The following is a 120,668-nucleotide window of genomic DNA, read 5'->3' as shown; positions in this document are numbered from 1 at the left end:
GATGAAAACAGTGGGAGAGCGCAGAAAAGCAGCTGAATACAACCAAACTATCAAAAAGCTGATGAAATCGAATATTTGAAACTGGATGGATCATCACAGGCGGGAAAACCCCACGAAATACAGTTATCTTCGTTTCAGGACCTAGGCAACATGAGACTCTTTTGAAAACACTGGTTTTGACAACATTTTTGCGCTGATTGTGACCAACTAGGATTGGGAATCAAATGATCAAACGGTTTTCATTTTAGGATGTAATTTTTCCGGATGAAAAGTCTTCTGTGTCGGTGATTGCAGAGGAGTCCTACTTGAAACGCTTCATTTACTAAAATCAAGCTCAAGGAAGAAGTCTTTCCGAGAACTTTTGTAGTTTATAAGAAAGTTTTGTAGTTTGTAGGAAAAAGTGGGAGGTTAATTTCATAATTTGTGATGGTAGAACAAATCTAATCTGAAAATGTTGAAGAACCATGAATGAAACAAGAATATAAGCATATTTTTAGAATTGTAATAAGTGTGGATGACGTTGTCTGGAACTCTCCTTTACTTTTAAAACGAATAATAATTTTTTTGTGCTTACTGCGACTTTCTTTCCTTATTTGGTCCAATTTACGCGTCTTTTCGTTTTGATCGCAATCGATACTCTCTCTAATAATATTTTAAGCATGAGTACCAGATGAGGAAGAACTGGAAAAGACTCCAGGATGTGCAAAGATATAAGCAGGGATGATCGCCGTCTCCTCCACACGAATAACCTCTCATACAAGGACGATTCGTCTATATTTCGTAGTCGTGGGCGATTCAATTCGAATGCACTCTTCCGGCAACGCCATATGTGGACGTCCAGGTTGCCATTCGTACTATCCATGGACAGTTACTTGGATGTGTGTATACAACTTATAGACGCCATTTTCTCCTTTCTAGGCATCGATGCCTCACACCACCTTGGAAAAACATCGGTACTTATAGTCGGGCTAAAAGGACATGAAGCACGGGCAGCTGCGTAGGCGGCTGCGCTCAAAGCGCTGCGGTGGAGACAGCGGTTAGAATCGCGGTGGGACCATGGCGAACAGCCGAGATGGGTGGCGGTAGCGAGGATCCTTACACGATCCCAACCGCTACGCTCTACCGCGCCGCTTCGAGCGCAGCCGCTTTCGCAACTGTCCGTGCTTTATGTCGTTTTAACCCAACTTTATGCTTCTATGGACAATTGTGATGCGCGTTCGATTGCGGTAGGACGGCAGGACATGGGAGCTGCGCCCAGCTCGCGGCAGACTTGCTATAACGATAGGTATGTGCTAAACACATGTGGCCTCTCGGCTGACTCCTTGTTTTTTTTCACTTTTCTTCCGGAACCTTCTTCCAGAAAAGGAACTCTACCCAGTCATAGCGCTTTTTTTTCCTATATAAATGTGTTGAGTGGATAAACTTTTGGCACAAACACATCCAAAACATAAACAACAAATATTTCTTACTGGTTTTCAGCCGATTACGGTGGTTTTTTTCGATCAGAGAAATAAAGGATTTTTTTAGGAACAAGATCATTTAGTACGAGTACTAGAGATCGAGTCTCCTATTCCGAACGAGATCTATCCTCAAGATTCTTCGCGGAAAATTCAGGATTCGGCCAATTACTGATTTATTTCAGATGTTCCTGGACGGAAATTCAAGTCAAACGTATACATATCAACACCTGTTTGTGTTTCTACTTAACAATATTATCAGTAAACTACCATAGTGAACAGTACAGACCTGTACTGATAGTATATATAGGATTATCACTATTTTTCTGTTTTTTTTTTTGACTCACTCATCCCTCTACATGAGTCATGTATTTGAAAAGTGCAGTCCTCTCTCTATATGTAGCATGTTACTTATCCGATTGTTCGTTTGGTGCGATATATGCAAATTTTTACAAGTTCGCTACCGTAATACATACTACTTATGATAAATATGTACGAAGGGGGGGAAATTTCAGTGCTCATTTTTGATTAATACGTATTCTGTGCCCGGTCAGATTCTGTATTACGTTACCGATCTTACGTTTTACGTATTTCTTTCCGGATCTTCTACACTTTCTTTTCGACGAGCCTCAGCCATATAATTAGGCCATGTTCGACGAACAAATAATGACTCAATGAGGTTCATCAACTAGAAAACCGCTACATTTCACTCCTATACGTTCATGAACTGGTCATCGAATTAACCTAAGCGTATTTATACATTAGTGAACTGTGAATCTTTTCAGTTTCACATCTTTTATGTCCTTGATGTTGTACATATATCGTCTTCATAGCAGTTATAGTCCTATAAAATGATCAATGGTCAACTACCAAAGATCACTATTACGCTATTTTCGCCATTTTAACTGATTAAAAACAAGTTCTAAGAATAAGTTTTCAGAGAATCTATTAGATCTCTTTCGATGAAATTTCAAGTTATTTAAGAAATTCGAGCATTTTTTTTTCCATTTTCAGATGAAATATGATCGATTTATTTTGATTAGTAATTATATGCTTTTACATTCCACATTTTAGCTCGATGATGACAAATTTTGACGGAATATGATAGTTTTATTTTGATGAATAATGATATGTTCATGGTTTTCACGCTTCATTCTTCTATATAACAAGGCTGCAAATTTCTCATTTTTCAAATTTCAAGGAAATATCCTGCCTATTTTGTTGCTATGATCTGCTGCTAAATTCTGTCATATTTCGCGACTTTTCTTTATCTTCCGCTTGACTATGAGTAAAAGTTAACAATTAAATTCTTATAGAAATAGTTAGAGACCATCTTATATGAACCAGAAATAAACATAAACAACTCTTAGGATTCGAAAGGGATCCTTTGAAGTGACCTATCAACCAAATTTTGTCCTTTACTCTTTCTTTGAAGTAAGTATTTACTCTGTAGGTATTTGACGGAAATTACAATAATATTTTGATCGAATTCCTTTTCATTACGGTAATTTTAATGAAAGAAATTGACGTATCCATACGATATTCTTTGATGTCACGTAGTAATGGTTGAAACCGGATTCTTCCCCGTCGTATGATCGTACTTTTAAAGAAAAGAGAATTGATAGCATCGTTACGATGTCTGGTCAATGTTTTTTTTTTGCTATTCGGAAAATGATCTCTCGGCTGTGTCGCTTTGCAAAACTTTGCATTCTTCTTTGGAAAACGTGTTGGTGGTCGGGAATATTCGACGAAAATCCATCAATGCCATATTTCTCTAATGTTATTTATTTATTTATTTATTTATTACGCTCAAAGGTGTGCCCAGAGTAAGAGGCAAGGAATGAATACAGTCCCATAGTAATATAGTTATGCCCTTTATAGTAAAATATATTAGGCGTTTATAGTAAATAGATATATTAGGCTGAATCGATATGCATCAAATGCATTTAGGATATTTCCTTTTTGTTTCCCCCGTTGACTTCTCACCTCTTGAGGGTAAAAATCACTTCTTGACGGTCACTTGTTTCTTCGTTCGACAATGACAATAACACGAATCAAAGCCTAACGTGACAGGGGCGGGGACGGCGCCATACGGCAATTTCTGGGAAGGGGTGGATGGTATTAAAGTATGATGAAGTGATCCCAGCATTTTCTTCTGTTCACCTTCTGATTTTTTTCCTCCATTCCAGCTAGCTACAGTACTATTTTAAAAAATAGAAAATGAACGAAAGAAGAATAAATTTCGCTTACTAATCCTATTTACTGGCTCATACTTTCCGTTGTTATCTTCTTTTATGTAAATTCCCTGAAAACTTTGTGATATTATTCAGGAATGGATGAATTTCGGGAACGCATTAGTAATACGCTCCGAATCGAGGATAATAAACTCGTACGAGAGTTGTTAGCTGAAACTATTGGCACATTCTTTCTGTTGGTAAGTGAATCTTAACTAATTTCTTAATGGTCCCATGGATTTATTATTTATTTTATGGAATTAATTTAAACTGATTCTATAATATTGAACTTGAACGGTACTAATTATCAGCTTGAATCTTAATAAATGAATAAAGTAACAAAGTAAATAAAGAAGTTTTTAATTTTTCTAAATTCACTTCTTTGATGAGTCGTTTTTTGAATGACATGATATTAAATTTATTCAAAATCGATCCCGTTTCCATAAATGAAATAGTGCATAGATTGTTCACTGTTTTTAATAATTGAGGTCCTAATCGTTAAATTGTATAAATGAAATAAAAATTATTCGAAAATTGAATTGAGGGAGCTGATCTTGAAAAAATATTAAACTTTTAAAAGTCAAAAAATCTGGAAAATAATTTCTCGTTGAAACTTATTGAAGTCAATGGGAAATCAGTATTAGGGTCCGATGACAGTACTCCTTCACGCTTTTTTTCCCCAAAAATTGTCTTTTTATTTCCGAAGCAAGTAAAAAACCCTCCACTTACCAAGAAATCGCTAACTTGAGTATTTTTGACTGAATATTAATTAATTGAATAATGTGAAACTTGAACTTGAAGACTTAAAAAACAAAAAAAAAAGAAAAAAGAAGAAAAAAAACTTGAACTTGAATATTAAAGTGTAATCAGTGCTAGGGCCCGATTACAGTACTTCTTTACGCTTTTCTTCCAAAAATTATTTTTGTATTCCGGGAGCAAGTAAAAAACCCTCCATTTACCCAAAAAAATCGCTAATTTGAATATTTTACTCGTTCAGCTTATCGGCACAGCAGCAAATGTCCAAGCAGCAGCCTCGGATGGTGGAAATATGACATCATGTCATATAGCATGGGGAATTGGATTCATGTTTGCTGTATATTTAGCCGCTAGCGTATCAGGTAACTTTTTCAGGAGAAGGTGGCTGGAGTGCTTCCAGAAAAACACGATTTCCTCACGTCGATTTCTAGGTGCTCATTTAAATCCGGCTATTTCATTGGCACAATGTGTACTTGGTAATATTCCTACCTGGAAAGTATTCCTATTCTCATTTGCTCAAATTATCGGTGCTTACTTAGGAACAGCTGTTAGTTACTTTGGTCATCATGGTAAGTTACTGTAGTTTATTTTTTTAAAATATTACTCCTATAAAATACGATAAAGACGCGGAGAATACAATATTGAAACATGTGATCTTTTTCATTTATCTCAAGTTTTCAAAGTCCTGAAATCCTGCAACATACATCTTCGGGCCCCTGGTCGTGTTTTAAGTTTTTTGTCGCTAATAAGCATATTTTAGACGATCTCTGGAAGTTGGACGGTGGTATCCGGCGTGTAACCGGCTCTCAAGCAACTGCTGGTCTGTTCACCACCTTCCCCTCACCACAAATGAGTACATGGGGAAGTTTGTTGGATCAGGTGAATGCTTTTTATCCTAGGTTGTACTAGTAATTAATTATTAAATTTTAGATAATTGGTACAGCAATATTGGCAGGTCTAGTATGCCTTATCACGGATAAACGACACAAAATTCCACCCGGGTTTGTCCCACCATTGGCAGGAGCGATCATGTCGATGGTACGAATACTTCGAAGTTAAAAAAATTCAATAGTTTAAAATGTCTGATATATTAGCCATTATTATTTATATATATATTTATTATTAGGTCAATTATTAGATACATCACCCTTTTTTTCTTTCGTTCCTTTAGGTCGCCATGACTTTTGGCGCTAATGGTGGATTCGCAATTAATCCGGCTCGAGATCTTGGTCCAAGACTTTTCACACTTTGTGCTGGTTATGGTTGGGAGGTGTTCAGGTACGGCGGATTTCTGTTCATTCATAACTTTTTCGTACAAAAACCGACCTATATTACAACGGAAAAACTTCTAAATCGACAATCATCCATTCTGTTATCCTTGAAATGGTTGTTTAGTAACCTTGACTGCAATTACATTTCGTAGGAGAACGCAAATATTCTGTTACGAAAACTGGTCAACATGTTTAAACTGTGATTGAGAGAAATTCATGTTTTACACATAAAAGTTATAAGAATCTTATTGTGAAACCGAATATCTCTAAATATTTTTCCCTTCTATTATTTCCTTATATCCTATTTTATTTAATATATTTATATAGATCAATTTGTTCAAAACACCACAGTTTGTCGTCGCTCCATCGTGGTTTATGCGAATCTAGATCCCAAAATAACTCCAGAACCCCTATCCAATAAATGTATCCTCGGAAGGATAAATACGATGGGAAGAAGAATCAGGAGACTTCTTTTTCCAATCCAATATTACTATTTAATATTATATGGTTGGTCTGGCGACCCAAACTTGATGTGAAGGGACTTCGCTGTGGGACCAGCTGTTTGTTGTGGTATCATTACTGGTGTTAAAAACGTGTGGAGTTGTATTTCAGCCATCTGATGTGTTTGACCTGCGGACGAATTTTTGTTGGATAGCAATGTATCCATCCAAGGCACATTCTTCTTGTAGAGCGAGTTTATACATCCTGAAGGATCTTATTCCATACTGGCTAATCTAAGTCGACCTCTGCCAGATAAATGAATTCTTGGGACATTTCTAGGATATTTCGTCTCAAAATGTTTAAAAAACCGAAACGCTCTGAAAAATCCGAGAGTACTCTGGCTTTCCGGATTTAAAACTAGAGCCACGAGTCTTCCATACTCCTCACCTATCTCATGACTTCCACACTGTCTACGTACCTCATAAAGTGCAACGACTAACTCGATAGTTAAATGAAGTCCATATTCAATTTAGCGCCACAAATCAATAATGCATAGCGTCCCGAAAACACCGACTGACTCTCAGATTTCTAATAATATTTGCATCACTTCTTCACGTAATCAAAATCAGATATACGGTAAGAGTTCGTGAACACTAGGAAACTCGTCCGCGCCCGCAAGCTCCTAGGAAACTCGTCCGTAGCCGTTAGCTCCTCATTGCTGATAGAGATTGATATTCTGCTTCCGAATTCTGGAAACCACCTCTTATTTCAGGAATTTCGGGGAATACAATCTTTTTTCCTTGAAATGATGAATCCACGCAATTTCTTGCTGTTCTTTTTTTCTATTCCATATCTTTATTTATTTTTGTATTGTAAAATGCTCATTTTAGCGCTAATGAATTCTACTTCTGGATTCCGATTGTTGGTCCGATAATCGGTGCGATCATCGGCGCATTTTTGTACAAACTATTCGTCGGACTTCACGGACTCAATGAAGATCTTGAACTTACTTCTAAAGGTTATAATGTAAGTGTACCAGTTGGTTACAATGGGAAACACGCATCACAGCAAAAATTCACGAATGGCGGTTATTGATTGTCGCTAGTGTTTCGGATTGCTTTTTGCATGCATATGCTTACTCTGTATTTTGTTATTTAATGCAAGATTCTATCGCTTGAATATTTTTTTAACGTTTTTAGTTCTTTTGCTAATTATTCATTTATGTCTCATAGATTATTTACATGAGTTGTACATTGTTTAATTTCGATCCTGTTTTTTTTTTGTTTCGTGCCTTGGATTCATAAACATCATCATAATTTAACTAATAAGACCGTTTAGTTATGAATGCATGTGGTTAGCTTGGTTTCAACTTTTTCCTTTTTTTTTTCTTTTTTTTTTCGCCGTCGTTCTCCGTAGGATCTGGTCTCAGTGACGGTTAGATTCTATGCATTGAGTAATCTCGACTGGCGGTTTTTCAGGATCTGTCCTGGAAGAAATTCAAAAGGTAATTTGAAAATATCTATCGGAAACTTCAAACTCTGCGCACTGCGTGAATCGCAACGAGGCGGGGGGTCCTGGCCAGAGTTGAGTTAGGAATCAGGGAAGTCCGCAGCTCCATTCCAGGAGTCCAGTGGTTCATGGGATTAATATTTCTATAAAACAACGAAAAATTATAGAAATTTAGATGTAAGAGGGTGTAAAACCTACTAAACGTCCACAAAAAAGTCAACAGATAGTGAATAGAAAGGAATATCGGGAAATAGAGGTGAGGGAAAAAATAAAGACAGAAGGGAAGACCTCAGCAACCGTTTTCTAGGATTCTATTTTCTAAACTTGAGTTCATTGCAAATATTTAATGAAAGGGAGATTTATTTTAAAGGAAAGCTTTATATCAATAACACTATCTTACTAGAGTATAGATTTTAGTAACTCAAATATTCTCACGCTTTAGAATCTCGGCATACCTATCTGTCCCTGTTTTCTATTAGTGTGTCTACGACTTTTTAAAATGGGACCTTTATTCACCTAACATTTCGGGTATTATTTCAATTTTAGTATCTGTTCAGGAACCATCTCTGAAAATGGCAAAGAAGCCGAAACCTCAGGCTAATGAAGGTTCTAAATGGTTCATCTAAAAACCTTATATGCGTACTTACATTAAATTTAGAATCTTTGATGTTGGAAAATTTTTAATCAAAGAAAAAAAAATTCCCTATTTTCTGTGTGATCGTAGATTACAGTAATTTGATATCCAAACACTTTAGTTTTTTTTATAGTTGCCCGTAAAAATATTATATCAAAGATTCTAATTCTTATCAACACATCAATGATGGCCTGACGTTTTACAATGGCAACAAATATCTTGCAGAAAGATTTTTTTTTGAATTTGCACATTTACTTACTGATTACTTCGTCACCCACTCATTTCTTTGAAAGATTCCATGTTACACGTTCTTTCATTAATAAAATAATGATAACAATGTATGGAGAAAAACGAAAAGCGATAATTTATATTCTATCAAAATAATAAATCATATAAAAGTGTAAACTCGATATGAAATACACGAAAAGAAGCACAAAGGACATTATCTTTTGCTAAAAGTATTCCACGAACATTTTCAAAACATACAGTAGCTTGAATGATAAATTCTGTAAATAATGCCGGTCCTGAAGCAATAAATTGGAAATTTATCTCTGAACTAAATAAATAAAATTGTGAAAAAATAAAAATTGAAATCAGCGAAAATTCACCACTGATTTACTACTTTTTCGGATTAGTCTGAGCATTTCCCAAAAGTTTATTCATGGTTAATAATTCTTTTTTTTTTCAGAGAAAAAAATCTAATTTTTATGTAACAAAAAAAAACAACCGAAGCGACAATTTGTATTAGCTCGATGGCATAATATGGCATATCATAATTCATTTACAAGGGTACGGTATTTCCAAAATAGTGGTTGAATCGTTAACTATATGGTTGATAAATTCCACAAATGATTTTTAGTTGCGCTACGTTTCCTAAAATAGGTAATGTATAGTCTAGATAATCTAATAAATTGATCACAAAAATGTCATGTTAGTTTTTAAAAAAAATAGGATTAAATATGTTCGTCAGCGAATAGTTCCCACCTCAAAGTGTTTTTTCTTTCAAATTTTTTAGCTTTAAATGAACTATTCTTAATTACACTATTATTCTTTTTGATTCTTCTTGTGAATTTCTTAAAATTCTTCTTGTTTTAATAGTATACTGTATTTTTTCACATTCCAAAAGAACTAGGTAAATGGCAAGAATGAAAGGGATCGAAGAATCAAATGGAGGGGAAATACTGGTGAGCAAAGTAATAATTGAGATCGGATAGATTGAAAGAAAACAGGATTGTACAGAAGAAGAAATAATAGAAATATGCTTCAAAACACCTTAAGTTCCTTGTAATTTGAATATATTTAATTTCTGCTAATTTCTGATTTTGTTAATTGAATGTGCATGTAATTTTGTACGTATTCTTAACCAATATTTTATGGTGGGAAGATCACAGGAAACATTGGATATACTTTCTTAAATCTTTAAATTAATTTACTTATTAAATTAAGATTAAATCTTAGAAGGAGTTTAAAAATAAACACTAAAAGCAAGAATAGGAAAATTCTGCAACCAATATACAAATTTTTGCTTAAAACGCAAATTATTACGTCATATCTTTTCATTGAAATTGAAATCGTAATTTCCAGGATTTCATGTCTCGCTCACAAGGCATCCTAATCGGCTACGATAACACATTATCAAGGTGAGCGATGTGTGACAACCAAATGATCGAGAAAAAATGAACTCTGCTGAAAGTTCTTAGCTGTACAAAAAAAAAAAGAAATATTGTAAGATTGCACGATTGCAAAAGTACAAAAAAATCCAAGTGGAATGTGATATTTTTGTTCTCCTACACTTTTGGTTACAGTAATCAGTTTAGAAAAGCTAGAAAAACATAAGGAATATTTGTAAATTTAGTAAAACAGAAATATACCGTACACATTAATTAACTACTATTTGTTTATGTTGTAACCTATTTAGATGCTTTAAAAAAATAAAAATAAATTAAATGTGAAACAAAAAATACAATTTTAGAACAGCCACAAATCTCGGCGTTCAACGACCACCTATCGAAACTCGCTACTAATGTTCTCGATATTGACAATGTATTTAGGATTACCAGTAACAAATTAACGTGATAATTGATAGATTCTTTTTTTAATTTTGTTGTTTTATGTACTTCCTATATTAATAAAGAAATCCATAGTTTTCAGACTAGAAAACGCAGACTTTCCTTGTTATTATGCATAGAAATAGCGCTTCAAATCATTTCGAATCAGTATGTTGTACGTTTTTTTTTTCATTACTGCTCAACTATGTTACTGTATCTATTTGTAATAAATATTTTTTCATCTCCTTTTTGATTATTTGTATAATTACCGGAGAGACATCAAGGAAAAGCACAAAAGAAAATTATAGGCTGATGAATTACCGTACTATCGTATCACAAATATAAACACTACATATTTAAGAGCTATCAAATATTTTTAGAAGAAATTAAATACACTCTTCATAGTTCTTTTCCAGCTGAAAAACACCAAAAAGCTAAAATTATACATTTAGCTCACTTTCTTTCTTTTTTTTTACCCATTTTTCCTATTTTTCCCATCGAAAGAAAATTCTCCAAAATAAGGTCTTCTAGAATTTCATTTACAATGGAAATTGAAAGAAAAAAATAAAACACAATGAAAAATCTGAAATAAACTGAACTGAAAATAATTACAGCGTCAAAATTTTGCTTAAGGCTAATCCCTTTTTATCGATTAATCAAATCAAATCAGGTCTGCACTGTTTAAATTTTCAATGACAGAACAACCACATTTTTTCGATTATTCCTAACTTTCACCAACTCAACCATACAATACCGTATCAAATTGTTGTTGATGGGTAAAAATCAACTCTTCTGCTATCCTCACTTCCACGGATCACAATTCCGTATCTGAAAATTTCTTTTTCGGAACTACAACCAGAACATACTCTAAGATAATTTCCCAAAAAGGTTATGACTAAAAAACGAAAAAAAAACGAAGTAAGCAGGATGATCGACTAACAAAGTGTGAAAGTATATTTGACAGTAACTCGAAAAAATCCTTAAGAGAACCCCCGTCCAAAACAAATAAAGAAGTAAAAAAATTAGACATATACATAGGATATATTATTGCAAATAAATAATGAACAACAAAAACAACAAACAGCAAAAACAACAAAGCAGAAATATCAGGCGAGAATACTCAGAAAAATTAGCGAAGAATGAAAACATCAAGGAAAAACCTCAATGAATCCTTTAAGTCATGTTGTGTAGTTGGAAAAAATCCTAAAAATTAGAGTAAGTAAGAAAGAAGACAGTCTTAGTGGAACATTAAAAAAAACACAATAAAAATGTTTTCTTTAGGAAAAAAAATTAATGTTGCTCTATAATAATTATCTAAACAAACAAGAGAATTGTAACTAACCGACTTTTCCTGAAGAAAAACCATTACATAGCTATATTAACTAAATTTTGTCCCTTGTCTGTTAAAATAATTCACGATTTTCTATTTTACTTTCTTTCCCTCAAGAAAAAAGAGTAACTTCTTTTCTTTTCCCTACTGCTATTGCGTCAGCATCCTTCTTTTCATCCACATTTTTTTTCCTTTTCTTCTGCCTTTATTCATGCTTTCAATTCACTGGAAACACGCGTTCCACAGTGGAAACTAAACTCTTTGGAATTTTGAAATTGAATCCTCAGCAATCCTCCTAAAATAAAAACTCTTACAACATTCCACAGATACTTTACCTATTCATTACATACACTGTAAGATGTGCTGTTTATTTTTTTAAAAAAGGAAATTTTAAAAATAAATTTGCTGCATATTTTATAAAATTATTTATTATTTTCTTCAACATTAACCGAAAGAGGTGAGAAAGAAAAGAGGCACTTTGCTGAAAATTCGGGCAAATGAATCGTACAATAAAGTAACGGAGACTTTTCCAGGATAACAAAAAAGACTATAAACAAATTTTTAAAAATAATGGATATAACTGTATCCAAGGTCTCCTTAACTCAAACAGATCAACAAGATCAACAGTCTGGAATTTTTGCAAATTTTTCAAGAGCAATCGGATGAGGAACTTATTACTTTGGATTTTTAAAAATTTTTTAAAAGTATCGGATAACAGATTACCAATTAGATGTTATTATTGTTGTTCATGAAGCAACGTTTTGTTCCAATCATTCAGCACTTTTTTCTCGGATTCAAAGCAATTTTTTAGGATTTTTCTTTTTAGATAATGCGGAAATTTCAATGAATTGTTGAATTTGAGGGAATGGGGTGTCGCTACTCTTGCTTTGCTAGGTTGAACGGGGGGAGGGCACCATATGATGAAATTATGATTGACGAAGATAAGCAGCCTCCATAAATGGGAGTGGGGGGTGGCAAGATGGAGCCAAACAAAAATTCTCCCACCATGATAACACCTAGTTCATAGTAATAGGTGGAAAAAAAATTCGGTTATAATGGCTGTTTCGGTTCATTCATGCTGCTGCTATTTCTATAATTATTATTTTTTTTTTCTTCTAGCTACTATCCATCCTCATAAGATTCATCCGCCTACACCACTTTAATTATTCCATATTTTTAGAACAATCACTATGACCAACAACAATGTTTACCGTTATGATAGTATCACCGGTTATGTAGACGCTTATGAGAAGGTTTCCCCTGTTTTACAAGGTTGGTTCCAATGGAATGAGGTTGTTGAGGCAACAAATTCGCCCTAAAATGTCTGATCTCCGAATGATTAGCTGCAGTTTTCCTAAGGAAGAGAAACCAACCGAAGTATATTTTTATTTAATATTTATTTAATTTATCTTAATTATTTTTTAGCTAATTTTTCAGTACTAAGATATCTGTCCGGATTATTTCTTCCCTTTTTTCTCACTTTGCTTTCGTAGAAACAACCTACTGCTTTGATATTTTTTACTATAACAGGGGCAGGGATAATTTTTAAATAACTGAATTAATTATTTATTAAAGAGATTTTTTTAAATTTTAAAACTTTTCTGAGCAAAAGACAGATAAATTAGCAGACATTGATTTGTATTTCCTGTCTGGTCCTTCTAGTTTCTTCTGTTTGAAGTTTTCTTTCTTGTTCAACGTTTTCCGGATAGACGTGAAATTACCACGTGACTATCGAACAAATGCGTTGATCAATAATCGATTTTTACAGAATTATTCTTAATATTTTGAGGTATGTGCAATATCAAAGTAAGCATCGCTATCGCAATCCTCGGAATAATCGCAGGAGCTACGGCGGCTCTATGTTTTGGCGTTCAATACCATGTGAATTTTTTTTGGAGTGCTAGTTTTTGGGGAAAAAAAAACATTATTTTACTTGATAATTGATTGATTTTAGAATTATACAGCTACTACTTTGGCAACTTTCTCCGGAATAGCCGCAGCAATGTTACTTTACATTCATTTAGCTTATTTAAAAAGTTGGATGATTGATTGGACTCGATCTCGCTTTATTTGCTACATTTGTGCAGGTTAGTTGTTAAATATTTTCGAAAATAAATGAAAATAAAATAAATGAAATAAAAAATAAATAAAATAAATGAATTTAAAAAAATAAATTAAATAAATGAAATAAAAAATAAAATAAATGAAACAAATAAAAAATTAAATAAATAAAAATAATGATAAAAGAAGTGAATAAAAATGCTAAGTGAAGAAAGCACGTAAAGGTCATAAGCACCTCTAATCGATTCTCATTTATCGTTCATTTTTTCACGGAAAGTTCAGACAGACTTTTGAGATAAGAGGGTGCCAGAAAATCAGAAGATAACGACAGTAGCGTTCAGTGAAATTGTTGCGAAGATAAAGACCAATTCTTCCTTGTAATCAGATCCAAAGTTCACAAAAAAAAGTTGCTAAGACACTTATTTTATCGCATTTATTAGGTTGAAGGGAACATGTTGAAAGATAATTTATCACATTAACTTAAAAACCACACTGATAAGAGTGAATCACATGTGAATTGAAAGATATCCTCGGCGGAACTTGAAATATGCTTTCTATTAAAATTTTTCAAACAAATTTCCTATTGAATCCTAAAAAATGCTAACTATTAGGATACATTTCAGTCGGGACGATAACCAAGAAAAAACTACGTACACCTCCAAATATCTAAACACAAATATAATTTTGGAAGAAAAAATCCTAGGCCATTTAAAAATTCTCCGATTTTCTAATGAGTTCTTCGGATTGCTAGAAGTAATGCAAAAATTCTTAACACATCTTCCCGAATGCAATTACCTCCAAACCCGGAAAAAATCACATAATAAAAAAATAGGAAAAATTAAAATGAGAAGACAATAATGTTTAGTTTTTTTGTTGAACTGAGCCCTAAGTATAGTAATTCGATAATATCTTTTAAAAAAAAAAAACTCACGCATTAATTATACTATTATGCTGTACTATCAACACTTAATTTTCAAGATATTTTTGGGAACTATTGAGAATTTTTCAAATAGGTCATACTACTATCATTTGTATTTGCTTTCATCCTTTGAACCAATTGAGGAACTCTTTCAGGATGGGCAGTTTTTTTCATAGGAGCAATTGGAATGATTATTTGTCTTATAGTCGCAGGAGTGCGCCATCAAACTCTCACTGAAGAAGGTAATTTTCACTTGGTACTATAATAAAAGTAAAAGTAAAAGTAAAAGTAAAATCTGATCAAAACGGACTGAGTTGTAATGTAAGCTGGTCTCGATGTATCGCGGCGGGACCTCCTCTCTACTTTTGATTGGAGCCAGCGGTACTCCCGCTATGGGCACAATCATTTGCGCAATGACACCATAAGCTAAGTGGTTTCGACTACGACTCCAGCGATCGTACGCTTGGCACGTGCGACTCGTGCACAAGTTACACAGTTTCGTCAAAGTAACATGAATTATGTTAGAAACAATAGCGTGGAAAGCACGAACTTACGCAAACGTTCCGCTGTGAAAACGTTGAACGTAACCGCTTACGCCATATTGCATCATATATCAGTCAATTTTGATCCGAATATATCCACATTGATGAGGATTTATTGGACAATATTCAAAAAAAAGAGAAAGAAAAAGAGAAAAAGAAAAAATAGAAAAAAAAAAAGAAAAAGAAAGAAAAACCAAAATCTCTTTAGAAAAACCAAAATCTTATATTTCTTTTTTACAGGTTTACAAGGTGAAAATTTCTGGATCACATCCGTTTGGTTCTTCATGTTGGCAAAATGGAGTTCACTGATAGGATTGTATTCTAAACGCTATATGATCGCAACATCAGTTCCATTATCAAAAAGTCCTCCAGTGGAAATTGTGAAGGAGCAGCCATATTTTTAAGTGAAAAAAAAATGCCGGAACGAACTAAATTTTTATAGGAGTAGAATAACTGGTAATCGATGGTACTATGTGTCTTTTTTTTGCCAATTTGACATAGTCCCATGGAAAGATCTCATGTATACGTTAATTGATTATAACACCTTATATAAATCTTCCGAAAAAAAAAACTTGCAACTTCAAATCCACAATGTTACGCTTCAGTACATAACTATTTTTACAGTACATCATTACTAAAGAAAAAAATCTGATAATGTGGTAAAAATAACCTCGCTGAGAAAGCTAAAGAAAAAAAAGCTGAAAAAAGAAAACCTCCCAGGAAAACACAAAATCCTCCAAAAACATGATTGGAAAAAAATGTAAGAAATGAACGAATAAAGAAAGAAGAGAACACTGTGGTGTGAATGAGCAAACGAATTTTTAATAATTTGTCAGGCTCCGATAAAAAATATTTTTATACCGATATAAAAAAATCTTGTTCTACGTGAATAAAAAACTCGTTTTAACTTATAGAATTATTCTAGGATGTCTTTAAAGAACTAACGAAGCTGAATTTGTCACAAATCCATCCATTTTCATGGCGAAAATCTCTACAAAATATTTCTGTAGATTATTTTCTAATTGATTCACATCATTCATTTACGAGAAGAGGAGTTGACCTGAGAAACGTCAGAAAAAAATAAAAAGTTAGGATAATTTTTTTCCTCAAATCACAAGATAGAAGATTCTACACAACACTTTTTCTCAATCTTTCCATGATACTGTGGGATTTATCGAACCAGAATTATAGGAAAAATTGTTTACTAAAAAAAATCTCCCAAAAAAAAATGACGGCGTAAAAATCAAAACTATTATGGTTTGTTGGCAATAGGAAGGAAATTGTAAGAGAAATAAATATTAACTGAATTAGAATTTATATGTTAAATTTAAAAAAAGGAACAAAAACCAATTGTGGTGGCATAGAAAGGGAGTGGGCCACCCGTGTGCTTCAACAGACCCACATTCGTCAGCATTGATTGAAAATGTAGATCAATTTTTCTGATTGATCTCCTTATGATTGAACAACACAAGTTCTGCTTTTTTTTGTACTTCTGTAAGTTCCATATTCGTATGAGAAGTGTAAGTGGTTTTTTTTCCGTCCTGCCTGTACACATTTTCTCCTTCCAGAATCTAGATCTGGGATTTTTTTTTATCCACAAACGCCGTGGATTGAACAAGAGTTCTTGTTCCTGTACAAACATCAGACAAAATAATTTCAATGTTAGTTTTTAGGTGTCTCTAAGTGTATACTGTCAGAAAATTCCAACTTACCACTTCAAAAAATTATTTATTCAACAAAAACAATATCACAATACAGTAATAACGGGGAAATTCCCCCTCATATTACCGGATCCACGGATGTGTGCAATTTCATGAATTATACATCTTTAAAAATAATATATTTTGCTAAAAACGACTAAACGGAACGGAAAGACAGATCAAAAGAACATCAATAATGATCAAACAATCATCAATCAATCAGTCAAAAAGACAAAAGACAATAGGCAGATCTAATTTTAGATATTAATAAATAAGGAAATGAACCACTTCTCCATAAAATGTAATCCTTAATCTCGATGATTTTCGGTCCACACATATTCGTGCGATCTTATGACATGCCCGGATAAATTATTCCGTAGTGAACTTGTACGCTATTTTTTCACGCGGAAAGTATATATGATGACCATGAATCCATGATGCAAATCCTTCTAATTATGCAAAGATCACAACCACGGAAGTGTGTATGTTGGGTTGGGTAATCATTAGCAAGGTGAGCAGCATGCAACCTTCACAGAGCGGACATCAGATCAAAAGAAAAAAACTCCTGAGATGCTAGCCTTTGGATATCTTAAATTATTTTTTTTAAAATTAGTTTTTGATTTCGATGATAATCCTAATTACTATTTGTTGTTTTCGTTCGATTTTATTAAATATAATCATTTCGAAGAAGGGTTTCATTTAAAGAAAAATACTTTTTTTTTAAATTCTCTAACTATATTTTCAGTTATTAGTTTGCGAATCACCCATTTTTAGCCTGTAGAATTTCAATTTTTTTAAAATTAGTTTTCGACGGAGCTATAGGGAGTCCATCTGTTCCACGATTTCTTCTATTTTGAGAGATATTAAGCGCTACTAATAATTGTACTAATGGATAAATGGTTTCTTGGATTAAGCTAATGTATAGTATCCATGAAATGTGATCCATTACTTAACAATCCTTCGCCTTACCCATTAACGAGAATAAGTATCCAGTCTTTCGATGCCCTTTTAGAGGCTTTTATTTGATATGAGAAATCTAGTAATGCTTCCCTGGAGGTTTTTTTTCTTTCGCTGGTTGATTTTAAGAGCCCATCACACAGCGAACCACAACGTGCCAGGTTCCCGTTTTTTTGCCTAATGTGAATCCAGGAGAAAAAAAATGAGCGTACATGGAAAGCGAACGAAATGCTGCCTCTTATGCACGTCCCACTTTCGCTCCTTCGTCTCAATTATCCAGTTCTCGTGTTGAGTGCAAAGTGTTTTTACGGAATTCTCGCACAAAATTCCACTTAACGCTTTCCCAATCAATTTAAAGCATAAACGTTAGCTCAAAGGATTTCGTACCTGAAACATCCTTCAACATTGTCATTAATACTTTTTTTTCCTTATAAATAAATTGCATACAATTTCCATATGAATCCATAGCAGATTTCATTCTTCTAAATAAAATGTGCTCGGGATTAACCGCAGGAAAAAAGCTCCTTAATTAGCAGTTTATAATAATCGTGTCATTTTTACCTCGGTTTTTCCTGGGATAAGTAACCACTAAAATTAATAGGATTTTATAGTGTTGTAGTAAATTAAACATAAAAGAAAAAAAACGCGATGAACCGGGTGAAAAGAAAAGATGTGTGTAGTAAAAAGAAGAAATTGTGAAATCTATGTGGTTTTCTACTGTAGAAAGTGCTCTTGAATTTTATTTTTTATTAAATTTATTGCATTTATTTATTTATTTTACTATTTGTCAATTTTTCAACTATATTTATTTTATTTCGATCGATTTTATATACATTCTACTGAATTTTTGCCAGAAATTATGAGATACAAATGATATAATAATAATACTGTTAATAATAATAATAATAATAATAATAACAATAATATATAGTATAACATATAATACAATAATTTTTTATTTCTTTGAAATCTGGTCTTAAATACTCCAAAAAATTAAGGAATTTCTATTAGATCAGCGATTTTGAGACTTTTTATTTTGTTGTTTTTATTTCCATATTCTATTCTTTATTTACACTTTGTAAAGATGTAAATAACGCTTGTATATGCTGTGAATTTCCATTAACCATTCTTCTGTTAATGTGCTCTACTCTGAAACTGCAATTAACGAGGTGTTTTTTCGTATTTCCTTGTCTAAGTTGTGATTTATTTAAAGGCTAGCGGCTGAAATAAGCCGTAGAGATCCATACAGATGCTTCCAGAAAACGAACGAATGTGAACATCTGTGCATAAATTCCAACTTATTCCACCCACGTTACTCCCAGGATCGTGATTGAATTATGAGGTGCATAAAATAAAATATCTATCTAGGATTATGATATCAGTGTAATTTTAACCGGTAATCGATAATTCATATCGTAATGAGCAAGTAAATTTCTGCAAATTCGATATGAAAACCACAAAATAAGTACAGAGGCGAGTTCTCGGAATTACTTCATATCGATCGGTTTTAAATTCCAGATGACAAATGGAGCGATGGCCGGTTCGCAGTTGGGAAAGCCATATATTCACAGAAACTCATCATTGAGTCAGAAAATCTGAGGAATGACTAATCTGTGATAAATATTCAAAAACAAATTTTCAAATTTTCTTACATGAAAATTTTGATCACTTGATTATTCTCTGTGTTAATAACAAGTGAGGAACATAATACAGTTGAAAAAAAGAAAAAAAAAATTAAAAATATGGAAATAATCAGGAAGCTTATGAAAAATCATTTGCAGTTTTGTTTGACGTAGTAAAAGCTCAATTATCCTCGTACAGAAATAATTTCCATAACGAATCGATCATAGCAGCTCAGGAAGAAATATCACTGTGAACCGAAAATCCAGTTTTCTTAATTACTCCAAAATTCAACACTCATCAAAATTCAGTGAAATAACGCAGAAACAAATTCATATAAATCTTTGAGAATTTTCTTTCATCAAGAGCAAATAAACTAATTTTACTGGAATTGTCATCTCCTAAGATCATAAGACGAAATAATCAAAAATCACTCCACGGCGCATCTGTCGACATAATAAATTATCAAAAATTGTTCCTTTTTTCTAGATTTTTTCCCTCAATTTTCATTTATCACAGTTAACTTAGGTTCAATTCAGCTTCCGCCAGGAAACGATAGAATTTTAATTTAAAAGAAAAATGTAATGAACTCAGCAAAAACTAGTTATCAAATATAATCTATCACCTGCCAGTTTTTCTCGTATAAAATGCACTTTCTCCCTTCTACCATCTGAATCCTTGATTAAATATTTGACTCCATAGAAAAATACTATTTCTTTTCTCAGATCAAACACATGTATTGGATTCCTAGGGATGAAAATCATTTTTTTCACCAAATATAAACTCTGGAAAAGTGCTCCCTCTGAGAAATAATGAAACGAGAAAAGAACAATTTCTGTTAAGCATAGTGGTTAATACTGTAAATAATGTGAGTTTAAGTTGATATATGTTGATATGCCTGAAAATCAGGATATCCAACACAAAACGAACTTTTTATATATGTATATACGCTCTATATGGCGAGACATAAGAGGACTAACAGAACAGGACATTCAAGAAAAAAATTATTTTTTTTTATTGACACCGTATAAAAGTTTAGACGAGTGGATTTAGCAGATTAATTAGATCCTTCCTCTAGATATGACCTGGTTAAATTCCTATTTCAAATGCGATATGCTTCATTATTTTATTATTATTATTATTTTTTTTTTATTTTTATTTCTATTTTATTTTAGAACTTTTCCAGTGAAACGTTTCAGTGAGTTCTCCAATCTATTAGATTGTTTCTCTCATTGATCTAGGAGCGACTGGGATGAAAAAAGATCTCCATGGCAAATAAAATACATCATAAATTTAGATATATGATATATAAATAATATATAGGTATATGAATAATAGATAATAGATAATAAAGAGAAAAGATGTATATATAAATTAGACAGCAAGACAAGAACGAGGTAATTTTTTTTGAACACATCAGCAGATATTCGAAATTAAAATCGAATTTTAAAAAAAAAAACAAAAAACCTGACTTAGAGAGTAAAGTTTTATAATAATAGATTAATTTTTATTCTTCTTTTTTTCACAGGATGTGTTTCGAATCATTTTGCGGGATGGATAATTCAGTAACTAACATTTCTCCCAGAAAAATCTCATTTCATCGTGTTTTCACTGAGTTTTTTTTTAAATTAAATTTGTTTAGTCTTTAATTTTTTTTTTCATTGGGTTCCAGGAAGAAAGAAACGTCTCCTCTCTACATACCTCCTATTCAGCGACTTTCTTACCGCAGTTTTGAGGTGAAATAAACATTTTGTTTATATATTAAATTATTTCATAGATATTATACAACAAAAAAATTGAGGAAATGGAAAAGAACTGAGATAACATATCAATGAAGTTCAAAGCTATCGAACCGGAATAAATGTGAGAAACTTTTTCACATACTGTTTTCATAGTCGTCGTCGCAGTGTTCCCATTTTTCCTTCAATCTGGTTTGGTTGAAATGGATTTGGTCACACGAGAACAATTATCAATTTGGCGAATAGCAATTTGAACTTGAAAAATTATCGTGAAAAATTTTCTTTTATTACGATTCTCATATGAAAATGAAAATTCATCGATAGTGTAGCCTTAAGGCTCAATAACAAATTTCCACCACAACGCGTATATTCTCGGCGAAACTCGAATATTTTCAGATCCTAAGGACCGATGAGCGCCTGTCACGTGATCATTTTGTTTTCATACATTAGACACGTGCTTTGTTAACGATTTCATTAATGAAGAATTCTTGCACGTTACATCCACGTCATATGCGAGAAGCAAATAGCTTCCGTATATTTACACCTGGTAGTGGTTCTAGTACTTACATATAAAATAACATCATTGAAAAAATTTAATTAAATAGTCAGAAATGCCAGAAATTGATCGCAGAGAAAAAAAAACCCCAGCGAATCCTGTCATGAACTATTATCCACGAATTTTCCACATCCTGTCAACTGACATTTATGTTATAGAAGAACATATAAACAGAACTATACAAGAAATATTTTTGAATAAAATCTACGACGACTATAAACGACAAATTGCGCTCATTATGCGGAGATTCAAGGAAGATCTAACACTAGCGCTTCCAGAAATCTACGTTCTTACCAGAGAAATAAAAAATTCACATTATACAGTAGTAGTTACAGTATAATGTTAAACTATCGATACTTGCAGGATTCGACAACCTCGGATAATTATTATTCATGTTTTCAGGACCTTCGCCGAAGAATGTGGGAAAGATAGATGAAGGTCCTGGTATAGACAATGTTCTTTTTCGGACACTTTCTGAACCCCACTCAATGGAAGCATATTATTTTTCCGAAGAATAAATAAATAAACAGGATCTCCAAAAGTTTTCATGAACTCTATTGTTCCTATTTAATTTTTCACATCTAATCCTTCAATTTTCATTTCGTATCACAAACCATAAAAAAATCCTGTCAAAACATATCAAAGTTCTTATCTTATACATTCACCTTTTCCTCAAAAACATATTAGAAACCTGTTTCAAGATTTTATTTCTCTGGACTATGAAAAAAATACTAAAAATCCTAATGTAACAATACAACGATTGATGGATGTGTCATTTTTTTATTCCACTGCGTACGTTTACAACTTTACACATATAATTAGTTCCGGAAAAAAAAAAACGAATGATGGGCAGTTAATCACGTGATAACAACGTGAATATCTCATTTTTTTCTTTATTGTAATCCATCTTTACAAAATACAAAGTCATCAAGATTTCTTTCTGGAAAAGTGCAGAAGCTGAACATATCGTTTTAAGATGGATTTTTATTCGATCGACAAAGTAGATGTTCAACTAACGACCGATTCTAACCGAACAAATCAATACGCATCAAAGAGGCATACAAACCCGTTGTATAAGAAGAAAATACGATTGTCATCAGTTACGATCACCCTTGTACATACGAATACAATAATATAATTTAAATGAAGAAAAAAAATGAAATGTAGGCAAATCTTCTTGACAACGCTTTTCTTTACACGAAAATCCGAAGAAGAAAAAAAAGAGACGGCAAGTGGAGCAGCGTTTTTTTTTTTGATGATAGAATGAAATTATCGATGAATACAAATTACAAAATTTAAAAGAAAAAAATGACTATGATATGCTGTGTATTATTTGGAATTGTCCATTTTGTTTTGTTTTTTTTCATTTATTCATCACCAATGACTTCTTCGATTCTGTTATGTTTCGTTTTCCGATTCAAGATCTGCACCCTATAAATAATATTCAGAAATAAAATTTATACTGAACGATGAGGAGCAAATAAGGTAATTTTTGTGACGTAAAACGCAGTTTTCGGGATGATATTCGGGTGTTTTTCATTTCGTTGCATGCACGATATGAAAGAAATGAGCGGCAGCAAATCGCTCATTATCCACGAAAAAAAAACGCACACACACACACATCTTTTGTGATTATTCTCACATATTTTCTCTTACAAAAAAGAAAAATCACTTTAGTCAAAGGCAGTGATTCCAGTCAGTCAACCCCGTGTAATGGTCCGTTACGCTTTAAAAATTGTAATTTTTAAAACAGCAACAATTTATTGCAAACCACCAGGCGCTCAATGTGTGGTGTGTGTGTGGTGTCTGTGTATGACGCAATCCGTTTCGCCTGCAAATGCTACGAGAAAAGGCGGGTCCCCCGCATAAAGTGCAAAATCCAGAAAGCTTTTCCAGAAGAATTTTCTTTGCACATTTGATGAGTTCGGATGCGAGCATGCATTGAAATAAACTACACTCATACACATATGTGAATATAATTTTTGAAAAAAATATATTACATAAACACTTACATGCGCTATCTTAGCATCCAACATCCGGAAAAAATCCGCTTGACTCGCGCTTTCGACCTCCCTAAAATACATATATATCGGACGAAATCGATATCTATGCGTAGAAGTGTGATGATGTCGGAAGAGACGTTCCCATCATATGCAAATGAGCCGTATGAGAATCACAAACGATTGTGATTACTTTCATGATTTAAGCAGTAATAACATGAGAATAAAGTAGATCAAAACAAACCCAATCGGTTTCGGCGCTGTTAAGCAGTTGTTCGCTGGTGAATATCCGTTCCTGAAATTTGAGGAATATCTGAGCGATAGGTTTGAGTCATGTATGTAAATAATAAATGTAATTGATGTTGTTAGTTATGTTGACATCCATTTTTGTCTACGCCCTTCTCCTACACCTTGGAAATACACCCATTACACAGATTTTATATACGATTGATATGAATGAAAGTAAATAGTTCCGCTATCCAGAAAATATCGGATTGAAAAAAAATTTACAATTTTAAAAGAAGTTATGAGAAGTTTAAGCAGTAAAAATTGTATATGTGAAAAAATTTCCACGATTTTGATGGCATTCCACCATTTGACAATACACTGAAATGTAAAAATCGAAAATTGTGAGAGAAAGTTTAATTTCTACTCAAAAAGCAATTTTTTTTAATAACATAACCTAAATATTTTCTATTCCTTCGCTAACAATCATTGGAAATCCATCATTCATCTCAATTTCGGATATTTCATTATGTAAAAAGTTTAGTACTAGTATTTCTCTCAACAACAGAAAAGACTCCTGACGACTTTATCCAGAGAAAAATTCTTTCGACTAAGCGGAGATAGAGAAATATGTACGGAGCCATTTATCACTATAGTTTTTCAGTAGAGAATAGAGCGAAGGATTTTGATTGTCCTGACAAAAATAGGAAATAAAGGCTTGAAAAGTACATTCATATACGTCTACGACATTGTAATTCAAGAACACCGTTATGTTATTATCAAAATACATGAATAAATAAATAAGTTGAGAAAAAGAGGAAAAATTTCTGACGATAACCTGAAATATTCGGTTCCATGTATTGGTGTGTCTTTTCGTGTCACTTTTGATTGTCCGTTCGAAACATTTCCTTGTTTCTCCGGCTCTTTTGTTGTTTGTTCGCATAATTCGGTTGATTCGGTTCTCGTCAAGCGGCATCCCATATCATAATACGTTTAGGCACTAAAATTTGTATTTAGAAAAAAATTATTCATAGATATTTTTTAAAAAATTCTGGGATATTTATTGATAAAACAAGCACAATAGAGAGGAAGATCAGCGAAGTTTAGAGGAGACATTATGACCTCGGACAAATCAAACGCCCTTGTAGATATTTCGTTACAAAAAAAAAGCTACGCATCGATCAGTTTGACGTGAATACGACTAGAAGACGAGGAAACATTAAGTGTTTGTAAATAATGACAGACAAACGTGGAACGAGTTCGACAAGTGGATGAGATTGAGGGGGGAAAAAATGAACCTCACCACACACACACACAAAAAAAACCATGTACACAGAGAAGTCGACAACGTCAGCAAACTTGTAACGATAGCAGAGAACTTGTTAATGTACTTGAGTATGAATGGACGAGTTTATGAACGCTAAAAAAAAAAAAAATTTCGCGATAATCGCAGTAGCAAAAGGACGGCCGCACTAATCGCGCACGGCGGCGTAATGGCCGCCGGCTGTGGGGTGGGGTGGGCTGGGGGGCAGGAACGACGACGGCGGGAGCGGTGGCGGCGGCGGCGGTGGCGGCGGTGGCAGCAGCGGAGGGATAGAGGGAGGGCCGAGAGAGCAGCAGCAGCAGCTTCTTCTTCTTCCTCTTCCCATTCTTCTCCTCTAGCCTGCTTCCAGAAGATTTAGACCGACTAAGATAAGCAGCAGGCTAAAGAACTGCGCTCAAGCACATAACCACCACAAATGCTATTGTAATAAATAAAAAGTAATCGAAAACGTGAAAAAAAATAAGAGTAAAATAAATTGCGGCAGCTGACGATGATGCGAAAAGAGTGTGACCGCGTTAATTAGAAAATTCGTGAATAAATAGACGTGAGCTAAGCGCAATGAATCGAAAAGAGATGAAGAATAGACACAGTATCGTTGTTGTCCTTACAGCGCAATCTAAAGACAAAACGTCCGGAAAAACCGCTACCGAAACCTGTTTGTAGTGATATTTTTATAAATTTAAAGAACGATCATCCTATTCGTAACTGTAATCACTCTTCGATCGTCCCATATGTTACACAAAAAGAATTCATAACTTAAAGTTTTGTAAGGGGAACACAACTTAAGGAACAGATAACGTCATTGAAGTAGCTCGAATATTCTTTTTTGAGAAAAAAAAAACGTCAAAAACTCAACAACTGTGATTGATGGAGAGGGTCGATGTTAAAAACTCAAAGAGAAAAGGATGAAAAAAAAAGAAGGAACTCTGCTGGAAACAAGAGAAGTGTATGTAGAAAAGTATACAGTATTCCATAGTTCGGAAGAACAGGGACTCAAAAAACATTTTACAAATAATTATGTAAATTTGAATTAGATTTCGTATGGAAACAATAATACGTTCTCATGATGAACCACCGAATAGGATTAACGCATTTATTTGAAATAAAAAAGAAGAAGGAAACGCTAATATCTGATGTAATTTCCGGAATAAGAAGAAATTAAGAAACGATCCTGAAGTGAACATTTCACATTTTCGTTTGTGCGCTTAACAATTTGTTTGTTCGCCTTTCTCTGTTATTCAATTTTGGAATGTTTTCCGAGTATGGACCTAAAACTGAGTTACTGAGTTACTTCACATAAGTATCTAGGAAATTATCGATTCTAGTGCATTATCGTGGTAGATTAACGATGAAAAACATGCGGATAATTGAATTAATCCCAGAAACATCGATCGATCTGATGTGATGGGAAAATAACATATTCAATAACTCAACTTTTTTGAGAACTTGAAACTTTAGGAAACGGATGGTCCTGGTACGAACACATAAAACGTTCACGTCGCAAACCGTTTGCTCTATAACTAACATTTCGTTGACACAGGCTCTTAGAACTAATTGTTTATGTTCGTGGAAGACCAAACTATTTTCAAGTGTGCCGAACAACCACGACTTAACAGAGAATAAAAGCAAATTATTTTGAAATAACGAGATCCGGGAAATCATTTTTGTGTGGAATTAAGCTTCAATTTCCTGGAATTAGTGAGAAAGCAGTCATAGTGACGTCATGATTTCAAAGTTCCACTTTATATTTCAATCATGTCACAGAGAAGCAGTTCGCTGGAAGAGTGTAGTCTAAAAATTACTGGAAGAAGATACGATCGGATTAGAGCGCTAAGGATATGGGATTGTGGACGAGCCCGCTGCACCCTTTGCCTCGGCGAGTTCCAGAGGAACAGCGTTCATCGTCGCCGACAGTTGCAGCTCAGCTCTTGAGACCTTCGTGGGGGTCTCGGGGTTTGCTGTTGTTGGCGTTGAGCACGATGGGCGCAATCGAGTTAGGAAGTGCTTGCAGCAACACACAGAATCGCAACCTTAAATAGCCTCGTTAGAGAGACGTCGTCAACGAGGAGACGGCGAAATTTGACATCTACTGTTAGCGTCGGATGTGTGCGTGTGTGTGTGTGTTGTGTTTTGCTGTCTACGTCGAAAAGTGTTCACATTTCGTTTCAAAACATAAGTGTTGTCGACGGGGAAAATTGTGTCAAACTACGTAATTTCCCATTCGAAACATCGTTACATCGTTGGTGTACGTCTTGTCACGTGCGTATGCGTGCTTGTGTAAACGTTTTGGAAATTCGGTTCTCGAGTCTGCTCATAGCAGCTCAATTACTGACGTAAGCAGCGGCCTCCCTCAGAAAAAAAAAGAACGTACACATCTCGAAATGGCATGCGTTTCACGTTCGAAATGGTTTGAGTGAACATAAGTTAGTGAAAGATTTCCTCTTCAAAAATTTTCATTTAATCTATAAACATTTAGTTAAAAAAAAAACCTTAGTTTAAAATAACTTCACTTCTATTTTTGAATGTCCAAGAGTGAAAACTGTTAACGCCTACATTCCTAATTTCTCCCCTTTCACCAGCTGCCAAAAATTCCAATTAGTTTTTTAATTGTAACGCGTTAAGAAGAGTGGCAAAATAACAGTAAAATGAGAAAATGATGCGGCAGAAAAAGCTGCAGACACCGCAATGAGTGCAACGAAGAGCAGGAAAAAAAAACCGTTGGACTGAAATTGAGACATCTGCGTTGTTATCCGGCACCAAATGCGATTTGCTTAGCTCGTATTTCTGGAGAGGATACTCAGAATTATTGTAAAATCTACGTTCCAATCATTCCATCTAGGAAATTTAATACTGGATAATATAAATAAGAGAGAAATCTCATCCACCTCTCTTAATTTTTTTTTCGGTCTTTTTTTTCGGTTTTTTCTACTTCTCTTTTTTCTACTTTTCTTTTCAAAAAAAAAAATGAATATCTATAGCATGAAAAAATACTACAGTGGAGAAATGAAATTCTTCTCAAACCCATTTAAGGTTAATTTAAAAAAATCCTCTAATCACTACTTTATATTATTGCATTATTTAGGCAATTATAAAATCGTGCACTGGAACTCGTGGGTATTTCTCATAAAAAATTTGCATTATTGCAAAAGAAAAAATAATGGTTGTGATGCAGTATCCAGAATTTTTCGGTGAATTTTAAAAAGTGTAACTTAAGTACTATAAACGGAGCGAAATAATCTCAATATTTTTTATAAATGACGGTTCAGCAGTCATCAATTTTCATAATTTTACCTGTTCATGGGCTCAAAAATCCGTTTATGATAAGCCATCACAATAGCTTACAATTTTTCTCATCAAATTTAACCCATTGATGACAGGTAGCATTTTTTGAGTATCTGGATGCTGTTTTTTTTTTTGCTAGCTATATCTGAATATAAAAAAATAATAACAAATAGTAATAAACCCATTGAGTACAGAAAAACTTTTTTATAAAATCAGAGAAATCAGAGTCATTTCTAAAGAAAAATTCTAAAAAAATGAAAAAATAATTTCTAAAAAGTGTGCGGCTTACCGATGAGCGGCTCTATTATCAAAAGGTTAAATAATACTCAGTAAGAAAAAGCGAGATAAAATCCAGGATATACTGAAAATAATGTGGAATAGAACAGAATAGACGAATGTACTGAGATCCAGAGTAATGCTGTCGAATCACGTGTAAATTCACGAAAAGTGGGACTGGGACGTATTGAAGATGCAAAACGTCCAAACATATGCGGAACGAGCGAAAATGTGATGATAAAGCGTGCTTGAAATGAGGTGCGCTCGAACATCCGAAAACATTGGTCCGATTCCATAGAATTCTCGAAGAATATTCTTCGCTACTGAAAAAGAAAAACAAAAGAAGAAAAGAAGAAGAAAATCGCATAAACTACTCTTTACGAATGAGATGTTTGCGGAAAAATATTCATGTGATGTTTACTGTGTCAATAAAAAACACGAATATCACGTGGTTTATGACCATTTCTACTGTAAAGTCATTTATAATCGTTTAGAAAAAGTGTTCATGAGTATAAATGTTTCTCATATTTCTTATCTTAAAGGTTTTTCATTATCTGCAAAGGACGAATGTCAAAGAAGTTAAAACTTACGAGAACACGTCCGTTAAATTCATTACACTTTCCAGTTCACTTTTTTTCTGATGTTTTGTCATTTCTGATTTTACAAAGAAGACCATGCCCAATCCAGAGAACTTGACAACAGAATCTTCTGGAATATCGTGCAATTCACTATTCTAGGATTATTACCATACTTGATCTGGAATGAAGTAATCTAAACCACCTCGATTTAGAAACTTTTTAAAGAAATATTTATTATTATTTTATTTTTTTATTTTAGTGTTATTTTTATTATTTTATTATTGTTTTTTTAATTTTATTTATATTTTTTATTTAAGAAAAAAAGAATTAGGAAGATAATAAATGTTCTCCAACAAATTCCTGTGCGAACGTCACTATGTAGGAGAAAAAGAGCTCATCTTACCACTGTTTTTTTTTCTTTTTTTCTTTTTTTCTTTTTTGACCTAACACGATCATTTAACGATAAAACATCAGAGTTTAGAGCACCTTACGATAACGTAAACCCTCTTACGGATCCTACTCTTAGTTCGTAGACACAAAATCCACTCCTTGGCGCCATGGATAATTGTAGCACGATCTCTTACGTGTGATCTACCGTTGATTCTCGCCTTCTGGCACGTTCTCACCACCATCGATTGGTCACCAGGACGTTTCCTGAATCGACTGAATTGTCGGATTCGTACTTTGCAGGTTTTTTTTTCTAAACTCTGCTGTTCTCATATACTTTACTACTAACTAACCATTCCTACTTCATCCCCTGGAACATTCATTTTCATCTATTGTATATTTCCTTTCTATATTTCCTACGTTCACATTTCGTTTCGTCATATAAAGTATAAAGGATAAAGTCACTGGCTCATCAATCCACTTGGGATTCGCCAACGGACTTTTTACTGTAATTCCGTGATCGTAGACGTTTTTGGAACACGTGATGGCCTATAAAATGACTTGCGGAGGCACTCGATGCGTAAAGTCGGCGTTTTTATCCGCCAAGATAATCCTGGCACCAATTTATCGACTCTGGAGGGATGAAAGGCTTGGTTGGTACGAGGGCGGTTTCGAAACATCCACCGTACTGCCACAGCGGATCCCTTACCGAATGCGATACAACCATCACACCGTTTTTTTTTCATATATAGTTGGGTCAAGATGACATGAAGCACAGAGAGTTCCGCAAGCGGTTGCGCTCGAAGCGGCGCGGTAGAGCGTAGCGGTTGGGATCGTGTAAGGATACTCGCTACCGCCTCCTATCTCTGCAGTTCGCCATGGTCCCACTTCGATTCCAACCGCTGTCTCCACCGCACCGTTCTGAGCGCTCAGCCGCTTACGCAACTGTTCGTGCTTCATATCGTTCTGACTCGACTGTATTCCTACTTTATTCTTTTTTTTTTTTGAAAGCAATTTTTCTTGTCTGTTCATCCAGTTACAAATGTGTTCCGGTCATAAATGTACAGCGTTTTCTAAGGAGATTCGTATGGCTGACTGGTTATTGTTCTTATCCTTCTAGACTCACCAATATTCTACTTTTTTCTTTTCCACTATTCTCTGTTTTTTTTTTTACCTGGAAATTTCAGTGCACTATCTGTACTCGAAAGGTTGATGTTCATATTAACATAAGGAATTGAAATGAACTGAAATGAGCATGTTGCGTTTGTAAAAAAATCATACCCTCCAAATATGGGACCACTTCTCATTTGATCAAAATTGTCATCGCATCGCCATTATTATGCGCACACATTGAAAGCTGCTATCGAGAAAAAAAGTAATATCATATCTTTCTACTCATCAAGTAATTCATCTTATACGCCAGTAACATCCAATATACTAAAAAAAAGTCCTCTTGGGGAACATCGAAGTAAAGTCCGACATTGATTGAGATACTCAACCCAGTTAAGAATGGAGCTCCCTCCTCACTCTCCCTCCAAACTCTAGAAAGCTAAAATATCGAATTTTGGTCGTTTTGTATCTAATCCACTTCAACAAAAGCAGAAAAGACTGGTGCAGGATAGCACTTCTGTTGCACTTTATCTTCACGATAGCCGAACAATTAAGAAATGTCGGAACAATGCTCCAAAAATATCATTTATTAGTTTCTAACACATCACATCACGCTGTCTTCATAGATATCCGCAGAAAGATCGCATAAAACTCAATTTAAAAGAGTCATTGCCTTTACATACACATAACGTAGCAAAGCTGCCGAACAGCCAAAGACTGGGGCTGGGCGCAAGGATTTTGAAGCAAAACAGCAAACAACATTGTACAGAGTATAGATGGATAACAAGTATTAGGAAGAGAACCGCAACGATAATTTTTTCTTAGCTTTGGAAGAGCGCGTGAACGAATTGTTCGTAGTCGAGGCCACCTTGGATGGAACGACCAGAAATAGCATCCGTGTATGGCTTCATCCTCTTGATACAATACTCGGCTTGCTCTGTGGTGAGGTTCTGAAACAGAAAAAAAGTAAAAGTACTGAACTGCCACAGCGGAAAAGTGACATTCATAACCGAAGCCCCCTATTTTCTGAAATTTCAGCTAAAGAAAATGAAAACAAAGCAAACATACCGCGTAAAGCTCTTCGGCAGTGACATATGGACGGAATTCTTTGGATAGTGCACGGAAAGCCATCTCGATCTCCTCTGATGACTGGATATTTTCGGTTTCCTTGCTAATCATGAACGCCATGTAATCTTGTAGCGTCACATAACCGTCACGATTCGGATCAACAATATCCAGGATACGGTTGAACTCTGGCTCCGGCTGGCCCTCATCCACCATCGGAAGATCGTAGCCGAGCGCTCGAAGACAGCTCTTGAATTGTTGGTGATCCAAACGTCCACATTTCTCCTGGAAACAAAAGGTGACATAGTCGGATGTGGAATTTTCCAACACAAAAAAATGAATAAATATGAAACTCCGCACACCTTGTCGAAGTGCTTGAACATCATCGAGAATTCGCGCAGTGCCTCTTCCGTGACGCCTGATTGATTGCGTGCTTGTATCTGCTGTTCCAAGTTATGCTGCATTCGCATTGCCAAGTGATCCAGTTGATCCCAAGCTTGGGCTAATCCTACAGTCGAGTGCTCAGTGTACCTTAAAATACAAATCATCCAGTCGTCTAATCGAAATCCAACTTACAGCAAAATGCAGCGACAGCAGCTTGAATCTCGGAGAAAACGAAAACAGCTCCGCCCACCTATTATCCAGAATCAAATTCCTCTCTAACATCGCGCCCTGTTCCTCAATCTTTCGCAATTGTGTTTTGTTCGCTCGAATTTCACCAGCCTTTCGTTTGAGCACTTCTAACTGCTCCTCTAGGGAACCACTGGCTTCCATCATTTCCTGAAACAAAAACAACCATTCGACTTCATTGTGCAATCTTGAGAAATCGATCAACTCGAAGGAGAAAACTGATTCCATCTAAGACGTTTTTCCTCGTACCTGCCGGGTTTGCGTCAACCAGTTGTGGAATACATTGGCGAGTTTGGCGAAATCTCGACGCAATCGGTCATTCTCCTCTTGACGGGCGTTCTCCTTTTGCAGCTCAACTTCACGATCCTACAGAAAGTACCGTTCTGATTTTCAAGAATAAAGACTCAAATGCTGCCTAACCTTACCTTGATTATTCTCTGCAGGTTACGCCACGTATCCTCGAGTGCGTCCATAGTGAACCAGGTGTACGGATTAGGACCAACATTGAATGACTTGATTTGTCTATCTAGAGCCTGCAGCTGTCGGAAGTCCTCTTCAGCGGAGCTCAATGAGCGCTGCAAGGAAACTATTTATAAAAAATGTTTAAGTACTCCTAAAAGCCTCGAGTATCACCTGGAATTCAGCATGAGCTTCTCGGAGAGCTCGAATTTCCTCTAATGAATTGCACCTAACGGGATCTGTCAAGTCTTCCTCTGCATTCTCGAACCATGAATTGAAGGTAGAGGCTTTCTTGGCGAATGCCAAGTACAGTTCCTGAGATAAAACACTTTAATCTCCTTCGAGGTGAATTACCTTGTTTGTATCTCTTTACCTCAATTTGTTTATACTGCTCCTGCATTTTCAGTAGTTTCTGACGACGCCCTTCAGAATGGGCAAGAAGTTGTTGCCATCGTGTTATCACATTGGCGTGACGTTTCTGGATGGCCGGGGATTGATGATGGTTGCTGCTCACAAGTTGATCTTTTAGCTCGGTAATTCTGGAAAACAATTTTTTGCAAAGTCTGCATCTGAGCATTAGGAACTTTCCGAAGAATCTATTCACCTTTGAATTCCCTCATGCTCGAAAGCATTCAGTCCAGCATCGAAAGCTTCCTGTTTGGTCAAGAGAATCTGTACTGAAGACAGATCCCTACCGTAGTCGTCAGACCGAACCTGTTGTTCCTTCTCAGCTAGAAAAAGTGTAAAATGTGAACCGCCATGATGACCACAAGAAAAGGCATGCAGCTTACCAATCCAGCTTTCGACTACATCGCATTTCCACATAAACTGCAAGTAGGCGGAGTTGTCGCGAAGTTTCTGGAGGCGTCGTCCGGCCATATCCTGAATTTCGCGCAGACGGTTCAGGAGCTGGTCACAGCGGTCTTTGATGCGAGGGCCGTGGTGGTTGCCGGAGTCGATAAGCTGTAAAACATGTTGCCTAACCCCTGGATATTAAAAGAAACCAAAAAGTATATTACTAGGTAGTACTGTAACGCTGTAAAAACATCTGTCACCTGTTGACCCTGGCGAATCAAATCATCGACACGTTGTTTATGGAGTTGTAGGTCCACTTCGAATGTATCGTGCTTTTTAAGAAGTCCTTGTACACCAGCCATGTTATCACCATAGTTATCAGATCCTATAATTGCAATTAGAAATAACACAAATATAATCGAATATGAATTACCAGCGGATTACCAAGGATTTGCTGCTTTTCGTTCATCCAGGCTTCTTCTTCCTCAATCTTACCAAGGAATTCCTGGAAGTCCTCGGACTCGTTCAACTTTTGGTGGCTAAAACAAACAATATAACCTCTTCGATTTAATAACACCGCAAATTTATAGCCTTCTCTGCTCACCGGCTACCAGTTAAGTCGCGGATTTGTCCCCAGCTGCGTTCCAGATCAGCCATTCTTCTCTGGATCTCATCGCCAGCGATTCCAGTCGAACGCAACAATTCCTCACCCTTCTGGCGAACTTGGGACACCTATGACAGTTACACACTTATGAACATTGTAGAATCCTACAATGGCAAGAAAACAAAACATACAAGAGGCTCATGGCTAGCAAGTTCGGTATCCAGACGGCGGTGTTTTCGGCGAAGATTTTGTACTCCAGGCAGATCACGACCATAGTCATCAGATGACACAAGAAGTTTCTTCTCTCTGAAGAAATCGTGCAAACGTCAGTCCGGAAACAACTGAAGGAAAGAAACAAGAATAGTATTCCCCTTACTTGATCCATGACTCCTCATCATCAATGTCACGGAAGAATTGGTGAACATTCAAGGCTTTGTTTAGCTTATCGCGGCGATCGTTAGCCATTTCCTTCACACGCTCATAGCGATCGGCGATAACCTGTAGGAATTGATAGATTGCTAACGTTTGCGCTTCCGGAAAGGTAGTAGTTACATTCATGTTCTGTACCTTACGACGTTCAGCAATTTGTTGCCCAGCGAACTGATCTCTCTCCAGAAGTGAGTCAGCTTGTTGGTTCATCTCTTGCACACGATCCTGGTGGGCCATGATATCGGCCTCCAAAAGTTGGTGTTTTTTGAGCAGATTTTCAATAGAAGCCAGGTCCTGCAATCCCAAGGCGCAATGAGAGAATGGTTCCAAAGATTTTGGAATGATCTGAACATAACCTACTTTTCCATAGTCATCAGACTGTAAGAGAATTTCCACTTCACCGAGCCAGAATTCTAGATCCTTGACAGCAGCCATGAAGCTCTTTTGCTTGTTCGCCTCTTTGAGTCTGAAAAGGTTGTCATATGAAAACAGAAAGTAACAAAGGAAAACGGATGACGTTCCCAGAATCTAACCTGTAACTCTTCTCTGTGGTAGTTTTTACGAGCAGCTCCCACTGATCATTCAATGCCTTCAGGCGAGCGCTGACTGCATCTTCGCCTCCGGCGCACTTTGCTCCATCAATGAGATTCTGTCCAGCGGTAATCAAAGTAGCAATACGGTCGGCATTAGCAGCCAACTCAGCCTCGAACGCTTGTTGCTTCTGATGCTTTTGTTGGATGTTAGTCGGATCACGGTAATTCTCCTCTTGAGCAACCTAAAAGATGATTAGCGCCGAAATTCTAATTTAACAGAGAAAGCACAAATTGAGTTCAGTTTTACGCGAAAAATTACAGAATCACGAAATGTTAGATCTTCGTTAAGCATTACCTGGAACTTCTCGGCGATCCAGTTCTCAATCTCATCAGCGTCACGACTGAATTGCTGCAGTGTCTGGCTTTCTCCGAGTTTGCTTCTCTTCTCAATCAGAGCAGCCTTCAGACGCTCCCATCTGAAAGAATCTCTCTCCCATTAAATACCCTCTTTTCTCCAAAAAGGTCTAATTTCCTCACCTGTCTAGGATCATGTCACGCTTACGTGCGACCGCATCCTTGTCGTAATGGTTGCTGTTGATGAGTTGATTAGCGAATTGCTTAAGAAAATGTGGTAAACGGCAAAAGTTGTACATTACACTCAGCATACTGCAATATTATATCCTATAATTATATACCTGCAAACCAGCAATTTTCTCTTGCTGGCTGTTGATGGCCTTGTCGAAATCTTCGTGCTTCTTGATCAGCGACTCCACATTGTCACCAGTTGGATCTTCTTGGGCAAGGAAGTTTTCACGTGCGGACATCCATGTGTCAGCCTTAACGATGATAGTGATAACAGTAAAAGGTGATAGTAACAGAGATGAAGCATAAAAAAAGCAATCAGTGACAATAGACACACAATAACCAACGCTACCTGTTCACAATCTCTGTAGAACAACTGTAGCTCAAGACACTGATCAAGAACATTGCGACGAGCAACCCAGGCATCCTCAAGTCCTTGGCGGGCAGCATTCACCTAAAACAGCATTTCTTAAGACGAATTTAGTATTAATAACTGAGATTAGATGAGCAAATACTCACGTCGCTCAAGCGCTTAGCAATGTCTTCACTTGCATAATGATTATTGTTCAGAAGTTGGTTTCCGAACTGCTCAAAAGCGTGGAAGGTTGCGGCGCGCGAGTCGATCTCTGTACGATATTCCTGGTGTCTTTCCAGCAAGGCTTCAGCACCTAGAAACAGACCACAATCACTCCAGTGAGCTCCGTTGCAACCAGACACCGGGTGAACTTACCAGTAACATCATTTGCAAGCTCCTGGCTGCTTACTAGCTGGTTCATGGCCGAGATCCATTGCATGAGATCACGATAATCAGACAAGAAACGCTGATAGTCGTACGAGTCAAGAAGTTTCTCCTTGCGGTTGTTCGCCTTGGCTGTAAGCCTGTTCCATTGCTCATTGAGCTCACGTTGCAGATCATAGATTTGCTCAGCGGCTTCAGGATGACTTTGGCGAAGACGATTTGCCTAAAACAGGAAATATTACCCACTACTTTCTTTCTAACAATGAAACATAAAGAAAAACGACTGCACCTTCTCATCCAGACTCTTGATCTTGTCGCCCAGTGCAGCCAGGTCCCTCTCAACACCTTCATGTTTGCGTTGGAGAGCTTGCACAGAGCGGAGATCCCGTCCGAAATCGTCCGAATCCAGCGCATCGTCCTTCTCCTGGATCCAATCTCTGGTCTCATCTACGTCACGGTGGAACCTCTGTACTTCGTGAGCAGAGCCGAGTTGCTGCTCACGCTGTTCCGTTTGCTCTTCGAGTGCGCGCCATCTGCAAACGACTCCATTTATTAATTATCACTAGGAAAAAGAAAAAAAACAACAATTATGATCCTGGAAAACACACATACCTAGCATTGAGATCTTCAATTTGCTGGCGAATGCGTACGGCAGTCTCTGTCTGTCCAACGGATGTGAGGGCAGTAGCTGTAATAAGGTGTTCTTTTTTTGAATGACTCTACCTTACTGTTATAGCGATCATTCTGCTATAAGTCTTCATAAAACAATTCCTAAACCACTTACCAATCTGATTCATTTCCTGGAGACGAACCTCATTGGCTTTAAGGTCACCCTTAAAGTCGTCGAACTTCTTCTGCAACACCTCCACCTGCTCAAGATCAGTACCGATCTCTTGCTGAGCCGCAACAGCCTCCTGAAGATTAGATACTTATATACGTAATCAAATTAATATCACCCACTGCGTTCTCAACCTCAACCAATAAACCAGCGCCCGCGAGGTTAAAAAAATGCTTCGATCCTCAGGGGAAAAAGGCTCACAATCAGCTCACATCACGATTGGTACTGACAAATTACCACACATAGTTTTCGTAAAAATTACACAACATTTGAGTGAATTGCATTCACAATGCAACAAATAGCGCAACAGGAGCGGACAGAAATAATCACAAACGAAACACACATCACTTGGTACAAATTTTGATGATAATCGAATATTTCGATGAAAAAAGCGAGTGTTCGCTGACAAACACCAACAAAGAATAGTGTAATCAAACTTACTTCCGCCATGTACGTCTGAACATCATGGAAAACAAAAGGATAACTTAATTGCAACGGTGCAAAACATCAAATGTTACAAAAATGTGCAATGAAGACCAACGATCGTTTTTAAGGGGTGAGATCCTCTCACTCAAACATAAAAAATTCAACTAACATGCGACCATTCTACGTTTCTTTTCTCTTCATTTAGTTGGTTGTGAATAAGATGAAAATACGAGAAAAGGAAGTGTCGTAACAAAGGATTGTCAGAAAAACAAAAGACATACCCTGCTCTTGATCCATTCAGCCAGATCATTGGCTTCTCTGAGAAGTTGGTATCCTTTGCAGGCTTCCTCGAGTTTCCTAAAAGAAAGTTTGATTGCTAACGATGATTTTGAAACGAAGTTCAGTAACCGACCTCTTGCGAGTTTCACCTAGCATCATTAGCTTTTGATACTTATCCTCAATTTCATTCTGCTTCCCTCCAATAGAGTTCACCTGAAATTATATTTTCCTCTCATTTTTGTTAAGGGTGCTAATGCAAGGATACAATCACCTGTTGCTGACTATGCTGATGAGCAGTTCCAGGTTCAATACGCTTCACATAAGCAGCCGGTACAAAACCTTGGCGGTCGTTCACCTCGACCTAAGAGAAATATCAGAACTAAGAGAACATAGTGTCGCCTTGATACTTAGTTAGCCTCACACACAGTTCAATGAGCGACTACGGTATTCAGAAGGCGGAGCGTAAGCCAGAAGTTGTCAATAGCGTTGTCAAAATCTAATATGAACTTAGATTACCTTCCACCAATCCTTATTCGATGCATTTAGCAGGGTCAACACGTCACCCTTCTTCATCGATACTTCCCTGGGTGATTTTTCCTGGTAATCATAGAGGGCCAGAACACAATCACGACCTGAACGAGATCAGATAACATATTCAGCCTTTCCTCAAAAGAATGGAAAAGCGCTCACCAAGCTGTCCAACAGGCTGCTCCTGGTATTTGCACTGGGCAGCTTGCTTTCTCAGGTCATCAATGGTTCCTTTAAAAGCATCAAGGTCGGACATAAGAGCACGATGCTTCTTCAGAAGAGCCTATAACACGAAAGTTAGCAACAGGGCCGCAACCTAAACAGCATGCAGGACTAACCTCAGCTGAATCTTCGTCTTTTCCATAGTCGGTTGAACCAACAACTGGCTCCTTTTCAGCCATCCACGACTCAGCTTCGTTAGCATCAGCAAGATATTGGTGAGCTTGGAGCGAATCATCCAATTCAAGACGGCGTTTCTCAGCCTTCGTCTTAAGGATTCTCCAGTTATCACGGAGCTGAGCGAGCTTATCGCGAATTTCCGGAGCAAGGAAATGACCCTAGAACAACACTTGTTTACTACTACCAACACCAATCAAATGCGTTTATTCTTCCACCTGCTGGATCATATCCTCGGCTGCTTTGCAAACCGCATCAATTTGGCTCTCATGATTCGCGATCTCAGCAATCAGAGCTTGCTGTTTCTTGATGAGATTCTGGACACCAATAAGGTCACGACCGCGATTAGTGGAGCCAGCCACCTGAAGCCAAACCACTAAAGATTCACCGTGACAGAAACTAACGGAGAACCATAGTCTCCAACCAACTAGGCATACACAACAATCTCATACCTGCTCTTTCTCTCTTATCCACGCCAGTTCATCCTCGATGTCTCTGAAGAGTTGATTACCTTGGAGAGATTCACCCAGCTTGTTCTTGCGTTTCTCAAGAGGATCGCGCAAGTTCTGTAACATTCACGTTACGAAAGCGAGTAAAACTGGATGGCAGAGAATTGATGCACCCTAACAACTGACCATGAATCTTGTTTGCAAAGCTTCCTGTTTGCGAAGAATAACTGGAGCGTTAAAGTGCTCCTCATCAGCAAACTTCTTGGCCTAAAAGTGCATGAAAAAGTTTACATGACGGATCTGGATAAAACTGTGTACTACAGACAGAGAACTCACCAATCCACCAATTCCATCGACGCGGTCTTGATGAGCCAGATAGTCACTTTCAAGCAGCGCAATTTTCTTTTGCAAGTTCTGGACGGAAACAAGATCTTTCCCATAATCCTCCGAGGCAACTTGACCTTCCAGCTCGCTCAGCCACAGCTCCACATCCTCAATGTTACGATTGAACTGCTGCTCATCGCCAGCTTCGCGAAGTTTTGCTCCCTTCTTGTTGGTCGCGTCGACTAGTTCGTTCCATAGTTCATCAACATCCTGCAGACGGCGGCGCACATCATCAGCTTCTGGATGGCCGCTTTCTATTATTTGTGCACCAGTGTCGTTGATCTCATCCAGACGATTGCGATTTGCCTTGAGCTCTTGCTCGAAGTTTGTGTGCTTCTGTAGTTTTCCACGAATGTTGGTTGGATCAAGGTATGAGTCATCCTTAGCTGTTTTCAGCTTCTCCTTGATCCAACTCTCCATCTCGTCGCAGTCACTAAATTATGGGTCTTCACATCTCAGGTTGTTAATTCTCTAATATGAGGGACTCACCGATTGAATGTTTGCTTCTTGTAGTTCTCATGAAGTTGGCGTGCACGGTCAGCAGCCCGATCCATAAGACGACGACGACGATCTAGCAGTGCATGACGTCTTCTTGACACGTCGTCGGCTGCATAGTGTTGACCCTAAAAGTATCAAAACTTTGATTGCTTAATACTATGCCTCGTTAACCTCACAGCGATACATCGATCCTAAGGACTCGCCTGTATCAGCTTCGTGGCGAACTCATCCAAAGCATTGATTTTCTCTTCCTGTGCAGCCAAGGATTTCTCGAAATCTTGATGCTTTTTGATGAGCGATTCAACTGCATCGAGAGAATCTCCAAGGTCCTGGTTTGCAAGGAAGGCTTCCTGAAAGGGAATGCAATAAAGCCGACATGCTTCATATCCACAAGTGGTAAGTACTCAGTAACTGTCAAGAGAACAGTTCCGAGGTGCATAAGCTTTGGACCAGAAAGATAAGATGTAGAGGAAATGTCTCGCCGATGTCCTCGTTGATGTATTCATTGGACTTCCTACTACCTCTACTTTCGAAACACAACACTGCTAGCGAGAAACTTCCTATCTTTTCATCAGAAGGGAAGAAGTATGAAATCGTTAAGAAGAGGTGAAACGGAAAGCGAACGCGGCACCACTAACCCGGTGCGAACCGAAAATCCCAAAATCCTATCTACCACAGTATCGTCAGTCAGGGAACGTACGCAGCCAAAATTGATCTGTTGCTCGGGCGCGTTAACTTATTTTAAGTGGAGCGTGAAAAGACAGAAGTTTCATCGCTAATTCCAATTTAGAGGTCAGAATTTGCTGACAACCTCTCCGTATCACAACATCTTGTCCTCCGTGAGTTGCGCGCAAATAATACTGTTTTTAACTGTTTTTAATTGGGTGATAGGCCAAATATTGACGGGCCTGGACCGGATGTAACGCGGAGATGGCGGATTTTCGAATGATCTGTATTGACTACGATAAGAATCTTTTACACATACCTGCTTGTTCATCCATGTTTCAGCTTGTTCCGTATCACGATAAAATAGTTGAAGGTCCATACATTGCTCGTAAAGAATACGTCTCTCTTCCCATAGAGCAAGCAGAGCAGCTTTTTCGTAGGCTAAGTGTTCCAATTTTTGACGAACCTGAAAAAACTTCAATAGCATAAGTAATAAATGTTGAAGTCATTGATATTAGCCCACTTCATCACTTTCCGGAATTCCCATATCCAAGAGACCTTGTCCAGAAACAGCAGTTTGGTTGAAACTGTCTTCTCTGGCATCAATTTCTCCTTTGTGTTCCTGATGACTTTCGAGAAGTGCTTCAGCTCCAGCAACATCTTTTGCTAGCTCATCCGCAGAAATTACAGCTTTCATGTCATTGATCCAAGAACATAGATCCCTGTAGTCAGCAAGGAAACGGTGCAGTTGCAGACTACGATCCAAGCCTTCCTTTCTCGCTTGGGCCTTTCTCTTCAAAGCATTCCACTGTCCTTTTGCTTCGCGCATTTTGGCATCAATGGCGTCGGCTCGATCCGGGTGAGTTTCGGACAATCGAGCAGACTCCTGAAATAAGCTGCTCGTTGCTTTCAATCTATTTTCAGTCGAGGGTAAATTGTCCAACCTTCTCTAACTGCTGCATTTTCCCTTCCAAAGCAGCCAGATCTCGTTCAGTACCTTCATGCTTTCGTTGCAGAGCTTGAACATTATTGAGATCACGGCCGTAGTCATCACTTGACAAGGTAGCATCCTGAAAGAAAAAATAAAATTTGCTGGAACAAGTACCGACATAGTTTGAAGACAAACGGAGCGCTCCTTTACCTTTTCAGCGATCCATGCAAGCGTCTCGTCGGCATCACGGTTGAAACGTTGCACCTGATGTGCTCCAAAGAGGGACTCCTTCCTAGTTGCAGCAAGGGTATTTAGACGATGCCATGCTTCGTTTACTTCATCCCGTTTCTGGACAAGTAACATTCACAGATGAACAGATTCTCCTACAACCATCATAACTAATGACAGCTACACTTACCTTGTAAATCTGATCATGTTCGGTATGCCCATCCTCGACCAGTTTATCCGCAGCCTGATTGATCTCATTAATACGGTAGTGATGATTTCCAAGTTCTTTCAGAAAATCCTCAAATTTACGCTGAAGCACTTCTACGTGCTCCAAATCCATACCCATATCTTCGGCAGTAACATAAGCTTCCTGAAGTTCAGTGGATATAAGCCGAAGTAAACACAAAGAGCACATTTTCGTTACGTACTTTGTCTCTAATCCAGTAAAGCACTTCATCGCATTGTCGAATAAACTGGAGCAGTTTAAGTGCCTGTTGCAGCTTAATACCCTTGTCTTTCAGCTTGAAGAAAAGCTTGTCCCAAAGTGCATGAAGTTCTTCGAGGCGTTTCTGGAAGCTTCTCATTTTTAGCTGCTTTATAAATTTTTCCAAGAACCGTTTGTAGCCGAAAATACCTTGATGACTTCACTAGCAAAATGTCCATGCGCAATCATACCATTTCCCGTCTTGTCCAAATTGCTGATGGTTTTTGCATGTGCCTGTACCTCTGCCTCGAAAGCTTCATGCTTCTGGATTTTGGCCTAGAAATAAGAAAATATTTGAAAACAACCCCTCCTTTTCCTTTTTCCAAAACGAGCTATCCAATCGACGAGGGATAGAGCCAGAGACAGATTGGTGGTGTGTAAATATTGACGATTGTCTGCATATGAGGACAGATATCGTACGACGATTGAATTTGATTGCAAAACGTGCTCTAATTTCGGAATCATTATAAATCAAACGCCAAACTCGTACAAATCATCTTGAATCTTTTCTCTAATACCATTAAAAGCACTTTAAGACGCTCTTTTTCATTAAAAAATATCATATTTCGTTAGTGTTTTGTAGCGGAATATAATCACTCCAGACACGAAGGACATCTTCAAGCAACATCATTACGTAACAAAAACGTTGGAGTTATGAAGGGATTTCTCCGGAAGTCGAGAAGTATCCTAGGAAATCACGCCACCACCTGAACGACTGATTTCAGTAAAAATCCTACGGTAGCCTAGATTATTTTCCTGTGTCCGTTGCTGTGATAAAGGGCCGTGAAGTGTATAATACCCACAGAGGAATCATTTATCATTGCCTACCTTTATTAGTCATTTTGACACAATTCTTCCCGAAGCCTTACTTGTAATGGTATTTAGATGGAAAGAGCCAAGTTTTCCCTTTTATTCGATGCCAATTTAACTAGACTAAATAGATAATAGATGTTAGGAATATTTCCTGAAAATGAAACAGACTATATGTTTTCTAGATAATTTAGAAAAAGGTGGATAGGAGGCAGAAGATTAGATGTATTAGCATAAAAGCATTGATAATGGAAACTTTCAGCCAGGAAAAAAATCCATTTCCTCTATGATTACCGTTCTTCCCATAACAAATTAAGGTCAACGTAAATGACAACCTCATTCAACCAATTCAATTAGCCTTTATTATCATCCTACCAGTCCCGACCAACAAAAGCACAGTAACCGAGCTAAAATCTATATGTCTATTCTATCTCGTGAAGGAACAATTTGCAAAAAAAAAGTATTCCTGAACCCATCTGTTAATTTAGGATGGCTCATGGTGGATAATTGAATTCTTTGATAATTGCTAATTCTTTCTATGATGAACTTAAACTAAACCAATAGATTCCATGATTCCGCAAACAAGCAATCTCTCATTCATTTTACCTTTTCTTTCGTGATCAGAAGAAGTAGCAGAAAGATTGCTACAAGGACACCATTAGAAAGTCTCGCTTTTATTTGACATCGAAATATGCACGAAAACTGGTTATGGATAATTCTATGCAACTGTTCGAACAACGGAACATCGGGAATAACCTTTTCCCGCCGTTCCTCTTCAGTTTTTGTATAAATCAATAGTTCTTAGAAACTAAGCAAATAGCATTCAATAGATGGATAGCCGGGAGAAAGAAATTCCATCCTCCCTTTTGTCCTTGTGTTCTTTATCAGCTCACCGGACTCGTTGCTATTTTATATACGTTTTATTTTTGACATTACGCACTGCACTGGTAACAGAAAATCCCTTCCCGAATATTCGCGCACGGATCATATTCGTTCACAACCGAATATAATCTCCCGAGGTGTAAATCCTTACACGGAAACACCGCCAACGCCGGGAGAAAACCGATCGGAATGCATCGTTATCGGTCGCCTACGATGAGATTCCATCGCTCGTACACGCCACTTAGAGCAAACAATTCAATTGAGTAACCGCTGAACGATATTATGCATTTCCTTCATCGTGAATCATTTAAGATGGAACATTCCAGACGAAACAGGCTGAATTCCCATAGTTATTGCCGGGTTCCAGCAGATAAGAGCCAGATGGGTCCCCGGGCGATGCTACTCGATTCTTGCTCGCTTCAAAACGGAAGCGTCAGCGATGCAGGGGGGCATGTTTGGATTAACAATCTAATAAACAAGCATGCAGAAGGAAACGAGTGACCAATAACGGGAAGAAGGTGGCACGACAAGAGAACCAAAGGTACCGACTAGACACAATCAATGTACTTAAAATGAAGAATACTTAGCCGGGAAAAAGCAAGTGTTGAAAAAAATCCTAAAGATCCCCACAAGATTGAAAATATAAGAATTCTATGTTCAGAAGATAGATGAGTGGCGTAGTTAAGTATGGTGGAGCATACCAAATGTGCCATATTCATGTCCATTCTAAAACTGGATTGTGTATCCTACCAAAAACTGAAAGCACAAAAGAGAAAGGTGAGATTAAAAAGAAGTGATCGCTGAAAATCTTTCGCTTCTCTCTTATATCTTTTAATCTAATCCCAGCGAAAGTTTCCAAAATTCCGAAAGAAATTTGATTCCCCTTAGAACAATCCTGGTTAACCCGGAATTCCAGTTCCTTTAGGAGACTATCCCTTCCTGCGAAAAAGTTAGCTACACATGCGTGAGATAACCAGTAAGATAGCATCAATCCCGTCGCTCCCCTGATCAGCTCTAGTCAATGGCATTGACCCCCACTCTAACCTGATCCCTCCGCGTTCAGCCCTGAAACTCGATCGACGCACTATACACTTAGAGCGAATCTGAACACACTCACTTGGAGATTGGTAGGATCTTTGAATGACTCCTCCTGAGCCGTCTGTAGTTTTTCGAGAATCCAGATTTCAAGTTCGTCTGCATCTCTGAAAAGAAAGAAAAAATTTGCCTAACAACTTGGATCAGAAGAAGAAACGAGAATCATCGCATACCGTTTGAAGTACTGGTACTGTCGTGCCTCTTCGAGGCGGTCTCTCTTATTCTTTGCATGCTCTTTGAACTGCGCATAATGTCCAAGTACTTCTTGACGTCGATGCTAAATTAGAATATCTTCTTTTCCGGTCAATTATCATTATATCATTCGTCTATGTCCCTTAATACGAATGACAGCAATCACACTAGTCATCGAGGACTTCAGTCTCCCAAACTCAGACACTCCGCTAAAATCAATAACGCCAGAATAAAGCGACCAGCCGACACTCGGCCTCCTCTTCAATCGGCCTACCGGATGCGACACTTTTGGAGTTCGGAGGGAATTATGGAAAAGAATCAAGCCAACAAAGAGAGAGGGAATAGTTTTTAAAAACATTAGAAATGAGTAGACAAACAAAACGAATGAAATGAAATAATAATTACCTGTATATCCTCCGCAGTCTCTAGAATCTTGATTTCGGTTGGAGGTGGAACTTCAAGCACGGGCTCCGGAGGGGCTCCGTCATCAGACATGGCTAAAACGATCCAAAATTACTGTTGTGAATCTCTGTGTAAGAATAATAAACGCCGTCGAACATTTCAAACGAACTAGTGACAAAACGTTGTACACATTACCACTATATACACAAAAAAAAACGTGTCAGAAAGTGAGTATGATATCGAAATGCGAAACTACGTAGGCACATTTGATGAGTAACTTCGTAAGCGTATGATTATACACGAGCCGGGGGCGAAAATGAGCGTGGGGTTGGCGTTTCGAGGAACGCGTACGGAGTTTTTCAAGTAACGCACAATTACAGATGGTGCGCAATAACTAATTCGAATATGCAGACTGGACTTTTTGACATTATTGCACTTATAAAAGGGAGAGATATTGCAAAAATGTAACGAAAACTGACACATGTGCTCAACAGAGCATGCAATGGCGAACGATGACACATACATGCACGGGCACACGTACGAAAAACGTAGTGTTTGCGTTTCGGCATGTGATAACAAACTTAGACTCAATGAAGGGCAAGAGAAAATCGTGCTAGGAAAAAATGGACAGATGAGATAGAGAAGCTGTGGAGAACTAGCTCAGGATTGATGAAAATCGGGACAGGAAATTATATGAGTTCGACAAATCAAACAATTTCTAATCATAACGCGATTTGAAAAGAAGATGTGAAATATCTACACGTGCTTCCACAGCAAATCCTATAAAAGCATACGGACCAGGGACAAACTACACAATGGATGGTGGATTGCGTGTCTCACTGGTCCATAATTTGGCGTCGTTTCGTAAGAGCATGGATGCTCACGTCAACAAATATGTCTACTAGTTGAATGAAAAGTCTACTTGAAAATAGAAATGTATATGTAAGCATGACAAGAAATACCATCTAGGTAATAGGAACACTTAAATTCCCGTTCGATAAAGCATCTGGAAAGTGGAGAGTGAAGGAAAAAAAGAATGAGTCACAATGAAACCCGATTTAGACTGGTGGTGAATGTATTAGTGAATGTGAAATGATAGAAGAGGAACACAATCAACGAAAAAAATAAGTTTGTTCAAACAATAGGGAACTCCTACAGAACATCCTGTATAACACTGGAAACGCGTGAACAATCTCCATTCTATTCCCTTTTTTATTCCCATTCTGAATCAAGAGAAAACATTTGTGAAGTGAGATCGTCATTCCTTTCTTTCTAAGGCACGACCAAATTGAAAAGTCACAACATCGAGTTATGATACAAAAAATAAATGTTTCACTAGATGTGGAACAAAACCTGTTCAAAAAAACTAATATGGAATTCCGGAAAATGCAGAATCTACAAGCAATGGCGTATTTTAACAAGAGTTAGACACATTCTTAAAAGAAAACTATCTTAGTGTGGTTATCAAAGCATAATTAATCACGGTAAATCACACAGTAAATGAGGGTTTCTAGGAAAACATTTGGCTAACTGACTTAAACGACTTTTTTAAACTTCCACAACTTTCTCCTTCACTTACGTTTCCCACTTGGCACTTTTTTCAATACAAAAGGTGAATAAGAACAAGTAGATGTCAGATAAGAAGAAAAATCTTATGATAAGAATAATTACAGGGAGGAACTTTCTTATTTGCAGACCAAGTATTCAAATGTCAGTAACAATTGCTCTATTACTGTTCGTACAGTCAGAGTTGTGCAGACAAAAAGGAAAAAGAGAAAATACAGAGGAAACTTCTGTAAATGACACCGGATCTTCACTGAATTTCTAGGAATTTACAGGCAGACTCGACAGAGTAACGAAACAAAAGACGCGAGAGGTTACAGTGAAAGCTTCGTTGAATGAAGACTTTCCCCATCACTGCAATTAGTTTCCAGGAATATACAACTAAATAATCATTCAAGATGACTCATTAACTAAGAATTTGCACTATAAAAAGCTGTCACAACTCGAAATCTGACCAATATTCGCAGGCTGTACACAAAATATCGAGGGCGGGCGGGGACAGCGCAGTGAGGGTGCAACCGCTCAACGTAGAGATCATGCGTGGAGTGGAGTGCGGCAGACGTTCGGCGCGATACGATCGATATCGCGCGACAAGGGCACGCCGCACGTCGCAAAACGAGCAAATAAATGCGATCGCGAGCGCGACAATGTCTCGAGAACGTCTCTGGAACGTGTGTGTGTGTGTGTGTGTGCGTGGCGACAATGACGTTGTTGAACAGCTGCACTCAGCTACTCAGGTCCACACTCCAAACGCAAACTTTTGAAATACGATCTTTGTAGATGGTGACTTGCAAGATTTTGGAAACCTCATTCACACGGTGTAACTGGGTTATATAAAGTTCTTTGTTGACCGTACTGTTTTTTTTCTAGGAATTACGTCCTCCAGGGAATCGTGTAAAACCTACTTTTATTTGTATTTAAAGAAAAAAAGAACTACTCGTTCCTAACGTTCTGACAGCTTACTTTTAACGTTGCTGTCATCTGGAGCGATCAGCACATTATGTCTGCAACTCAGTGCGCCCTCAGTTACATTTGATGCATTTCTAATGCGCTATTAATTTATTGAATACTTTCCAGAAGTTCATTTAAAAGGGTTAAAGGGGTAATTTGAAAAGGGTTAAAGGGGTAATTTGAGGAACTCAGACGATATCAAAAGATTAAGCTGTATTAATGTTGACTCAAGAACATTGATCTCCGCAAGAACAATGCAAACATGGAATTCAGGGAACCTCCAGGGAATCGCGTCCTCCGGGGTCCCCCCCAAAACAACTACACTCTACCCCGTCCTTCACTTCTACACTTCATTTTCATGTGATCTTATAAGTGATGTATTCATTTTATCAAATTAAGGCACCAATTTTTGTTTCATATAGTTTTACATCGAAGGAATTTCTTTTCATTCTTTTCAACGTCTGGCGCTTTAAAGTCGCTGACTCCTCATCAATTATCTTCGGTAAATAAACTAAACATAGGTAGCAAGGTTAATAAAACGTCTCAATGAGGGATACACTCGAGGTTTCCTCGTATATTACAGCTAAACATGTTCGAATACGAAAAAAAAAGAATCTGAGTTCCTTCCTTCGTATCTGCAGGCGTAAAGACTAATTAATCTTGAATTGTCTGGAAGAAACGTTACATATGTTCGTTTTGAAGTGAACGACTGTGAGTATGTCAACAATGAGTCATAAGTTTAAAAACCTGATACCGTAAACCACGTTAAACAGCGAATATACGCTCAAATTACAATAAGAACTTGCAGCATATGCTGATTAAAGTTGATGATTCATTTCCAATATAGTAAATGGCATTACAATGAAAAGAAACTGACGAAAGAGGCTGTCACGTGAAACTCATCAGACTTCCACCAATACCGCAGAAACCCGATTATAAAACTGCAGACTTTCCATTGGTATCAGTAACACAAAGATAAAGCAATAATCCAGAAAGTACGAAAACGACAATAACAATAAACCAGGCGAAAACTTAACAAATTAACGTAACAGCATTAGAACTCTCTAGGAAACCAAAACATATATTCAAAACAACAATATCATAAATAACAAAGTCTGAAGCAACAATTGAATAAAATGTTATCTAACACTACAATAAGGGACTTTTCTCAAGTAGAACCTAAGCTGCGATTAGACGATCTGCGAAATATAGATAACAATAAATCTCCCATAAATAAAACTACTCAGAAAAGAATCAACGATGCTGGACTACTCGTACTCCTTGGTATACGGCTTGAACCAATCGAATTTAATGTAATGAGGAACATTGCTGTCAGAAGCAACTACTGCTATCAGCAAGTTTTTCTTCACCTGCAAAAAAATGTGAACTTAAAAACTTCAAACAATGAATAACTAAAAACCGAGTTCAAAGGAATGAGGTATTAACGTTTCCTAATAACGAACAATTAGTCGTCTTATTAGATAGATCATCCGCAACACTTCGCTGTCGAATTGACAGCCATCACAAATCAATCTCTGTCAAAGAGCGCAATAAATCATTTATCTTTCCTCCTAAAATTGAAGTTCCATAAAAATATTAGCTCATTTTGCTCTCTAATTCTGCAGTTTGATCTGACCTCACTACTTTCATCATTGTATCCTAGATCTTACTTCCTTCCTTTTTGATATAAGCTTATCACCTCAATTCCAAAAAAAAAACACTTTTTCAGCACAATTATGTTGAATTCTGCTACAATATATGTAGAAATTTGACCGTAGAAATACGAGTAGAATTAGAAGTAAAGAAAATAGGTTCACCTGAGTTGCCACACGCATTAACGAAATAATGTTCAGTGGTAGCAAGCTCTGATCGTCCAAAATGTATTCGCAAAGAAACTTTGCATGAACTGTTCCCGGAAGTCCTTCAACAAGGTACATCTTCACATTCACTTCAGAAATAATAACAAGAATTTTACCTTCGTATACCAACCAAGCGGAACCGAATTGTTCTCCACTTGTTAGATAGTATCCTTTACGCCATAAGTCATGGTAAACTAATTCTCTGGCTCGAAAATCCCTTGTGCTTGGAACTGGTACTTCTAAGTCGTCGAACCAGCGATAATAGTTCATGTCAGACTCTACTGAAAAGAAAATATCAAACAAGAGAAGAGAATCTTTGCAAGAAAAAAAAAACGAACTTTTGAGAAATTTGATGAACTCCTGGTCATTCCCACAACTCTCCGCCTTCCGAAGTTCTTTAATCACTTCAATGATTTCTTCCGGGGAGGCATCGATGCCAGCCATGTCGTTTTTTGACACCTGCACTAAGGGCATCAATTTTTAAACAATGGACGGAATCACTGATCGAAAATACCCTCAATTCCTTAGCTGTTGCTTCACTGCTTAATTTACTTCTTTTCAAAGCTTTTGCCTTTCGACCAACTACTATCAGCCGAGCACGTTCTTCTTCTCCCTTAACATGACATAAGAGCACAAAAAACAATCTAAATATGGGAAAGATTCACCTCCGCAGGGTTTACAGACTCTGTGAAATTAGGAACCGAGGGAAGGAAAGCCCGATCTGAAGACTGCAACGGTTCCCGAACCCGAGCAAAGCCTTAACACTGCTTTCAAATTTCTCTTTAGGGTGACCATATACAAAAAATTGTAGTACCGTACTGGACAAGAAGAGTTACTTGTTCAGGAGCAACAATATAAGGCGGTTCTTCTCCAGAACTCATTGCGGAGACCACAATCATACGTATTTCATTTCGTAACCGAGACGCATCTGGATAAAAACAAACGATTGAAGATTTAAGATCCGTTGAAGATCCAACAATCAATCGATCAGTAACATATATATGAAATACGGTCATATTAATTATCCATCTCGCTGTTACATTCATTTCCAGCTGGTTGGCAGACGATAATTGTTATGAGTTCCGGTTCTTGTTCACCAAACGAACTTCAAAATGTCTAAGAAGACACTCAAATGAAGAAGAATGATCGTTTCTGCATCTTGAAAAAATGTCTTCTTGAAAAATGTTCAAGAAGTTATAGTCAGAATAGTGATACTACGTTTGTCTATTTCAATGAAAAGTAGAAGAAACATAAAATGAAATAATTCTATTCCGATCAGAATGCTATTGAGCAATCTGCCTATGTGATCAACGATGAAGGATCCTTCACATGACTAATCCTAACCCAGCGTATCCTAGAAGGAAAGATAGGTCAGAAAGTACGGAATATATTCGTTTTCCAGTAACAATTACATATTCTTTGAGCGTAACTATAAAGTAAGTGTAGTTTTCTAATTCGTCGTATTTCTAGTAGGTATAGATGGGCCTCCAAATTGTTTGTCAAGAAAAGATACAGCTACAAACGCTAATGACAACCATACCTTCACTAGAAAAAAGGAAAAAAGTTCCGTTGATGTAGTCGACAGTGATATAGTAGTCCGAAACTGCAGAAGTCTCGGAATCCAATGCATTTTGTGTCGGAATGGTGAAAATAGGAGAAACTAGCGCTTACACGCTGGTTTATCGACCAACCCTAGTGAAGCGATTTTCTTTTTCATCACTTTTACCTAGTGAATAAAAATCACGAGGAAATATCCTTAAAGTATATCTGCCAACTAAAAATACGGCATTGTTTTCAGAGGAACCTGGAGAAAACAAATTTATTGGCGTAAACAGCGCATGAACTGAACAATGGAATAGGAGCTTGCACCGTTTCTGGGAATCACAACACGAACCATGAGCACTGACATTCACTATGCAAGATAAAATTGTACATATATATGCAGAATTATAATTTAATTACACCTTGTTCGAAGAACACCTATTTACTATCAATCGACTTCATCTCATTGGCGCTTAATCTGAGAGCCATCCCCATCGCTTTCAGGATGTTCTTCTTGGCTGAAGAGTTATTCGACTGAATGAATTGAACAAAAATGTTGCGTAAGTACTCCATTTCTCCGCCGGTAGAAAGGAGAGAAAGTTTGTCTAAATAAAATAACTGGAGTGACAACGAGAGACCAATCTCAATCAAACCCTCAATCAATATCTGCTTCGCCAAGAAAAAAAAACCTCCAACTTCTACACTTACTCTGTAACTTTGTAATTTCTTCGTTCATTGCTTCAGTCTTCCTGTGATGTTCAAGTTCTTTAACAAGCGCTGCTTGCTCAATTTCCCGGAGGCGATAGTCGAGTTGATGTGAAACATTCCTGGAACAAAAGCGACACTCACCGAAGAGCTACAAAAACAGTAAAAATATGCGCATGAGAAACTCAACCGCACCGCACCTCATTTCCTGGATTTCCCTATCCTTCTTCAACAATTCTTCTTCATAGAAAATATTTCTAGACTCATTTGCCATGGGAATAGGGATTCCACTTCCGTCTAAACGAACAACAATTAAACCAGAGAATAGACGTGAGGTTTTGGGAAAAGAACTGGGAACGAGGTCACATACCTGTGCCTGCATCCACACTACTCACTGAAATTGCATCTAAACTCTTCCTTGAGCCTGAAAAGCGATATCTCGCATATAACCATAAATTTATTTCAATGAAAAGAAAAAATGGATTAAAAATGTGCAGAACTTACCAGTGCTATATCTTCTATCTGCATAACGTTTATGTTCGCTGGATCTTCTCTTGGATACGATTAACTTGCCGGATTGAGACGGATCTGCTGGGGCATTCATCTGTTCGCTTCGAAGTGTGACCAGAATTGATCTGGGATAAGAAATTTTTAAAGGGTTCGAACATACTAATCACATCCTTTTACGCAAGGAAACAGCAGCTTACAAAAAAAAAACCATTCTTTTTTAGACGCCTTTACAATACTAAATTGACATAGTTAGTTTACGCAATAGAAAAGCGGAATATTTTTCAATGACAATCAACCTAGCAGCTTCCAGCTCTTTTTCTTTTTCTGCAACGACGTCAATGGTACGGGTACGCTGCTTCTGCATTTCGGTTTCCATTTCAGAAACTAAACGGGGACAACGAACATGTTAGTTGTTTTGCAGCAAGGAAAAAAAACGAGAAACTAACTCCTATTATTCATTTCTCGTCTCATTTCCGTTACAAGTCGGCCTTCTCGCTGTTCTAGTTCAGAAATCCTCGCATTAAGATCACGCGCAGACTGAAAGGGGAAATGTACGGATAATTAGTCGAGAAGACCGCAAAACTTCCTCAGCAAAATCAGTAGAAAGGCAAAGGCGAAAAAGTTAAAATTTTGTGCAACAACAGCTACAAATACAACTATTTCACCTGTGATAAACAAGAATAAATAAAGGAAATTAGAACGTCTTTAGAGACAACTGGTAGACAGTGTATTCAAGATTCAAACGATAAAATATATAAAACTAAAGTTTGTGAAAAGGAAGAGTGGAAACAATCGTCGTCCAACAAATTATCAAATAAGTTGATGTCACGATAAAACAGTTTACAAGCAATAGAGAATAAGAAAAATGGAAAAATTACTCTGTAAAGCTGTTCTCACCTTTTCGTAAGCAGCTCTATCCTTAGCATGTACAGCCAACAACTTCAGAATTTTGTTTTGAAACTGCTCTGCGACAAGACGGACTTCTTTCGAATTACCAGTATTATCAGTTTCTTGCTAAAATATTGTGCTATGGACGAAAACAAAAGAACAGTACGAAAAAGAAAACCAACAGCATTGTTAGCAGTCAGCAAATCTAGACGATATTTGCATTGACCATACTCATCCTTTAAAATTTGGAGCTCATGTTCAAGCTTCTTCTTCTCCGGATCTGGCCCAAGGAGAGCTACACAAAAACTTCAAGGTAATCACTGGATTACACAGCAATGTTATGTTAGCGACTAACGCACCATGCAGATCGTAACCTGGATTTCTTTCGCGAATTTCCGCGATTGCAGATTTTAAGGTACTCACTACATCCTCGTCATCAAACGCTTTTTCTAAACTCATTTGACGATTGCGCACTTCGACCAATTCCTACAAATGTATAGCAAATAAAGAGGTATCGACTATCGAGAAACTATTTCTTACCTCAACAAGAGCAGCTTTTTCTTCCTCTGAATGCAGTAAAGCATCATAGGCTTCTGATCGAGCTTCCTCACTCCTGGCTACTGTGGCCAAGAGGTTCATTGTTTTCTCTTCCAATTCGGCAATCTTTGAGGAGGCCTTTTCCTGCTCTTCAATCTGGGTGGAGTGTTTCGCTTTTGTTACTGCATCGCGCAATTCTCGTTCGTGATCAATCTAGAATTAAAAAGAGGGTGACATATTCGTAAAACATAGTAAATGAACTATGCATATCAAATAGAAGTCACAACTTATTGAAAAATGTCATAAAATCGATCTGTTGTTACACCACATGCAGAATCGATAACCTATTAGAATTTGATGAATAAAAAGACACAGCTTATTCATATACTTTCCTTTAAAAAAAAAGTAAGTGTTAAAAATGGAAAAAACCTAGTATTCTATACTTAGAAAAGCACGATTTAGCAAAAAAAAAGTCATATCCAGGAATGAGGACGAAGTAAACCCCAGCAAGTCAAAAAGACCAAAAGTTCCACATCAATCAATGCAAACAACGGTCAATATTCAAGGATTTCATTCTCAAATTCTTTCTACACCGAGTATCCGTTGGAGCAAATTGTTACTTATAAACAAAAACATGTAAGAATGAGAGAAAATACCTTCAAATTAGCCATCTCATCTTTAAGAATTTGAATGGAAGGTACATGATAAGCCTTCTCAGTGAGTTCTTTGACCTCCTTCGTTAAGGAAGAGACCTGCCGAAGAAGTTCTGCTTCACGTGTTTTGAGCTGGTTGAGAGCTTCGTCCTTCTGGGTAATTCTCTTGGAGAGAACAGCACTCTAAACCCAAAAGATTATGAATGTGAACAAAACAAGAACAGATTTAGACAACTCGAACATAAACAGCAGATCACCTTCAGACCTAAACAATATTCGAAAGAGGAATCTACCTCCTTAGCTCCAGCTTCGAATGACTGGTGTTCCTTGGCAAATCTTGACTGCATTTCAGCCAGTACTTTACCGTGTTCAACCAGTTCACGTTCACGGTCTAACTCTATTTGCTTTAGCTTCATTTGTAAACTCTAGACGACAACAAAGATAAGAGTAAACAAGATTTTCTCCTAAAAAAGCCAAGCAAATAAAAAAGGAAAGAAATACCTTGATAGTTCTTTCAGCGTTCGAATTATTTTCAGCGCTCTTTTTCAGCTGCTCTTTTAGAGATGCATTTTCATTCTGAATATTTGAATTCGATAAATTCTACAAATAGCTAGTTAACGAGGTTTTTTTTTCACCAAAACTTACAAGTAGTATCCTTTTATCATTCTGAAAAGCAGCTTCTTTCCTTGAATTTTCTCGTGTAAGGGTAGCAATTGCGCTTTTCAAGTTTTCAACCGTACCCTAAAGCCCAATAACCATAAAGATAAAAGTAGGATTCTCGAGAAAGTCCACGTGAAATCACCATACCTCATCAGAGGTTGAGGAAGAACTTTGTTCATCTTTGTCCTGAGGTGAAAGCGCGTTTAGAGCCTTTTGCAAGGCAGTTTTTTCAGCTTCTAAGCTTTTGTATGCCCGTACAACATCTAAAATAAGTACTCTTTCAAAAAAAAAGAAGTTTCAAGAAAAAAGGTACGATTACAAATATGTGAAATTACCTTTCAGTTTTTTCTCGTAAAGTTTAAGCTGTTCATGTTGTGATTCTAGTGTCTTCTGTAGTTCTCGAACATTCATAAGTATAATTACCAGTAATTTAGTCTAGAATTAACTGAAATAAGACGCACATAGAGCTACCTATCTAGGAAATTACGGGAAAAAAACAAGGAGTAAACAAGCTTATACCGACCCAAAATAATACACAAACGATCTAAACTGACATTAGTGACGAAAGTCGATAGCATACATGCTAATTATCCTAAACACGTGTACGTATGCGTTCTATTTCAAACTACATGAACAATCAATAAGGCACAAAAATTTGCCGAACTCGAGAAATTTGCTTTTGAATTCCCCCGCTACCCTGAGTCGTGTCTGGACCTTCGCTGAAATCGGCGGTAATCGGAGAATCATGAATCGTGAGGTGTACAGCACAAAATGATACATTTTTTTGACCATCTGATTTGTATCATCATTCTTTGGGAATGTGGCAGCAGGTTCCATAAAAAGAGGTGTTCGCTTTTAGAGGGAAGCCTATCCCTCCTCATCATGCCGTGCTACGTCATCTGACCAAGGAGAGATTTCCCGCGTGAACTAGTAAGTTAAGGTAGTTTGTCGGGAAATTTCTGACCTTCTGAGGGAGTGAGGATCTCAGACTCCTTTTTAAGGCTAAGATATAGTTGGAGGGCACTCAATGGCTCCCTTATTTCTGGACTTTCCCTCGCTCTATCTTACTTTTTTCTCTGAGTAACTTTAGCTTTCATATCATAGATCTTGTAAGACTGATGCTTAGGTCTTAGGGCCTCGACTGATTTCATTATTTACTTCTAGAAGAGGGGAAGTAGCCAATGGGTGCCCCCAACTACATTTCACTCTTTTTTGTAGTACCATAGACGCAAATAATCAACATTAAGTGTTGTTATCTCCAGATGAAAATGCCTCGTCTTTTCATTTCTGAAACAGTTGTGTGGCACTAGACCAGCAGTCTTATCTGCGCTATTCCTTTATGGACCGAAGGTGTGTTCGGAGATAAAAGTTGTGATGCAGGTAATGAACTGCATATTTAAGAATTATACGAGCAACGGCTTGTCGAGTAAATAATCAGTGGAGATATAGACGGGTCAAAACGACATGAAGCATGGACAGCTGCGTAGGTGGTTGCGCGGTGGAGACGGCAGTTGGAATCGAGGTGGGACCATGGTGGACTGCAGCGATAGGTGGCAGTGGCGAGGATCCTCACACGATCCCAACCGCCATGCTCCACTGCACCGCTTCGAGCGCAGCCGCTTACGCATCTGTTCGTTCTTTATTTTGTTTTGACTAAACCATAACTCTTAAGAGTGCTACCCGCTTAGGAAATTTTACTCTGAAGATTTTATGAGCAGGTAGATAAAAGCTGCTGTGCAGTTGCTTACGCGGCTGCGCTCGAAGCGGTGTGATCGAACTACTGGTTTAGATCGAGGTGGGACCGTCGCGAACTGCCGCGGTATATGCTGTTAGCAAGAGTTCCCCTCGATCCTAACCGCCGCGCTCCACCGCATTATTTCAGAGGGAAATTTCAAGTACGCAATCCCACGAGCTGCAGAAAAAAGGACAATAGGAAGTCGTGGACCTCGTTTTCTCTCATTTGATATATTAGTGGTAATTGGAAATAGATGGAATTCAAGAAAAAAGGATAAAGGACAGAGTCTCTGGCGTATCAATCCGCTTGGGATGCGCCAACGCGTTAGACTGAAATTCGGAATGGCTGAGGTTTTTATGAATGCGTATTGGCCTATACAATGATTTGTTAGAGAAGTGTACTCCAATGTAGTCCTTTTTAGGGACATCAGCAGAGTAGAAATTCTGTCTGACTTTAATTTTATCGATCGATGGCGTCCACTTCCTATGTTCATCAGAATTTTCACATATTTGATTTCTTTTTACATGCAGAGATCTCGCTTTTAACTTATGCTTGCTCGAGCTACCGTGTTGCAACTCACTCTTTGTCAACTTTACCAAAAACAGTCTTCCTAACACTTTCTATACGCGAAGAATTGATACAGTTGAACATATAGTGTGTTTGTCGGGGACGACTTAACTTAACTATAACTTTCTCAGTGAAAAAAAAATGAAAAAGTAAGCTGGTGTCAAGAGAGAGGGTGTTCATGTTTTCAGCCAGGAATTATTCCCTAATTTATTATGTGCGAAGAAAAAATTTGCGTGATATAGTCTGATCAAAACGACATGAAGCACGGTGCAGTGGCGTAAGCGGTTGCGCTCGAAGCAGCGGAATCGATGTGGGACCATCGCGAACTGCGGCCAATGTACGTCGGTAGCAGTGGTCCTCACTCGATCCTAACCGCTACGCTCCAACGCACCGCTTCGAGCGCAACTGCTTACGCAACTGCACCGTGCTTCATGTCGTTTTGACACCACTATACTTTTATGACGTTGGCCTTATTAAAAAATTTGAATAAGTTGTGTGGTTTATAAATGCGCTGACTGCGCTTCATACAAATCTATAAACTGCAAAGAAAATTAATGCCATTAATGTTTTGCCAATTATTTGACCAGTTAGTTCGTGGATTATTTTGGTTTGACGATGGAGATGCGCTACAAAAATAAATGTATTCGTCGCGAGCAGAGTTGAACTGAGTGGACGCAATGCGTAGGCGGCGACGCGCGCTGTTTTCTCTAAATACACACCCGTTCTTCTCCCTGCCCTGCCCCCTTAATCGAAGACGCATCGTGCCAACCCGGTTGAACAAATTGTGGATCTACTATACAAGCAATTTCTGTGATGTTCAAATCAGAATTTTCCTGTCTTGACAAGATCAACGACAAATCGCTTCCGGTGAAATTTCTTTTTATTTTATTGATTACCTGGCCTCTGTTGATACACTGACTTCTGAACAAATTTATTTTGTTTTATTGGTGAAAACGCTTGATTTTATTTATTTCTTCTTTGTTCAAAATAATGGTCAATATCTGTAATTATAAATGGGACGCTGGAGAACTTGCATAGCTTCAAAAAATGAATGGATGAGTCATCACTGGTCTGACCTTTATTGTGTTTGAAACTGGTAAATTTACGTGAAAAAGTGCTCCGATCGTGATCGAGTTAGTCGATATCATCGAGGTTGAGGATCCAGTGACCGACATTAGGAATGCTCTTGAAATTCTCGGAAATTGAGGAAGAACCACCTTTCATTTCATATTTGAGATAAAAATCTACTTTTTGGCAGTCATAGTTTTGTTTAAACTGAATATACAAATATGTAAACATTCATTCATTTCAATGCAGAATGTCACACTTATTAATTCGAATAAACGCTTCCCTTCCAACGGGGTATTATCGATTTCTCGGAAGCAGTCAAAGACGTCACTCTTACGCTTCCATAACAATACTGTCCGCAATGTTTTGGTGAAAGACGGAGGAATAAACGGAGAGTCGAGTTTTTTTTTTTCTGGATGGGTACTTCAATTATCGATTATTTCCCAGGCTTTGAAGTGCTTGATAAAAACTCGTGAGTTCATAGACTGCATGATTGAGTTGCTGGTTAGCGAGTTTATTTATTTTATCGATTAGTTTCTCATGTTATTGTTCCTAATGATTGATTAATATAACTCAGCATTTCTCCGCCCCACGTGGAACGTGTCTCGTCCTCGTTTGCTGACTCTGTATTGATTGCACATTGAGGAAGTGATTCGTTTGATCTACTCTCATGTCCTCTGTTTTCTCGATGAGACTTCTGGTCATCTCATGTGTTATTCCTCGCGATCATTTGCTTTTACTGTGCAATTCGCTCACATCACGTGTCGTGACGTCATTGTGGTTCCGTCCGCCTCGCTAGTTTTACATTTTTCACTCGCACTTGTTCCTGTATTATCATTATGCTCTTACTTGAAATAATCATTTCATTTGAAATTCTAATATATCTCTCTGTAATAGTTACTAAACTAACTGAATATCACAGTACTAGTTGATTCTTATATTGTTTTTTTTTTCAGGAGATAGGAGGGATGGACGATGGTGATGCCAATAGATTACCAGTATTTCTGTCTGTAAGCGAGATAGAATTCCCTGTTTCTGAACGTTCCCCACGACGTGTTATTACCGTCTATAATCCATACGGTTATCCAATTCAGTACAAAGGTATGTGGATTCACTTTTTTTTTTCTTTTTTCGTTTCAACAGAAAGCGAGTACTGTGTTTTTTGCAACGTAAGCACTTTCACCACATGTTTGTTTTCCCCTCCGAGGAAAGAACTATTTTAAGAGGAACTAAATTTGGAAACACTCTGATAGATTGAGGAAACAGTTTTTCAATTTAGAAAGAGTTGAATTCATATATTTCTAATTTTCATTTTGTTGTTTAGAAGATCAGATTAGTTCGTTATGTTCAATGCAGACTTTTCGTGAAGAATATTTAGTTATTGATTAGTTTCTGGAAATTCTAAACCGGGATTATGTATTCTGTTCAGTCACTTCACCTCAACCGATTACATGTACCTCATAATTTATGTGTTACCGTCCTGGTAACATTTATCCTCATAGGTTTTTAATAACTATTCGTTTCGAACAAAATAGTTCTGAACAACAATGATAGATGGTATTTGCATGTTTCTTTTTCAATCAATAGTTATTTAATGAAATGTTCATCCTATAGGTCTTCCTTTACTTCTAAGTATTATCGCCTTTTGTGCGACTGGAACTCATTCTTCGGGATTGTTTATAGGATTGGACGGAAAGTCCGTTCTTTTTAGGCGATAATTAAACACAGGGTGATGCAGATGATTTTTTTTTACACCCGATTCGGATTTGGCACGGGATCTCAGTACTGTTTTGATCTTTAGAGTGATCCTAAATATGCAGGATATAAGTGACACCTTCTCGATCATTTATGCGAAGCAAATACTCGATATTGCTCAAATTTTGAGTTTCTCTTTGTAGAATATCTTGAATTCCCCATGTTTTTGTATTTTATGGGGTTTTGCATGTGTTTTACTGTTTTTCGTAGTGAAATGTTTATATATTTTTAGTACTATGCAATGCACTTGGCAACTATTCGGTGTCTAATTCAAAAGGAATATTACATCCTAATTGCTGTAAAGATTTGTGAGTATCTATTCTAATTCAGTAAAGTTAGCTGGAATTTTCCCTCATCATCTAATTGAGTACATTTTTCCAGAGTCGTGAAGTGCACTACACGGCTTAGTGTCGGTACGACTGACTGTCTTCGTGTTGAAATTATGAGGCCTGGAGAAACAGAAGTCAGAATTCTTATATTTTCTTAATTTTACAAACTAATTTTATCTTTCAGTAAATTTGATCGCCTTGGTCATGTTTTTGTTGATTTTTTGACGGCACGTTATTTGAACTAGGTCAAACCGATTAGATAAGCATTGCTTTAATTCTCATTTAAATTTACGTACAACTTTCCCGCTTTTGTTGTCTCACAGAAGTTGGAAGTTGACCCGAACCAGGCTTGGCAGTACTTTCGTTACATCCTTTTTTTGTTTACTACTTCAACTTAGTTGGTATTTTAGTTAACGATAATTTAACTAACATTTATGGCGTATCTATGACACCTATTACGTTGTTTTATAGTCAATTTCCGCTGACGTTTGTGAAATGTCACGTTTTTGCCACTAGTAAGCCTCATTTTGAGGTTTTGGGAAGTCGCGATCTTCTTCTGCGTACCGTTAGCGAACGCAGTCCAGCAGCTACGGACACAACCAGTAGCATTATGAGTGAACACGAATTTCGAGGAGATTTCGCATCACCACGTCGTACTCGATCAAGAACTCGCGATGATGTGAGTTTTATTTCGTTTGTACTTCCCCCTGTTTACAAATCTACAGTACTTCTATTGAGGAACAGCTTTTGTGCGTTGTTCCTTCATGTGCAGGTCTTGTGAGCTTAGCCTTCTGCATATGACAAAAATTGTGTAATGTACAACAATGCAAGGCTACTGATTGTAAGATAAACAGCAGTGATTAGTGGGATATTTGAACATTGATTTAACAGGCAATTAGCTACCTAGAGTTGTGCCGTATCTTTTGTTCTTGATTATGAATTTCTTGTTGGATCACCGTTGTGAAACTATACGGTATAAAAAAGGATATAGATGTTAATTCTTCACACGTATTCCTCATCGATTTCTCGCTATTTGATTGTTACAAGAAGTAGTAACTGTAACAACTAATAACTAACTAAAATACTCTCACTTATTGTATGTGTAATATCCTCACATTTACAGTAAGATTCCATTAAGATAGTCTAATTCGGTAAACTACTCACACGGCTACGGTATCCAACGAAAATTTTCATTCGTTTCAGAATACCGCGTCATCTCAGCTTGCTTGTCTGGGTGTGGCTGTAATTTGTGCAATTGCCTTAATGGCTCCAACTCAAGGAGATCCAGCAGCTTCTGAATCCCTTCTACCACATCACTTTCATCTAACTGTGCCACAAAAACTCGTTGCTGCTTATATTCTAGGTATTGTTTCAATATTATTGCTCCGCCCGATGACCTAATTTGCTGTAAATTTATCATTGTCAAAATCACCTCATATCCTCCTCTAAAGAAAAGAAAAAACCACTAAGATCTTAATCATATCAAAGCTATACTGTTCTATTTCAACACGGTTTTATTCTATTATTTCAAATTTATTGTAATTGAGCCGGTCAATTGTCCTAAATCCTTGTGCTTGATTTTAATCTTAGGATTGTGCGCTCGTGTCCTTTCTGTTCAAATCGAGCGTCTTTCTTCGTCGTCTTCCCTGAAAAACTGCCCTTTCTGAGTTTGTACACATCACGAATGTATAGATTAATATGCTTTTTGTCCATCATTCAGGTCTGTATAGTTTCATTAGGTTACTTCAATTGGGTGTTAGTTATTATTGCGGGTTTGCGTTTTGACGATTAAAATGATCTATACATTTGTTATCTGTTTTCATTGTTTCGCTTCTTTACTCCCACGGATAGTTGTAAAACATGCTAGTTTTTCCCTTACTTTCTTATCGTTGTAATCGTTCGTAGAACTTTGAACGTGGCTGCTCGTAATCTCCGAACAACAAAACAACTATTTCTTGCCACGTTAACTCATTTCGTCCAAATTTTAATGAAATCCATAATAGATCGAAGAACTTTAGAGCACATAATATCCATAAGATCCTGTCATTAGCGATAATAACAAAGACTTTATCTCGCCATAATTTCGTTTAGAAAGAAGTTGAAAAAGAACTTTTAAGAACTAGAACAAGTGAAAAATTCGCTGAAATCATGCTTTTTAATGGAAAACATCCACAAAGTAGCGAGCGATGGCAAAATATGGTAATTCTAAGAGGGCTATTTTTCGTATCGCCACTGAACCAAGAGTAAATTCGGCTAGAGTAACTAGTTGTAATAGTAAATTCGACTAGAGTAAGTAAACTTAACATAAAATTACCGACAGGAAATGGTTCAAACTCTAATGGATGAATGAGATTAGAGCAGCTACTTACCATAGAACATCAGGTTTTAAAGGTAGGCTTACATGATCCTAACAGTTACTGTAATTCCTTGTCAAAATTTCTTTTTTGGCGTCCATTCGCTGTGATCTACCGCAGAGGATCCCTGTGAACCAGGCCCGTGATACTGTGAATCGTTGGAATCGAAGCACTAGAAACATTAACCCTCGATTTTTAAACATATAACAATATACTTCTTTCTTCTTTTTTTTTACCTATTTCGACCTATTAAACCGACTTCCTGTAAAACTAGTTGCTTTGTTACTGGTATAATTTCACCTAAACTCACTAAAAGTGGCATGGAATACTCGTTGCCTTCACCTATCCCTCTGCAAAACAAACATTCCTCGCTATCTTTTGATGGAAATAGTTTCGTGCAATTTTTCTTGTATTCTAGTTTTCACGATTCCTGCCGAAAACGTTCGATATACTGTATAAAAAAATGAGCGCGAAAAAAGAATGGTCGAGCAGTTACCGGCCGATCGTCATTGATTTGCACCAATCGATTACCGGATGGTCTCGTCACTCATTTCCAATTTTATGTGTACATTCTCGCACTTATATGTAGCAATTGTAGGTTCCGCATTTTTACCATTTGCAAGAAAATCAAGTACTTTTCCGAACGTAAATGTTGCCTTCAAGAATCGAATGCATGTTTGGTTTTTACGCTCATCGGCAACATTTTGAGGGACAAGGTTACTTACTGACGATGTTAAAGTATAACCAAGTCCTCATCAGTCTAATACAAAAATAAATGTACAGAATCAAGGCGAATTCTTCAATCGAGGATAACGAGATTCCATCCTTGTGGTAGCTACAGGTATAAGGCCTCGTACCTGTATTCGTCCGGTGGACCGCGATGTGTGTTCGATTGTGGATGGAGGGAGATCAGGGAGGGCAAGTGTTACCCGTTCAAAGATACCCAAATTCGTTTTTACAAGTCTAATTTAGCCCTTAGTGATTTTCCACTAAATCCAAGTTTCTTTCAGAGGTGGAAAATGACTCGTGATGAAATTCGCCCATATAGCTTTCATCGTTTATAAGTGACAGCCAACTTGAGGGAAATTCAGTACAATTGATCCCCTATGTACCGTTATCGTTATTCGATCCATATTAAAATCTGTCCTGTAACACTAATTTGCGGAATCTTCGGAACTTAATCATCTAAGAGAATAGTGGTTAATTCCAGGTGTGAAAAATTAACTGCATCCTGAATAAGATCCATCAATCCATTGTCCAGCAAACCTTACCTTGTCATCGTCGAATACCATAGAGAACTGTTTCAAATGGGATGGGATACTTATACAAATTTCTCCTTAATGATTTATTTTCATAATTTCTGAGAAACGCAACTGTAAATTTGTTCCTATTTTTTTTCTCTTCAGGAGGAAGTAAGACATACTTTAGACTGAACTGAATCAAAGAACAACATCAAGGCGTACATAAAAGTGAGTGAAAGGCTTTCAGCAAAACCATGGTGGAGGAACGACGCAAACACAACTGCTTAACGAGAAGTGCGATCGACGACAATAAATACTACCATACCAGATCAGAATCTTTGCCTTTTCATGGCACATAATAAAATTATAGGCCATTTTCTACTGGCAATTAGTATATTATGACGAAACATATCAACGGATAACACTAAGTACGAATAACTGTGTGAGAATGATGGAAATCATAACAAACATTTACATATATAGGTACATAGAAGGTGAACATATGACAATATCGATGAATAAATCGATGGCAGAAAAGAAGAAAAATGCTAAGAGAAAGATTAAAAGGAAAATGAAATGAAAAAAAGAGGCAGGGTAGAAGTTTAGGATAAGAGGACTAGTTTGCTCATTAAGTAATCCGTCGAGCATCACCACTTCCCTAAACGTCCCACACCAAACAAAATGACTTTAGGCAACCTGACCAAATTGTTTTTAAAAAATAAGTCGTACATAAACCGGTTCTGATGTGCACTTTTCCAAGAATGAATCGCTTAAAGTAACGTGCATGACTTCTTCTGTTTTAGCGGTTTTGGATTGATAACAGCTCTTACTGCATCCTCGAACACCTTAAACAGAAAATTTGGTCGACAGTGATATATTATGGAGAACTTCCATTATCCACAAAACAGTAACAAACCTGTTTCAAGCCTTGTTGTGTGAGAGCCGAACATTCCAAATATTTCACTGCTTTGATTTTCTGCGCACATTTCTGTCCTTGACTTTTTGTAATCGGTGGCCTATCCTCAGTGCCAGTAGAGCGTGGATTCGCCTCATCTCGTAGATCCAGTTTGGTACCTGCAAGAGGTCAAATAAATGTGTCAATTCACCATGGATCAAATAGGATGATTCTGAAATGAATGTTTCACATATATCGCATACCAACGAGCAAAATAGGCGCATCTGGACAATGTTGACGAATTTCTGGGATCCATTTGGTAGCCACATTATCGAAGGAGACTGGTGAGACAATGCTGAAGCACAGAACGAACACGTCTGTTTGTGGGTAACTTAAAGGTCTCAGCCGATCGTAGTCTTCCTGAAACGTAACATAAAATGCAGGAACAAACTACATGTAATGTTGCGCAAAATAGTTTGTTCTAAATGTTATCCTGTTCAAACTCAGCATGACTCAGTCTAAGTATAGTCGTTCAGACCTATAAAAATAACATTGATGTCTAATACGTGGATAAGTGGGTGACTAATACGTGAAAAAAGATCATCTACGAATGTGAAGTGTATTCAAGAATTTCGAGCGATCAACTCAATGTAACGTTCTACTTGATTCCCAAGCAACAAAACTACAAAAATCCGGTAGCACAATCGAAAGATTTGAGAACAGCAAAGCTAAATCCACAAAAAAAAGGTGCACAACAAAATAAATGGGAATTCTGTGAATACAGACGTCGTTTTTTTCTAGCACAACAATACAAACGCACCATTGCTGACTCAGCACTTTTTGATAAATGGTTGGAAATGTCACCAATGTTTTCTGAGGACAGCAAATTGCAGGTGAATTAAACATGTCGTACAGAAAAAAAGGAACTTACAAATGACAGCAAATCACAAAACACTCGTGAAGACCCCCCTCCCCCACAAAAGTGGTTTTGTAGGGTATGAACAAGTTTTGATATCGAGAAAACACGCTCACACGATTTCTTAAATTCAAAATAAATGCTTTCAGAAGAAGGCTAGATGAAAATAAAAACATTCAAGTTCATTCATAGATCCGATACTCGGAAGCGATGCTCCAACCCTCCTCACTACTGGATGGTTGGCAAAAGGACCCCTCAATTTTCGACGGTTGGTGAAGCTACCCTCATCACTTCAGCTGCACCACATGAGCTAGAGCTTACAGTCACTTGAGGAGAATCCGGCTACTCCCTATCGCAGCTATGATCTGATCGGAGCTGGTTAGAGTCTCAACCTCGAACGCAACCGCATACGTAAATACACCAAGCTTTGGGCTTTTTGATCCCACTCTAACAACTACTAGAAGCCAAACTGAGCTCATATTCGAGATATACGTAAACGTTTATCACATTGCAATGTAAGAGTGGGGCAGATTTACCGTCCGGGTTCCGATTTAGCCGCCATAAAGTCACGGAATCAGGAAAAATTTTGATAAGCAGAAAAAACCGAAAAGTAAATAAGAATAAAATAAACATACCTGTCCAGCAGTATCCCATAACCCTAGATTAACAGTATGATTGTCCAATGTCATCTGAGCAGAGTAATTGTCAAAACTGAAAATTCAGAGACAATGAAAAATACAGAAAGATATTAGGGACGAAAAAAGCATGTACTTACACTGTAGGCACATATTGAACAGGAAATGAGTCGGTAGTATATGAAATCAACATACAAGTCTTTCCAACAGTTCCATCGCCGACCACGACACACTTAATCTGCCTCGAAGGGCTTGACATTCTGCTGAAAAAAAGTTCATGAATTATTCGATTGTTAAAAAAATGACAAATTCCGATAGAAGGGAAACCAACGAAACTCAATATCGGCACCAAATTGAGAATTCAAATTAAATTTCTGCTGGAAATAGAGATGTAATTTGAGTATCACAAAAAAGCTAGTGACTGTGGTCATGTTCTGCAAACAATAAGTGAGAATATACAAAAAAGACCGTTAACAAAAAGGAAAGGAAACATCTAGTCATGAGGAAGAGATCCACGAGAAAAATGCAAGAACATTTTAGTAGGGAATGCTCACAGAAATTCATTAGAATAGCACTTTGTACTAGTCAAAAGTAAACACCAAAACATAATCGGATACCTTATCTTGGATTTTAATGTGCAAAGATTCACTTCAATAAGGATTATCGAGGAAATGTATGGATTAAATTTATGAGCTTTTTCATTGTACCCGAAAACTTAAGCAACAGTAATGCAATTGTATCATCGCCAACCAAAAAAAAACATTGACTGAGGAGGTCAAAGGACTTGTTCAAGTTAATATAATGAGCTTAGAATTAAAAGCACAACTGTTATACAAAATTACGAATACCCAAAGCTTAATTATACCACAACAGGTTTGTTACTATTTACTACTAATTGTATGTAGCTAGGTAATTAAGGCAAAGAAGACGTCGGGAACACTTACACCAACTTCAGAACATTCAGATATCACTAAAAGAGTTAGTAAAATAAACTAGGGAAAACCGCTTGACAACAGTAATTTCGAGAGCACATCAAACTACTCGTTGGAAAGAGTGCTGATGTGAAACGTAGAGGATGAGTAGGCGAAAAAGTGCAATCGAAAGAGGAGTTACTGGTCGAACCTCTCTTTCACATGTGGTTTCAGAGTTTCGCCATTACTCACACAGACAAAGCAAAACATTTGCACGAAACCAAAAGATAAATGTGAACGGGAATAACGACAAGCAGAGTACAATCATTAGCCATGAAAACCTCTTCTCCTGCTATTAAATAACTCATACTAAAGAAATAAGAATTTCCGAGCAAGCTTCATGAGCGGGTAAATTTGTGATATCGTTGCGATTAACAAACTTTACGTCAAAAAGGAGGAAACATCTAAGTTCACACAAACTAAACTTACGTACAAGTACTTACAAGAAAAATCAAACAATAATATGACTAAAATGCTAGCAAGTTAACTTCATAACGATACGGTCCACTAAAATTCAACAGGAAGGCGTATTCCGTCTAATCGATAAGTAAGAGGACGCATTTCGTCCAGTCAATAGTTACGGAGTAGTAGTAATATTATTTATAAAAATGAGAAATGGATGAGAAATACGAACGCGAAAAAGGCGATAATTTATGAAAAATATTTTCGTATGAAACAAGTCACATCAGTAGAAGAAGTTACTGCTACCTGGCACTAAACTAATGAAAGCTGTATCCATATTATTCAGCGATATGTGGAAACTATTTATCCAGTACAAGCGAAGGTGTCAAATAATATGACGACGAACAGAAGCGACCAATTCGTTGAAATCGAATGGGCGTGTATGAATGACTCACTAGGCAACGTTCAATACGTAAAAGAAGCCACATTTTACCAGAAGACGAAAAAAAAAACTCTCTCGGCTGTTATTATCAGACAGGAATGTGTCCGGCTGAGCGACGTGACTGGGCTGCCTATTTCAACGAAACAGGTTGGCCAGAACGCATCAGTACGCACACAAATCAAACCAAATTGACATTCCCTCAATTGGTGAACATTGAGCGGACAGGAAACCTCGAAGTTGGCAAGTGCAATACGTCGATGAACCGTAAAATGTGACCAACGGACCACAAGCACGACAAAAATCGATATGCTCAAGCACGTTGCGAACTCCAAACGAACAGCAAACGCATCAACTCCCCATTCCACTCAGCTCACCTCACCTCACCTCACCACTCACTCATCCTCCGAGCTCATCCTCTAATTCGCCGCTACGATCAATCACATAAATCGTGCGCTGTTCGCGTATCTTCCAACACGAACAACGAAAGTTCATGGAACGTGCCTTTAGCTTTTCCTCAACGATATCTCACTGTACGTAGCTAAACAGAAAGCGTGTGTGAACATGACTCGTCGGAATGCGAATGCGGCCGGTTTTTTCCTGTTCGGCGAACTTTTCTGGTCACTTGCGAGTGGTCGCTTCGCTGGTGAAGGATACTCTCATTTCTAAGATCTTATGCTTCGTGAATTTTTTTCCACAATTATTTCTTAAGCGGGATATGTTCAGGATTTGCGTCATTTCTTCCTCAAATATATTTCTTTCAGCAAATGTTGCCCTTTACGGGTGCTTCTGCAGGGAATGTAAGACTGCCCAGTCGTACAACCACGATAATCATTTCTGGTGTTGGCCTTGGGATTGTTGTATTTGGCATTCTGATTCGTAGGTAGTTCCAATTTGATTTCTCTTCTCCAATACAGATCCTGTCTTCATTATATTTGCCCTTTTGTTTTGTCCATTAGTCATTAATATTTGCGGTCTCGTAGCAGAACAATCCTACATTCCTTTTATAGATGGTTTCGACGTGGGGAGCATACAAATACAAAGTTTCTGTCAAGGTTGAACGATTCAAACCTTAATGATGGTTCGTATGATGCAATCCAATGTGTAGACAAGCCAGATAGTGGTTCGAATGTCCACTAGTATCGAATCTTCTCCATAGTTACCGCCTATTCCTGTTTCAGTTCGTGCTTCATCACGACTACGTTGTACTCCGTCGTTTAGCGATCGTGGTAGTGGACGTCAAGGTGGTTCACGTCAGCGAAATCATTTCAGTAACAGTATCGATGCCTTCCCACCTGTATCTGGTAGGATTTTCGAGGGTTTTGTTTCTTTGTCCCTTCTTCCTGAGATAATCTGGTTATCCTGCGTCTGCAGCGGACTCCTGTCAGGAGTTGGTACGATCATTGGAACGTGTGATCAATGTGATCGAGTTCTATCGTGGTCGTAGTGAGAAAGATGGTGACAAATCCGTAGAGCTAACATCTATTGCCGATCGTCTTCATGCTATTGAGGCTGATATCTCCCGTCTCGTTGCAGATGGTGCATTAGATGAAATCAAGGATGACTGTAAGTTGTTTTGTTTCGTCTTCAATTCTTTTCTTCCTTTGAGATTGTTCTTCTTTAGTCAGTAGTGTAGTACCTCAGTCATCTGGATGGCAAGGTTACAGTGCTCCTCGTGCAGGAACACTTTCTGTGCTCTCAGATGACTCGTTTATGTCGGCCTATGAGGAATTCGTAAGTTTTTTTGCCTTTTTGATTTAATTGATAAACCTTAGCTTGTATTTAGGCTGTAACCCTTGACGACGATATTCTTCGTGATGTTGTTTCCCTTCCAGAAGATCAGTTACTCTTTTATAAAGATGGTTTGAAGGCAGCAAATAATGGAGAGGTTTGTATTGCCAGACAGTTTCTATTCTATTAGTTTTATAGACTGGTTCTGTTGAATTTAATCTGTTCAGGTAGAGTATAGGAAAATGCGTGGTGATGTATGTCAATGTGAAAGCGAACTCGATTTCGCCGCTAAACTCTGGTGCTTACGTCAGGCTTTTGCAGTTGGTTTTGAATTGTTCGAGGAGTTCTGATGCGGTTAACGTTGCTGTGTTCTAAAGTAGGAAAGAAATGCTGTTTACAAATGAGATTTACTAAGCCTAAGTTCACTTTTGTTGGAATATGGATTCTTTGAATATGTTTTCTCCGACTACGGTTCCTTTGTTATACTAATCAGTTAAGCAATTCTTTTAATTTAGGTATGCCTTGATGATGATCATCGTCGGATGTGGCTGGCAAAAGCTGGCCGTACACTCCTCGGTGATATTCTCAGGCATTCAAAGCAGGTTAGTCACTACAATACCATTAAAAATTTCATTATTTTCCTTTGTGAAGCCTTTCTATAGGATCCTGCTCAGTTCTACATTGCTTTTGATGCTCTAATAGATTTCTTCCGAGTGGAATCCAATATCTGTCAGATGGAGGAGGAATTGGCTGGACGAGGAGTGAGTGTTTAACTTCTTTTGTGTTTGTCGGGAAGCAAACTCGCTTATGACAAAGGCGACATGTGTTATTCATTGGCCAGTTTCAAAGGCAATGTATCACGAAATTGAAAAGAAAAAAATGATGGAGGAGTTCGGGATGTAGATTACGAATATGAGCGTGGCTCAGCTGAATTCCCCTAATCTTCCTTAAAAAACGCCAAGGGAATCGGCGTTTCCTCGAACGAGGTAAGTTTGAACGCACCACATCAACGAGCTAGCGGTCAGGAATCAGTGAGGTCTTCTCCCTCACATTCGTAATGTACACCCCGAAGTCTATGATTTTCTTCAGGTTTCCAAACTACAACAATTTCGTGATATCCTGTCTTCAAGTATTTTATTTGATTCCGTATTATTTGATAATAGTTCAATTAATCTCTAATCCCGAATTCTCTTGATAATTAATTAATTAAAGGTGTTTGTCAATGCTGACAAAGACCTGGATTCCTATGCACAATTGCTGCTATGTCAACTGCTTACACTTTGTTATTCATGAAGAGAAGTGTGCAAACATTAAAATCTTGATATCGGTGGTTCCATATTGATATTGACTTGTCTTTTCTCCCGTGGCACGTGTCAACTTTATCTTTGCACTTTTTTTGGATTTCCGTCCCATTCATTAGCTTGCTAACCTTATCGAGGAGCAGAAACGCCCTTCCGGAAACAGATCATATTTCAATGAGATTAGCCTTGTCGTGATTAGTCATTTTTCAATTTTTTGTTACAATTACATGGAAATCTCGTAGTTCCGGACTAGGTTTTTCACAGCTTTCAAAGAAAATAGTCATCTTCTACAAAGAATGTGATGATGTGTTCCTACTGTGAAGTTTTAGGTGGTGGATTATGGTTTCTGGGACGTTGTACTAGACTTTATACTGCTTGACTCATTCGATGACATAAAATCACCTCCGTCGGCGGTGTACTCTGGTTTGTTATCTTTATTCTACGTTTCTTTCTTTCTTTCTGTCTGATTCATGTTATCTGTTTCTTTTGCTTCATAGTGGCGATGTTTTGGAAGTGGACACTTTTTGTGAACATTTTTTCCATGCCATGTAATGGTTCTTGATTTCAATTCAACAGGAGGGAATATTGATTGGCGTTGACATATTTGAAACGAAAGATGTGATAGGCGAACAGAGTTGTTTCGCACCAAAAATAGTGGAGTATCTTTTTTTAAACGTGCTCACCCTTCTCTCGTTACCGTTATTAATAAGGGACTTTTGAACGTTGGTTCGCACATCACTTTGGACTCACATACATGTATTTACGTTCTTTTCATTTGGTTCTAATATTTTTGTATGTACGTCTCCTTTTAAGTATTTTACAAGGGTCTAAATGTAAAGCGCAATAATACTCGAATTAAAATATGGTTGCTTTTTTAACATTCTGTTTCTTGAGCGCACAGTCTAAATTAAATGCCTCTGGACAGTTCCAAACCTGTTTTCTTCTCAATAAGTCTGCTCTCTCCTTAACCTGTTAACCTCATTTCTCGTTGTCTCATAGTTCCCTTTTAGTGGAAGTATTCTTTTAGGCGTGGGATTTGAATCATCGAATCATAGTGTGGATTAAGTTTCCATTTGTTTAAATAATGACTAACAAATGTAAGAGAAATTCATAGCAACAAGCATCAGGCCACAATTTGGTAGCTTGATATTTTGCTGCAAGCATGATACGGTTTGCAGAGCATGGTATCCTGTCTGGAAAGTATTTCTTTCAATGTAGAGTGATAACAGAAATTTTTATATGTTAATCTCATGTTAAGACAGTGTAATGTAAAGCTACCAGAGGAGTTCTATCCATTGTTTGATCGAAATTCTTCACATCTCGCTGCAGAAAAGATTTCACATTGGAACAACTTCGTTCCTAACGAGATTCTATTTTAGTAACGAAAAACTACTTTCTATCGAACTCTATGAAGTACTCCACCATAAGCACTATTATTTGGTCCATGTTGAAGGCTAAGCGTCAAAGACTAAAGGTTCATATACATCTAACTATTTCCTTTCCATATTTTCGCAGAACCTACCCACCCAAGTTTACTTTTGAAGTTTTTTGATCTTTTTACAGGATCAACACGGGTTCATAGCCCATATCTATAACGTTTCTGAAGCTGTATCACCGGCTATCACGCTCGGATTTCTCGGAACAGATCCTCGCATTGGAGAGTTATGCCAGTACTTTAAGGTGAGTGATTAATCCTGGAAATGATCAGTTTTTTTTTCCTGTCCATGTGATTATCTATCAAATTTAGTTATTGGAATTTGATAAGGCGTGATTTTGATAGTGATAATTTCTGTACAAAAAAACTCTTATTAAGTAAGCTATATGTATAAAGTGAAGATCTCGTGACGTTAGAGCTGTATTTTAGCATTTCAAAGGATTATCTTCATTCAACCTTTTCGTTAAGGAACAAATAACACAGTTTGTCGTGGATATTTTTAATTCGAAACGCGTACGCTACACAACTGTAGATGCACTAGCCGAAGATGTCTGGATCATACTCGAAAACCGCACCGAAGCTGTTCGTACCAGACTTGGGACGGAGCTTATTCCTGCCTAATTCAGGAAGCTAATAGGGATAGGTTATTAGAGGACACTTTCTTCTTTCACTCTGTCGAATCTATGTCGTTTGCTAGTTACATATGTCGATAAGATTGCAAATTTTCATATTAGTTCTGGTCACTATTTATTCATGTTTTAACATCTGCGTTTTCTTCCACAATTATTTCTCGTCCACGTGCTTCGTTCTTCTAGATTAGTGACGTTTCATACTGATCTCATCAAATGTGAATCCCTCATGTTCATTTGTTCTTTAATAGATGGCCATGTAATACGTGTACGAGACTTAACTAGCTACAAAAGTAGGATAGGTTTTTTCACTTTTTTTTCATTTTGTTAGTCATTTGACCCGATTGATTTCTACTTGTGATCATGCTTGCATCGGTACTTGGGAATCATATCACTTGCTACGTTAATAGTTGATGGATATCGCCTACATAAGAATGCTGACACACGACCCACCGCGTTTTTCTCATAACAAACCGCTTCATATTCTAGTCTTTGGATCAACAGAATCAATTTGTAACGTATAGAAAAATCCGTTAGGGATTAGGACGTTCTAGATTTTTCTTAAAATTAAAATAATCAAATCTTTCAAACATTTGTATACTACGTCGGATGGATTTTCGGCATCATATGGATTGATATGAATCCCAACAAAAAAACTAACCATAAGATTTTGTTTAGGCAGAAGAGTTACTTGTTTAATGAAGTTGTTGTTTTATTTCTGCTCACTTTCGAAGTGTTGTCTTCGATGCAGCTTTATAATGTTTTCTTCTTTGTTTTCTGTTCTTCATTATTCTGTGACATATTGACAGTTGTTGATATAGTTCTAGTTTAAGATTACGAGTTGGACATGTTTTCTGACTGTGTTGTTTTATTGATCATAAACTACTGTTACTTAGCTTGGAAAGGATCTGATATGTGTTGGTGAGGTCGTCCTCCTAAATATTTGTTCGCTTTAAGTTTGGATTAAATTCGTAATTGTTCTGTTTATGCAGAGAAGGTTCACAGTGATGGCAACAGAAGATCCACCCACCGACATATCCTTGTTGACAAAAATTGGCTCCATTGAAAGCAAAGTAGAGTTTATCATCCTAGAGAAACTTCAGCTTTTGTTCACTCGAAGTTTTTCTTTGTGCATTTAGGTAAGAACTATGTGTGACCTAATACCAATATCCACTTGGGGCTTTAGTGCTGACATCCAAGAAAAGCTACGTCAAAGGAAACATAGGATAGTTAATCAGAAGCTTACTGCCAGTATGTTCACTTCTTAGTGTTGGGGAATCCGACAAAGCTCTTGATTTCCAGAGGAAAAGAAGATGTTAACTAACAGCAAGAAACAACAGGTAGCTCGTACTGTAGGTGGAGTGTGTCGACGGGTTTCAGAAGTGATTGATCTGCTCGGAACGAGTTCCACGAAGGATGTTAAACCAAAGAGGGTGTGTTTAGAGCACGTTTTGCGGTGTGGTGCAAGTTTTGCAGTCCGTTTAGCCATTATCCATATCCAGGCGGTTCTATCCGATGGAGCTGTCAAAAAACCAGTGAACGTTAATGGAGAGAAAAAAGAAAAACAACAAGACAAAAATATGGAAAAGGTAAGCATTGAGAACACTTGCAGCTGGCGATGTTTTTTTTTAAAGTTTGCTGTTTACTAGTGTTAGTTGTTTCATAATTGCTGGAATTATAATTTAGAAACTTCCGAAAGTTGAAGAAAAAGAAGAAAGCGATTCTAGTGATTCTGATTCCGATGAGGAACCCATATCTGCACCACAGAAAAATTCTGCATCAATGTAATAGTTTTCTAATAATCTGGATCTTACACCCATATTTTTAGTCATTTCTTTTAGAGAGTTGAAACCTCAAACTGAAACAAATGTTCCTTCTGGAAACGATGTAAAAGATGACTCTGACAACAACGATGAGGATGACACTACTGACGAAGAAGTGGAAAATGTAGCGAAAGGAAAATCGCATAAACGTAATGCTTCGACATCCGATGAAATTGCAGCGAAAAGGCCGAAATTCAACGTGGTAGGAGAATTTTTCTTACTCCTCATCTTCTATCTCATTTCACGAATCTGATCTAAGGAACCAGTGCAATGTTCAACTAAGGATCAATCACTTGATGTATTGGAACAACGCGAGTTAGCTATACGGAAACTCCAGGAGAAGTTGAAATCCATGAAAGGTAGGTCGTTAGCTCATCTTTTTTTCTCAACAGAAGCGTCTCTATTGACGGACGAGTTTTTAAACAATAGCATCTTTTTTTTAAAAAACACTAGTTGCTCCCTTCTTCGAATAAAATGAAACCAGTGCAAAGTAACTCACAACTATAAGTCCCCAACCGAATCTAATATATGAAACTATTTTTTGAAGTGAGCTGCGACTCTCTTTCCAAATTTGTTAAAGGAAACGATTTTAGCTCCGTTTACTTTTGCTTTACAGCGAATCGTCAAAGCAAGAAAAAAGCATCAGCAGATCCGTCAGCAGCACTGAAATTCGAGCAGGAACGGAAACTGAAACGTCGTATGAGTAAAATGAAAATGAAACAAAGGAGAGCTGAAGAGAAGAGGGGAAAGGTCGAAGAGAAATCTGAGTACGTTTCTAAACGTAGCTTCCCAAGCATTCATGTTAAGCAGGCATTTGTTCAGTGTAAAAAAGGAGGTGAAGCACGAAACATCTAAGGATGAAGTTGTTTCTTTCTCCAAATTTGACTTCCTCGTCAAGAGCGATGGGAAGAAAAAAAGAGTAAGTGGATTCTATCCTGATTTTCCTTTCTGAAACTAATGGACATCGTTTTTTCCTTTGTTTCAGCTCAGTACTTCAGAGAAGAAACAGAAATTCACTGGGAAAGATTACAAGTCGCTGATAAATAAAGTATGTGTTTTGTACAAATTCTTGCTTCACATCACCAGACAGTTTTTCTCAGGTCGAAAAGAGGGAAGAAAAACTAAAGAAGATCCGTGATGTTGAGCCTGAAAAAGCAATGCAGGTTGAAAATGAAATTAAATGGAATCGCGCTGTGAATAAGGCTCAAGGTGTTAAAGTTAAGGTAGGGAGGGTTGTGGAAAAATCAATTTGATAGTTAGATCATTCTTTGACCTTTAATGTCCTACGCATTTTTATTTGGAATATTCAAAATGCTACTGGATTTTTCTTGTTTTATGCTAGAACATGTGATACTGTAATGTTCGTACATACGTATTTAGATACGTTCCCAAATAATATTGCTCTTTTCTTCGGTTAAGTCCGTATTTTAGGACAATATAGAGCTTCTGAAGAAAGGTTTAAAACGGAAAGAGAAACTGAAGGAAAAAAGGAAGGAGAACTGGTTGAATAGGGAAAAGAATGTCGAAAGAGAAAAGGCCAAGGTATGATTTTTTTCTTTGTTATCGTCTTCGTTCCCATTAGTTCAATTGGTCCAAATTTAAATGTATTTAGAAACAAGAGAAGCGTAAAGAAAATTTGCAAAAACGGATTGACGATAAGAAAAAGAACAAATTGAAAGGATTGAAAAAGAAAGGACGGGTTCTATAGATTATAAAAATTTTCATAGTTGGTTTAAGTTGTCATTTTTATTGCGGTTTTATTATAATATCATACATTCTACCTTTTTACTTCTGTTCCTGTTACTTTTTTTTTACTTCTTGTGTATTGAGCTTTTTACTTAGTTATATCCTTGTTACATCTGCTTTGTTCCATGAATCATCAATTTTGATCTGAGGAAGGATCCCTATTGTTATACGTTGATTCACCATTGTTAGTTGTTATCACAGAATGAAATTAAAGCAAAAACTGTTCTGTCTTATTTGAAGGGCCCTTTGATTTGAAAGAATTTTTACAATGCAGAAGTTTTTCTGCGCTCATGTGGCATCCTGGCATCTTGGTATTATGAGGTTTGTTATCCTAGAGATCAACTATAACACTGTGACCGAATAGAACTTTTTATTAATTATTATTAACAGGTCTACAACATATGTAACTCTCATTGTATTTGAGGTAGAGGATATCCGAACAACAAATAATCATAGTAGAACATTTTAACGAGCAATCTCATGAGATATGGGGAAGATCGCACTTGATTTTCGAACATAGCTCGTTTTTTGTTGTTGTGAGTAGAGTGGAAAGTCCTCCTCCGTAGAACCTGCAATATGATCTTCTAGGATAATGGCACGATGAGATCGGAAAATATTCTATGTAGGATTCCCATTGCTCAAGTTACGATAGGAATATTTATAGTACAGACGAATCGACATGAAGCTCAGTGCAGTTGCGTAAGTGGCTGCGTTTGAAGCGTTGCGGTGGAACTAACGGCTGCGATCGAGGTGGGACCATCGCGAGCTGCGGCGATAAGTGATTCTAGCAAGGGTCTCACTTTGATTCTAACCGCTACGTTCTACCGCACCGCTTCGAGCGCAGCCGCTTACGCAGGTGCACCGAACTTCATGTCGTTTTGACCAGACTATAGTAATATTTAGCTGTGATTTTTTTTTGTGGTTTGATCACGAGGAAGAGGTTAAATGTGTTCTACCTCCCTGATGTGTACTATAGATTTGTTTATTAGAGACAAATAACGACAGAAGAAACAGAAAGATCTCGGATTTTTGTCCGGACAGTATATCTGTTTGATATTTTCCCTAGACCAGGGAACATCAATCCTTATACTCTCACGAGGTTGTAGAGGACGGGAATTTAAAAAAAAATTAAAAGAAATTAAAATCGTTAAAATTAAAATCGCTTTATAGTCGGATCAGAACAACCTGAAGCCTGGTGCAGGCCCTTTTCACTTTGCTTAGATCGTTTTGATTCGACTATATAGCTTTAAGAACTAGCAGGACGATGAGAAAATTCTATTTTCTGAGAAAACTGTTGTTGGAAAATTCTTTGTTTGGTGAGTTATAGTGAATAAATCTTTTATATTAACCAATACAAGGAGGCCGAACGCTTGAAAGTCGAAACAATTGAAATAAAGAGCTAGACTTCACTAACCTGAGAACGTATATCTTTAAGAATATCCTGTTCTATTCCACGATTTCTGAGATGACCTTCAAGTTCATTCAACATAGCTCCAGTGTCTGTTTCGTTGTATTTCACAATGGTGAATTTACGAAAATTCTCTCGTAATTCGCAGTGCCTGAAACAGCGGTCGTGGTGGATGCTCACTGTTTAGCGAAATCAGGAATGTACCATGTTTGCGGCGCAAAATGTGCATCCTCGATAGTATGAACAATCGAGGATATTTGTGCTTTACCCATTAATCGTTCATACTGTTTTTCCATAACGCATTGAATATTTTCACCGCAACCATAGCATGTGTTCGCTCGACCTACTTCCCTAAATAAACAATACAATTATTTTTATTGAGTTTTTATAAGAAAATAAGTTCTTAGATACTATACACTTAAAATAACATGCCGAATAAATGAAACAACATAAATATAAAATACTTATATACTTAAAATATTGAGAGATTGGATCGTTCCCCTCTTATTTCCACTACGCAGAATTCGAAACAGACTACATTGTCTTCACTTTTTTGAGCTTTGTTTCTCGGATAATCCACAACTTTTGTCTTTTGCGAGAAAAATCGTGCCTACACTCGAATGGTGGGCTAAATTACTGACAGTTCCGTGTATCTACCCTTACCTTACACATTTATGTACGAATCCGGAGAGGAATCGTTCTAACGGTTCCCGTACCACGAGTATTTGAAACCATGGAAGATCTATCTCAGACGATGAGTTACGGAAGTGATCCAGAACTCGACTAGTCTCATATTCGTTCTTTCCTTTGCAGAATCTAAATCGTCGTCTTATAATTTTCTTTATAATATAATAAATAAATGATATATAATCTAATAATAAATAAATAGTATATAATTTTTTCATTTTAAGAATCTAGGCCACTTTTTTCGAGTAAAATCAGGAGTTTTTGCTTAGTCTCCGAGGAGAAAAATGGGAAAGAAATTCCAGAAATTATAACAAATAAACTAACCTCTTTGGATAAATATCCGCAATCATATCGAATATATTGTTTTTATATGCTATGACGTCATAAAGGTAACACATAATTGCTGTCATAATTGTAGACATATTCTTATAGATGACACAAGTGGTTGTACGATATTTCGGTGCAACCTTTAATAATGTCATCATTTTTTGGAATTTAAAATTCCTCTCTTTATTGTTGAAATTTTACCATATATCTACTTTCGTAGTGAATGAACGGTGGTACAATCCCGCAATGAGATACAGATCGACAGAGTTTAATGAAGGTGAGACGAGCTGTTTCCAGTCCAGCTGGTCCTAGTCGGTCCAGTAAATAAGAATTCAACCTGTTACATGTTTCAAAACATTATTTTCGTATTTCTTGAAGCTTATGAAAAAAACTCACTTTTCATCTGCTAAAAATCGCTCTTCAAATTGAATTTGTTTAATTTCATAGTAGATTTTTTGCCATCGTAACGTACTTGATAGTAGTAAAGTCAATAATCCAAGTTTTATGAGTCCTGAAGTGTCTACGAGAAACTCTGGATATTTTAACATTGAGTCTTAGCACTGAATGAGGATCTGAAATAGGTTATTCATCGGCAATACTAACATTTGTTGACTATTTCCAAAAGAAGCAACTACAAAATGATGAATAAATCGATCGATTAGAAAATATCATAGATAGTTCAGGATTGATCGTAATAAGGAATTATGTTGCTGTATTTGGGGATGCGCCCTAGTTATCGGATACTGTCTTTGTTCAGATATCCAAGAATAGGTTCACACCGACTTTTTTCTTTTCTTCTCCTTTCTTTTCCTTTTTCCTTCCTTCTTTCTTTTCTTTTTTCCTTTCTTCTTTCTTTTCTTTTGATAACGGAGTTCCAGTTCATTTTCAAGTAAAAGGAAGAACTATCTTTTGTCGTTATGCTGGTCTTTATGAGAACAGTTTTTAAAAAAAGATGTATTCGTAATGTAAGAATCACTTGAGGATCATTTCTCGCCAGACCTAAAAGGTAATGACCGCAATCTTCATGTGGGCTAGGAATTCGTACTTATAATTAGCATCAACTGTTATTGATCGTGTGTGATCATCGACACCAAAAAAAAGACTCCAGATTCGATTTATTTTGATCTACCGCCTCTTCTGAAAGTGAAAATAAATAAATGAATTAAAGACATTAAATGATCGTTTGATGCTGAAATGCGATAACTACTACCGTAATCAAATCTAAACAAATTCGGAAGGAATTTATTGGCGAAAAGCTGTTTTTGCTTACCTTAAAACTAACCAAGAAATAATAAACACCAATGATAATAACAATAAATGCTGAGTCCATTTGGTATAAAAAAATTTAAGCTCTTAATACGTGGTGGTTTTAGAGATGATTCTCTCGATTCTTTGCAAATTCTCTTCTTCAAATTGTTTTCGTGTCATCCAGTATCTGGATTCTTCGCAAATTCTGATGAACGTTTGATATTCTTCCATCATTGTAGTCGTTGACATGAAGAGGCTGAGCCATTCTAGAGTTTACTTTGATAATTAATTAATTTAGAGGACTGCTACTATGAACTGTTACTTTTCTCAGACATTTATAAAGCCAGCATGCTACAAAATTGACGACGATGGGACCCTTCCACGAAGAGATAGGACTAGGAAGTTATGTGTTGTTATGAATAACGCGATCACACTCACTTCTCACTCATTCTCCCGGGAAGGTGGCGTGGGAAACGTCACTGGTAGTAGAATTCCCCTACGAGACACCTTGTAACGTACACCACAACTGAGAGCGCAAGTGGACGTATCAAGTTTGCGAGCAAACGGACAATCAATGGACTTCCGGCGCTGCCTCTCTCGTCCGCAGACGCGGCGCCGTATGCCAGCGTTAACATACGTGACACGTTAGGTGTATCGTAGGAACATTTGATCGCTGTTGACCATTTCCCACGACGTTTTTCAGGATAATTAGGAGAGTTGAGTGTGATTATAGACGTGATTTGCACCATTAGCTCTACCTTTTCGTGGAGAGGTCACAGCACGGCCAATTTCGTGGTACGCTGCTTTTAGGTTTTAATTGTGGTTGCTCTTATCAATTATTGGATCATTTTTCTACAATTTTTTTTCTTCAAAATTATGTCGAAATGTGCGTATAGCTTTAATTGTTTTTTTTTCAAAAAGTCAAGAAACAAAACATAGAATGCGTTGGTTGCGGATTCGTCTCAATCTGACTAGAAACATAAGCAAACGGGAACGGAGTGAACGTTAAGGAATCGAGTACTTAAAAAAACAGTTTTTTGAGACCAGCGACTACAGGCCAGCGGACGATTATTGTCTCGTGGATTGTCCCTGGAAAACAAAAGCACACATATAGCATAAATAGGGAAATGAAGGAGTCCAGCTGTTTTTTAGAGCAGGATTTTGCTCTGGTGCCGACAAATTCTAACAAAGTACAGTTTGAATCTAACATACTTTCATAATAAGACATATAATTCAGTTTCAAAGAAAAAAGAACACCAAGAAGAGATCTTAAAGGACTATTGTCCAGAGACTTGTCTACATATAAGAAAAACTTGTCTACATATAAGAAAATATTGGCAAATGCATTACCCTCTATACATTCGATGTGCTTTTCCAAAGAGAAGAAAAGTTAACAAACAAATCCTAGAATTGGTTGTAAAAAAACTCCTAGAAATTAATCGATAACCCGGAGACAGCAATCAGTGAAGTAATTTTCTTATAGTCTAGGAACGAATAATTACGATTTTATTTCAGATTTCTTTTCGAGGATTCGTTTTTGAAATTATATTTTTTTACAAGTTTGAAGATCTTACATTGTAGTATAGAATTGTTCTAGAACTTAGTTATACTAGTTATAGCTCTATATACTAGTTACTACTAGATAATATTATTATGAAATGAATTTTTAAAACAACCATCTTTTTGCTTATGAAATGACAAATTACTTGGCAAGAAAAAATTAGCAAAGGGCATTTAAGGAGGAGTTCAAAGAGTTTCAAGGAGGAGATGTTCAACTAGCGTAGCTGCTTTCTGGATAACATCGACTACATAATAGTGGATCTGGTTGCAACGTGTTACAATCTCGACCGCATATCTTGGAGGCGGGATGTATGGATCTCCTATGAGGATAATGGTCACATTTTGTCTACAGTAAATTTACATCTTTTTAAATAAAATAACTCAGTTAGTGATGTGAAGGACGATCAAAATTATCTCAAAGAAAAAATCCTGATAAGAATTCAATGATGTTTATGTTCGTAGATATATTAGGATGAGAATAAGAGGAAAAAAAAGTACAATCGATGGTGCGAGGTCAAATGTGCAAGTGATCAGAGGGAGGTAGAAATTCCTCCGCCAATAACCCCTTTCTCGTTGAGTTTCATCACTTAACTATAGTTACTCGATTATTGTGGGTTACTTTTGCTTTCAGCAAAATGCTAATGTCATGATACGGTAACCGCTTCATCTTCCCCACGATCATGAAAGTCGTGAACTGTTACCTCTTGACCTACACGCTTATTCCCATTCGATATCATGAACGTAAACCGTGCAGAAATCCAAATCCAAAGCTAAACATATGCAGGAATCGTAAGTGTTGGACATGCCATGATACAATAACCATTCAATTTTCCCATAACTTCTTTTTTATGGTTTTTAAATAATTTTAACTTTATTTGCTTTTTTTTTTTACCGAAGGTCGGGCCAAAATATATGCTCGATCAATGAACGAAGATCATTGACAATTTTTCTGATCGGATTCTCCATTGAAACGTTTTATTGTCAAGTAAAAAAGATAAAAACTATATGAAAAAGAGAGAAGGAAGCGTATGAGACAACTTATTAGAATAAATGATAAAAATTTGGAACTTTTTGGTTTCCTGGTTGCACCCGTGGATGGACCCAATATAGATCCATGTAGGTCACGTTCACGTAGTGCTATCAAAATCAATCACATAAAGAAATGTTCACATATTTCGTTACTTTATTATTTCTCCTATTTTATCCTTGATTTTTAACTTACGCGTAATTCCGTGCTTACTGATACGGTGGCTATATTAGATAAAAATTGTAATCACCATGTAATATTTGGATATTTTTATTTTTCTAACTAGGTTCTTGTCAGATTTCAGAGCAAAAAAAAATCTTCATAAACTTGTATGATATGAAAATAACGACTAATTAATTAATAGTTAATTAGTTAATTTTTGATACGGTAAAAAAAGTTTTTGCCCTTCGTATTTCAACGGAATATTACTATTGGAAACGCTTCGTAGCTTGATACGAAATAAACTAACAATTTTTATTGAACTTCAACACAATGACAAAGAGTACACAAAAACAAGTAACGATACAAATACACAAAATAACGACAATACAAGTAAATTATTATTATAAATATGACGTATGTAACCGATAAAAAATTTTGACCCGATTGTAATTTTAACGAGATCGAACCGAAGAAAAAAAATTGTGCTTTGTGAGATTTGTAAAGTTTTACATAATCAAATGCTTGTTAAGAGGTAAGGAAGACATTTGAGGTAGGCACAATATGGGCTTTATGAATAATTTCCGCCCTTGAATAGATTAGAAAAATGTGAATAATCAGAATGACGTAGATCCTGAGATTCTAGAATAATGAAATTCTAACATATGGAAGCGTAAAATATGTATTGTTTGATTTATGTGTTTTTTTGCATCTTCTAGGAAAAATTATAAGGATTTTACAGGTCATTCTACGATATTATTATTCGAAATAGATGTGTGCAGCTCTTGAACTTATTATTGGCACTTTTTTCATTTCTAATAGAAATAATTAAATAATTCAAAACTGAGGATAGAAAGAATATGTTTTCTTGAATCATGATTACAGGTTCGCTGTTGTTATAACTGAAAATGAAAAATTACTATTTAAAAGTCTCAAAAATTCAACAAATAAACATGTAATTGAACCTGCATACATATTCCTCCATTACTTGTCACTGTTAATATTACATATTGTTATAGCCATCTATCTAGGTATTATTATAATTTTTCAAGAGTAATGTTTGGAAGGTTTAAAGCTCCGATAAACTTATATCGTCAACCCGATAATAATCCTAACAAAAATTTCTACAATTTATGAGTTGATTCCATGAAATAAAACAGGTGACTACCATTTTGGCTTTCATATTTTCATCTTCTTCATGCATCGTCGATTTGTCCTGAAATAATCATTTTTCTATATTATTTATTAGTATTAAAATGAGCAGGTTTATCTACGCACAAATTAATTAAGTTTTATCGATTGATTAGATGTTCAAACCTTTAAACGAGGATTTCAACGTCTATCTGATCGTGTACCATAGCTTCGAATGTCATTCTCGTTTCATGGATTTGTAATGATGCCGAACTGTTTGACATTCCAGAGCCTCTTAAATATCATAGAAATAAAACTTTTCTTGCTCATGGTTTTTTTGTCGTGAAAAGTTTCCGGAAAATTAGCTGTGTGACTCAGCATTTAACGTTGATTTATCGACAAATACTGTATTAACTATGGGAATAAATCCTTACCTTCGTTTTTCATTTCCGGTTTGTGAAGGAAGCACGATGCCACCAATGATTTCCGAAGAAGAACGTCTAATACAATCATCAGACGATCTTCTCAAAATAAATAGACTTATAAAAATTTCATGAAGAAAAAAAACGTTATACCACAGATACTTCCAGATATTTCTACATGAAAAGATGGAATTTCATGAATCAGTAGTATTTCCGGAGTCACATAGGGCTTAGATTGTTCTTTTAACGATTATAGAGTTGTAATAGTTATTAATTAATTACTAATTACAGAAGCAACCAAAAAGACAAAGTAATTTCCGAAAGTGGACGACTCTTGGATTGTACCTATGATAACTGTCTTTGTATGTCATACTTTCCAAAATCCCCACCGTAATTTTCTGGAATTTTCAAAAGATATTTCTGATAAAGTTTATATAGTTTTCTCATATTTTTGAGTGTTTTCACATTACAAAGCGGTTGTTTTCACATTGTTTTGCTCGATTACAATGAAACAACGTTAATATTTCTCCACCTTCTTTTCTCTGTATTTGTTTTCAACGTTCAGGAAAGGTGGGCGGACTTCTTAAAAGATCTTCTCGCTAGCTAATAAAGAACAGCAAATCCGTTAGCATACACATAAGCCTATTATCTTTCACGGATCTCACCTGAAAGTCGTGTTACCTCCAGCCGATATGGAAAACCGGTTCGGCGATATTTCGTCGATGATAATCTCCGGTTTTTGCATCGAAATCTTTCGATTCGCCAATGGCCTGCAAAAATTATGGATAAGCGGTAGCAAATCCACGAACACAATACGTTACATTCTATGAAAATATTACTTATAACTAAACTATGCTAACGTGCAATTCACGAAAAAAAAAGAGAACACTAGAAAGCACAAAAAGATTTGCAAAGGAAATCTTCAACTAAAATGACAACATCTCAAAAATAGGTATAGAGCGGGGAGCATCTACAGACATCCATCACCTTTTTGGTACTCTAAATGGCGGTGATGCACTTGCTGTCTCCGAATCTGATGACCTAAGATGTGCAAGTAGTATTAGTACGGTAGATGTCTAGTGCACGAATCTCATTTCTCATGCATACTACACGAAAACATAATAAATTTCGGCGAAAAGCTGTACATACATAAAGCTAGCTACACCGAAAATGTGGTCATATTACTTGAATATATTCATAGAAGAGTATTTAATGCATAGGACAATTACTAACTCTAGAATAACCAAATATATACATATATACGTAGTGATTATATTTCATACTGAAACTTACCCGACCGAACTGACCCTTCGTAACGGTACTTTGACGATTTTGTTGAATCCACAGCCACACTTAGCTGGACCTCTGGAACATTTCATTTCAAAAAACTACTTTTATAGTGGAATCTTCAAAGTTTGCTCTACGATTTCAGATTATTTGGGAAATCTGTAGTTTATGAAAATAAGTGCTAATAAGCATAGATTTGGGGCAAAATGTAGTTGGGGTGGGGGCACTCACTGGTCCCCTTGTTTCTGGAAATAAATAACTAAATCAGTCGGAGGCCTAAGACTTAAGCATTAGCCTTAGAGGATCTATGGTATGTAAACAAATGTTACTAAGAGAAAAAGTAAGAAAGAAAGAAGTAGTCTGGAAATAAGTTTAGGAAATGAGTTGAATTATTGAAGTATAAACAAAGACAGAATCGATTATCATATTATAAAATAAATATTGTCCTACAGAAAATGTTGTTCTATGTAAAAAAGAAGAAGTTGCAAGAGAGTTTTTGCTCGGAAAAATCCGGGAAAAAATAGTGAAAACGTAGGAGCCTGACTTTTGAAGACATGTAAGTGATAGGGCAGAGCGAAGAAAGTTGAAAAATAAATACAGTAATGAGGCAAGTTGAACTCAGGCGACCGCAAGACGGCGCAATCCACTGCGCATGTCGTCCAAACATACGATAGGAATTTGCTTTCGCCTTTACTTTTTATTGTGCTGGAATAGCTCCTGTATTTTAAGGAATTATTTCTATAATACATATCATTTTTATATCCACTACAGAGTGAGAATATTATTGTCGCTATATGGTAGGTAAATCCGCCAATACGTTGTACATAAATCCAACGAACATGAATGAAACTGTGAAGGAACGTGAATATCGTTAAACACGTACTTGCTGCTTTCTTTAGGTGGAAGCATCCAAGACTTTTCCTTTCGTCTTCTGGATCGACGGAATCCCAGTAGTCTTCTGAAGGAGTGACGGAATTTCTGAAAAATTGTTGTTTATTTTCCTCAACCGGGTGATTTCGCAGATTCTTTGACTTACGGGGTTAATAGTTGAGTATATGAAGAAATTTAATGAGGAGTTAAGATAACCGAGAGCGGTGAACCAATGGAACCATATCTCCAAATCCACAGGCCAAGAGTTATAGATAAGTTTGTAGATTTTAATCATGTTCAATGTGAAGAAAGGCAACCAACAGACGAGAAACACCACTGAAAGGAAGCCATTTTTTGTTTTTTTAATTTTAATATTTTTCCATCTTTTATTTTTATTACGACATACCCATAACTGTAGCTACAAGTTTTGTGGCACGTGCTTCACGACGGATTGCCATTCCTTGTTTTGATTTCAACTTTGCCAACAAATCCAATGCCCAATCCTTAATCTCGTTTTTTTTTTCAGCTCAGGAGGAAACATTTTCGAAGTGAGTGTTGTTACCTTTAATCCAGCCAACTTTTTCCTCGCTATATACACACTTTCACGTCGAGCATACGTGTACATATGTGAGAGTGAAGTTCGAGATGGACGATCCCAGTCTGAGATGATCTCCGAGAGACGTCTCATTTTTCGTTTTTCTACCTGAAAATTTGTTCGGATGTAATTTCACTGTGCATTGAGTGATCCTTAATTTATCAATGTCAAATAATCAATATTTATTGAAATAACAGAACGTTGCAAAACGATATCGATCATGCACACTCGGCATGATCATAACTTCAAAAACATGCATCACTTGGGACAATTTTGAGTATTTGTCCCATCATCCCCCTCAAAATCGCTGCCTATTTCTAAAGTCAGACAGGTATGGTTCGGCAGATAGATAAAGCGCGGGAGGAGACGCAGACAGACATGCATCAAACTGTATTGGAAAATAAAATTAGAACAATTTGTTACTAATAATTTCGAAAAAAAAAACTCGATTAAACACTTATTGATGGAAAACTGGGAATGATTTTAAATATTGGAAAATTTTACGAACAAAAGAGGAATTTTGATAGTTTCTAGTCGGGTTGTTTTTTCTTGTAATTTCAAGGAACCTGAATTACTTTAACTGAGGCACTTTTACTCTCGAGAAATATGTTTCACAGCAATCTTCCAGCATTTTTTTTAAACAACAGGTAGGTTTAGGTCTAAACTACAAAGCTAGTCTAGGATTTTCCGACGTACTCAGATTAGGAATTCCTATTCGTTTTGTTACTAACTATTGCAAAGTTATAGTAAATAATGATAAGTTGTAATTTTCTGCTGTTTTAAGGTATAATATTTAACTAGGCAACATTTTTACATCTTAAAATTTTGGATGGATCAATCTTTGAAGGTTAGCGCTCATGATAACTGAATTCTTGCCTAATTATTGGAAAATATCTAAAACTATTAGTATTTATAGAACTATCGGGTCCGTGTTCATTTTTGTGAATAATGGTAGAACGGTTACTTACTATAATTACGAACAAAACACATGCGAAAGCAAATCAAAGAACAAAGAACTGAGCGATGGAACTGTAAGAGGAGACTGCCAACGACTGGCACTCAAATCCGCTAACTCACTCTACTCACACAACAACCGTTGTGCTCCTCGTGAACACATGTGGCTTTTACTACAGTAGTTGTAGGCAGAGAATGCGACAACTTCTAAAAGTATTAATGTTTCGAATTGGTGACATCCACTTATTTGAGATAATTTCACTCATAAAATTAATACACGTATAGTAGAAATACTGTTTGCGGTGATGTGCTAGGAAATCTCTTCCATGTCCATGTCTCTTCCGTGATCAGTTGTCGATAAAAATAAATTTTCTACAAATTCTCCATGCGTAGCACAATTTGTTTTTGTGTATGTCATTTTTTATATATTAAAGTGATGAGAAGATAAGGAGAACCATCCAATGGAACGCGATCATCCGCCACTCCTACCCGCAATGTGACCAATCATGGGTCCATGTGTGTGCCATGGTCGTGCATTCATTTATATGCAACAAAACTAAGAAACTAACCAAAGGAGGCTTCAAGCTGTGCAGATCACGACTATCCTCATCACATGCTGTCGGATATTCCGAATGTCGACGTCTATCGTTTACGGCACCGAAACTGACTGATTTCTTCCTACCTCGAACAGAAATTGAGTGAACAGCATCAGAAAATCGTCGAGACATGCTGAAAAATGAAAACATTACAGTAGATTCGTCCTAATTTCAATTCTCTAATTTGTTTCATTCATGGATTCCTAATGAAATTACGCTGAAGTATAAACGTTTACAATAGAACAATTATGGCACAATAAAATACGTTCCCCTGTAGTGTTCGATTTGATCTTCGACTGATCTACCGGTCAATACGAACTCACTTCTTTGCGTATGTTGGTTGCGGGAGTTCCAACATCGGCCCATGATTAGAATTTTCACATCTTAAGGTGACCGCTTCCAATAAAACAGACGGTGGTCGTTCATTCTCATCTTCAATAGTTGTATTATCCTGACTTCCAGATGAGGAAGGATGAACGGCTTCAAGGATTGTTTGGAGCTGAAAGAAAAGGTTTGGCTAGTAGTTGAGTCTGGTTTATTTATTTACTTATTTATTCGTTTTTTCTTCTCGTTTATTCAGTGTTTTCTCCAATTTTTCCTCTTGTCCCTTGCTCATCTACGCTAAGCTACTAGTAACTAATTATTCTCAACTGCAATCCACAGAACTGTTTTTCTTTCAAAAAAAAAAGACTGCAAGTTTCACAAAACAAAACTTTATTAGCCCAATCAACGCGTAAGGAAGTTCCAGAAGCTCACAAAAACATTCAAACTTCATGGATTACTAATTTATGATTGCTAGCTTAGATAAAAAGCTGTAGGAAACCCTAAATGTATACGAAATCGTAATAACTTCAAAAAAAAAAACTCCTGTTAATAGAATTAGACAAGGTCAATTTGGTCTTTTAAAAGAAAAATAGTTCTATTGGATGAAATTTGCGGCATCTTTTCAAAGTTTTTTCTTCAAGTTTTTTTCTCTTCATGGAGAGAGTCAGAAAAGAGCAGCAAATTAGTTCGTTCAGTTGTAGCATCGTATTCACACGTACAAATTTTCCCTAGCTTTTTTTTAAAGTAAATCGATGATCATGCAGGCGACTATGTATCGTCGGGATGTCCACATAGCCAAACACGTACATAGATCTCATTTTGATCGATAGATTTGGTCTTGTACTTCTGTTTATGGTAGAAATAAGGATTTTCAATAATTTTCTTAATTATTGCCTTTCTTTTTGCCTTTTTTGCGAGGATAATTTTCTGAATAGTAATTTTCTTACTTGTTGTGTTTTAAATGATACAATTCAGATGAAAATCACATTAGAAACATCTTGTAAGGTTCGCTATTCTTAAAGTTTTGTTATCAATGTTGCTAGTATCCGAGAAAAAAATTGTCGAATTGAACTAATCCAGAAATCACCTGTTCTCGTTCGCTATCGTTCAATGAACTAGCATGTTCAGCAGCAGTTTCTTCAATTTTTCTTAATAATGGTTTCTCCCATGTGATCATATTTCGATTTTTTGGTGCGATACCTGAAAAAAATTACTTTAAAAAATTACCTTGTTGGAAGTTTTTTTTTTATTCAGTGGGTAATCGTTGTGAACCTACCAATTACGGATTGAATGGCAGACGTTGTTATATTCCCGACATCAGCACCAAAACCTAAAAATTGCCCGCCAGCCATCTCCTGGAATTTTTAACCGATGTAAAATATCCTATATTGTTTTATTAAGGAATATATCCGGAATTTCTAGTGAACGTAATTAAATTTACTTACCTGTAATTGAATTGCTCGTAGACGTTTACGTAATGTGTAGAAAATGTATCCATAAGTGATTAACATGACAAAACATGGTAAATAAAAGGCAAATATACTACTGCCTAACATATATAATGGATTATAGATTCCACAATGATGTTCAGTAAGTAGGAAGTGTTTTGTTCGTGTATTGAAGCCAGTACCTCAATAATTACAGTTCAGAAGTATTCTTCGAAATTTTCAAACATATAATTAATTCGAACAAACACGGATTTCTAACGTGTAATTAGTGAATTCCAGAATTTCCCTGGACATACCTAGTGGTAGAGACATGCCTATGCTAAATATCCATGTAAGGATAATTGCTACGTAGACACGTTTCTTGTGCTTCATTGTTTTGTACTCAGCTGGTTTTGTTGCTGCTACCAATCTGGAATTATTCAAAATGATTACCAGTTATTAATCGTATCATTATTGATTTCATTGTAATGGAATAATGACAATATTATTACAAAATTCCAGTATAGAAATTAAAAGTGGAGTGAATCATCATTGGATTTCATGGGTTAGTGTATTGGATTAGTGTGAAAAATATCTGCTTAAATATTTGCCGATTTCCTAAAGTATTATGACCTAATTATTGGTATTATTAGAAATTAGTAGAGGAATTCAGGATAATCAATGGATTACGGTCACCCGCTTTTATGAATTGGAATAAGTTTGCTGTGGGAAAATCTCGAAAGAACCAGTCTATTCATCCGTGAAGTCAGAAAAGAGGAAATCTCTGCTAAAATTATGTGTTGAGTAGTAAATATTAAAGAATACTCCTTTTACTCCACTTTTCACTAGTTATTTGTAGTAAATTAAATTAATAAGAAGAAAAATTCGAATATTTCACACTACGATTTCCTCACATATAATTTAGAGCGAGTAACATCCAGAACGTTACTGCTAATAAGTCGTAAAGATTTTTTAACGGATAATTCCCAATCCAGATATTCATGGCAATAACGTATGTCCCTCTACCAAAGACATTTGGTGCGATTCGTTTTCGAATTTTCGTCACTTCACCCAGAAATTGAGCAGTATTTCGGAATGATAGAAAGCTGGCCATTAAAATCCACATTGACATTTTCAGGAGAACAATTCTCTTCTCTTCAAGAAAATTCCACCATAAATCTTTTTTATCCCCCTAATTTGTTTTCGCCTTACTTTCAAGTCATCCTTTAATTCAACGATTTCTCAGTTATCTTCAATTTCTCTGTGAATCTGTAGTCACCGCGGCTCATTTTGAGTGAATGATTTCCCTCTTTGGGAGGACAAACGACATTTTCGGCAGTTGATTGATGCTCGAGTAGATTTTTCCCGAATAGCACATATGGGCATAGTTAAAGCTGTAAATAAAAGAACACACTCATTGATCTCGTGATTCGAGAATTATTTGTGGAAAGTTTTTTTTTTTTGTTTTCTAATTACAGTTCGTGAAAATAACATAGGTGTTGATTACAGAATTATCTGTGTATTTTTACTCGAGTTTTCTGGTTTCAATCCCCACAGCTATTGTTTTTTTGCTTTAAAATGACTAATTATTTTCGTATAAAATCGTTGATGCCGTATATTTTGCTCCCTTATGGAAATACAATTTAGCTGAGCTTGTATTTTCACGGAATATTTTTAGCAAATCGAATATTTGTTTGATAACCAACAAAGTAAGACTAGAAGGTGGTTTAGTGCACTCTCATACACAGACATCGAGTATTCAGTGAAGTTTCACACGCTCGTTCATTAGTACGTACTCTCCGCTACTCGCACATTCGCTGCGTACCTAATGAGGCGAGTATAGCAGCTGAGATTTGAAGACTTCATAGGGAATCGCATAGAAGCGCTCTTCTCAATAACTAATTCCCCACAAAGAACGTTCGAAATAAGTAAAATCCTAGAAAATCCGAAAAAGGAACAATTTCTCATCGTAAAGAAAGTAGCAAAAATCCCGGATCGGAAGTCCGCTTAGAACAATAATTTATATTTTTGTGAATTTAAGAAAGTCACAATGCACAATAGATGTAATTTTGAAATTGTACTGTAAAGTAATGCAGTAAACGTAGTAGGTAGTGTTGTAAGAAAAAATGAGATTTTTTAAAAAAGAAAGAAAAAGTTTCTGAAAAATTATACTGTTGAAAAAAGAGGACGAAATGAACAAAAAAGTGTGGAAAGGCTGTTAAAAAGGTAAACCGTCAATATAAATTAATTCGCAAAATGAGAGATAAAAACATCTTGAAAGGAAATAAACATCAAATTTTGTTCTTTTTTTTTTTTTGAGTTTATTCCGTTCCGAACAGAGTAGAGAAACGTGAGAAAAAAAAGTGAAAAAGGAGCGGCTAAATTTGAAAGAAAAAACTCACCGATCAATACTTATTATTACTAAATGTATTATTGATGATGTACTTGCAGCAACGTCAAGTACGCAATAAAAATGGCAGATCGGTAGAGGTAAATGCCAATGGAGACCGTTTATCTGGAAAATTTGCATTTTCAGGATAATCGCACTTTTACGTTCTATTTATTTAAATGAAAACTGCAGTCGATTTTTTAAAAGTTTTCTGGGTTCAGAAAAAATCTTTAGAGAAAAGTGAAAATTCCCCATTAAACACACTCTTCTTCATAGCAATATCTTTTTTTCTTTTCCTTCTTTTTTTTTCTGGAGCACTATTGGTGTTTGTGAATAGATAATTATAGGAGAGAAGCTTTTTTTCCCAAATCCCTTGGAGGCCTCATTTAATTTTAGATTCCCTATGGATCAGACTTTCCAGAGAAAAATAAATAACTGGCAGGATAATATATTTGGGTGAAGTTCAGTGAAATAATAGTAAAAAAAAAACAGTTAAATCCACGAAAATGGACAACATACCGATAAGTATATACTAAATGGCATCACGAAAGCACCGACGATGAGGTCAGCCATAGCCAAAGACACCTCAAAATGTTTTTTCAAAAATTTTCTTTAAATTAGATAAAAACTAACATGTAAGTCTTACCAGTAAGTGGTTTGTAGGAGTTTGTAGACTTCGTGTTGTCCATACAGCCGCCACGACCATACAATTACCAATAATACAAATAAATGGTACAATGGCTAATGTGAGATAACCCCATTCGGGCTGAAGACGTTCATCTTCTTCAATAAGACGGAGTGCAAGCAGCTCATCACTCGATGAGCCATTCATCTGTAAACATTAAAAGATTTTTTTTAACCGAATAATTAAATTGGCTACGAAGTTACCGTTTAGCAAATTAAACGAATAAATAAGAAGGCTAATCCCAATTAGATTTCATTCTACCGTATCGTTCGTTTATACTATTCAATTCAAAACAACAACAGCAAAGCTGTCGAACATAGAAAAAACCACAAATAAAAAATAATAAGTCACACAAGTCCTGATAAATATGTGATTAATTTCTCTAGAAATTTTTCGTGAGAAAGTCATTGAACTACTTATATTCCTAGTAAAAATATCAACGAGAAACGGCAAAAGAATAAGTCCAGATTTTTTTACAACGTCATTAAAGTCTGAACGAAAAAGGAAGAACTCTATATAATGTTTATTTGAACTTCCAGAAAACTTCTACTACGAGAACACCGTACAGGATGATTAAAGAAGCAACCATTCCCAATCTTAGGATTATTCCGGGCGGAAAATGAGCGAAATCCCACTGATTTCATAGCGAATATTGAAAGTTTCGATAAGAAGTAGTTGTGCTTGAAAAACTCAAAAATTTGTAGTTGTTCAGAAAAATTCTAAATGCTCTTGACTGGTCTTCTTTTTTAAATCGAGGATTAAGGAAGATTTTGGTTAATAACTAGATGAATTTTGAAAAAGATGTTAAGCATTCCAAGTAAAACTAGGACTGGAGGAGCTGTGAAGAGGAAGTAAACTAAGATCAGTAGCTCAAAGATCTATGCGTTGAAAATAAGCGAACAAAGCGTAGAAGAAGTCACAACAGTGTCGCCTTCGAAGGATTCATCTGATTATCCGCACTTTACAAAACGAACGTTTAAATGTTCCCTTCAATCGAAAAACAGAGTAAGTCGATTTTCACTCAGTTGCGCATATCGGGTGTTCATCATGTAAGGGAGCAACTTATATAGCATAAACCTATCTCCAGCAGAATCAATATCCCTTAAATATATGAGCGGTTAAATTGTGGAATATACGGATAGTAATAAGCAAAATAAACAACAAAAACATCAATTGATACGATAGAGATTTGAACGTGTTTTCGATATGCTAATTAATCGCAATTCGCCACATGAGAATTGTTACTCATATTTCAGCACCGTAATTATTGTAATATATAGAATTATACTTCGTTTTTTTTGTGGAAGAAAATTATCATTTATTAGATGAATTTGGCAAGAAATATGTTTTGTACTCGTAAATGAATATAAAATAATATAATAAATAATAATAATAATATAAAATGTTATTTTCTGCAGGAAAATGATAACCGCAAATCTAAACAGAATCTAAAATCTAGAAGATTTGCATTAGTGAGGTAGCGAGGTGAGAACACCTTGACTAATTTTTTTTTTCAAACTACTAATAGTCGGTCGATGTATTAGGAATTGTCATCGCGTTGATGGTGATTTCGATTGAAAGATGGTAAGTGATGAATGAGAATTGGAATGACTTAATAGATAGAAAAGATAAAGATATATGACAAGTTTATGTGAAGGCAGCTTTAAATACCCTGGCGGGGTTTTATGCAGAGAGTGGCGTTGTTTTTGATTGCAAGCTGTCAACTCTTGTTCAGCCGACCATAGTGATACTGACATGCCTTTTCGTATCTCATATTTTAAAAAAAAATTGTATACAGAAAATGACTAGATTTAGAAACTATGTAAGTTAATATATATTTAAGTTATAATTAGTTAAAAGAACTTCCTAAAATACTAAACAGAATAACTGATGAATAACTATGCTAAAGAAATCTGTCTGATACATTTATAAAAATATTAGTATATGTTGAGAAAAAAAATAGATTCTGCTACACACATATTTGCAACGATTCCCGGAATGTGACTACGAAAATTAGGTGTTATTCAACATTCGTAACCGATGTATTAATTTTTTTGAATTGTGCTTAACAAGGTGGTATTCATTCACGTTTCGTTCCTGTTTGCTTCGATAGAATAATTGCAAAAACGAAATTACTAAGTACTACACAAAATTACATAGTACATAGCTCATTCCAACTACTGGTAGCGAAGGAAGAAAATTAATCTTACAGAAGGTTGAGAAACTATTTGAAATAACAAAATAATAATGTTATCTGGAAGTATGTAAGTAGAAAAAAGCAAAAGTAACGGAGACCAAACTAGTGGTCCTTGATTATTTCTCAAGTTCTCGAGTGTGCAGATTCGTTATAAAAAAAACACGTGAAGAACTTTGCTATTCCAGAAGACGAACGTTAAATCAAAATTACAGGAAAAAAAAACCCAGTGGTGATAAGTGATGAAGGATTAATCAAAAACGGAAAACAACCGAACACAGCATCTCACGGAAGATGAAGAAATTCAGATTAGATCTTTCAAGACAGGATTTTTCAATGAAAGGTCAATCAATATAATTTTAATCTGTTTACTCGAAGATGTTGCAGAAAAAAAAACTGTTTTCATGGGAAATTCTGCGTTAGTTTCCTTTTTTTTTTGCTCAAGCAAGAATGTCGTTAGGTTTACACTGCACATTATTTCACATTCATAATAACACAAATTGTTAACTGATAAAAGCGTTAAAAAACATTTTTGAATTGAAACGTACACAATAAGGAGAAATCCGTAAAAGAGGCAGTAATTGGTACTTTTAAAATGAATTGTATCTTGAAATACAATCATTTCATCAAATTCAAACATTTGCGACAAATTAAAGGGCATGACAGGCAGAGTCCAATAAAAAAATAGTCCCTATAAAATTCAAACAATTTTAAAAGAAATTGTTAAATGAAAAGATTAAACTGGAAAAGATAATTTGGCAATTAGTAAGCTTTTCCGGTTGTCAGACATATGTAATGATAGGATACAACTTTAGAAAAATCTTTACCATTTATTCAAATATCAGGAGAATTTCATTTGTGCTAATAAAGCCGAATCTCTTGAGTTTATGTACACATCCATGAATTCCAGTGAAGATATGAGTTGGAAAATGGTGCAAAATGGAGAAGTTTAATTATTCGATTGACGTCTGTATCAGGACGTTTCTACGTTTCCAAACGTTGTTAGCTGCCCTTAGTGCAAAAGTTTTCCCTCTGACTCCGCCTAACGTGAGTATTTCAGGACAGTTCTGAAAGATGATACGAAAAATCAACTAAAAATAAGGGGTAGAAGAGCAAGAGGCGGGCCGACGAATAACGAATAACGAACGAAATTTCACGGAAAATACGTGACCGCACAAGCAAAACAATTTACGTGGTCATTTCACGCTCACGATGAACTGCTTTGATGTTCGATTATCGAGGAGGAGAGGTCAAGCGATGAGTGAGGCTTACTATGAGTGCTGATGTTTCAGGATGAGAAGACGGGTTGATGGGAGAGCGCCCATAAGTGCGTGGCATGAGAACGGCGTCGCGAATCACGCAGTTCTCAGATATTCCATCGCGCTACGAATATTATTCATCGCAGCGGATAAGGTTCACCAAAACGAAAGTGAGCAAGAAAACTAGGAAATCCAGAAAAGCTATCCAGCTTACTTGATTGACTCGGTTAGCGGAGGGCTCGAGGCTTGAGGGTAGAACGACAACTGATGTCGGAAACAACTAAGTAGCGTTCAAGTGACAACACACGCTACAGACAATTCACGAGCGCATACGATGACGGACGAATGAAATTCCATCCGGGGATTCTTTCGTGTTTCTTTATATTGAGGACTAATAACATTCAGAATGTTGATGAGAGAAGACGAACCTATCTCCAGGGCAAACAAAAAATACCCTCAAAATTTGAATCAACATTTACTGGTAAACACGAGGAAAACTCGGTCCATTCATTTATCATATATATCACATCCAACTATATTTCCTGTAGTAAAATATTATCTCGAATATTGAATTAACACTTTTTTGTTGTTTTCACCTGCTTAGATTCTTTTTCCATCACCTTCTCCGTTACCCTGTTCCTTTTCTTTTTCAAAAGTTCGTGGCATTTAATGAAACTTTAAATGGAAGTAGCAAAAACTCTGTCAATAATCTTAAATTCGTCTGTATTCTTCAAAGAAACCACAAAATGGATTTTCGGATAAAGTATGCTACGAGTACGAGGGGATTCGATTTTTAAATAAAACTTTCATGGATATCGTTTTGCTGGATTCGTTTAGATTCTTAAGTTTAAATGACGTATTAGAAGGTACCATTTTGAAAACCATTATAATTTTATCTGTTCGAAAATAATGTAAACTACTGAGCGAATGATAATGATACTGTAAAAGATAAGCTTAACTCGGCTAAGGCGAGTATGCATAAATTTGCTATGAATCCAGGCAAAATTGCGTAACTTTCCACATTTTCCACACTTCACCAATTCATAGGGCGGATTTAGCAGAATGGTTTGAGGTCAGCAGTACGTCTGCGCAGGTCGACGGATTGAAACTGCAGCAGGCCAACCAAATCTTTCGTCTCTCTCTGTTCGCCAAATTAGAGTAACTAAACTAGTACTAGACCTGTCCGAGTACATACGCACTAGGATTTGATGCATTGGTTGGTTCCCATAACCCATTGTATATGCCATATACGTGTTCATAAACATACTCGATCCAGAATTAAGTTGCATGCGTTGGCATATCTCAAGGAGGGGAGCGGATGGAGGAGGGGAGCTGATCAATTCTAAGTTCTTTTGGTCTTTCAACATTTCCTAGCGCTACTGTGCTTTTTTGAAGTAATAAGAAATAAGTATTTCTTGAAAGATGTTTGCTGCCTAACACATTGGCACAAAGGTGTTTTTTTTTGTAGTTAGGATGACTTTCTTGTTGTGAACATCATTGTATTTTAATATAATATTTTAATATAGATCCAATATGTTCATTAAAATGAAAAGTGTTGATTAAGGAAATGTTAAGGCAAGCAGAAAATACGAAAGGACATAGTAATAATGCAATTTGTACCTTGCATTTATCATAACATTGTGAGGATCCTAAAACACTGAAAATTACAGTCATGTATTGCGGATTCATAGAAATTTGTCGGTCCTGAAAGCTTCACCTATATTTTATGGAATGTAGCCAACACTACTTCTTCCTTAAAAACTGCCTGTGGCATAAATGAGTCAAGAAAGATCAGCAGTAATCGCTCTAGAGTCAACTACGCTCCTATAATATCAACAATATGAATAATATAACAATAAATAAAACTGGAGGTATCAATAAGTTAGGAAAAATTCAAAAAGTAGTAAGTTATGAGAAGTTAGGTCGATTTGTAGTATTGTTAATGAATTCTGGATTTGTAGTGTGTGGTGTGGATCATTATATAATCGTCCGTTCCCTGATTTTTAATCCTCACGGTTAAAATAACTTGGAATTACATATCCTAAGTAGTTTGCATGAATTCGCAGAGAAGTACAAACGCTTGGAATTACTGCCTAGTACAAAATAGGAGATCCGATAGTTCAAACGAACCAACTGATATGGTAGCATGGAGTTCTCAGCTATGAGACCCCATCACAACGATGATACTTCGATTTCCGTATATCATCTCATTCTTTTCCTAGTAATTCATCCTGAAGAATAATTTTTCTAGAAGTTTCGGTCCCATAGCTTCATTAACGCTCCCGATCTCGAACAATATGATGACAACAAGTTGAAAATATAACGTTTGGTGTGGTTCATAGCTGAACATGAAAAAAGACGCAGAAATATCATGGATTTTTCCCTTAAAAACACATTTTTTGTAAGCTGTGCTGCAGTAAAAACATCCTTTCACAGGTAACAATTCAAGAAAATGTTTTAACACAAGAAGGAATGAAATACTGAGTCATTTTTCTTTGTTTTTGTGCTGAAGCAGTTTCTTAGATGGTCTTGTAGTTATTTCTAAATGGCTAGACGTAGAGAATGAAAAATCTAGGACAGGGAGAATCTAGGAGATTTGGTTGTTATGGCGTATTGCTCCCTCCGATCCTCATACACCCTCCACTTGTTGTTAGCTCACTAAGAGCCGTGGAGAAAGTTACAAATTTGATTTATTTTTTATGTTAAATTGCGTGTAACTGACGATGGAATTTAGGCAGCTGAGTGTAGGAGATAAATGCTGATATACGTAATGAAGAAGAAATGAGGCTGATTATCTTTCCTTTTTTCTAAGGGATAGCTACGAAAAAATAGTTTTTTTTTTAATTTTTTTTTTCAAATAATGTTTGATTTTGATAATAGTGATAATAAATAACAATAATTATTTCTTCAATTTTTCTTCTTTCCTAAAAATTGCAGTAGTTTTCCTAATTCCAGTAACAAGAAGCTGTTTAAACGATAAAATAGTGAATATCTGGGAACCAAGTAAAATTTTAATAAAGCCCCAGACTTAAATTCACATAAAACAAAAATTATTACATTCTGATCCTTTTTTTAGAAATTTAATTTTGATTTTGACAGATTTAATTCGATTTTGATTTCAATATTGACAAAATCCTATTTGACAACTTCAAACAGCGTTTTCTCTTACAGATAATTAAGCGAAATTCTAATGATCTCTGTTCCATCATGTTTTTGATTTATGTCACACCTGTAGGTGTTTTCAATAGATAAATAAATAAATATCCCTTAGATGTAAGCTAAGACAACTATACGTTAACTTTTGTGCAGACACCTCAATAGAACGAAAGTTAGTAGCAAGAAAAAAATTACTTAATAAGTGTGATTTACTTAGTAAAACTCTTGTGTGAGGGAAATGAATGAAAAAAAAATCATAATCGATCGCTTTATCAGCTACGTTTCTCTCAATTACGTGGATAACGCGTGGAATGTGAACGAATCGAGAGAATTATCCTAATAATTTTCCTGATGAAAGTCATTTTTTTTTGTACTGCTTAAAAAATGTCCTAACCATTTGGTTACTAAATGTGTACCAAGGATTTTTTTCTCGGATTATTGTAGCATGTATCATATTCCGGTAACAAGAACGAAACGTGAGTTATGCAAACTATTGAATGCGTGCCACTAGTGCAGCTACACAATCATGGAAAAAAAACTGAAATGATTATGTATGCGTGTATAATTATGAAAAGAGGAATTTCCCTCCGGTTGAGGTGGTTCTACATGAGATAAGCTGAAATGACAACAGTGAATTTGTCATAGGATAGTCGTGCTACGCATTTAAAAGTTTTAAAATCACTTATAACAAAAAAAAATCATTTTCTTAAAAGAATATAGAAGAATTCGACTCATAGAAAAACCACAAGTAATCACACACTAAATACTAGTAACTACAAATTTTTATCAAATATGACACCATTCTTTTTCATTAATTTGCAAAAAAAGCAACTTATTCTAAATTTTTGCTTCTTTTTTTGCCAATTTTTTAAAACAGAGTTTTAACGATATATCTTTGATAATAAACAAAACAACGAAAATAACAACAGTGCTCAGCCTTCCCTACTCAAACCTTAAAAGAGGAACAACGAAAAATATTCTATAACTTTCCAGACACTCTTCTCGAGAAAATCCAAAAAAAAGAAACGAATCCATCAATTTAATATTCCCTCCAGATTCTAACGGAGAATGAATTCTAGCAGTTGTCCAAAAATAACAGACAGAAATACATACACGGACTGGCTTGCTCCAAATATTCAAATGCAAAAATGACTTATCTTGATTTAAAAAAAAATTATTTATACGTCACATGTTATGTTATACATACGAATTTACATCAATGAAGGATAATCTTTCTACAAATGTTGCATTGAAGCATTCATTAAAAAGTCATTCAGTAAAACATTTTTTAACTGATTTTTGCCTTTTCGAGAACTTTCCTATTGCAAAAATTTCGCGTCTTTTCTTTCATTTCTTTTTTTTTTTCTTAAGAACTCTTATCTCTTAGAATTGCACAAAGTGCGTAATGCATATAAGATTATGCTATCAATTACAAAGGCATCCATTTTTAAAAGAGAACAAAAGAATTCGCAAGAGAATCCACTCGTCGAAGAATTATTTCCATTTCAAAGAACATGTTTCACACGTTAATTAAGCTGTTTTCAGCTTCCGAAAAAAAAGGAAGGAGTTAACAACATCTGAACATTTGAACATTTGAGTAGTTGTTCAGCTGAGCTTATCCTGAAGAATATTAGAATAGACATGTAATAGTGCAGTATCGTAGAGCTATCCGAAACAAATCCTAACACATTCAAGACAACATGTAAAAATATGTACGTCTTTATTCATAGAAAGCCCAATCAAACGAATACCTTATTGGCGCAATTGGAAATTCAAATTCAATTCAGGTCATCGTGGCCGTTAACGCTGCTAGACTGATTCAAGTCCTCATATACGCCGTTATTCAACAATCCACGTTCAAAACAAGTCTTCAATCAAAAATCACAAGGCTACAAGTGTGATTTTCAATGCATCGGGGGAGCATCAAAATTTGTACTACGGTAGTCTGTTTTAACAGAACGTCTAGTATGATTTTAAAGCTGAACAACTCTTCAACTTTTTAGAATGATTTCCAGAAAAATTAATGAATCTAGAGAGTCACTCCAGCCTTATCTTAGCGTTTCGACTTTGAGTACTAGAAAGTATGCATTGCGTCAAAGATCGAGAATGAATGACCTGGAATATGTTATATAAACTAATCGTTAGTCCCCAAGATTCACAGATTTCTACGGTAATCGTAGGTGCTCGTGAGAATTCGCTCACTAATTCCGTACATTCAAATCCCATAGCAGCAATTAGGGTAATATATTTTAGATACTAGATAACGATTTTCAGATTCCTCGCATTTTTTTCGGAGATTTTTCTTCTTCCGTGGTTCACCACAAAGTAGGTTTTTAGATGTATTTAGATTTCAAATTCTCATTTTAAGGATTTTGAAAAGGCTATAGACTTAGCGGATATTTTGTTCATAGCATATCATTTAGAGCTCTCATTTCATCTACAATTATTATTATAATCATTTAATGTTCCTAGAGAAGTTATTTTTGGATGGGGGTATTGAGGATGCCATCGGTATGTATCTGAGTTTTTTTTTTCTCCTGAAGTAATGGAAAAAGCTAGAACATGTTAAGCTATTTGTATTCCGTTACACTTCAAGTGCAATTTTTTTTCGGCTCGTAATGAATGAGCGTTTCCGGAACTACCGACTGGACGAGAACGAGGTGTTGGAAAAGTGAAGAAGAGTAGGACTTGTGTATATTCTCGTATGCGGTGTGGATAGGTGCTTGAAGAGGCGGCTCGGTGCCAATCAAATTTAGCGCTCAAATCTCATCCGCTAGCCTGCTGTCTCCTTTACGGATACGTTATTTCCAGACGCTGATTACCTAAATCAGGTCAGCAGAACGCTACGAACAACGCTTCGGTGAGTAACGGATTCCTCACTTCATCTTCTTCTGCAAACGTTTGCTAAAAAGAGTGCAGATCTTTAGCCTTGATAGAGTCGCTAAAATTGGGAGGAAAAAAAACCGTTACAAATTTATAACTCTTGAAATTAGGTTTTTCACCGAATTTGTTGCTTGCAGTTTATTAAAACTGTACTTGTTGCACGGATTGCAACTGATGGAAACGTTGAAACTGTGCTATAATCTTATTAAATGTTGTATTTGACCATAAACCCCTTAGAATCGTAGAAGATGTGGATTAGACGACTTTTTAATTGTTTACTTGTTTAAGTATTAGGTGCTTGTAACATTTTACATTTATGAAAAAAGACTTGCAAAGAACTTCTGTGTAACTACCTTCATGGGAACAAGGAAGTTAGCATAGGTACATCAGAAAGAATGAGAATTTAAGGAAACATAATATCCTCAAACGATGACACTTAGGTCATTAAATTCACTAGAGTGATGGTGTCTTAGTTGTGATCTTATAAATAATACTGAATACATTAGATAGTAAAAATATTACAGAATGAAAGCAAAAATAATCTGAAAGTAGCAAATTAATGTTAATACATACACATCAGGGTTTTCGTAATACTAAAAACATACGCTTCCTCTTCATCGTATTACTATTTATCTTTACAAGGATAATTTGTCAGAACATGTTAGAAAAACCACGAAAACAGATCCGATCATCCAGCTAATATTCGAAAAAATAAAAAAAATGAAAAAAAATATTCGAAAATATTTGAAAATTACGCCGCTTTCCTGACCGATAGACGACCTTGCCTATTAATCGATTGATGCTCTACCGAGGTCGTTGCTTAGTTAAAAGGATCGATGAGCGAACTAAACGATCAATTTGGTTTAATTTTAATGCAAAAATTCGTACATCTGTACTTCTAAGAGGTGTGTTAGTTCAAATTACAAGACTATGCAATTTACGACAATCGGTGAGACGATACTGAACTCCTCTAAAGGTTTTTTCCACTCAACCTTAATCCATAAAATTCTACATTAGCTTATTGTTGCACGGAAATGAGCCAGTAATAGGAAGTAATTTGCCAGCTCAAAAAAGCACTTTGGTTATTATTCTACCAAGAAAACAATTCTATGTTATGCAATACAGTATTCAAAATAAATGCGCAAATTTTTAAGCAACCTATAAAGCGAAAAATATATGGAGAGTGGTTGCACTCTCTTTTTTAATGCATATTTTGGCGTGAAATATGAGTTATAAAATCCGTATGAATAACGAATATAGTTGTCTGGAATCTAAGAGAAAGCGTGTAACGCTGAGAGTCCGGAGATTTATGATAGTTATACAAAGCGCTTTTACTTTACCTCAATTTTCATTGTTGAAAAAAAACTCAGATAGGTATTACATATCATCCTGTACAGAATTCACTTTGCAACTTGAATAATAACACTTAAATTCCTCGAACAATTGAAGTAATTTTTTAAAGCGATTCCAAAATCTACACTTTCTTAGGGTTCACAAAATTCCACCACAGAATTTATGTTCAGAGGCTCAGCGGTTCTAAAGAGGATAGTCCCCTCCTCAGAACTATTGAGTCCATATGACCTCCGTTTTTTGTTCATAAGGAGATGCTTGAATGAAAAATGCAAAGTACAATTGGAATTGAATAAATTTAATTTAAGTTTAAAACTGTCATGTAATATTGAAAAGACAAGGAGGCAAAAAGAAAAACTTTAAAGTTCAGTAAATAACTTTTTTTCCTGAAAGAAAAAGCTCTTGTCTTTAGTAATAAAATGAAGCTCTACTTCAAGTGTAGCCGTGAGAGTTGTATCCGAGACAGAAATTAAAAATAAAACAAAAAAAAATATGCAAAAATACAACTAGTTGCTGTAAAAGATACGTGGAGGTGGGAGTCCTTTCACAAGCCGATCGATGACTCTATCGGAGGTAATCAATTGTTGATCTACCCAGACTGCTGATCTATCCTGATCGCTGATCGTTCCAACACTGCCGAGTAGTGATCTACAAGATCAACTTCGTCTTTTTCTCTCTGCTATGTGATTTTTTCTATTTCAGTGTAGGTATCGTGGATATACAGATACGGATGAAGATGAAGGTTCTACCACGAACACGTCTTAGCAGAGATTACGTATTGGAGTGGTTTTCACTGAGTTTAGTTTTTTGGAGAAAAAAAAATCCAGTGCCACATTCAAACACTTTTTTGAGATTCTTATGTCTGCTGTCCTTTTATTGTTTCTCACTCTAAGGGAGAAAAAAATCCCACCAAATCCATAGAAAAGAATTGCAAAATTGATTTCACACATATCAACCGGAAACTTTTATAATCCACGAACATAGGGGCATTCATGTAAGATATTATATCAAGCAAATTGCTAAATTTTCTTAACATTGGAAGGGTTGGTCATTTTATATTTACATTATTATATTATTTGGTTATTTTATGTTTATTTTAACGTTGAGTAGTTTTGTTGAAGAGTTTGTATGGTGCTATAGCGTTAGTGATATGTTTCTCAGCAAAACACAATAAAGTAATATAATATAAGTATATAATATAGTTCGGTTTAATTAAAGAAATCAATTATTGAAACACAACAAAATAGTTTTTATAGAACAATTCATTCTAAAAAAAATTCATTAGAGGTCATTTTTTGGATGCGTCTGCCACATTATTCTAGAACAAATATGTACTTCTCGAAATTAACTGTGGTTTTTTTAAAAAATGGTCCTTTACAAATACTGACCTTCTAGATCCTAACATAATCACATGAAATCACTATTTATTAGTTATTCATTGCAATTGGCACACAGTGAAGTTAAAAGGGATGGGAAACGAAGAACAGGTCGTTTATTTCATGAAATTTCCCCATCTGAAAATCCGCTAACGACGGTCGTGCCTTTCGTTCTAAAAAAAAGAAGAAGGAAAGAGAGTAACAATTACACATCGTGATCTTAACGATGTATTCGTGAATGTAACGTTATTTGATTACTCGTATTGAATCAAATTTTCACAAGAACTAACAATTGCGCTAACGTGCACATAATAATTTTCTCCCTACACTTCTCTGTTAGACAAATACGATTATCACCGTATTTCTCATAAATTCCTGTATTTTCTTCGCTTTTCAATGCGAGCATAGCGAGAAAAGAATAAAGAAAGATTAAGAATAAATACCGTTGAATGCAGTTAAATGATAGTAATTTTTTGCATTGAATAATATATTTTAGTAGGTGAGTCTCTGAAAAATTTTGGTCGCCAAAAATTACGCTATGAACTAGCTGCGCAAAGAAAAAGGTTTCGGAAGTGATCCGAAGTGCATCCACATTTTTTTGTCTAAAAATTGAGAATATTTATTTAAACAAGTTCAATTAGTAAGAATGACTTGCTTAAATCAATCCTTAATCTAAAAATCAGTAGCAAGTCATTCGAAATTTGGAACCCTTAGTCAGTTCTGCATATCTGGGGGACAGAAAAACCAAAAAAAAGGACAGATTTGAAGTGAAGCTATCACTTACTGTTACTAGATACAGGTTGGTCTTTACTACTTATGTAACCACACTTAGTACTGCGATTTACATTAACATCTTACAGCCGAATAAAATCTCGATGGGGATTGCATTAAAGGGGGACAGATTGTGAAAAAAAATTCCGTCAATTTGTATGACCTCGGTAGCCTTCACTAAACCCAAATTATCCCTTTAGATAAATTACTCTGCAGTCAAGTCAGGATGAAGATAAGATCCTTGAATGAGGTGAAAAGATTGATGCGAAGTGAATAGATGAGAAGAAAAAAACTTAAAAGATGATGTAAAAAAACGTGGTATTAAGTACAAAAAGGAAGAGAGCAGAAAAAAAAACAAGAGAAGAGAATAGAAGGGAAGCGGTAGGGAAAGAACGGCAGTAAAACGCTGTTGAGAAAAATTGGAAAAAAAGAGGTCATACGAGAAAACTAAAAGAGGGAAAAGGAGGCGCAGCCAAATTTGCAAAATAGGTTGTAAAAGAGATTAAGGTAAAATTGATCTAAATAGTATTTACAGAGAAGTGATCAGAGTATAGGATAAATCGAATGCTTTCTAAAAAGATATTGAAAATTAAGTGAAATCCGCTCAAAAACCAAAGAGAAGTGGTTATTCCTAATCCTGTAAAGAACAGTCGGATAAAGACGATAAGAAATAACGGCAAGTGATTAGAGAAAAAAAAAAAAACTGGGCGTACCAAGATTCGTAGAAATCCTAAGTAGAACTTCTAAGCAAGGATCGGAAATCTCGAAACTTTGTGGATTACGAGCATCCAGCATTTAGCTTCTAGAACTGCTATTTATGCTTCATCAGTGATAGGGTGGTGTTGTAAATAGATGTATGAGAAGAATGAAAGAATAAATAATAATAACAATGACAGTTACAGTAATAATAATAATAATAATAATAATAATAATAATAATAATAATAATAATAGGGATGAGGGAAATAAATAACACAGTGAACACAAACCAACAAAAATCATTTCCTAAAATTAATGGATTTCCACTCTAAGCACGAATTTATTTGCTAAATTTTTGTCACTAACGCTATTATTTCAGGAAGGAAATATTATGAGCTTTTCAACGTTTCTAATGGGATACGTAAATTTTCCTCAATGAAAACGTATAATTTGCAAGCGATCATCTCGAATTCAATGAGTCACATCATATAATTATTTCACTCATTTGTGTGTTCAGATTAAAATTGCATTCCTTAAAATTTTGCGTAACTTTTGGATGCCTCTGCTGAATGTATTTTTTTTTTCATTTTGCAACAGCCATGCATTGCCTTTTCAGTATTCATAAATTAATTTAGCGAAACTTGGTGCTAAATTAATAAATAAATATGGATAGATCCTTGTTTTTACAAATATTTGCAAAACATCGAAATGAATTCGCTAAATTAGAATAAAAAACATGCAAACCACCGAAATGTAAAAAATAACCTGTTTCAAAATATGTGTCAGCATGAACAATAGCACAGCATCCTCTTTAGGGTATGATTTTCATAATTTGATGAAAGTGGCAGATCTCAAACTAATCAAAAGACGTACTTTCCTATCTGGAGTAGATCAAGTATGGAATTTCTTCAAAGGACTATTTGTTATGGATAACATCACGATCGGTATGGTTATTTAGAAAAAAAAAACTTGACTTTCTCGAGTAAAATTCAAAAATTTGTCTGTTACGGCATTTACTCTACTTTTTTTCAGTTCGGGTTGTTAGCGGCCTAGGACGAAACTTTATTCCTGCAAATTAGTACCTCATTAAAACTCCCTCTTCTCTCTACAATGCAAGATTCGAATTAGAAAAGTGTTAAAATTTAAATTTAGATTTTAAAATCAGTTGGTGGTAGATTTCAAGTAGCCGAAGGTGAAAAAAGTATGACTGTTCCAGTAGTAGGTATGTACAAGTTTTATTAGAAGACAATATTGGTACTCTCAATACATTCACAATTTTCCTAAGGATATTTTTCTTCGGTTTTAGATTAAAAAAATGGCAGGATGTTGAAACAGTAAACAACGATTACTCAGATAACTGTAGAGGTATATATGTTGAATTACACGTGTAAACATGCACATTCCATTTAGGTATATCGTTCCGGAAATGAGATCTTTATGCCTCTTGTGCAATTCTTTTGACGTCACAGTTGTCCGTCTGGAATAGACAATTACCGTTATCTTCAAGATGAGGACGTGTTTTACATGTTTCCTAGAATAACGTCTGTTTACCTACCTCAAGCACAGGTGAATGGTTCGAAGGGCTACGCACAGGTAATAATCTCGGGATCAACGATCTATAACAAGTAAAAATCAATAAAAGCTGAATATTGAAGTGTGATCTAGTATTACTATAGAGAGTATAGCACTACCTTTTGCAATCAGGTGATTCTTCGACGGCTGGTCTTTGGAATGCCACTGAAATTTGGGAAAATTAAATAACGGAATAATTTGGCATGAAAACATTTGGATTTATCTGTTGGAGAGTTTGTCGATTTAACTCCAAACTAGTATTTATTATTCTTTTCTTGAAGGCGCGTGAAATATACGAAATTTTTTTATTATTTGAATAATAATTGCATCAGTACAAATCTGCTTGAAATTCATTCAATTCTCCGTCATTTCTGAAATCGGCGGGTTCCTCAGTAACTCAAGAATTCGGGAGGAAGTTCCTAGTTCTAGGAATCATTCCTCAGATCTAACATCATATCTCTAATAATTTCTCTCATGACGTTTCTTATTTCGGGAAGAAAATAGGTTGATGAGGGGATTTTCGGATTTCTAAAATTCTTCAACAGAGGACTAATTTCATCATTCATCAGATAATTCATCAGATAATTAACTATATCTCTGCGAGTTTAAATGAGTAGTAATTTGGTTAAGTAATTATTATTGAAATATCAATAAAGCATAATAAAATTACTTTTTCGTCTTATTCGATTTTTAGCAGCTTTGCGCGCATGTTGTACATGAAACGATAGGATTCGACCGTTTTCAAGTCTGGACCGAAATCGTAAAGCATGTTATACTCGAACAGACGCTTTGTCGGCTCCAATTTCTTAGCTATCCGGAGACGAAAAAACTCTTACCAAAGAAGTTAAACAAAACTTGATTTTTCCTCCGCCTTACACAACAAACAAGGATTATAGGAATACTTCATAAAAATTTATACGTTTCTATAGGGAAGTAGCTCGGCATGAGATGCACCGTAACTATCAGTAAACATGTTAAAAAATGTTGTACAATAACATTTATCAAAAATTATATCACAGTCCACTTCTACAAACAAGTTCCAGCTTTGCAGAACTTTCAAACCCGTTCATGCATCACTATTTTTCTCTTAAAATCATTGAAAATCTCTCAGTATGGAGTAGATCACGATGCGATCGATGAGTCAGCCCTGTCTTAGAGTCGCTCAATGCAAAGATGGTGAGCATATGAAGTCAATGACAATCAGATTGTTGTCACAAATAATTTTACAGCTAGTAAACATTTAAAAACGAACTATTTTTAAGGTAATAATAAGCTATCACTTACTTTTAGGTTTTACAGCTGAATGACGATGACCGAGTCCCAGAGCGCATGGCACGGGAAGTCGTGATCGGATCTTCACTGGGGATTCTGTTTCCTAAAATCACTGGGATCGTACGCAGAAGAGTAAACAATTTTTAGATCATAATCAGAGGGATGATAATCATTTATTAGGTTCACTCTTGGAACTCTCTATTATGAATTCCTTTTTCAGTTAGAATTCAGAATCTTAACGGTAAGAAATTGAGCAAATATTTTAGATTTACCAAAATATTTTCTACTGTAGCATTTATTTAATGAGTTATTGAGTAAATTTCCTTCCATGCTCGTCAACTTTTGCAGTTCACAATCGCCTGAGTTCTGGACCAAGGGAGTCAATATAGTCAATTATCTTCCTCCATTGATCTGCCCGGTCAATGGATTAAGATCACTGACTATTTTGATAACTACGTTGATTATTGATTGATCCTTATTCTTGAAAAGACAAAAAAAATGTTAACGAGGGTGAAACAAACTTATTGCAATATTTAACTTTAAAAAAACACAGCTTACTTCACTTGCTGCAGCAACATCAGCGGTTTCGCTTTCTCGCTGACTCAAAGAAATTTTGATCTCCACGTTGATCTCTTCTATATTGATTTCACTTGTTTCAACACTTTCGGAGTCTGGAAGGTCATACAAATTACACATCGTTTAAATTTAGTAACTCATTGGAAGTCCTTACTTTTTTCTATTGAAGCTCTCTTTTTTCCCTTACTTCGTCGTCCCATCTTCTATAAAAGCGCTAAAACAAGCAGAATAACCAGGTTTGATTACATTTTCATAAAATCAGGGTATAAGAAATAAAAGGAAAGAGAAATCAGACAAGTGTTGCTTAGAAAAGCAAAGAAGAGCTCAAAATATTGAGAAAAAGTTCATTTTGTATAATATTTGCAGGTCAAGCATTTTGAAAGATTCTACAGAACAAAACCTCCAATAATTCCCCTTTTTCATTTCACTAGTACAGAAATAAAAATGAATTTTGCAGAACTCCATATATCACCTTTATGCAAATGTTTGGAGAATTATACGATTTTTATGATCACAACAAAATATTGACAAATCAATATAATAGAAATTAGTAAGCTTTGAAAACGAACAAAAAATATATCATGTCTAAAACTACAACAAAGGAGTATGGAACTATTATGATCCAGAAAATACAGTCTCAAAAAATGTTTAGAAACACAGTGTGATGGTGTAGAAGAACACGCGCGTCATGTAAATCTTTTCAGATAACATCGTTGACCCATATGTGGATTATCGAGATCGGCTGGTTTTTACTGGATCTTAAGCTGTAGAACATTTTCAGAACTATGATATGTAATCTAATAAAATAGATTCTGGTGACTATATTGATAGCAACGTTATTTTGGTCAACACAAAACTTTTTTCAAAAGACAGCAATAAGGTATGTTTTTTCTCAGTGCAGCAAAATTTGTGGGAAATATTTGTTAATAGGAAATATAGATAGAAAAGTTTAAGGTTTTAAGAAATCTTTGTAGACATGAAGATCCTAAAGCATAGTTAAGAGTGCTCCGGACTCATTAGCAGGAAATATCGAAGGTCTTTGTGTCCTTGCAACATTCACCAGATGGTGAGTGTAATGAGTTACGTTTCGCCGATCACTGTTACGTTGATGACCAGAAAAACATTGTAAGAGGAGTCGAGCTTACGAGAATGATAGAATTGAGAACAGATTCAGTAAAAATTGTACTTATCTTCTTCCACTTACCAGAAATAATGTCATTTTTACGTTCCTAGCAGATCAACAGTCAATCGATGATGATCACCTCGATCGACGCAGTGTTACTGAAAGTTGACCTACCATTAAATTAAGTCTCCAACACAAAGCAGATAACAACTGCTCAAAATTATCCTTATTAGAAAATGTAAATAATACAACTGAAGAATTCATACTCTAGTCTTTTACGCACGAAAATTTCCCAATATCACAACTTTTACTGCATATACCACTGATTAAAAACATAAAAGAGAAGTTCCTAGAGTTTCCGAGACTTCCTATGTAATGTGTATAAGTAATTTAGAAAGAAAGATTCCAATGATAACTATTTCAGGGAAACAAACCATAGCAGAAAAATTAAGTGTCATTAATATTTTGCATAAATACTTTAGTATTATATGAAGTCATCTATGCATGATGATATGTATGATGATGATGATGATGATGAGTATGACAGCGGTATGATATGAAGTCTTCCGAGACTTTCAAGGATTACAATTGCTGCAGGTAAATTAGGATAAATAGGAGCTGTACATTTTTTGAAGGTAGTTTACATTTTAAATTCTAGATTTCAGATTTTACATCTTCTAAACTCGAATTATGTTGTAGAGAGTTTCAGTTCTGCATTTTATGCATGAATTTACAACAAAACCTCCTATTGTTTATACATGTGAACATATCACGTGAAAATGGTGTTGAATGGTAGTGATGTTGTTCTGTTTTGTGTTGTACGCCGATTTGATCTACGGAATCGAAATGCTCGATTTTCGATGAGCCTCAGTCGTGATGACATGACGTATTGATTTTTGATAAGTTTTACGTGAGGTTGTTAATTGAGTTTATTGACTGACTTTTCCACAAATCATTTTTTTAGACCTTTCAGGGTGATTTGCCCAAAAATCACCGAATGAAATCAATTTACCTAATGTTGAACTCTTTGAAAATCAATGCATGATCCAAAGGATATTCCTGAACAATTTCTGAAGAATTGATAAACATTCGTAGAATACCACTTTACGTCAGCCGAGTACACATTGTACCTTGTCCAGAACAGTTATGTAGTGTGAGTGAATTTGTACTCGATACTGGTCCTAAATGTCAGTAAATAATGCCGGTAAGTGCAAACCGTTAGGGAACCGTTGAAACAGAAAAAAAGTCGCTCAAATAACATTGAAGCTTTTATTATTTTGGATATTTTGAAGTAGTCGGAATCTATTGTTGAAGCTCTAAACATCAAAAACTTTCTGCCAGCATAAGCTTTTTGTTCTCTTATGGCTTTTGGTTTGATGGGTTTATTTCATTTCATATGAAATTCATCAAAAATTCAAACAAAAAAAATCATCGAATGCTTGCATCGATTGTTAATCTTCGTTTAGACCGTGGTATAATTTCGTTGATGTCATTCCTTTATATTTCATTCTACATCATGTATATGTATACGTAGAATTAAATAACTGGCGCAAGGAACTAAAATTGTTTACTATGTAGACAAATACTGTAGTAGATTTTTGCAACAATAAGTACCTAATAGAAAAGAAGCTGCGAAAGTGGAGGTTCAAATTAGGTAGTCCAAGGATCATAGAAAATGGAGGTTTAAAAAAATCAAAGAAACGTACAAAGTCCGAAGGACTGCTCTTTTCCTCTACCATTCCGTTCTTCCTCATTTGTTTTCATTCGACGGCTGGTGAATAGCAAACAAATGTAAAAATCAAGAGCACTGGTGGATTGAACTAGGGAAAAGAAGGCGATCTGTAATCAAAACTCTTGAAATTCTCTTCGAAAATCTTGCAGACAATTTTTCAATGTCACCAACAAATTCAAACAGGCCGCCAACTGTTTTCCGCGAATTTCGTGCAAATAGGGCGTACACAAATCTATTTTGGTTCCAATCAGTGCAGCTTTCGATTCTGATAAAGTGGAGTTCTCAACCGGCGGCTTTTGAGGGTTGGATAGGAATTTTCTTTGGCGTTCTTAATTAGATAAGAATGTGCAGGATGTCGAGAGAGTCACGAGACTAAACAATGGGAAGATGTGATTAGCCGAAGAGTGCAAATGTGTGATAAAAACAATTAAAAAATGGATAAATCAAGGGTAAAATTTGGTAGAAATAGAACATGGTGATTTGCTGGGAGTTCATCTATTAAAATGCATACTACGGTAATAAAAATAAGAGAACTGACAGCTAATGAGAAGTTTTGTATGGAACCAACCTATCCAAGAAACGAACAAATACGTGCTCGTTAAGAGTGACAAGAAAATCACCTTAGAGCGATTTTGCGGTAATAAACAATTAAACTTCTGATCTATATATTTCTGTAACTATGTGACTTAAAAAATCATACAATTTTGAAAGAACTATACGTTGAGCCTCATTTCACCACATTGCGAGTGTGTGTATTGAAAGAATCTTAGCTACAAGCTAGGATATGAGTGTTCCGGAATTACGTGCTGTAAGTGGCAAGCTCTTTATTTCGTTGAAGAGAAAAACGAGTTTCTCTGGTAAAGTTCTAAGTGTCAAAACAGTGGCCACAATGGATCCCGTGAACTGGCTGTAAGGATCTAGCACCAAACGATGATTCATTCATGGAAAGTGGTATTTTGGTACGCTTTTTTTTCCATTGACAGTCTTAGCCACCGTAAACAATGACCCGGTTGCGAGGTGTTCTTCTTTCGTCACTTTGTCAACGGCTTGTCTTGTCGAATTACCAGCTGGACGGCGTTTTTTCTCTTCTTCTTCTTCTGTGGGTGGACATTACAGCATGTGATAGTACGGATTTTATAAATACCGGGATTCCAGAGGTGTATAGGAACCGTCCGTAGCGGAATCTCACGAATATTCCTGTATTTGTCATTGAAATGTAATTTCCATACCTCTTATTTTGAGCGGGGAAATTTTAATAATTAAAATACACATTCAAATAATAATATTATTATTAGTTAACATTATTACTTGTTTAAAAATTAATCATATTTGATTACTCTCTAGGGAGCGTAATCTATACCTCACATCTATTCAATTAAGAAATTATTAAACAAATTATTAATTACACATCTCACTCAGTTCTAATTTCTATATTTTTTTTTATAAATTTCTGTTATACCTACTACTACAACTACTACAAAACTGTCATCTCCCTTTTTCAGCGACAATATTCAGCTAATTTTTGTTTAACAAATTTGTTACCTCAAATTCATTAATACAATTCTATTTAAGACGCGATTTCCTTATTTTCACAACGAATCCGTGAACGTAAATTTCGATCCCATATTTATACATTTCATCAATGATTACGATGACGAAATGCAGCGATTAAGAGGTAGATTTGCAGAGGACCACCCACAACGAAACAAAAGAAACGCTTGTCAACGATTTGACGATTTTTGTACACCGACTAGACGATATAAGCGATGACTCCACACTCTTAAAGAGATTCAGTTCAGTGAAGCTGGACGAGACTCAGTTCAGTGAAGCTCTCTCTCTCTCTCACCTGTTATGACCCTTTTCCCACGTGATCTCAACGTCCATCACCACTTGAGAACGGCTAAATAGTGGCTCGCTGCACACGACTGGGCCACCATCGTGGCACCTAGGACCCACTTAACTCTATAGTGCTTATACAGATAACTTCTATCCGTTCACTCTTTACATCTTCCCGAATATCTTCCCAAGCCATACGATCATTACTTAAATTCACCTCACACAGCGAAATTTCTTACGAAACTTTTAATTTTACTTGACATCTAGTAATATTTACTAGTTACCAACCATTTTACTTGTCACCACCATCTAGTCAACAATGGGAATTAGGTATAAGTTTCAAACAAAACGATCCGATGAGAATGGGCGTGTTCTCGTGACTCCTTGACAGGCGCAAACTCTGTGTCTGCCCGCAAGGTGAGCGCATCGTATTTGCTTCCACCCTGTTCAGAGTACCTCTCATGAAGTTTTACCTTTTTAAACTCATTTTAAGCATTTTTTCAAATTAACTTATGTATCAGCCAGCGAAGATCTCTTTAAACTCTTCGCATATTTCCTATATTTCAATTTTTCATAGAATAACCTTTTGAGGACATTCATAACAACTCATGTATGTTTCATGAGGGAAAAGTTCGTAGTAAAACATCTGCAGTGTGATCGTTTTCATTCCAAATGCAGCGTTTACCTTATGAATCATGATTTTCATGAGTATTGTGAAATTTTCTTCTCTCCTCCGTCATGGGACCCCTAGAATCCAGATTTCAAGGGAGGGATTAACAAATTGGAGTCTTTTTCGTTGCCGGCTAAAAAAACCCGCATCAGATGATAGCACCTTTATTTGTGCACTTCTTTGAGCATCCTAGAAAAAAATGAGCACTTTCAGCACAGATCCACTGTTTCCGATAATTTTAGCATCATCACGGGGGCGGTACATAAGATCTCAAATCACTAGACGTCAAAACAGCGAAAAAAACAAAACAGGAAGAAATGAGATAAATTGCTGGAAATCCATCCATTTCGTACAATCAGCTAGCTAAGAGACCTTCCTCACTCACAATGAGGTTGAATTAGTGACCGCCGTCCCGTGGCGATCTTGTGTTTGTGTGACTTCTTCGCTTGGTGCGACTTTTGTGTGCAGTATCAGTTTCCATCTCTTCTCTCACATTTTCTGTTAAAAGATTTTCCTTCACAGTACTTCAAGTTTCTCTAACGGATTGTGGATCCCCGTTGTTTTTGTTTCAGGTCAAAGTCTTTCTTAAAATGAAAATGTTCACCTATTAGGCGGATTCCCATGTCTGCTTCATCATTGTTCTTTCGGGGACATTTTTTGAATTCTGATTAGCGGTTGGATCTACCGTAGGTGTGCTGATGCCAATCTTACCGTGATGCTTCAGTGTGTGGGTTTAGACAGCTTCCTCACTACCATTTGCGGAGCTCTTCAGACGGTCGACCCTCCCCTGTAGAGGTCCGCACTTTCGTCGAGTTGATTTAGTCAAGCAAAACATCTTAGCGTACAGTTTCTAAGAAATTTTTTCACTCTTGTATACTCATTGAAACAAAAATCCTTCAAGACGTTGTCCACTTTTCCTGACTTTTTGTGGATTTGTTGAGGCTAGTCTCTTTTGTTTACCCTGTTTCGAGTATCGTCCTCGTAACATCAACGGACACTTTGTGCTTGAGCACAAGTGGCTCACATCCTCATTCTCCTCACTGGTCAGCGTTTAACGCTATCCTCACCGCTCATCGCTTTCGATGATTCTACGCTAGAAATCTACCTTTTAGTTGCAATTTTTCGTCAGGCACTCAGCACTTTTTTGCTCAAAACTTATCTGTAGCATGTCAGTACTGAGCAGTAGGAAAATTTACGAAAAGATAAATCCCTAATGTGAAATAAAAATGATAGTTAAGGGTAATAAGTTGGTATCGAGAGTTAGCAGTTACTCTGTAATTTCCATAGTTACGCAGTAGTGTGGAAGGAGTTTAACACAGATACGGGACGGTACCACTACAGAGCATGGAAATGACCACTTCCGAGTTTTGTTACGAATAAAAATCCTAGAATCGTTCAATATGCAAGCCTAATCTATTACATTCAACTTAATCTTGGATAATTTTGCCCCTAAAAAACTAGTTAACCTCTCTAAACCTGAATCATTTCAATGTAAGGTAATTTCGAAATGTTTTCTTTATACACGCAATCTTAAAAGTACGTTACATCGCCCGCATCAACAAACCAAACTTATGTTGACACAACAACAAGTTTCGAAAATTTACTCGAGTAGCCCGGGCAAGTCGAACTCGAAAGAACAGGATTTTACGACAATTCTGGATTTCCGTGCTCTTTTTGTCTCCAATATGTCGGGTGACTAGTTGCTGTGTTAAAATGCGAGGGCATCTCATTTTTTTCGGAACGACTTCTCTCGATACGCAGATGAACTGGTCTAAGGTATACACCAGAATTTTTGGATTAGTGGTGCAGAAGTTGGTCAACATCAAACTGAATAAGCTTTTTTGTATCTTGGATTAGCACTTCTTGTCGTTAGTTCCAGTTAGAGTGTTGACTCGACCATTTAGTATCGCCTTCGTTGAGGAGCATGACTCTTATCCGCTCGCTGCTGCTCGACGAGCTCCTCTTTTTTCATTTTCGCTTCTCAACGGCTAATCCGTTGGCTTGTTTTACCGACCTGTCTCCTCCTTCTCCACATCCCGAAATGTTAGTCGAGATGCTGACGCTTCGAACATTGGTAAATAATTGGTATCAAAGAAGCAGCAGCCGTGTGCGGCCGCTCTGCTGGTCATTCCACACAGCAGTCTGCGCAATCACCTCTGGTGGTTAACGCGCTGACTTCTTAGTTTCCATCTGAGTTCAGCGGTATGGCGCTGAGGATGGATGCTGTACGGCTGTTCGACCTCCTTACCGGAACTCCAAGTTTGTTCCCGAACTTCGACTGTTTCCGGGTTTCATCTGAGCTCGACGTATTCAAACGCATTCAACCTCAAGCACCCACTCGTACGTGGCTCTGACCATACTGAACACTTTCACGTGCGTCACTTCTGGTCAGCCACTCGAACACGCCTTACCTCATGAACTCTTTCTGACTCATATTCCCTCATCAAACATTCGGACACGATTACGCGTGCGCAACTCATGTTTGTGGCCATCTTACTTGTACACCTTTATCTTCTTTTTTTGTATTTTACAGATCTCGATCACCCGACAGCTTATCTATTACTTTTGAAATTGTTATTTGAAATTGAATAATGCGGGAACTGCTCGCTGCTGTATTTGTTCTTATCGTTGTTAGAGGTAAGTTTGTAGTTTCCTTACGATAATGGCGTAAAAAAAAACTGTTGTATCAGTGTCAGCTTAGTCTTTTCAAAATACAAATCGTTTGAAAAAAAATATCATCAATATCATCTATTGTAACTATAATTAAATACATATATTTCACTTACTGCGATAGTTTCCAATATCCTACCGAAGAGATTCTGGATCTGTTGGATATTGATTGTAATATACGCTTCTTATGTAAAAATACGCTCTCCAATGAAGCAACGATGTCATTGATTTCGCTCTGACCTCGGTAACCATTCGATTTGATCTTTCAAAAAGCGTTCATTCGTACACTTGACTAGTTTCGATGGTAAATTCAA

At 36.4% G+C, this 120,668-nt stretch overlaps 13 protein-coding genes across 23 annotated transcripts in view; 7 read left to right on the top strand and 6 right to left on the bottom strand.

Moving 5' to 3' along the window:
• Nucleotides 1-3,789: 3,789 nt before the first annotated feature.
• RB195_021351 (uncharacterized protein) lies at nucleotides 3,790-10,326 on the top strand (the record flags this gene model as incomplete). Its single annotated transcript, XM_064208047.1, has 9 exons — nucleotides 3,790-3,891; nucleotides 4,689-4,809; nucleotides 4,879-5,016; nucleotides 5,208-5,326; nucleotides 5,378-5,485; nucleotides 5,619-5,725; nucleotides 7,050-7,185; nucleotides 9,887-9,942; nucleotides 10,275-10,326. The coding sequence occupies 9 exons, from the start codon at nucleotides 3,790-3,792 to the stop codon at nucleotides 10,324-10,326; spliced, it is 939 nt and encodes a 312-aa protein (XP_064063928.1).
• Nucleotides 10,327-12,870: 2,544 nt separating this feature from the next.
• Nucleotides 12,871-15,606, top strand: RB195_021350 (uncharacterized protein; the record flags this gene model as incomplete). Its single annotated transcript, XM_064208046.1, has 5 exons — nucleotides 12,871-12,952; nucleotides 13,470-13,561; nucleotides 13,635-13,767; nucleotides 14,816-14,902; nucleotides 15,443-15,606. The coding sequence occupies 5 exons, from the start codon at nucleotides 12,871-12,873 to the stop codon at nucleotides 15,604-15,606; spliced, it is 558 nt and encodes a 185-aa protein (XP_064063927.1).
• A 7,566-nt stretch (nucleotides 15,607-23,172) lies between these two features.
• Nucleotides 23,173-24,980, bottom strand: RB195_021349 (uncharacterized protein; the record flags this gene model as incomplete). The annotated part of the gene is made up of 4 exons (XM_064208045.1): nucleotides 23,173-23,205; nucleotides 23,787-23,847; nucleotides 24,019-24,069; nucleotides 24,838-24,980. The coding sequence occupies 4 exons, from the start codon at nucleotides 24,978-24,980 to the stop codon at nucleotides 23,173-23,175; spliced, it is 288 nt and encodes a 95-aa protein (XP_064063926.1).
• Nucleotides 24,981-31,777: 6,797 nt separating this feature from the next.
• RB195_021348 (uncharacterized protein) lies at nucleotides 31,778-46,373 on the bottom strand (the record flags this gene model as incomplete). The annotated part of the gene is made up of 49 exons (XM_064208044.1): nucleotides 31,778-31,906; nucleotides 32,025-32,306; nucleotides 32,384-32,552; nucleotides 32,656-32,801; nucleotides 32,901-33,017; nucleotides 33,077-33,226; nucleotides 33,285-33,425; nucleotides 33,484-33,649; nucleotides 33,715-33,841; nucleotides 33,902-34,073; nucleotides 34,166-34,290; nucleotides 34,350-34,444; nucleotides 34,510-34,637; nucleotides 34,701-34,815; nucleotides 34,886-35,007; nucleotides 35,077-35,232; nucleotides 35,299-35,404; nucleotides 35,472-35,713; nucleotides 35,827-35,947; nucleotides 36,009-36,088; nucleotides 36,167-36,307; nucleotides 36,406-36,507; nucleotides 36,573-36,721; nucleotides 36,784-37,015; nucleotides 37,082-37,325; nucleotides 37,405-37,480; nucleotides 37,577-37,706; nucleotides 38,338-38,413; nucleotides 38,469-38,548; nucleotides 38,607-38,696; nucleotides 38,852-38,967; nucleotides 39,026-39,146; nucleotides 39,202-39,420; nucleotides 39,478-39,621; nucleotides 39,712-39,825; nucleotides 39,895-39,975; nucleotides 40,045-40,525; nucleotides 40,582-40,715; nucleotides 40,794-40,940; nucleotides 41,576-41,722; nucleotides 41,780-42,142; nucleotides 42,201-42,326; nucleotides 42,398-42,535; nucleotides 42,606-42,785; nucleotides 42,844-42,984; nucleotides 43,050-43,175; nucleotides 45,709-45,793; nucleotides 45,860-45,963; nucleotides 46,284-46,373. The coding sequence occupies 49 exons, from the start codon at nucleotides 46,371-46,373 to the stop codon at nucleotides 31,778-31,780; spliced, it is 7,266 nt and encodes a 2,421-aa protein (XP_064063925.1).
• A 3,689-nt stretch (nucleotides 46,374-50,062) lies between these two features.
• On the bottom strand, nucleotides 50,063-56,559 carry RB195_021347 (uncharacterized protein; the record flags this gene model as incomplete). Of its 3 annotated transcripts, XM_064208043.1 has the most annotated exons (25): nucleotides 50,063-50,164; nucleotides 50,612-50,715; nucleotides 50,770-50,934; nucleotides 50,992-51,112; nucleotides 51,168-51,266; nucleotides 51,319-51,410; nucleotides 51,468-51,581; nucleotides 52,194-52,256; nucleotides 52,642-52,800; nucleotides 52,904-53,022; nucleotides 53,101-53,197; nucleotides 53,271-53,324; nucleotides 53,405-53,535; nucleotides 53,707-53,794; nucleotides 53,857-53,947; nucleotides 54,308-54,424; nucleotides 54,481-54,593; nucleotides 54,658-54,784; nucleotides 54,839-55,048; nucleotides 55,492-55,671; nucleotides 55,782-55,913; nucleotides 55,990-56,064; nucleotides 56,134-56,229; nucleotides 56,296-56,411; nucleotides 56,484-56,559. In XM_064208043.1, 25 exons carry the CDS (start codon nucleotides 56,557-56,559, stop codon nucleotides 50,063-50,065), a joined length of 2,841 nt encoding a protein of 946 aa, XP_064063923.1. The 3 variants fall into 3 exon arrangements, with proteins under 3 accessions (XP_064063923.1, XP_064063924.1, XP_013297431.2); XM_013441977.2 differs by lacking the exons at nucleotides 50,063-50,164; nucleotides 50,612-50,715; nucleotides 50,770-50,934; ... (3 more) ...; nucleotides 51,468-51,581; nucleotides 52,194-52,256 and having other exon boundaries at nucleotides 52,634-52,800; XM_064208042.1 differs by lacking the exons at nucleotides 52,642-52,800; nucleotides 52,904-53,022; nucleotides 53,101-53,197; ... (12 more) ...; nucleotides 56,296-56,411; nucleotides 56,484-56,559 and adding an exon at nucleotides 52,325-52,370.
• A 963-nt stretch (nucleotides 56,560-57,522) lies between these two features.
• Nucleotides 57,523-63,003, top strand: RB195_021346 (uncharacterized protein; the record flags this gene model as incomplete). Of its 2 annotated transcripts, none has more annotated exons than XM_064208041.1 (6): nucleotides 57,523-57,528; nucleotides 60,475-60,619; nucleotides 61,506-61,581; nucleotides 61,655-61,736; nucleotides 62,135-62,281; nucleotides 62,806-63,003. In XM_064208041.1, 6 exons carry the CDS (start codon nucleotides 57,523-57,525, stop codon nucleotides 63,001-63,003), a joined length of 654 nt encoding a protein of 217 aa, XP_064063921.1. The 2 variants fall into 2 exon arrangements, with proteins under 2 accessions (XP_064063921.1, XP_064063922.1); XM_064208040.1 differs by lacking the exon at nucleotides 57,523-57,528 and adding an exon at nucleotides 57,620-57,670.
• A 1,602-nt stretch (nucleotides 63,004-64,605) lies between these two features.
• RB195_021345 (uncharacterized protein) lies at nucleotides 64,606-64,986 on the top strand (the record flags this gene model as incomplete). Its single annotated transcript, XM_064208039.1, has 3 exons — nucleotides 64,606-64,672; nucleotides 64,740-64,874; nucleotides 64,967-64,986. 3 exons carry the CDS (start codon nucleotides 64,606-64,608, stop codon nucleotides 64,984-64,986), a joined length of 222 nt encoding a protein of 73 aa, XP_064063920.1.
• Nucleotides 64,987-65,967: 981 nt separating this feature from the next.
• On the bottom strand, nucleotides 65,968-68,074 carry RB195_021344 (uncharacterized protein; the record flags this gene model as incomplete). 2 transcript variants are annotated; one of them, XM_064208038.1, is made up of 6 exons in its annotated part: nucleotides 65,968-66,042; nucleotides 66,114-66,271; nucleotides 66,356-66,512; nucleotides 67,644-67,719; nucleotides 67,784-67,906; nucleotides 67,980-68,074. In XM_064208038.1, the coding sequence occupies 6 exons, from the start codon at nucleotides 68,072-68,074 to the stop codon at nucleotides 65,968-65,970; spliced, it is 684 nt and encodes a 227-aa protein (XP_064063919.1). The 2 variants fall into 2 exon arrangements, with proteins under 2 accessions (XP_064063919.1, XP_013297428.1); XM_013441974.1 differs by lacking the exon at nucleotides 67,980-68,074 and having other exon boundaries at nucleotides 67,784-67,902.
• A 1,336-nt stretch (nucleotides 68,075-69,410) lies between these two features.
• On the top strand, nucleotides 69,411-74,543 carry RB195_021343 (uncharacterized protein; the record flags this gene model as incomplete). Of its 3 annotated transcripts, none has more annotated exons than XM_064208035.1 (14): nucleotides 69,411-69,605; nucleotides 70,220-70,338; nucleotides 70,466-70,536; nucleotides 70,637-70,759; nucleotides 70,830-71,021; nucleotides 71,080-71,189; nucleotides 71,242-71,343; nucleotides 71,414-71,506; nucleotides 71,702-71,788; nucleotides 71,849-71,947; nucleotides 72,817-72,910; nucleotides 73,867-73,961; nucleotides 74,051-74,167; nucleotides 74,391-74,543. In XM_064208035.1, the coding sequence occupies 14 exons, from the start codon at nucleotides 69,411-69,413 to the stop codon at nucleotides 74,541-74,543; spliced, it is 1,650 nt and encodes a 549-aa protein (XP_064063916.1). The 3 variants fall into 3 exon arrangements, with proteins under 3 accessions (XP_064063916.1, XP_064063917.1, XP_064063918.1); XM_064208037.1 differs by lacking the exon at nucleotides 69,411-69,605 and adding an exon at nucleotides 70,033-70,101; XM_064208036.1 differs by lacking the exon at nucleotides 69,411-69,605 and adding an exon at nucleotides 70,033-70,101 and having other exon boundaries at nucleotides 70,466-70,578.
• Nucleotides 74,544-75,558: 1,015 nt separating this feature from the next.
• Nucleotides 75,559-78,082, top strand: RB195_021342 (uncharacterized protein; the record flags this gene model as incomplete). The annotated part of the gene is made up of 13 exons (XM_064208034.1): nucleotides 75,559-75,624; nucleotides 75,691-75,802; nucleotides 75,854-75,984; nucleotides 76,054-76,140; nucleotides 76,238-76,335; nucleotides 76,393-76,576; nucleotides 76,634-76,733; nucleotides 76,991-77,141; nucleotides 77,197-77,293; nucleotides 77,360-77,422; nucleotides 77,475-77,597; nucleotides 77,806-77,916; nucleotides 77,987-78,082. 13 exons carry the CDS (start codon nucleotides 75,559-75,561, stop codon nucleotides 78,080-78,082), a joined length of 1,419 nt encoding a protein of 472 aa, XP_064063915.1.
• Nucleotides 78,083-78,530: 448 nt separating this feature from the next.
• On the bottom strand, nucleotides 78,531-95,363 carry RB195_021341 (uncharacterized protein; the record flags this gene model as incomplete). Of its 2 annotated transcripts, XM_064208032.1 has the most annotated exons (24): nucleotides 78,531-78,689; nucleotides 79,535-79,679; nucleotides 79,733-79,879; nucleotides 80,192-80,344; nucleotides 80,540-80,682; nucleotides 80,744-80,879; nucleotides 80,939-81,074; nucleotides 86,771-86,859; nucleotides 87,383-87,454; nucleotides 88,260-88,354; nucleotides 88,413-88,582; nucleotides 88,653-88,749; nucleotides 88,809-88,949; nucleotides 89,919-90,002; nucleotides 90,365-90,524; nucleotides 90,715-90,890; nucleotides 91,803-91,915; nucleotides 91,992-92,070; nucleotides 92,161-92,345; nucleotides 92,460-92,572; nucleotides 93,968-94,078; nucleotides 94,545-94,657; nucleotides 95,051-95,116; nucleotides 95,178-95,363. In XM_064208032.1, the coding sequence occupies 24 exons, from the start codon at nucleotides 95,361-95,363 to the stop codon at nucleotides 78,531-78,533; spliced, it is 3,069 nt and encodes a 1,022-aa protein (XP_064063913.1). The 2 variants fall into 2 exon arrangements, with proteins under 2 accessions (XP_064063913.1, XP_064063914.1); XM_064208033.1 differs by lacking the exons at nucleotides 78,531-78,689; nucleotides 87,383-87,454; nucleotides 89,919-90,002; ... (2 more) ...; nucleotides 93,968-94,078; nucleotides 94,545-94,657 and having other exon boundaries at nucleotides 79,520-79,679.
• Nucleotides 95,364-110,338: 14,975 nt separating this feature from the next.
• Nucleotides 110,339-112,523, bottom strand: RB195_021340 (uncharacterized protein; the record flags this gene model as incomplete). Its single annotated transcript, XM_013441968.2, has 6 exons — nucleotides 110,339-110,380; nucleotides 110,459-110,519; nucleotides 110,595-110,640; nucleotides 111,760-111,850; nucleotides 112,306-112,418; nucleotides 112,478-112,523. 6 exons carry the CDS (start codon nucleotides 112,521-112,523, stop codon nucleotides 110,339-110,341), a joined length of 399 nt encoding a protein of 132 aa, XP_013297422.2.
• A 7,752-nt stretch (nucleotides 112,524-120,275) lies between these two features.
• Nucleotides 120,276-120,668, top strand: part of RB195_021339 (uncharacterized protein) — a gene marked incomplete at both ends in the record, with an annotated part of 43,146 nt that continues 42,753 nt past the window's right edge. For all 4 annotated transcript variants that reach the window (XM_064208031.1, XM_064208029.1, XM_064208030.1 and 1 more), the window contains one exon: nucleotides 120,276-120,321. In XM_064208031.1, the coding sequence (XP_064063909.1) occupies nucleotides 120,276-120,321 (46 nt within the window). The remainder of the gene's footprint in view (nucleotides 120,322-120,668) is intronic.

The sequence above is a fragment of the Necator americanus genome, chromosome X (genome assembly GCF_031761385.1).
Source record: "Necator americanus strain Aroian chromosome X, whole genome shotgun sequence".
Lineage (NCBI taxonomy): Eukaryota > Metazoa > Nematoda > Chromadorea > Rhabditida > Ancylostomatidae > Necator > Necator americanus.
The sequence above is the reverse complement of the archived record's forward strand: the minus strand, read 5'-3'. Positions and strand labels throughout refer to the sequence as shown.